We start from the raw sequence: 114,345 nt of genomic DNA on the forward strand, positions 1-114,345 counted from the left end.
TGTTACACCCTTCCCCTATGTTACCCCTCCCCCTCATTTTGCAATCTCAGATAAGCGTAGGAAAACAAGTTTATAGAGGCACTGGCAGGACACCATGCATAGCTAGCAGGCTGCACTTAGCTTTTGCAGGACTGTTCGATATGAAACATTGCCTGCTTTTCCATGCCTGCTGTTGAGGAAATCTGCCGTCTGATAGCTTCCACGCTCTTGCATCAAACCCTAAACTGTTCAAGTGAAATATGTAATTTCACCATCTGTTCCGTTTATTTCATGGATCATTTATAATTTGCTTTCTGCTTTTACACAGGAGGACTTTAAATAACAAACCATTTCTCTTGAGCAGAGATGGAGAGCTTAGTTGCAATTTAAGGGTGCAACAAGGGGAGCCCCTGCCTCCATTTCCGCTTGACTTGATCCACAGGAGAGGCCATCAGAACTTGCAAGCTGAATCCATACTTGGTCTGAACTTTCCTCTCCCTAAAAGCAAGCCAAGCCTATAATTTTTAATAATCTGTCAACGTGGAATCCTTCAGACTCGGGAGAAGATTAACGTCTTCTGCAAAGCACTGCGTCTCAAAGCGAAACAGACTGTTATTTGGAGCTGGAGGAATGTGACAAAGATTCCTTCTTCTGACACAAGTCAGATGCAACACGCCTCGAGGTGGGGCAGATTTTTATCAGTTCTGCTTCGGAAGGGTGGGAAATGAAAGTTCAATTAGAAAGCAAAGGTAGCCTCTCTTTTTCACGAGGAGAGCAAGACAGCGGTAAGAAAAGTTACCAGGCTCAAGCAAGAAAACTCACCCAGGTGTAGACAGAGGCGCGAAAAGTAAAATATTTGTGCCACTCAGCTGCAGGGAGTTGCAGACGCTTCAGGATCAGAGCACTGGGGGACCATGGGCCGGTCACTAAGCCTAACCTACCTCACAGGGTTGTTGAGAGGATGAAATGTTTTTTTTTGGGGGGGGGGAGAGAACCACATAGACCACCTTGAGATCCTTGGAGGATAAAGGTGACATAAAAATATAATAAATGAATAAATAATAAAACCGATAGAGCAACAATACTTGATGTGACGGCCATACTCTAGCCACTTAGATGGCTTTAGAAGGGTATAAGACAAATTCAGGAAGGATGAGCCTACTGATAGAATATATGCCACTATCTTAACCATTGAGTCAGACGATTGGTCTGTCTAGATCAGTATTGTCTACTTTGACTGGCAGTGGCTCTCTGGGGTTTCAGGCATGGGGCATTCCCAGGGTTGACAAGGATGGAGCCTGTGTCCTTAGAATCACAGAATTGTAGAGTTGGGGGACCATGGCTCATCTAGTCCAACCCCCTGCAATGCAGGAATCATTTGCCCTGAATGGGGCACAAACCCATGACCCTGAGATTAAAAGTCTCATGCTCTACTAACTTTATGTGTGTGTAGCTGATGCTCTCTACCACTGAGCTGAGGTCCTTTCTCCATAGGTGGGGCGCAGATTGGGGAATCAACAGAAGAGAAACAAGGAAGCGACGGAACGGAAAGAAGCAGCTTAAGTGAACTAGAAATAAAGTGACAAAACAAGAGAGGAGTAAATCTTCCCTTGAACGTTGTCCAAATCTTGGATTTTCAGACCACCTGACGAGAAGCAACAAACTGGATTAGAGGAAAGTTGCAAAACAAAGAGGTGGTGTGGCCAGTCTTGGGAGGTAAAAGGCACGGCGAGGCCTTGTGGATTAGCCCAGGAAGAGAAGGGAGCTCCTTCCAAGATCTGTTGCGCTTCCATATGCATTTGGCGTTGGCAAGTACCTTTTCCACCAAGGACACCCCTGTGACTGTGGGGAAGCTGTTCCAGGGCCTGCATGGTGGGTGCTGCGAGAAAGGGAGCGCACTTTGGCCTGTAAAGTTTAGGGGCTGGAATGAGAGGCTTGGGATAAACCGCCTGGCGTGAAGGAACAAGAGGCAGTTCAAGCTCATGGCGGCTGCTCGTCCATAAGGGCAAAGCAGGCCCTGCCCCACCAACCTCAGTTCGCGCCTGCCTGCCTCCTTCATACCCTCCAACATTTCTCCAATGAAAATAGGGACGTCCTATTCCATCATAATGATGATAATATTTTTATTATTTATACCCCGCCCATCTGACTAGGTTGCCCCAGCCACTCTGGGCAGCTTTCAACATATCTGAAACATAATAAAAAATTGTACATTAAAAAACTTCCCTATACAGGGCTGCCTTCAGATGCAACTGCCTTCAGTTACTTATCTCGTTGGCTCGGGAATCATATAACTCTATACCCTCCAACATTTCTCTGATGAAAATAAGAACATCCTAAGGAAAAGCAGGACAATCTGGGATCAAATCAGACCCATAGGAGCCAACTGCTAGGGGCTGAGGCCCGTTTGTGCCCCCCCCCAACCTGGGATGTCCTGTTTTTTTCTGCGACACTTGGGGTATGATAGGATAGCAGGCCGCTTTATAATGAGGGACCATTTGGTCCATTTAGCTCAGTACTGTCTACAGCTGCTCTGCCTCTGAGAAACACAGGCTCCTCAAGTGCTGGGGCTCAAAGATTATAATATCCCTCTACTTTTCCCTACAACAGCTGGTTTGAATTTCCAGCCATGGGGGGGGGGAGGACGTACATACAGGTGTGCACTTGCACATGAGTAACAATAGGTTGCAGCCCATGTTAATCCTACTCAGAGTAGACTTATGGACATGACTAACTCAGGTCAGCGAATCTACTTCGAGTACAATTTAGCTGGAAAGAACCCATTGTCCAAAGATGGAAACTCAACACCAAAGGAACAATGTGTTTATTTTATACTTATTATTTAAAAGTATAAAATTGTGGAGTTGGAAAGGATCACGAGGGTCATCTAGTCTAACCCCCTATAATGCAGGAATGTGGGGCTCAAACCCACGACCCTGAGATTAAGAGTTTCGTGCTTTACTGAGCTATCCCACTTATTTATATTCCCTCTGCTTTCCTCCAAGGCGGTGTGCAAGGTTCTCTCCCCACCTCACGCCATTTTATCCTCACAACAACCCTGTGAGGCAGATTAGGCTGAGGTCACAGGCTTGAAAAACTTTATAGTTTAGTGGGGATTTGAACACTGGTCTCCCTGGTCCTAGTCCTACACCCTTTCCAAGAAACCACCCACCCATTTCCAGAAAAAGGACCCAGGAAATCTAAGTCTTTTCTGGTTGATGGGGAACGTCACACAGGAAGAGGGAGGGCCTACTCCGTATCTTTACACACATAAACTCTTTTTTCCCATGCGTGATTCATTCCGCGAAGAAATAAATAAATGTCATCAGCTCTGCTATCTGGCGGCTGGCCAGAGGCTGAGTTTTCCCTATTGTGAAATGCATTTCAGCTGAAATCTAAAACAAATATCCCCTTAACAAAGGACAGCCTGCCCCCCCCCCCTGTTCGCCCCGCAACCCGACCCCCACACCCTGCAGCATCATTTCTGGAGAAATGCAATCAGTTTTGTTTTGCTTAAAAAAAAACACACAATTGGCAGCAAAAATGTGGAGAATATTTCCTCCTTTCCCTTTACTAGCTGTGGCTGGGACTGGAAATTTTATCCCAGGCTTCAGCTGGGATGGGATTGCCAGGGAGTGAGGGGTGAAGCATTCAGATTGGCCTAGGCCAAAGGTCAACCCTAACAGATTAAGCCTGGGCTGAGCTTCTGCCATTGCTGATATTACCTCAGGTTATCAGCATTTATGACAGGGAAAGGTTCCCTTTGGAGGCACATCTTCAGTGAGTCGTAAACTGTATTGCACGCGCACAAACACACATGTCAATAGAGAGGCCAAATGCTCAGTGAGATGAGCTATCGCTGACTGAAAGCAACTTTTTCTTGCCTCAGGTGGAAAATCCACAATGGCCCTCTGCATTTCCCTCTTATAAATTTATTGATTTCATTTGTGTCCCACCTTTTCTCCAAGGAGCTCAAGTTGCCATGCAAGATTCTCTCCCTCTACAAGAGGAGTGGAGACCCCCCAAGCCCACAGGCTAAATTTGACCCACCAGTCCTCCACATTTGGGCCACGAAGCCAATTTGGGGAAGCTACACACACCCATCTTCAATGCATCCAACATGACGTCACACAGGGTGCTGATGGAATTTGAGACCCCAATATCTGCCAATATCACCATCAAAGGAAGAGTCCACCTTCTGAGGGAGCCCATTCTACTGTGGAATGGCTCTTACCCATCAGAAAAGCTCTTCCAGAGGTTTAGACGGAATATCCTTTCTTGTAATTTGAATCCCTCTGGAGCTGCAGAAAATGAGCTTGCTCCATCTTCCATGTGACAGCCCATCAGGGATTTGAAGATGGTTATCATATCGCCTCTAAGTCTCTCCTCTTCTCCTGGCTAAACATCCTCAACTCCCTCAACTGTTCCTCATAAGACTTAGTATCCAGGCCGTTGAGCATCTTGGTTGCCCTCTTCTGCACATGTTCCAACTTGCCAACGGGCCGGTCCACACTTAACTTCCCCCCACCAATGCTTTCTAGGCACGGATCTGCACTTTAAAGTGCCGTATCTGAGCTTTTTTTCATTTTCATCCCCCCCTCTTTAATGCTGAATTGGAACAAACAGCAATTTATGAGCAATGCCTTGAAACTATGCTGTCGTAGAACATGAGTGTTTTTTTAACCTTATTATGTCTGTATAGTTTTATCTCAAAGCATCTTCTGTGAACAGATGCCAATTTTATGTTTTGATTCATATATTCCTGTCTTCTCTGTATGCCAATAAAGGTTGATTGAATTGAATTGAAACAGCAATTCAGGTTTTCTGCAGATTGCTGTTTGTTGTGATTCAGCAGTAAAACATCGGGTATGGGGGGAGCACTCGGATAAGGCGCTTGAAAGTGCAGACCTGGATGAATCCAATAGCCTTCTTAAACTGTGGTGCCCTGAACTAGACACAGGACTCCAGGTGGGGTGTGACGAAGTCAGCAGTTCTATTACTTTACTTGATCTGAAACACTAGACTTCAGTTGATGCAGCCTAGAATTGCATTAGCTCTTTTTACTGCTGCATCACAGTTGAATCATATTAAGCTTGTGGTCTCCCCCATTTTTTAGCTGGAGAAACAACCTGGGTTGACGCTGAGAACTTTTGCATGCAAAATGGATGGCTTGGCCATAAGACCTGTTCCTCACAAGCACCCCACACAAAACTGAGATTTGTCTGGGGAGGAGGGTGTTTTCCCTAATCGGAAAACATGCAGATCTTTCCGCTTCAGCAATAGAGCTCCTACTTTCAGAGCTCAATCCTATTTCCCAAAATTCGGAAGTAAAATAATGCAAAGCAGCCCTGGCTTAAAAGGGGAGAATGACTTTCTTAGAAAGGAATTCAAGGCGGTTGGCTTCAGAGACAGCAGGCAAGAGAATCCCCAGAAGGGAGGGAGGGGAAGGAAGAGGAGGAAAGGTGAGGATCTTGAGGAAACGGGGGCAGTACAGTATTGTCTCTTTGGGTGCAAGATTTTTTGTACACTCAAAATGCTGGCTCCTTAGCTGAACCTCTCCTCCTTCCCCAAAAGACTCCAGATTTCTAGCTTTGGGGGTTTTGGGGTGGGGCACAGAAAAGGAGAAAGAAAAGAGCAGCTAAGTGAGGAAAGCAGTTGTACACCCCAGTGGAAACTTTCAGAGGAAGCCACCTATTGCTTTCAGTCAAGGATGGTCACATCTGTCAATTCTGGTCTAAGTTTCTCACTTAAGGTCAATTCTCCACATTCTCGCATCAGCTTGAGAATTTTTTAAAGGAAAGGTTCACATGAAAATCCACCAGCATTTTAATCCAAATGTAAACTGCGCCATGATCCTTGGATGAAAGGAGGTATCTTGAGGCGCTGAATTCCACCCATCCATTGTGGGGGGGGGGGAAGGCTTGTCAAGTGGCATCACGTGTGCAACATACACATTAAGTGACACATGTTGGGAGGAAGCCACAAGGCCCGGCGAGGCCCTCCACCACCGCGAGGATGCCAAGTGGGGCCTGACCCCTCAAGATTGGGGGAGGGCTCAATCCCATCCCCTCATACTTGTGGTGGGCTTATTTCAAAAAGTCTGAATGGGGTGGGCATAGACGCCAACTCCAGGGGGCCCTGGCACCCACAAGATATCTGCTGTGGCTGCCCGGCCTCCGCCACTGCTGCTGCCCACCACCACATGTCAAGTTGGGATGTGCCGGTTAAATTGGGACACTTGAGGGGTATGCAATCACTCAACAATCCAAATGTTCCCACAGGCCTAAAAAGGTTGGCAGCCCTTGATGTGGATATTTCTGAACTAGAAGGGTCAATGGTACAGCTGAGTATAAGGCAGCTTCTTAGGAGCATAATTTTATCACGAGTCGATTTGTGGGGTCATTTAAAGCACTGGTAACAATTGGGGGTGCGCTGCCAGCAGAGGAGGGCGGACAAAATGCTTCTGAGAACCAGCCATGGCGCTGGGGGGTGGGGGTGGCAGCAGGTGGTCATTCCTGAACGAAGCGATCATGATAGGCTTGGGGTGGGGGGCGGGGGGAAGCGGAGCCAGCCTCAAGTCTGAGGTATGCATGGCTGAAGGCATGGGGAGTATCATATGTTATATACAGTATTTTGGACTGCACCTCAAGCGGCTAAATAAGAAGAATACATTGCAGTGGCCTTCCCCAACCTGGGGCCTTAGGCTGCAACTCGTCCCATCAGCTCTCAGGACAGGACAGTCAATGATCAGGGAGGATTCAAACTGCCAGCAAGTCAGATTTTCTGAGGGACACATGGTGTCACAGTGGAGGCACATGAATGCTACCATAGGGGTTTTACCGCCTGAGGCAGCGGCCTCACCCCACCTAATGGCTGTGCCGGGACAGAACAGGAGTGTTTGGAGGATTCAAATGGGGAGAACCATGCACATCACCTTAATATCCTTGAAGGAAAAGGTGATACGCAAATAAAAAGAAAGAAATAGATGTTGTCATCCCCCCGCCAGCAACCTATCCATATAGAAACACCTTGAATTATCGCCTTCCGATCTCTTCCTTCAAATGCCTTCTCAGAATCATTTCCCTCCTTACCCCAGGAAGTATTAGCTTGACCCTCTCCCCGCAAATGGAACAAAACCAACTTCATGAAAGTTGTTGTGGGTGCTGTTTCTAGTTACTGCAGTAGCCTAACCAGCTAACCTAGCAAGTGACTTAGGAGAGACACTCAGTTACAAACACACTCCACACCCTTCGGCAAGTTCAGTCGCTCACACAAAGACATAGGATGGGCAAGAGGAGGATAATAATTACAGGGTTGTCTCAACGAGAAGCCCTTAAAACAATGTTAAGACCAGGAATGGATGACGTGCGACCCTCCAAAACTGGGGTGGGGAACCCTTTTCAGCCTGAGGGCTGCACACCCAACTAGGCAACCTTCCGAGTGCCACATGCCGGGGGTGGGTGGGCCAGAGGCAAATAATGTGAATTTCATCTTTGCACGGTGAGCTAGATTTTGTACATTCCCCCTATCTATCCTGCACCCAGGCAAGCAAAGAGGCAGCCTCAAAGGTTAAGAGCACATTTCAGCCAGGAGGGTATAAAGCAGATTCGCCAAGGGGGCTGTGGCCTGGGGAAAGGTCCCTCCATCCCCCCCAACCCACTCGCTGCCCAATAATGCAAAGTGAACTACATAGAACCAACCAACACACATAGCAAGAGCCAAAAGGCAAAGTTTATTTCCAGAAGAAGCACTGATCTATGGGTGGGGGCGGGGGGAGGAGGCTGGGTTGCCAACACCGAGTGCTCTAAGCTCTAGATCTAAGTATTATCACATTTCTTTTATTAGCTGCTCTGCACTTTGCTTTTATGGAGCAGTGTGGTTTTATAGGCGGGTGGTACTGGGTCATTAGCATGGAAGGCAGTGTCCCCCCCCCCCCGTTTTCCCAAGAATGTGTGTGTTAATAGGTTTAACGAAACACATCACAGGTTCAGTGCAAAGCAGGAGGAATACTTAGCTCGTATCTTTCTTAAGCTCTTTGTCGGTCTGCCTTATTGAAAAAACGAAAAACACCATAGTTCAGTTGGTTAGAACAGGCTTCCTCAACCTCGGCCCTCCAGATGTTTTGAGACTACAATTCCCAGCATCCCTGACCACTGGTCCTAGGGATCATGGGAGTTGTAGGCCAAAAACATCTGGAGGCCCGAGGTTGAGGACGCCTGGGTTAGAGCATAGTGCTGAGAACACCAAGGTCGCAGGTTCCATCCCCTTATAGGACAGCTGCATATTCCTGCATTGCAGGGGGTTAGACTAGATGATTCTCAGGGACCCTTCCAACGCTGCAATTCTATGATTCTTTGATCTCCTTAATGGCCATCACTTCATCAAGAGAGAGCAACTTCCACAATCCAACTCAGCGCTGTGTGAAGATGCATTTTCTTTTGTCTGTCCAAAATCTTCTAACATTCAGCTTCCATTGGAAGGCACCCGCTGGGTCCTTGTGTTATGAGAGAGGGCATCCGTAGTGTGCTCTGGAGCTCAAGTTCATAACACTCTATATGTATATCCCACTCGGGAACCCTTTCAAAATAAGCCTCCGAAGTAGATCACTTATGATCCCTCACACATTGCAGGCAGGGCCAAAGTTAAGCCTAAGGCAACCTGAGAAGAACCAGGGACTCATAATTCAATCTCTTTGCCCCACCTCTCAGGCTGGTGCACCTTGTACAACTCAGCAAAGAAGAATGGGGACAAAACCAGTGCTAGATGGTTCAACCTGTCCCTGGCCTCTCTACTTTCCACCACACTGGTCCCAATGGGCAACAGCAACCACTGAATATATCCAAGACTAGATAACAAGACAAACTGCAGGAGAATTGTGTTTTTTTGTTTTAAATGTCTGCACCCCGGCCACATGCAAGACCTGAACTTTCAGTTTTCCAAACTAGAGGTCAGTTTCACCACCAACTTTGCAGGAGAGGAGCGTTTGAGAGGGGTGGGGGAGGGAGTTAAGACACCTCAAAGGATATCAACTTTGAAGCACAGAGACAGACATTTTGCTCCCCCACCACCCAAAAAAATGCTACACACCAATGAATATAGCTAACTTTTTATCTGTCTTCTCAAAGTAGAAAGTGTTTTGTCAAAAGGACATTAGCGTAGGCAAATCCATTCTTCCCCGCCCAAACTTGGGGAAATTGCAACAGAAGAGATTCTCTCCAGCTGTGTTGGCAGCAAAGGTGGAAGGCAGATTCCCAAACAGCTGCAGCCCTAAGAGACCCCTAGACAGTGGAGGAGAAACCCGTTCCATCTCTTCAGTCTCGTCCCTAAACTGTGTTTTGGTCCCGCTCCAGCAAAACCTCTGCAGTCCTCTCTGCTGGTGGGTTGAGGAGACGGATGCAAGTTAGATTCTCACGACCTGAGCAGCGATGCAAGGGCTCTTCCGCTCCTCTTGGTCCTTGGAGACCTTCTGCTGGATGCACAAACGCCCGTAGGTGCCCCCTACCTGGCCTTTTGTTAGCCGGCCTGGGTTCACACAAACACACCCAAGGACATCCTAGGGTTGGGCAGGAAACAAGCGGAGGGGGGAAGAGACATTAAAAACAAGAATCAGGCTCTCTAGTCAGATGGGAAGGTATCATTAGGACATACTGATTTTAATCTCCCTAATATGGGTGTAGGAACTGTCTTGCCAGATCAGAAAAATCTGTCTAGTCCAGCATCCCAGTTCCAAAAAATGGGGGCAGCCAGATGTTTCTCAGCACTCACTAGCTGGGTATGGCAGCAATGGCTACCCTTTATTGATCTTAAAGGGTGTCTCTCTCAGTATAAACCACTCTGGGACCTACAATCAGCAAGGGAGGCCCTGTTGGTGGTGCCTGATTGGTGGCAACCCGGACAGGGCCTTCTTGGTGGTGGTTCTGTTTGTGGAGTGCCCTCCTTGCTGAAGTGGGCCTGCTCCACTCATTATTAATGTTGCTATCCAACTGAGAGTATGTGGCTTAAAGGTTTTCAATGTTTTTTCTTAATGTAATTGCCCCCCCCCCCGCTTTGTTGTTTTCTGTCCTTGGGTGGGCAGGATAAGTAAGCAGCTTGCCCTCTAAAATAGACTGCCTCTGAACATGAATGGTATAATAACGTTTTATCAATGGATCTTCAGTGAACTCGTCTGTATTTCTCCCCCTCTAAGCCTTACTCTGCCATCTATTCTCCACCCCAACTCCTGCTCAACAGGGCAGCATGCAGAGATCCTTGCAGTGAAGTGGTGTGGCTGTGTTCAAGAACCTGTAGACCAGAGGTCGAATCCCAATGCTGGAATTAGAGGGAAGGGCAGTGGCAGAGCATTCGCTTTGATTGCAGGTCCCAGATTCAATCCTGGCATTTCCGAGGAAGACTTGGAATATCTCCTGATTAAAATCCTAGAGAGCTGTTGCCAATCAGTGCAGGCAATACTGAGCTAGCCCCAGTCCCCTGTTTCTATATAAATCGGCCCTTTATTCAGCTCCATGCGGACTGGAATCTTACTTTATTTTTAGAGCTGTAGCTCTGTGGTCAGATCAATTGCTTGGCATGAAGATCCCTGGCTCAGTCCCCAGCATCTTCAGGCAGAGGTGGGGGATACTCTCTTGCTCAAAACCCTGGACAGCCGCTGCCAATTTGTGTGGAGAACACTGAGCATAAGACAGCTTGGAATGTGTCCCCTCCCTCCATCGCCCTGCGCCCAGACAGCTTCATTTCCCCCCCAACCTTGATAAAGTATCTCAGTTCCGACGGAGTGAGCAGCACGTCCGGCGTGACAGGCAGGGCTGCGTATTGGTAGAAATGTTCGTAATCAATGTTCATCTCTTCCGCGGGAGGGTAGAGTGGATAGTAACTGCTCAGGAATTAAAGAAAGAAGGAAAGAAAGATCGCGTTACCCCTCCCATTCCGCAACCCGCTCCCTCGCATACATTGACACGCCCAGCAGCTGTTCCTCTCCCCCTTGGGTACCCACAGGATGCCAAGCTGTGCTTTTCAACACTGCTGCCAATTTCAGTTTGCATGTGTGTGTTTCTGCAGTCTCTAAATTCAGCACCTTAAAGGCACCATGTTCCAAGGGATGTTATCTCCATGTTTCCAAAGTGTTGCGAAGGGGAGGAAAATAAAGGGAGTTTGCCAAATATCACAGAATCACAGAGCTGTAGAGTTGAAAACCTCCAAGGAAGGAGAGTTCACCACCTCTCGTGGGAGTCTGTTCCCCTGTTGAACAGCTCTTACTGCCAGAAAGTTCCTCCTGATGTTTAGTCCTGACCTTTGGACTTGGCATGCATGGCTTGACCCCCCAGACTCTGGACTTGCCGCCAAGTAGGCCAGGGGTTCAGGACATATACAGCTTGAAAGGACAAAATACAAATGGCAATAATGTCGAGCCTGGAAAGATCCCAGCCAACTGGCTACCCCAGCCTCTGGTTTTTCCCTTCCTCTCATCTCCACGGCTACAGATGTTGCGCTTCTTTACAATACTACATGTAATCATACAATGAACCAACTTTATTTTAAGGGGCAAGGCCACAGCTCAGTGGCAGAGGCCCTGCTTTGCAAGCAGAAAGTCCCGGGTTCAATCCCCCCCAGCTTTTTCCTGGTAGGGCTGGGAAAGACTCTGCCTGAAACCCTGGAGAGCGGCTGCCAATCGGTGCAGACAGTACTGAGCTAGATGGACCAATGGAGTTGCTGTGATTTGAACCCAGGACTTTTGGCAGGCAAAGCAGGAGGCCTCACGCTGCCAAAGGAAGAAATGAGGTCAAGTCTTGCCACAAAAGATACCTGGGAGCAGGGAGGGTTTGTTTTGCTGCAACAAAAGGAGCTTACCTCCTCTGAGTCAGGATGTGCTTCAGAGTTCGGGAAAAACGGTCCAAGACATTGGAAGAACTAGGACAGAAAGAAAAGAGAGAGGAAGGTGGCAAAATTAAAAAGAGGGCGTGAAAATATGTATTAAAAATAGAACCAGTACCGAGCCCCCTCCTATATCTGCTTCTCTAAAACAGTCCAAGTCCCTTTCAGCCTAAAATAAGTCCTGAGTTGTCATGAGGATAAAATGGGTGGGGGAGATGGAAGATTTAATAATAGGACTGCTTAGTTGCATACCTTAATTATTTGTATTTTAATTTCTGTGTAGATGGGTTTTCATATTTTGTAAAACTGCTTAGAAGCCTATTTTGCCAAGTGGGATTAATTATCATCATCTTCTTAGAAATGACTGGCTGATGTAAAGATTTCATCCTTAAATGGCTTCAACACATTAAACCTTAATTAAAATTAAAAGGTTTAAACCTGACCCTCTTAAATCCAACCCAGACACGTACACATACCAGGCAACATCAAGTCAGCCACCCACAGGAAATTTAGACTGCTACAAACAACAGCAAGGGTGTGGAACCTTTGCCCCCCACCCATGTTGCTGAACTACAACTCCCATCAGCCCCAGCAAGCATGGCCAATGGACCAGGGATGATGGCAGTTGTAGTTTGGCAGCATCTGGAAGCCGAAGACTCCCTTTGCACCTGATGTACAGGATAATAAACCTCAGTCATTACACACACACTCTCTCTCCACAAAATACAACGCAAGTCAGTTCCCTGGCATTTTGGAAACATCAGCAGGCTTGTTCCCAATGGAAGCTGCTTCTGTTCAGGAATATTCCCACCCGTTCCCTCTTGGGAAAATACTTACTTGTTCCATAAAATTAATATACTGCACGAGTGTAAAAACAAAAAACAAACAGACAAACAAACAAAAACAACATCTGCAGAATTTAGCAAAGATGTATTATTATTATTTATCTACAGTGTTAGCACCCCAGCCTTTTCACCAAAAAGTGTTTCAGAGTAGCTTGTAAGAAAATCCCTGCCTTCAGGCTAACAAACAAGATACGGCACATGAGGAAAAGGGAACAGGAGGGAGGAGGGACGCTCAAGCGAAAGGGATGTGCTTTGGGAAGAGGGGCTGCAGCTTGGAGGGTCTGTTGTCTGAGGGTCAGCTAGAGGCCTGGGGGGGCTGCTTTCAGCTGCTAGGTCTTAAGTTCCCCAGCTCTGCCCCAGCTTGAATATGCAAAGGCTCCAGGCTTCCTATTCTCAGGAGACAGATTCAAGGATCTTGAGATTAAGCCAGAAAAGGGAAGGTCTACATTCTCTCCCCCCCCCTTTTTTTGGCATGTTTATCTGCCAGTTCAGCTATTCCAAGCAGGATTTTTAAACAGCTTTTAAAAAATCAGCTAAAATAGGCTTTAGCAAATTTTCTGCAAGCCGCCATTAGTATTTATATAGCTAAAAGGTGGGCTATAAAAATGCTTTCATAAATACATCAGGCACTGCCCTATGGACTCCCGCCACAATTTATCAGGGAAAGAAACTTGAGATTGGTTTGGGCTTGTAGTTCTGAACAGAAGCATTTTTAAAGATGCCAAATCAATCTTTCAATTGACTGGCCAGCCACACAAACAAACAAACAAACAAACAAACAAACAAATCCTTCCCCAGCCACTCTGGGCAGCTTCCAACAAAAGATTAAAAATACATTAAAATGTGTATTCTGCTCTCTGTTGTCATCATCATCATTATAATAATATTCTCTATCGTTGTCATCATCATCATCATCATATTCATACCTCACCCATCTGACTTGGTTGTCCCAGGCACTCTGGGCAGTTTCCAACATAATAAAAAAGCCAGCAAAACATCAAACATTAAAAGCTGAAGAGTTCAAGGAGATGTATGTGGAGATTCCCTACCCCCCAGTTATCTTCACAAACACCCTGTGAGGTAGACCAGGCTGAAGAAAAGGTGGATGGCTCCAGGGGAGCTTCATGGCTGAGCAATAAGAGTTTGGATTTGATATCCCGCTTTATCACTACCTGAAGGAGTCTCAAAGCGGCTAATATTCTCCTTTCCCTTCCTCCCCCACAACAAACACTCTGTGAGGTGAGTGGGGCTGAGAGACTTCAGAGAAGTGTGACCAGCCCAAGGTCACCCAGCAGCTGCATGTGGAGGAGCGGGGAAGCGAACCCGGTTCACCAGATTACGAGACTACCACTCTTAACCACTACACCACACTGGCTCTCCTAAGCAAGCCCAACTCTCCTAAGATACTGCAGGGATAGGAAGGATGGGGAAACGCATGAGGCCCTCCAGGTTATTGGACTACTATTCCCATCAGCAACACTGGCTGATGGGATTTAGAGTCCAACAACATGTGGAGGTTCCCCCACTCCCTGAGATGAAGGACACACATACAGCAAGTGGATTTTATAACTGGCAAAGCAGGAAAAAAAAACAACAGAAAAGAGGCCTCTGCATTCAAATTTTACCCTGCTGGTGTGGTCCATGTATGTGTGCAAGGGAAAGACTCATGTGCTTACATTACATTATGTCAGAGCTGGTCCTCTGCCAGCCTATTGTAATATTCGAAACTCTGCTGCAGCTGAGAGGGTTTTTTGGCAGTCGCTGTTAAATCACCCACAAAACCAGCTTAACGCATCATGTTTTTGTACCCTCCCCCCTCCTCCCGTGGAGTCCCAGCTAATACTCATAAATTAAAAGCTCTCTGTTGTCTGAAGACACGGCGACTCACCAAAACACAGAAACCCTGACAAAAGGGAGTGCGAAAGTCAGGCGTGAAACACACACACACAGACACAAACAACACCACGTCATCCGTGTTTTGTATGCAATGGGCAAAAGAAAAACAAAGGCAACCCAACAAGTCCTCCCCGATATAATAAGGGAGAGAGCTGGGTGGAAGAACAACAGGACAGGATCAAACGCCTTCCCTGGCAGGCGAGAGATTGCTCACGGCACCTTTCGTTTTGCTGGTTTCTAGTCCACGTGATCCCCAAAATACAGGGCAAGGTGAAAAGGCAATAAAGTATTACCTCAAATTAATAGCTTTTCATCCAACTCCCATAATTTCTGACCACTGCCCATGCTGATGGGAGCTGTGTCTTCATCTGCCCCACAGCTGACGCCAGGTGTAGGGAAGGTGGGTGCGGTATGGAAGAAAATGCACTTGTGGGCCAAATTAGGGACCATTTGGCAGGCCTAGCTAAGGGTCCAGAGGTCCTCCACCTTTTCTCTAACAGTTGTGCAGAAGTGGGGGGATTTCAGCAGCATGACAAGTCATAAATCTGTGGGGGCAGAGAGGAACTTGCTCCAGCCACAAAACCACTCTTTCTGTGCAGCAGCTGAGAAGCCCCCCTGCCCTTCTCTGTATCAACTCACTGTGAGAATATAGATATTATTTTCATTTCACAAGATTTATATACCACCTAATTAAACAACAAAAAAGACCTCTAAGCGACTTACAAAAGACAATCTAAAGTTTTCTTCAAAATATACCAATGAAAGCAAACATTACAAATTTTAAACTTCTTTTAAAAATCAGTACAGTGGTACCTCGGGTTAAGTACTTAATTCGTTCCGGAGGTCCGTTCTTAACCTGAAACTGTTCTTAAGCTGAAGCATCACTTTAGCTAATGGGGCCTCATGCTGCCACCGCGCCACCAGAGCACAATTTCTGTTCTCATCCTGAAGCAAAGTTCTTAACCTGAAGCAATATTCCTGGGTTAGTGGAGTCTATAACCTGAAGCGTATATAACCTGAAGCGTATGTAACCTGAGGTACCACTGTAATTTAAAAATTATACTTATCAAAACCACGTATTAAAATTGCATGACAAAATTACACATCTGGGTAGGCTTGCCTAAACAAAAAAAATTTTGGGGCAGGCACTGAAAACAATATAGCAAAGGTAACTGGCTAATATCAAGGGGCAGGTAGTTCCAGAGATTAGGTGCTGCCACACTGAAGGGTTGATTTCTTGCAGATGTGGAACGAACACAATGTGGCACTTGTAGAAGTGCTACTTCTGCAGACGGAAGCAGGTTGTGTGGGCACAGATGAGGTGAGGCGAGCCTTCAATATTATTGAATCATTAGATCCTAATATTCATCAGGGGAAGGGGAGGCATGGGGTGGAAAGAGAGAGGAGAGAAATGCAGCCCCCCCTAGAGATACAACATTGCTTTCCTGTCTTTATTCTGGAGAAGAGCAATCCTCTTTCCCCCAAAATGAACAGTCCCTGGAGATCTAAAAATAATAAAGTCAGCACTGAGAAGACAGTTATAAGAGCCAACTGCCGGTTTTCCTGGTATTTCAGGGCAAGTTTAAGGAACTGGTTTCCCTGTTATAGGAAGTGGAGGAAAGGCAGCAGAATTTGAAGCTCCCAAGAGAGAGTCTAACTGGACTAATTCAATTAAGATATTTTTGGCATGTTTTGGCCTTTCTCCTCCAGTGAGGGAAGTGTTTGAGGTAGTTTCCTTTGAAGGGGGAAGTGTGAGGTGACATCTATGTGCCCCTTCCCTCTCTACAACATGGGACAGGGAGACAAAACTCCTACAATCTACAAACTCCCCCACCCCAATCTCCACTATGCATCTAAAGTGGTGTGACATCACTTTAAAGAGTTATGGTTTCTACACACCCCACCAAAGAATCCTGGGAACTGTAGTTTATTAAGGCAGCTGAGAATCGCCAGGAGACCCTTATTCCCCTCACAGAGCTACAGTTCTGAGTGGCTTCATAATCAACCCCTCTTTCCCAGGATATTATTATTAATTCAATTTATATAGCGCCCTTTATCAAAGAGATCCCTGGGTGGTGTACAATGTTTAAAGCACATTACAGAACACCAGTGATAAAAACATAATAAAAAGCATACGGACAGACAGCCTAATAATAAAATAGTCATCAAAATAACAGTCCTCTCTCCCACAGGTCATAGATTATAGCCATAAGACTGGGTAAAGAGGAATATTTTGGCCTGGTGCCTAAAGATATTGCAATGGTGGCGCCAGGGGGAGAGCATTCCACACTAGGGGAGCCACCACCGAAAAGGCCTGTTCTCTTGTTATAAAGTAACATGACAGAAGACGACACTGTGAAGAAGAGAAGGCCTGGGCTGGAGAAAGAGAGAGATTCAAATTTTTTAACCCACTATACTTCCAGAGGACATCTAACTAGTGTACAGAAACAGAATATTAAAAAATACAGGTCATGAACAGTATTGAAGCATAAAAACCCAGAAATTAGAAACTTCAGGAAACAAAAAAACAGGCCAGTTTGAGAGAAATAAATGGAAAAAGCCTAGCTGCAGAATCAGGCCCACCTGGTGCCGTATCCTGTTCTCATAGTGACAACCCAGAAATCCCAGTAGGAAGACCAAAAACAGGGCATGAGTACACCATGCTCTCCCCGCTTGCGATTCCTTGCAACTAGTATTCAGAGGTTTATCAAGGTAGAACATAAACTTATCCACCATTAATTTGTCTAATCCTCTTTTAAATTCCAAGTACAGTTGAACCACAGGTTTGCTGCAATCACATGATATAGGCGGTTTTAGTTTCAGCCACTTTCTTAATTATCCCTAGCATGGAATCTGCTTCTTTCACACCGGAAAGACACCTCTGTTGAGTTATCCACTACACCTGAAGGTCTCTTTCCTGGTCAGTCACGACTGGTTCAGACCTCATACGAAATAAAGCTTTTCAGTGACCGTCAAAATCATAATGTCGGGGCTTGTTTCCCTCCTGAGGGAAGAGAATTCCGGAGAACTGGTGCCACAAGGCTAAAATCATGACTTCGAGTCACAGCACGCTTTTTGCTCAGATGTGTGACGCCACCAACAGATGACGATGGCGCTGACTGAGAAACGGGGAGCTGTCTCCCCATAAAAGAGGAAGAAGAAAAGAAGAAAAACACATGGTGAAAGGAAAACGAGAGGATGTGACACAAACCCTCAAGGCAAAGGATGACTGCGATGCTTGATTTACTTAATGACAGGCCATGGTCGGCTGGCACCAGCCAACCTCTGAAGCACGCCACTTGTCAAGAGATTTTCTCAGGAACTTCACTTTGAAGTGAGACAGACTTTTTCTTTCTTTCTTTCTTTCTTTCTTTCTTTCTTTCTTTCTTTCTTTCTTATCTTGTTTGGAGATCAACCCATCCAGACGATTGATTCATTGGCTAAGACAGAAGGAACTCTGCATACACTCAGGAGCACCATATTTTGGATGTAGGGAGCCAGACCATTGCTCCCTCGGTATTGCCTATACAGTGGTACCTCAGGTTACATACGCTTCAGGTTACAGACTCCGCTAACCCAGAAATAGTACCCTGGGTTAAGAACTTTGCTTCAGGATGAGAACAGAAATCGTCCTCTGGCGGTGCGGCAGCAGCAGGAGGCCCCATTAGTTAAAGTGGCGCTTCAGGTTAAGAACAGTTTCAAGTTAAAAACAGACCTCCGGAACTAATTAAGTACTTAACCCGAGGTACCACTGTACTGCTCTCCAGATTTTCAGGCAGGGGACCTCTCCAGCTCTTCACCTGGCACCTAAAAGGTTTGCCAGCCAAACCTCCCTGGGGAGAACATTCCACAAATGGGGAGCAACTGCGGAGAAGGCCTGTTCTTGCGTTGCCACCCTCCAATCTTCTCCTGGAGGAGGCACATGAAGGAGGGCCCCACATAATGATCTCAGGGTCTGGGTAGGTTCATATGGGGAGAGGTGGTCCTTGAGGTATTGTGGTCCTCAACCGTTTAAGGCTTTATAGGTCAAAACCAGCAGCAATTTGAAATGGGCCCGGAAACTAATTAGCAGCCAGTGCATTCGGGCCAGAATTGGTGAAATATGCTCAAATTGTCTTGCCCCGGCAAGCAGCCTGGCTACCAAATTCCACGCCAGCTAAATTTTCCGAATTGTCTTCAGGGGCAGCCCTACATGTAACGCGCTGCAATAATCTCACCTCGAGGTTGCCAGAACATAAACAGCAGCAGCTATCTGGACAGGGGCAGCCTAAGTGCCGCAGCTGGACCACCAGCCACAATTGATGGAAGGCACTCTGTGCCCCTGAGGCCACCTGAGCCTCAAGTGACAGCAAAGGATCCAGGAATACACCTCCAAGGTATGTACCCTCTCCTTCAGAGGGAGTGTAACCCCATCAAAAGCAGGCAATCTCCCAGCCATCTGGTCTGGGGAAGCCCCACTAACAGTGCCTCAGTCTTAGCTGGATTGAGCTTCAGTTTATTAAGGACTGAAAACTTCTTCTGGACTTTTTGGCATGATAGAGAAAATGAACTTGTAATGAATCCATCTGGATTCAAAGATTGAAAAAAAAAATGGCTTATAGAAAATAGTACTATATTTAGAGGATAGAGAACTCAATGTCTGTCTGTTTCTTTCTTTCTTTTCTTGTTTTCTCTTTTTTCTTCTGCTTCTTTTTAGATTATATTTTTAAAGCATTTCTTTTACAGTGGTACCTCGGGTTACATACACTTCAGGTTACATATGCTTCGGGTTACAGATTCCGCTAACCCAGAAATAGTGCTTCAGGTTAAGAACTTTGCTTCAGGATGAGAACAGAAATCGTGCTCCGGCGGCACAGCAGCAGCAGGAGGCCCCATTAGCTAAAGTGGTGCTTCAGGTTAAGTACAGTTTCAGGTTAAGAACGGACCTCTGGAACGAATTAAGTACTTAACCCGAGGTACCACTGTATTTTGATGTATTATATTTATCTTTTGATAAGTATCAATAAATATATTTAATGTAAATACAAAAAGCTCATCCCGTACAGAAGTTACACGCAGCCTGTAGCACTATCAAAATTAATAACACGGTTTCACTGTAACGTAAGCATGCAAGTGCGCACACACACACACACACACACCCACACCCACACCCAAAGGGTTTACAGCAGAAATGTGGACTGCACTTTGAAAGGCATTAGCAACTTAAGAGGGAATTTTGTGTGACATCAAGCCATGTGATTCCACAGCTCAGGGCTGACATTTCTTTCGCTCACAGAGCGATTACACTTTTTGGATTCTGAATCACGCCTGATTCATGCTGTGTCATCCCCCCCCCCCCCGCCATTATCACATCTTCCACGCTCACAGCTGTCTGAAGATCAGCAGATATCCTTTTAAAAAGAAGCAAAAAATTGCTCAAGGAACAATGACCACACCAAGGAGCTAAATCCAGCACCAAACCACAGTACCTCCCAGTATGAATGCAATCTCAGCCAGCAAATGGATGTGTTTGGGGGTGATTAATAATCCCTTCATTTTAATGCTGGAAATTTAAGGTTTTAGAACGGGGGGGGGGGGAGACACATGCCTGGGGCGTGACTGCAGGCCTCTCTCAGTCCCCTTAGGACTCTCCCCACGGCCCTCACTGGGCCTGCTCCACACCCTCCTTGAGGGTTTTGGCCTCACTGGAATGTGTCCATGAGCTATGGCAGTGCCTTTTATCTGTGTAGATGGGGGATAGAAAAGGGAGTGTAAAATTTACATATATTTTTTTGCCCAATCCACTTTTGCCTCTGGCACCACCCAGCACTGTTGTGTGGCCCCCTGGAAGGTTGGCCAAGATGCAATGCGGCCCTCAGGCTGGGGAAAAAAATACACACACCTCATGTTGTAGAGTTTAAGAGCATCCTGCATTGCAATGGGTTGGACTAGATGTCCCTTGGTGTCCCCTTCCAACTCTACAGTTCTGTGAATCTACATCCCTGCTTTGAACATACCTGCTAATTTCTTCTGAGCCCATGTGAAAGACCAGGTCCACAGAAGTCAAGCCAAAAACCACACCGTTGATCTCCAAGGTGCAGGGGTCAGAAACGAAGAGAACCCTCTGGAATTGGAGAAAAGGGGAGAGAGGGTTTGTGCGGGCTGACCAAACAGCTCCCAAATTGGGCATTCAAGTAGAAAGCACGGCAGATTTTATTTTTAGTTTTAAAGCAGGATAAGTGTCAGGGCCTAAAGATATGAGGCAGTTACAAAGCTCTTTCCTCACTACTTTGAGGGGGGCGCAGAGAGAAGAGACACAGCACAGCCCAGGGATTCTCAGAGTTTGAATACCAGGTCAGAATCATACATTTTCAGGTAGCCTCAAGAGAATTGTTTTCATGGTCTTGGTCCACTCCCCAACCGCCTCACACTAAAAATCTGTAAAATGAGACCAACGTAGACTCTACCTTATGGATCACTACAAGTGTTTTGATATTAACTCCCCTCAGTTACCACATTTACTCGAATGTAATGCGGCATCGAATCCAATGCGCACCTCAATTCTCAAAATCTTGAAACCAAAAAAAGTATTTGTTGGTGAATGTAAATGCACCATCAAACCTTATGCGCGCCCTGATTTTCACTACATAATTTGGCCAATAAAGGTGTGCATTACATTTGGGTAAATACAGTATTTCTTCATCTGCCACATCAGTATCCAATACCACCAAGGGGGGAGAAATGGGGATAATCCCAGCTTATCCACTGTGGTGTAGTGGTTATGATGTCAGACAAAGGCTGGGGAAGACCTGGCTACAAATTCCCATTAGGTCATGAAATTTCCTGGTTGGACTTGGGCCAGCAACATTCTGTCTGCCTAGAGTCTCACAAGGCTGTTTTGAAAATAAAGAGTGTGTGTTAGAAGCCTACACACTGCCCTATGTATGTGACTAAAGGTTAAGATACAACTCTGATAGAGGTCTTATTTCCTTCTTCCTCCTCTCCCTTTTCTAATTTTTCTCTTTGCTTCCCACCCTTCCTTCCTTTCCTTCCTTTTTCACTTTGTTTCCTGCTTTCTCTTTTGTTTTTATTGAGATTAATTTGGCTTTTATTGTATCCTAGATTGAAAAGTTTCAATTTTAAAAACTGATTTTATTTTTTTTAAAGGAGGATTCATGGAGGATAAGGCTCTCTGTGGCCATGTTCAACTTCCACTGTTGGCAACAGTATGTCCTGAAGTATCCGACTGCTGAGAATCACAAGCAGGCAGCTCCTGCTTGGGCGCTTTTTCCAGAGGCATCTGGTAGGCTACTATAAGAACAGGACGCTGGGACTATAGTGGGCCTTTGGCCTCATCCTGCTGCAGCACACTTCAGCTGCTCTTATGCCAAGAGTAGGGTAAAAATCCTTCAATAAACAAAAAAGGCAAGTAAGGAGGTATGTAAGGAAGGGACACATTCAGAAAGGCCACAGACAAATTTGGTTCCTGGTGGAAAAAGCTTAAGCTGCTCCAGAGAAACCCCCGTATTTCTGCTGAAGAGTAAATGACGCAGGACTTCCTGCCAAGGGGCTCCGACTGGGAATGCGCTCTATGCTTCCTCGAATGCACTATAACCAAAACACACACAGCTGGACTCTGGGACAGCTGAGAAGCCCTTTGCTGCCTAAGATTCTCCATCTCTATCCAGAGCCTTAGAACTACATAAGAGCCCTGTTGAGTCAGGCCAATGGGGGCCCCTCAACCCAGCATCCTGTTCTTAGTGGCCAACCAGGTGCCTAAAAGCAGGAGCTGAGCGCAGCACAACTCTCGCCCCCCCCCCTTTGCAATTCTCAGCAGCTGGATTTTCATGAGTGAAGGGAGAACCACAGCCTTGCCTCGCCCTTCAGCTACATCCCGTTTCTCTTCACTTCTTTCCCCAAGCTCAGGGAAGGAGTCCCTTGTGGGAGGGAAGAGTAAGGCCCTTGCCCGAGTCCTTAGATCGCTGATTCTGGTTCGAGTACACAATACTGGGCTGATTGGGAAGGGCGGTAGCTCAGTGGCAGAGCATCTGCCTTGCATTCAGAAGGTCCCAGGTTCAATCCATGGCATCTCCCCAGGTAGTATGGGGAACGCCCCCTGTCTGAAACCCCGGAGAAGGCCAATCATAGACCTACTGCAATGAATGGACCCGTGTCAATTGATCTCAGTGGGTCAGCTCTGAGTAGAGCATAAAACTACATAATTAAATGCAAATCACCTTTACCTATCATTGCCAGGTAGGTATTGATGGGAATCGTAGACCAAAAACAGCTGGAGACCCAAGAACTGGTCTAAACAGAAGACTTTTCCGAGCACAGCAAAGAGCTCATCAGCTCCGATGAACACACTTTTTTCTTTGTGGGGAAAAGCCATAAAGGCTTCCAGGTCTCCCCACTACCCCATATCAAACCTGAGAGTTCACTAAAAGCACCTCCAAACTCCCGTCAGGAGCGAGAGGAAAACACCAGGCTTTGCCCAGAAGAGCACAGTCTACAGCAGTGCAAACACGGTGCCTTTTCTTCAGCTGGGAGCTCCCCCTTATGGAAGATGGAGCTTTTTCACGGGATCCAGCTAAATGCTGCACATGCAGAATGCACCCACACAAGGAGTGTTAAAAGGAAAAGGGGGTGGAATCCTTCATATGTTTAGTGAAGGGAGGGGCGTGACCAGCAAAAACACCCTTGCTAGCCCCCCCCCCCAATTTACTGAACATGTGAGGGGACTATTTGAAGCAGCAAAGTTCTTAATTTAGTGCCAGAGCATCAGCTTTGCCTAGCTTCTCCAGGTAAGGCTGGGGAAGATTCGCTGCCTGAAACTCTGGAGTGCTGCTGCCAGTCAGTGTAGACAATATGGAGCTAGATGGACCCTAATAGCCAGACTCAGTACCAGGTTCCTATGTAGACCTCTCAGGTAAAGGTGTAAGGCAGGCTTCCTCAACCTCAGCCCTCCAGATGTTTTGGCCTACAACTCCCATGATCCCTAGCTAGCAGGACCAGTGGTCAGGGATGCTGGGAACTGTAGTCTCAAAACATCTGGAGGGCCAAGGTTGAGGAAGCCTGGTGTAAGGTATACCCTACTGCAGCTAAGCCTTAAGAACATGTAACTGAGTTAATCACAGGTTCTTTCCCTGTTTGTCTCTGTTTCAGTCTCCTTATTCTGTCCTTCTATGTTTGTTTTCAGATTGAGTCCCTTGGGGCAGAGACCTGCACCATCATCTTAATTCGTATACTTGCAGATCTCAGGGCAGTTTACAGAACAAAATCAAAATATAAAAACCACAAAATCCATTAATAAAAATAAAAACAACCAACATAACCCCTCCCCCCCTCAAACCCCACATTTTAAAAGGGCATAGGATTTCAATCAAATCAACCAAATGCCTGGTTAAAGAGGAACATTTTTGCCTGGCTCCTAAAGGTGTATAATGAAGGTGCCAGGCGAATTTCCCAGAGGAGAGCATTCCACAGACGGGGAGCCACTGCAGAGAAGGCCCGTTCTTGTGCTGCCACCCTTTGGACCTCTCAAGGAGGAGGCACACGAAGGGCCTCATAAGATGATCTCAGGGTCCGGGTAGGTTCATATGTAAAGAGGCAGGCCTTGAGGTATTGCAGTCCTGAGCCGTTTCAGGCTTTATAGGCCAAAGCCAGCACTTTGAATTGGGCCCAGAAGCTAATTGGTAGCCAGTGCAGTCAAACCAGGATTGGTGTAATATGCTCAAACCGTCTTGCTCCGGTGAGCAACCTGACCGCTGAATTCTGCACCAGCTGAAATTTCTGAACCATCTTCAGAGGCAGCTTTACGTATAACACATTGCAGTAATCTACCCTTGAGGTGACCAGAGCATAGACAACAATAGTTAAGCTATCTCTGTCCAGAGAGGGACGTAGCTGAGCCACCAGCCAAAGCTGACGGAAGGCACTCTGGCTAAAGTTGATATCTTCAGACGGAGAAGGCTGATTTCTGGCCTCATAGAGCATCTGAGAAACTTCAGGGTTCCTACCAGGCTTTGAAAGCCACCAACCTCCACCCGACAAGCCAAAATACAGATATTCCAGCTGTGCACACACAGACACAAAACAAAGGCACTGCCTTTGGATTGTAGGAAGCACCTGTTTGTCTTCTTTCGAGAGCTCGCAAGTCAAAGGCGGCTGGGGATAGATGCAGTGATGGTGGACGTCTCTCAGCGAAGGAACGATGACAAGGTGTGATCCAGCACTGTTGGGAAACAGAAGAGCTAAGGCCCCCTCCGCACTACACTTAAAATGCTCTTATACAGTGGTACTTCGGGAGCCAGTGTGGTGTAGTGGTTAAGAGCGGTAGTCTCCTAATCTGGGGAACCGGGTTCGCGTCTCCGCTCCTCCACATGCAGCTGCTGGGTGAGCTTGGGCCAGTCACACTTCTCTGAAGTCTCTCAGCCCCACTCACCTCACAGAGTGTTTGTTGTGGGGGAGGAAGGGAAAGGAGAATGTTAGCCGCTTTGAGACTCCTTAAAGGGAGTGAAAGGCGGGATATCAAATCCAAACTCTTCTTCTTCTTCTTCTAAGTACTTAATTCGTTCCGGAGGTCTGCTCTTAACCTGAAACTGTTCTTAACCTGAAGCACCACTTTAGCTAATGGGGCCTCCTGCTGCCACCGCGCAGGAGGTTCTCATCCTGAAGCAAAGTTCTTAACCCGAGGTACTATTTCTGGGTTAGCGGAGTCTGTAACCTGAAGCATATGTAACCTGAAGCTTATGTAACCCCAGGTACCACTGTACTTTAACGGCTTCCCCCAAAGAATCCAGGGAGCTGTCAGCTGACAAGTTGCTTCAGGAAAACCCACAAGGGAAGCCCAAAAGCAACAGCTCTCACTGCCTCTGAACCACTTGGTTTCTGTGGCCAAGAGATGGTGATGGGTCCCTGGTGCCACCATTCTTCCAGGTCTCACCCTCTACTGAAGCTAGGGGCCATCTTAAATCTAGTGGCACTGAGTTCCAGAAGATAATTATGTACCGTGTGAACAATTCTTTTCCCATCGGACCCTGCTTCTTACTATTAGCCATGGGGGCTATGTCCTATAACTGCTGTTGGAGGCAGTCTCTCGCAGCATGCCAGCTGCTTTGAGCCACAAGTGAGGAGAGTGCTGTTGCGTTTTCTCCTGCTTTCGGGCTTCCCAGAGGCGTCTGATGAGCCCCTGCGAGATACAGGAGGCTGAGCTAGATGGGCCATGGGCTCTTCTCATGTTCTTGTTCTCACCTCCTTGTCCCTTCAACTATCATCTTCATGCACCTCTTGAAGATGTCTTCAAACGAGGCAGTGAGCTGAGAGTCCTTGGGAGAGAAGAAAAAGCAGAGGAAGAACAGGAACTCAGTGGCAGAGCATTCGCTTCACATGCAGAATGTCCCAAGTTCAATCCCCGGTGTTATCAGTTAAGGAGGATCCAACCACAGACCAGGGGGAAGATCTTTTCATGCCAGAGACCCCAGATCGGCAAGATCCACACAGGATAATGAGTTCATGGTTAGACCTCAAATATCTGAAAGACCACCTCCATCCTTATAGACCCCCATTTTGGGTGATGAGAGGGATGGGCCCTCTTGTTAGTTCCAACACCCTCGGAAGTGCAGAGAATGGCGGCTCAAGACAGGGCTTTCTCTGTGGCAGCCCCCAATGGTGGGACTCCCTATCTACAGAGGCGTGTCTGGCACCTTCATTGCATAGTTTCTTACCCTGGCCCTGGGCAGTTAAGGAATTTTCCCCCCCCCCACCTTTCCTTAGAACCCTGCTCCATTTGTTTCATTGTTTCATCTACACTGTTCTGTTTGGAACTGCTTTACTTGGCATATATACACACACACACTATATATATATATAGTTTGTATATATAGTTTGTAACTATATATATATACATACACTATATATATATATATATATATATATATATAGTGTATGATCCCATTGTTATAAAGCTTGCCAGAGACCTTATGGCAAAAGGGGGCTAAGAAATTAATTAAATGTTAGTAGGGAGGATCAAATTAATTTTTTTAATACAGTGGTACTTTGGTTCTCGAACTTAATCTGTTCCAGGAGTCCATTCGACTCCCAAAACTGTTCAAAAATCAAGGCACGGCTTCCAGTTGGCTGCAAGAACTTCCTGCACCCAAGCAGAAGCCGCGTCAGACGTTCGGCTTCCAAAAAACGTTCGCAAACCGGAACACTCACTTCTGGGTTTGCGGCGTTTGGGAGCCAAAACATTCTTTGGGAACCAAGGTACCACTGTACAATTAACCTTGCATTTCTTTGTTTTCTAGAGACTTGGGAAAGAGTACTGGCTGCATATTTTTATTATTACCACTGCTACCTTTATAATCCACCTTCCCTCCAAGAAGCCTCAAGGAAGTGGACATGGTTCTCCCTGTCTACATCTTATCCTCACAAGAACCTTGTGAGGTAGACCAGGCTGAGAGACAGAGATTGACCAAGCAGGCTTTTGTGGGTGAGTGGGAAATCTGAACCCTGGTCTCTCCCAGACCCTAGTGTGGCGCTCTAACCACTACACCACAGCGGACCTCTTTTATGCCCCTGCCAAGGAAGAATTCTAGATTGCTGCTGTCAGAGTCACCCGTGGTCCCAGCTCACAAGAGACCAAAGTCCACTCCAGCTTATGTACAAAAGCTTTTATTGAAGAACATTAGTAGCTTTACATCCGAGGTCCGTGACCCTACGTCTGTTACCCTTAGACCGCTGAAGTCCCCTCTGAGTCACTCCCGCCTTGACACCAGTTTAAGAGGCTTGTACTGGTCCACCTCTTTCTCTCTTTCCTTTTCCGCAGGGTCTTTCTGCCCCCCTGTGCTCTCTCCCTTCGGGACTCTCCGGAGGCTGAATCCTCTGCCGTCTCCTCCCCCCTCCTTCGGGCTTTGGGACCAGGCTCCTCCCCAGGACTCTCTTCATTTCCGCGCGCCTCCCATTTTGAACTTGGCGCGCTTACATTGCTCCTGACCTTCCTTTCGACAGTTACACTGCCCTCAATACTACTTTCCTCCCCTTCCGGCAGGACGTTTTGCCCTGATCTCCTTCCCCTCTCTGCTTCCTGTTCTGCTCCTTCTGACACACTGGTCACTCCTCCCCCCTCACTCCGTTCCAGCGGAGCAGCCGGTCTCGCTCTCCAACTCCCACTGGGGGTTCCCCCTTCGTTTCCCTGCTCCTGACTGCTTCCCCCTCTAGCTCCCCTTGGCTTGACCAGAGGGGCTCCCTTTTGGGAGTCCTCCGATTCACTGGACGGACTCATGGACAATCTTGGGTCATTGTCATCCTCTTCCTCATCAGTCTGGAATCCTTCCCCCTCACTCTGCGTCTCTCTCCCTGAACCCCTGACATCCGCTTTTAAAATGAAATCTGAAAATTAAATGAGAAGCTGGGGAGTTCCTTGAGAGAAACCTTTCTCCTGCAAGTCCTGCTTTCCAAACTATGGCCCTGGATGTCTCCCAAATAAATGAAAAAACTCTCCCTTGGATATCTCTGGAGTAGATCTATGGAGTTTGTGAACAAAATGTACATCCGATTTTAATCTAAGGAAAAGGTAATGTGTATACACACACGTACGCGCACGCACGCACGCACGCACGCACGCACACACACACAAATACTATTTGTCATTAGTTAGGAAAATACTGTGTTAAGGCCTAGATGTTTGCTTTAAGAATCAGGGACCCCCATACACAACTGGTTTCCAAAAAGGAAAATGTGGGACGCACAGTCAGCAGGGTTTCTAAAGAAAAAGGGGAAAAGGGGGAAAAAGAAGACATGAACTTTCAAATCCATTCCCCATTTACTGAACTTACCTCAACTTGCTTGTGTTTTGCATCAAGGAAAGGCCCGAGCTGAAAAACAATCAAAGGAAATGAAGGTCATCAAAGAGCGGACGACAAGGCCCTAATTAAGCGCCACCAACATTTCTGAAAAACCTATCAAGGTCCCTTAAGAGCCCCGTCAATTAATAAAAAGGTAGCAGGACAAGGATGGAGTCACAGGAAAACTTGCTTCCACCCTCCCAAAAATTCTAACATTTACCAGATGCAATAAGCATGACATTGACTTCCCATGCTTCGATGACTTTAATTATTCTGCCTTCCCCTCCGTCATTAGAACAGTATCACAACCAGCAACCATTGTTTATTGCCATTTCATTTATTTCAACTACTCATCCTTGGCTGCTGAGGAGGACACAGATGGGCAACTAGCCACTTACTGATAACCTATATATAGTAGAGCTTAGGGCCCAGGGGCCAAATGCATCCCCCTGCCTCTTCATTTGGCCCTCAGGACGCTTCTCGAAGCCACATCCTCCTTGAGTGTTTTGCTTGGCTGAAATGCAACCTTAAGAGCTTCGCCCATTGCTCTGCCCGATTTTTGCCACCAGATTCTCAAACCCTTATTGGCATTTGTACAAGATTCCAGTAGTGTTTAATACAAAAAAACCAATTAAGAAAGAGAAATAAAACCCTGCATCTAACACTTAAGTTAGTGTTGTATAGCATTCGCGAATCCTCATTGCGTGTTGCAGAAACCTAGCTAGTATCTCCGTCTTAGCCCCATCCTGAGTAAACATAAGGAAGGCTACCTTGCATTCACTTGAATGCCTCTCCCTGCTAACAACCAACTGATTAATGAACTTAGATCAAATTGTTTGATACCAGGGGTAGTTCGAAACAACATGTGCAACTGATTCTATTTGTGTCTGTCCATAGGGGAAGAGTCTCTCTATGAGTGGAGTTTTCTAGAACCTCCCCTATATCACTGCCAAGGGCAACACATTTTGTCTCTCCAGCATGTAGGCCCTGTGTTGATTCAGGCTGGTCAAAGGGGAGAGAAACGATGCCATTGGCTGTCCACCTTGCCCACCCCTTGGCTACTATTGGTATGTGGGCTCCTGGAAGTTTGCCCACAAGCGAATCAAACCCTCAGGCTGAAAATGGGTCCCCCGCCCTTCTATAAAGCAACCACAGACGCTTTGCCCTTACCAGAATGCAAACATCTGGCTTGTCTCTATTAATAACGTCTATCAGGTCCAACATGGGGTCGTAGGTGATGCTGTCCGAGGTGGTATAAGGACCACAGGCAACGAGGACCATCTGCAGTTCTGGACCTGAAAGGGTTAACAGGCTTTGAAAACAGGAACTTCGCTTCCATTATGAACCAACCAAGTTCCTGCACTGAGCAGATCCTGAGCTATGAATTCCATACAAGAGCAGAAACAGGTACTGGATACAAAGTTTTATCTTCCATTTGTGGGAGAGGGGGACAAATTAAATTGCAAGTTTCTAGACATTAGGGTTGTGTGCAAGAAAGTGGGTGGGTGGGAGGGTGATAATCTCAGCAGCCAAATGCAAGAAGCCAATGAGAATTTCAGCAAGGTACTCTAAATGGATAGGCATATACCTATCCAGTTCATAAAGATAAGTGAAACTGTTTCCCTACCCTTGTAAGGGATGCCGTGCACTTGAAGCTGAATGTTGGAAGATGCAGGACTGTCGTGGAGGTGTCAGAGAAAGGGAACAGACCCTGAGGCAGAGTGGCATTTTCCCACCTGGCCCAGGAGGGCGGGGCCCGGACTGACTTCTGCTACAGAAGCTGAGGTTGCTGAACACTCTCAGGCTGGGGTATCGTTTAGGAGATTTTTGTTGCTGTTACTGACATATTTTTTTTTTGTATATTTTTAGATCTTATTGTTGTGTACTTTTTGATGTGTTTTATTTATTGTTTATGACTACTTCTGGCAATTATGTGAATCTTTTCATGCTGTAAACTGCCTTGCACATGGTTTTAACTATGGAAAGGCGGCATACAAACAAAACGGTGATGAATTTGGGGAGTTAGAGCTGGAGGACTGTGACGAGGGTCTCCGTGGGATGGGGATAGCAGATTCTGAACCCCAAGAGATCCCTGATCCCTGGGAGGGTCCCAGCAGGCTAGAGGGCGGAGACCTGCCCTCTGAAGGAGGCTCAAGGGAATCCTCAGAAACACCTCCTGTTACCTCCCAGACTCCTCAACCTTTCCAGCTGAGAAGCTGCTTCTGGAGCCTGCTTCTGGTTGTAAGTATCACGTGGGGGCTGGCTGCTGGCATGCGGCCCCCCAGACTGTTGCCCATGAGTCAATGTGGCCCTCAGGTTGAAAAGCTTTCCCACCCCTGTTTTGGGCAAGGTTGAGACCCAGCCCCTCTCTTTGAAGCACTGGGTCTAACTCACCTTCCGCTTGATCCACAGGCTGATAAAAAGGAAGCGGTACGCCCTGAGGGAGGGTGGGGGAAGAGGAAAAAAAGGGGGGAGTTATATGTGCTTCCATCTTCCTTTAAAAAGAGAGAAAAGATCCATATCTCCAAGATGCTTGCAACTTTCTCCCCTCTCTGTCTCGCTATACCAAGCCTCTGCAAATAATGTGGTTCTGAGAACAGAATAACCTGACTTCAAGGTCATGAAATGTGGTAGGGAAATGCATTGGAAAAAAATAATAAAAAAAATCACCTCATACAGCTTGGACGCGACCAGCCTCTCCCCAGTACTGTTCATGCCTTCCATAACCACAACCTGGAATATGTGAGGGGGAAATAAGACAGGCAATCAACGTCAACTTTTGTTTATTTTCACTGCAGGAAAGAGACGGTGGCAAAAGCAAGAAATGCGTTCACAATTTATTTACTTTTCTCAAGGCAGGCAAGTCTTCTGAAAGACAAATTCATGGGCGATAAGGCTATGAATGGCTACTAGCCACAATGGCTACATTTCATCTCCACTGTCATCTTGGCTGCGAGTCCTGGAAAATCTGCTCCCTGCCTTGCAGGCCTGGGAGGGAAGGGCCCAGACTAACTCCAGATACGAAAGCTGAGGCGGATGAACAAAATCTTGTGCTGGGTAATGTTTAGGGTGTTTTATTGGCTGGGGTGGGGGGTTAGTTGCCATTACAGTGGTGCCTCGCAAGACGAAAAGAATCCGTTCCGCGATTCTCTTCGTCTAGCGGTTTTTTCGTCTTGCGAAGCAAGCCCATTGACAGCTTAGCGGATTAGCGCTGTTGGCGGTCTAGCGGCTTTTAGCGATCAGCTGTTAAGCGGCTTATCAGCGGAACAGCTGACAAGCGGCTTAGCGGCTTAGGAAAGGGGGGGGAGCGGAAAAAAACCGCGGGAACTCGCAAGATTTTTTCGTCTTGCGAAGCAACCCCATAGGGAAATTCGTTTAGCGAAGCGCCTCCAAAACGGAAAACCCTTTCGTCTAGCGGGTTTTCCGTCTTGCGAGGCGTTCGTCTTGTGGGGCACCACTGTATTGACATAGATTTTGGTATCTTTGTTTCAGATCGAATTATAATTTGTGTGGAAATTGTTCAGCTTGGCTGTGTACTTTTTCTGTTTTATTTATTATGACTACTTTTGTTCTCTGTGGAAAGCTGGTTCATACATTAATAAATTATCATGAACACCCCCCGCTTCCCAAATGCCTCACCTGTCCTGGGAAGAGCGAGTACTCCTGGAGTTCAGATACATCCACAGGTACCAGGCCTCCCGAGGAGTGCTCCTGATCCCCTTCTAAGATGACGGACTTGGCGTTCAGCTTCCCATTGGAATCGCAGCCGATTTGGCCCAGGACAGTGACTGGCTCCTTTCCCAGCATCATTCAAAAACAAACAAACAAAGGAACATTTTTTTAAAAAGCACTAAAATCCTGAGCACAGCATATCTCCATACTACCAAGCGGTTGCCTTAGAGTCCATCAGATCTAGCCGACACTATAGGGCTGTTGTGAATGGAGAGGGGGAAAGTGGGGTAACTTCATGGGCCTACATCATCCATAGGCAAACTAAGGCCTGGGGGCTAGATCCGGCCCAATTGCCTTCTAAATCCAGCCTGCGGACGGTCCAGGAATCAGCATGCTTTTACATGAGTAGAATGTGTCCTTTTATTTAAAATGTATCTCTGGGTTATTTGTGGGGCTTGCCTGATGTTTTTACATGAGTAGATTGTGTGCTTTTATTTAAAATGCATCTCTGGGTTATTTGTGGGGCATAGGAATTCGTTCTTTCCCCCCCCCCAAAATACAGTCCAGCCCACCACAAGGTCTGAGGGACAGTGAACAGGCCCCCTGCTAAAAAAGTATGCTGGCCCCTGGCCTACATTAAGGAGAAATTAGTTTGATATAACCCAGTAAAGTCTAATCTGGTTCACAAATTGGAAGGATTGCAATCCTTTCCTCCCCAAACAGGACCAGCATGGTAACGATAAGCTAACTGATGGCACTTTTGCAAAGCACTAAGTGGGGCTTGGAAGGGGCCAGCGATCAGGAAAGCCACCGTGTTCACAACTCCCGTTCGGCCCAGCCACATCTTTACCTGCCCCACAACAGACATCAAATGTAGTGTGTTAAGGGCATGGGCTTGTCAGAAACTGCTTCACTGGCCAAATGGAGAGGCCTGGCAGTGACATGGAGGCTTGGAAACCTGAGATTCTCCACTGTTAGTTTAAAGCAGCTGTTTCTCTGAGCATGTGCAGAATGCTCACAAACCCCACTGGATAACTTTAGATATACTCATCCATGAAAATAATTAAGCTCTAGCACCCATAAGATATTAGCACAGAGGTTACCTGCACAGGGATGATCAAAGAAGAAAATTCTTCTATTTTGTAGTGTTCCTTCAGTGCCGCACCAAGGTCTTCCATCTTGCAGGAAAGCACTTATTTCATTTTTAGAGGGAGGGAAAGAGGCAGATAAAGATGGATATTTGTATTAATTATTATTATTATTATCATTATTACTGCAACATTTTTATTACTATTTCATTTTATATTGTATATAAAACAGAGAGAACAATTGTAACAACACGCAAAAATTAAAAGATGAAAACGAAAATAAATAGAATAACAAAAGAGATCTATTCCAAAAGGGAAAGTATTTTGTTTGAGAATAGATGTTTTGGGATAGTATTGTATAGTTAATTTCACTTCATTTTTGTTCAGGCTTTTGTTTTTCCTTACTTTTTGTTTTTCTTTTATTTCATTGTTATTTTTGTTTTTTGCTTTGTTTCTTTGTTTTCTGTAGATTTGTTTGTTATGTTGAGTCTTGTTTGTATTTGCACAAAACTCCATTAAAACAAAATTAAAAGATGAAAACTGAAAAGTAGGCATGCAGCATGAGTAGCTGCACATGAATTAAAATAAAGTCCAAGTAAAAACTATCAACATTATTAGATCATCAAGTATAGTTCTAGACTACACCTTAAGCTGGCCTGGTGACATGCAGGCAGTTAGCGCAGATCCTAAAAAAACCAGGAGTTCTGCAAGTACCTGTCAGTGCACCAGCAATCACATTCTGCACTAACTGGATCATGTCCAGTAGATTTTCCATATACAAGTAGAAACAGATAGAGGGTTTTCTAAAAATTACCTTCACGGTTATCCACAAGTTCCTGGAACATGAATTTGTAGGGCTTGGTGAGGGAATCTTGGGGGGAATGGAAGAGGTTCACAGAGGTGGCCAAGCCGCCATTTCCCCTCCAGGAGGTTCCCTGCACAGAGCCAAAGGAGGTGACAACCTCTCCGCGGTTGCTTCGAGAACCATACTTCTGTGAAGGGGTAGCCCTTGAGGGGCGGCAAGCAAGGGGAAGAAGAGAAAAAAATTTTAAAATTCAGGAAAACCTGGTCACTTCCTTGATTTCAACATCGATATTTTACAAGTATTGCCCAGTGTTAAATAGTTTTATCCAATTGCAACTGGGTCTTTAATCTGGTAAAAGGTAAAGGTAAAGGGACCCCTGACCATTAGGTCCAGTCGTGACCGACTCTGGGGTTGCGGCGCTCATCTCGCTTTATTGGCCAAGGGAGCCGGAGTCCAGCTTCCGGGTCATGTGGCCAGCATGACTAAGCCGCTACTGGCGAACCAGAGCAGCGCACAGAAACACCGTTTACCTTCCCGCTGGAGCGGTACCTATTTATCTACTTGCACTTTGATGTGCTTTCGAACTGCTAGATTGGCAGGAGCAGGGACCGAGCAACGGGAGCTCACCCCGTCGCGGGGATTCAAACCGCCAACCTTCTGATTGGCAAGCCCTAGGCTCTGTAGTTTAACCCACAGCGCCACCCGTGTCCCCCTGAGTAATCAACAAAAACCTTAGTAGGGATATCAGTTGTGAGGCATTTTTTTCCTCTGGTAGGTTACTGCAGAAAAGGAATGGAACAAAAAGTAGAAGGGGAAATCTGTCTTTAACAGCAGCTTGCACCGTATTTAAGTGTCTAAATAGATGCACCATGGTTTGTGATTGACGAACAGGCCAAGACCAGGAGCTATGGTTTGAGTTTGCGCCAACTAGAACTTAGTATCACATCTGAAGTGACAAGCCACTGTTCTGTCTCTGAAGGCCACAGCACCTGAAGCGTTAAAGAAGGTAGCAAAGAACACACAACAAAGCAGACAACAAGCGCAGAGCCATTGTTTCCTCAGTATTTTGTTGGAAGCTCTGAACCATGGGCTTGGGACATGCTCTCTGAAATGAGCCGAGGTGTAATAAGCAACAAGGTTGCGGCCAATTAAGTCAGGCTCAGAGTGGTCCTATTGAAATCGACGGACTTTAAAGTTATTCAGGTTTTATCTTCATTTAAGAGAAGCACTGTTCAGGTGCCCAGCCTAATCTAAATGTGACTGGAAGTGCACAAACCAACTCCCCCTGCACGCTAGACACAGCCACTCCAACTTTTGAATGTTTTTGGTGTGAAAGTCAAGGCACAACCAGTATAGAGGAGATATTGGGGGTATGGCTCCCATGCATGAACCCAGCCCACCTACACACATTAGCCTCCACCCAGCAACATTTCCCAGTGATTTCTGCAGCAGAGATATGGGCTCTTAAACCAGTTTTATGCCTGTGGTGCAGATATGCTGCTAGGGTTAGTTTTAGGGCTGCAAGCTAGGATTAGGGTTAGGATTTCCCTCTTATTCACACATAATACTAAAAACTAGTTTAGAAAACACAGATTCTTTTTCTAGGAAAGGCTTTCCCTGTAATAAATCCAGCATCTAAAACATAAACAAAAAATCCCAATTCACCCAACCAAGTTGGCACACCAAGAGGACCCCAAGCAAATTCAGCATGTGGCAAATCAACCCAAGGATCAGCGCCACCACAGCTTGACATGCATCACGGTCAACCGGCAAAGTCCAAGACTTGATTTGCTGCACCTCAAAGCTCCACCAGAAATGGGTCCATTTTCAGCTGCAATGCATTTGGCAGCAGCCAGAATGGGCTCTCTTCTTTAAGGACACTTTGACATCTCTGAACAAGAGGCAGGCTCCGAGTCCTTCGGAGACGCAACGCTGGCTAATCAAAGAAAGAGGTGGGCCACACATTTACGGGCTGCGTTGATGGGAAATTTTGCTTCTGCACATGACTCTGGCAAACCGCTCTAAGCTGAAGCGTTCCTTCCTCACCCACCCTAGAATGTTTAGTTCACATTGAGTTCATGAAACATTGTACCCTGACCTGTTCTCAATGCATGGTTAACCACATCTACGGAACGCGATAGTTATGTTCTTTTAATTCTTGCTATATCAATCACTAGTAATAGTTTAATAAGGAGGTTTTCATACCTGTCCAATTCTGTGTTCCCTTTCCCAACCTTTAATCTATTGATGATTAATGCCTATATGCAACCCTTGCATTGTATCTGTGTTAACCAATCAGCAACAAGCACATATGTGGCAATGCTGTAATATTCAATAAAAGGGACTCCCCGAGACATGCTCGGGAGATGCCTCCCATATGACACTTGTCATTCGTCTGTCGTTTATTTCAACCCAACACTGCGTCAAGGCATACCTGGGGGAGAAGCTGCTGGGGGAGAAGGCCAGGCGGGGACTGCAGTTGGAGACAGTCCGCTTGGAACGCGGATTTTCCGGTGTGGTAATCACCCGCTTCTGAGATCCCTGCAAGACAGTAAAGGGTAGAGCAGCTCAGCCTCACAGAGAGCCTTGTTGGAAGCACAGGAGTTAGAACATTGGTCCATGTAGCCTAGTACAGTCTACACTGGCTGGCAGAAGCACTGCAGTGTTTTAGATGGGGGATAATTCACAAGTCTACCTGCTTTCTGTCCTGAATCTCCCATCATCCAGCATCACTGGGCTCTAGTGTTATATGAGAGACAGAGGAAAAACTGGCTATACACTGTACATCGTTTATGTTTTCTCACCTTCCTTGCCTGTTTTTTTTTTAAATAAAGACTAAACTAAAAACATCTGGACGGCTGTTTTCTGCTCTGATTGGCAGTGGCTCTCCAGGGTCTCAGACGGCAGTGTCTCCCAGCCCCAGATGAAGAAAATTCAGGACACACAACGGAAGTCCTTTGCACAGCACACAAACTAGGAAATTTGCTCCAGCGAAAGGCAGTGAGGGCCAAAAGAGGGGCAGACAAATTATTGAGTCGGTATAGCTCAGGTTGGCAGAGCATGAGACTCAATCTCAGGGTCGTGGGTTCAAGCCCCACGTTGGGCAAAAGATTCCTGCACTGAGAAGTTGATCCCTTCCAACTCTGCAATTTTGTGATTCTATGCAGCTAATCAGTGGCTACTAGTCACAATAGCTAATCTAAGTTCTCCTCCCACAGTCAGAGGCAGTATGTCTTTTGCTATCAATTGTTGGTGCTGTTGCACTCAGGTCCTGCTTCCTATAGATATCCGGTTGGCCACTGTGAGAGAAGTTTGCACCCCATGTTAGCTCTACTCAGAGGACACCCAATGAAATTAATGAGCACAACTAACTTGAGCCCACTAATTTCATTGGGTCTACTCTAAGTAGAACTTAGTTGGACACAGCCCTGAGTGCTGGACATCTAGATGTGCCTTGCCCCAGTAGTGCTCTTATTGATACAATTCAATATAAAATGCAAATACAAATACACCATACAAAAATTGTCCCAGCACAAAAGCAGGTCTCTGCCTGACAGCTTTAAGAGTTGCCACAAGCCAGAGAGGATAAACATTGGACTAGATAGATAAATAGTCTGATGTGATTTAAAGGTAGCAGAGAGGCAAAGCACCTTCTTTGAATGCAGAAGGTCACAGGTGCACACAGCTTTCTAAGTTGCGATGTTCCTGCATCAGCCTATGTGTGCAAGATGCATTGTGTGCTCGTTCCTATGAATGTTCTTCACAACTTCCTTCCTTCCACATACTTACTTTTGATGGCGAAGTGTAGGTATCTAGAAGGTTTTCTTCCTCCTCCTCTACATCGAGACTAAGAAGAGTCAAGGGAGCCAAACGCACACAGAAAATGCATGAGCTAAAATTACACGAGCCATCGTCGCTCACTGGTTGTCCGACCCCCATTGGTCCCACCCAGGAACAGCCAGTGGCAAAGCATGATGGCAGATGTGGTCCACGACCCATGGGGTGCTATTGCACAAGGTGGAGAAGACTACATGGGTGTGGAACATAGGTTATGCTGGCGAAATGCACTTTGCACATGTTTAGATGCTTCTCCTCTTCAGTATTGGTGTGCCTATTTCAAGGCAGAGCACAGAAATCAGTCAAGGGCTGAACCCCATAATAGCAGCCACCACAAAAAGGGAAAATTGCTCCAATTCACCCCATTTTTAAAATTAGATTTTTTCCTCTCACCCAAACATTAGAAGACAACAGTGGGGTAACAGAGAGACAAAGCTTTCATTTTATTAGTTTTACCACTAGGGCGGTTTGCTGCCATGTTCAAAAGGGCCTCTCCATTTGAGTCACGCTCAGCTGCTTGGGAGGATACAGTTCTTGGATGCTGTTGACATCTCTGATTTTAGGGTAATGGCTCTCCTTCCTCTTCTGAGGTTTCGTGGATCGCTTGTGCAGCACCTGAAAGAAGAGCACGAGCAGTCGAAACCCCAGGGAAGCCAACACCTCCCAGAATCACAGCACTTTTGGCTTAGCCGGCACCAACAGGGCAGACATGGGCACTGCTATGTGCATCAGTACCTGCTATGGCACCCGTAAATATCAGCAATGAAGAAAAGACTGCTTGCTCCTCCTGCAAGTCCCATTAAACATGCCCACATTTCATTGGATGACACCCTCCCTTCTGTTCTGAACAGAGAAGAAATGGAAAGAGCATCTCTCTATGAGCAAGCACCTTTCCCCCATGCACCTGGACCTGGCAAATTTCGAACGCTGACCCTGACTCAAGGGACTGGATCCATAGGCTGGCTAGCACTGCTACTGGCCACTCCCCCCCCCCGCCCCTGGCCAGCTTAAGGATCCACTGCTTTTGCCACTGCTTCCTAGCAGATCCTGGCTCCCTTCATCCTTCCTGTGCTGTGATGACTCTTCTTCCTAATCAACCATGGGGCAGTGACAGCATGAGATGGTCCAAGCCTTTTGTAGTCTTCCCTGCCTTTCTGCTCTGCACCTCTAACATCAAGGGGAGGGGGTAGCAGTAAGGGGGGTGGATAGGCAAGCAAAGTGGGCAGGGGCGGCAACCTCTAGCAAAACAGTCATAGCATGAAACGTTAAAAACAAATTGGCATGAAATGTATCAAAATGTAAGTAAAATCTGCTGTTTTAAAATGAACATACACAGTTAAATTGCATGCAAGATGGCATTCTAAAAGTTTTTAGCCAGTGCCAAAAACAGTACAGCCCAGGAGACTGCCTAACATCAATAAGCAGGGAGTTGCAGAGGGTAGGGACTGCTGCCTATGCTCCATATAACATTCTATCCACTGAATGCACCATAGCGGAACTGCCTTTATAGTGGATCTACCTCAAATAGGCAAATCAAAACATCTATCTCCCGCAATTCCTTCCAAAAGCTCACTTACTTCATGTTCAAAGATGTGCAGGGACTCTGCCGTAAGCTTAATGAATTGCTTCGTTATAGCAAAAGCAATTATTTCATCTGCAATCTCATTTTCTTTCAACCTGTACAACGTGCAAAGTTCCACCACTACAAGAGAGAAAGGAGTTATTAAACAGCGGTAGTTTATCAGTTCCTCAAGGACATCTCTCTAACAGACAGCGAGATCCACCTCAGTGAAGTGTGATGAAAAATTTCCACCATTAGATTTTTCTGCAGAAAACTTTCCAGTTTTTGAAATTGTCTCATGTAATCAATGAACAGAATACACACAATCCAGTTCAAAATGGGCAATAGAAACCATACTAGTGAAATCTAAAAACAAAGTTTAAAAATATATTTATAACTTTTAGCACCTTTGTTGTTGTTTTTAAAATCTAAATAACTGAAGTATTTTACATTGTATTCCATTGAAATGTCAAAAAAATAGTTACAAGTATTACAATAAAAATAATTTCCTGACAAATTTCCTGGATTTGTTTGAATGTAAGATTTAAAGCACATTAACAGTTCAACCCTAATTCCCCTCATCTGATTCAGGAAGGCAACCCTTCACCATAAGGGCCCAGGGCTGGGTTACAACGATGTTAAAGCCAGCCAAAAACAATTTATTAAGGGGCAGCATTTCAAACAGGCAAAGCTCACAGCTACATTCTCCTGTAGACAGCAGCTACGAGTCACACTGAGCCTCCACATTCAGGGACAGTCTACCTTTGAAGACCAGGTACGGGGAACAACCAACGTTTCTTTCAGGCCCTGCCTTCCCAGAGGAATCTACAGCTGCTCACTCCTGGAAATAGGATCCTCGGCTAGACGGATCTTCTGGCCCGATCCAGGCAAGTCTCATTTTTAAAACTGCCCATCTCTCTGAATCCGCCTCCCTCTTTTCCCCATATCTTCTTTCCCCACTTTCTCTCCACGCTTCTTCCATCCCCCAGAAATCCCCCCAAGTCCACCGCTCTTCCCCGCATAGGCAACCGCCTGCTTATCCCAAATTAAGCCCCCTCCAAATAAAAAGCTCCTCAATGAGAACTAGCGCCCTTCCTAGTAAATACCCCCCCCCCAATTTATCGCCTTCGCCGTTCTACATGCGGCTCACATTTGTCGGTAAGGGCAGCCCCGTCTTCACCCTCCTCCAAGTCCAGCCCGAAGAGCCTGAGCTCAGCCAACACGTCCTCAACTACGAGCGCCGCCATCGCAGACCTCCTTTCCCGCCACTTTTCTTGGCGGGGTAGGCGGGGAGCGCGCAGCTATTCGGTTATTTACGGCGCCACTTTCCTCGCCTGCAAGAAGAGGGAAAGAGCGGGAGGGGGTGGAGCTTCAATTCCTGAATGGGCGCATGCCTGTTCTACATTAATGGGAGGAGGTTGCAGAGGAGCATAGAGATGTGTCGTTGCTGCTGCTGTTGCTTGGAACTCCTAGAGTGGCTAAGAACGCCGGGATACCCTTCGACGCTTTGCGGAGTGAAAAAAGGACGGCTGCTTTATAAAGAAGGGTTCTTTTGCATGGCTTTGATTGGCCTGCGCCGTGTAATTCCCTCCCTCGCCCCGCCCCTTCTGCGCCAGAATAAACAGATCTCCTGCTCTTTATAAACGCAAGTATTTTTATTCCCCGCCAAATTAAATAACAGGTCATCATCGGTATCATTCTGATACCTCCCATTACTTTGAGATGGTAAAGCCTCCTCTGTCTTTAATGCTATATTTTGACTTGATCAGTTAATGAATGGTGGCTGATGAGGGACGTTGCCGATTGGGCTGAGGCTGTGAGAGTGGTCCACAACAACCCTGCAATGTAGTACGGTGGGATTATTCTCACATTGGGAACATAATAATAATAATAATAATAATAATAATAATAATAATAATAATAATAAATTTATACTCCACTCTCCCCGGCAAAGACCGGGCTCAGGGCGGCTAATACCAAATAAAACATTTTTTAAAAAAACAAAACAAAACAGTTGATTGAAATATAAATTAGAATTACAGTTTAAAATACAGCTTAAAATGCAGCCTCGTTTTAGTGGTAGCCCATAGATCAAAGCCATAAGGGGAGAAAACGTCAAATATTCACCGGAGCCAACTATCCATGCTGGTCCTACATGGGCCAGCAAAAAGAGCCGAGGGAAAATTTATATACAAAAACCCATATAAGGGGTTCCATCAAAAATAAATAAATGGGGGGGGGGGTGTTAGACTGAGTCCAGTCCAAAGGCTAGGCGGAACAGCTCCGTCTTGCAGACCCTGCGGAAAGATCTCAAATCCCACAGGGCCCTGATCTCCTGCGGTAGGGCGTTCCACCAGGCTGGGGCAAAAGCTGAAAAGTCCCTGGCCCTGGTTGAGGCCAATCTAACCTTCTTGGGACTCAGGAATTCCAAAGTGTTGTTATTTAGGGACCTTAACGTCCTCCGCGGGGCACACCAGGAGAGGCGGTCCCGTAGGTACGAGGGTCCTAGTACCTACAAACTTACCTGCCTGATAGATATGTTTTGGATATGCAGAGGTCTTGATTTATCGGCTTTTGGGTTTTAGGGGGGAAATGCATGGTTTTGTTTCATTTACTTATTTTTTCTTTCTTTAGTATTTTTATCACTGCCAATCTTACATTGTGTCAGTTTGTTTCTTTGAAGTACGTATATAATATTTTGACAGCAATACATTTTTTCTTTCTCTTTTTAAGTGGTTTTAAAATGTAATAAAGATAAGGATTTTTAAAAAAAAAAATAGCAGCAGTGGTGCAGTTGGGTACTTAAGAATCTTGTCCTTGATGGACTTCTAGACTGCGGAGTGTGCTATTTAGATGGTAATTTGTATTGTTTCATTTACTTCTTAATGAGGTGAATTGCCCACTCTCCTTTTTGGAGCCCTCCTGCTCAGTCTGTTATGGGGACAGTGGACCTTTTTCCCAAATTCTGACCTGCATGGCACCACAGGGCTTTATTATTGACACAATGTTTCTTCTTTTTTAAAAAATATTTTATTAAGGATTTTCTTGTTTTACAGAAGTAAGTGTAATGCCTCGTTGTCGTTTTTCCCATGTAACATTTTTACAAATCCGTTTCATTTGTTGATACATTAGGGGGAAAAGAAGAAGAAAAAAAGGGGGGAACAATGTTTCTTCTTAAAGTGTTCGGGTACATCAATTCCACTTAAAAAACACATCACACACTTTTTGTTGGTTAGGAAAGTGTTGAGGGAGATGCACTAAAAAGTTTGGGCTAAAGCTGTATAGCCTTTACTCCAAACAAATCAATAAAGAGTGGGGGGTCATGTAACCTTTTTGCAGGTTTTTAAATCTAATTTGATGTCTGTGCTTACAAACAAAAAGCTCTAGAGTCTCACACAGGGGAACCCCCTGCTAAAGAACATTTCAATGAACAAGTGAATTTCACAAATTAAGTGGAGTATAATGAAGTCATTTAATTTTGTATGAACTGAATCTTACACCAGACTTTCCCATTATCATCATCATTATCATCACATTTATATCCCACCAAAGGGGGTGGTCCCAAGCTTTCATTCAAAAATCTAAATGTGCCCACAAGTTCTAAAAAAGTTGGTGATCCCTGAACTAAGTATCAGCCTCCTGTTTCTCCTGTCTTCTCTCAAAGGAAGATGCTTGGTTTTAGTGCTACCCATTTCCAGTTCTTGAATAACTTTTTCCAGAAATGTGTGGTTTGTCAAGGGATTCTTTCTCACAGAGAGAGAGAGAGCACTATTGCTGTGCTAAACAGATTCTTTGAAAACAGATCTCTCCACTTGCTGGAGGCAAATTTCTTCTACTGTTTCCATCGAGGATACCTTTCTAGACCTAAAGGAACAAACACAAGAATACTCATTAGCACCATGATAATTTTCATTTTATGGACAGTGTGCTATTAATTAATTAATTCATTAATTAATTATCTGTCCTTCACAACAACAGCAGGTTACTGAAACCACCCTACTGTATAAAGGTGAAATTTGCATCCATTGCTCTGCTCACTTTTGCCTTTGGCCTTGCCAACCGCTGACCGGTGCCCCCCCCCCCATTAGGTTGAGCATAGAAAAATGTGGTACTCAAACTGAAAATGGTCTCCCCCTCCTCCACTCCATACATGCTAAATGGCATGAAAATACTCTGAGTCAGAATCTCATCCTAATCGTTTTTCAACTCCTAACAGGGATGGGAAAGAAAACTTACCTGCGTTCCATCTCTGCAATGGTTTCCAGGAGGGGTAAATTTCTCGTCTCCATCAGGAAGCAGGCAGAGACCCCCGCGAGGAGGGGAGCAGCTCCAAATATAATTGGTGGCAGGACAGGAAAGGAATCCCTAAGCACGTAGACCAGGGGCGCAACCATGGCTCCGAGACGGGCTTGCATGGACACAAATCCCATGCCTGTTTGCCTGGCAAGAAGAAATGCTGGTGTTTATAAGACTCTAAACACCTGCTGCTTGAACCCTGTGGCCATTTATCTGGCAGAAAACATCCCTGACCACTGGTTCTGCTAGTTGCGGGTGATGGGAGTTGTAGTCCAAAAACAGCTGGAGACCGAAGTTTGGGAAACCCTGGTTTAGATGATACTAGCTGCTCACCTGATCTCTGTCGGGTAGAGCTCCCCAGAATACAGATATGCACCAATAAAGGAACTGGCGAGGCACCCTTTCCCTAGTGCTGCCTGCACTGTACGCAACGTTTGCAGTTCTGCAGGAAGGAGAAATATATAGAATGAACGAAACCTTGTTGTTTACAGCCATGGGCCGTCACAATATAAATACAACAAACTGTCTTTTTGACCTATCGAACAGGCAGTCACACCCCCCCCCCTCATGTACACACACAAAATAAAACAGAAAAATAATACTCCCGCCACCAGTGTAAATCACATAATTGCTCATTTACAACAAACTATAAAGCTATTACAATTCATTAGGCTAGTCCTACTCAGAGCAGACCCACTAAAGTTAGTGAACCTGACTACCTTAGCAGCATTCATTTCAGTAGGTCTGCTCTGAGTAAAACTAGCATTCAAAGGACACACAACCACTCCCTTTGCCTTACCTTGGGCTCTAATAATGCTTCTTATTTTCCTGGATGGAGAGGGATGTGTGTGGTTGAAGAAGCTAGCAGATCTACTGTACAAGGGCAAAATTCTCACTGACTGCTCCAAACACTTTGGGCTCTGGCTCTGCCCATCACTAGTATAGAGCTCCACAAGAGGATGCTCAGGAGGGACTGTGTTCCTAAGCCTCAAAATGTTTCTGTACCCCTGAGCTAGATGGACCAATGGCCTGGGCTCAGTCTGAGGAATCTTCCTATCTTACTATATGCTGCCTTTCCTCCAAGAAGCTCAATTCAACCCCCCATCCCACCCATTTTAACTTCACAATAACCCTATGGGGTAGGTTAGATTGAGGGTGTGAAGCCTGAGGTCACACAGTGAGCAAGAACGGTGGTCTAGGACTGAAGAGAGTGGGGTTCCCCCTTCAGCCACGGTGCACCCTGGGAGCCTGTGGGCACATTTGCCACCCTGAGAGACTACTGTGGGCACCACAAGCACACCCATAAACAAGCAGGCACTGCAACCTGTTTTATAGGCTACCATGGAAGTGTCTTTCAAGCCTAATTTCAGCAGGGGGCAGGGACCCTATGGAACCAAGGAATAGCTCTACAGGCGCATGTGTGCCTAATGGAACTGGGTTGGTGGCCCCTGCTCAAGCTGCAACACTGCATGGCTGATATCAAGGGTGACAGCAGTACAGCTCACAGGTTGATAGGATGGACTGAGCACAATATTCATGCGAAAACAGATTAGACAAATTCCTGGAGGGTATTGGTGGCTACTAGCCATGGCTGTGTTTTACTTCCAGCATTGGAGGCCGTGTGCATCAGAATGCCCCTCACTGTGGATCACATGTAGAAGAGGAGAAGAAGAGTTTGGATTTGATATCCTGCTTTATCACTACCCTAAGGAGTCTCAAAGCGGCTAACAATCTCCTTTCCCTTCCTCCCCCACAACAAACACTCCGTGAGGTGAGTGAGGCTGAGAGACTTCAGAGAAGTGTGACTAGCCCAAGGTCACCCAGCAGCTGCATGTGGAGGAGCCGGGAAGCGAACCCGGTTCCCCAGATTACGAGTCTACTGCTCTTAACCACTACACCACACTGGCTCTCGGTGAAGTTGTGCTACTTTGGGCTTCCCTTAGGCATCTGGTTGGCTACTGTGAGAACAGGAGGTTGGCCTTGATAAGCCACTGGCCTGATCCAGCAGCCAGACTCTTTCTGATGTTTTGATGAAAACTCATAGCATGGAGCATCAGTGCCCCAAGCAGATGCAGGTCAAAAACCCATAAAGCAACTTGCCGTCTGGCACAAACATGTTGACGAACACCAAGAGCCCAGCGAGGGATAGGAAGCCGGCCATGGTAAGGCGGCGCCCGATGAAGACCATGGCAAGGGTGGACAGCAGCACAACGGGAAGGTCGATCGCTCCAAACAACACCTGCACCACAAAGATGTTCAGGCCAAATTTTTGCACGTCCATCGCCAAGCCGTAATAAGAAAAGGAACTGGAAAACCTAGGTAGAGTGGGAAGCAAGCTTAAGTTGCAAATTTAAAGGCTGGATTTATGCAATGATGAATAATAACTAATAATAATTATTAATAATTATATTTTTATTATTTATATCCCAACCATCTGGCTGGGTGTCGGTAATGCATATTATGCACAAACTATTATTATTACTACTGCTACTAATGAGTAATCATTGCTGCTGCTGCTGCTGCTGCTACAACTCAGCACTTACAAAGCACCTAAGCTGTTCTAAATGCGGCCCTTTAAAAAACAGCAGCTCCACAGCCTCTACCTGCTTATTACAATGTAATAGGCACAATACAAAATTACTATGATTAGTAGTATTTAACGCATAAACCACCTCATATGTTCTTGAGTTGCCATCATACTTCCATGTTCTGAGAAGAGGCTCAAAGCATAAGAGGAAAGAAAGGGCAATCCTTGACTTGTCTCCTCTATTCAATTACCGTTTCCCTCTTCAGATAAAAACAACAGAGGTCCTCTTGCACTCACCAGACAACCATGAGGCAGCAGGTGACCCTCCGCAAGATTGGACTGCGAAACAGGTCGAATACAGTGCGCCGGGATTTCAGACTTGCAGCTTCCATCTGCATGTGGGAATGCAATACCTGTGCAAGAGGGGGGGGGGAAATGAGTGGAAGGAATGTGGCAGGCCTGGGCAGGGGCCTTAATCGGGAAGAAAGAGTGCAGATTGAGGCTTTGGTGGTCTCAAGTTGAACCCCAACATACCTGTCACCTTCTGTCCTAGCCTAATAATAATATTACAGCAACAACAATAATAATATCCTGCCCATCTGGCTGGGTTTTCCCAGACACTCTGGGCAGCTTCCAGCAAAATATAAAAACAATGAAATGTCAAACATGTAAAACTTCCCTCTAAGCAATGCCAGGCCTCCATTTTAATTTCCCAGAATGCTCTGGCTTGTGACCCCCTGTGGCATAGTGGGGGGAAATAGCTAAACCCAGCTGTCTAGAGCCTCTCCTGCTCCCTCTTGCCCAGGGGGCGTTGCTAAGGGTCGGTCTATGAGAAGTGAGCCTCAGTTTGCTGCACTGGCAGCTGCCACTTTACATCAAATTACACTGATTATATAAAACGTCTGAGTCACCCTTCAGGGAAAGCCCTCTGAAAAAGATATGTTTTCAACATCTGCCTAAAAGCAAAAATACCAGGTGCCTGTTGCTGGGACCTTCCCTTGAGTTGGACCCCTGCAACTCTCCAATCTGCCCCCACTCCTCTTCTTCATTTGACCAGCCTCTCCACAAAGTCTTCATCGGACTCGTGGCACCTAGGGCTTTAAATACTAAAAGCAAAACTGAACATATTACATTAATACAGCATATTTGCTAATCTATTATAGAAATTATTATTAGTACAAAAAACCAAAGCACTGGTCGATCTCGCGGCTAACCTCTTTATTAATTTTCTCTCCCTCCTTGCTTTTGCCATTTATTGCGGCAACTTTCCTCAGATTCTGGACTGCTACCTGTGCCTTGTTATGAAGCAGGAGCCAGCGTGGTGATTCTGGAAGTTTGCTGACAAGACAGAGTCAATAGATATTATTAACAAGGGGGATGATTAGAAGAAAAAGAAAAAAGCTTGTGTAACGGAGTGTTGTTCCCATTTCCAGCCACTCCGTTCCATCCTCCCAGGTGGAACATCTACTCCTCTCTTCCATAATGCACTCTGCATTCCATGGCCTCACTGGCCTGTTTTGGTGGTCCTCCCCCTGCTCCCCAGCACACATACATACACACCGTATACTTTGTTTTGTTCTTCTGCCAACCAAGTCTGTTGACACATCCTCCTAGGTGTGGATGGTGCCATTTTGTCTACATAAGACACAGCACACACTGCCTGAACATCAGACATGGCGGCCATAAGGTCTTGGCCTAACACAAAATGGCTGCCACATCTACAAGAGCGGAAAAGAGAAACACACCAAAGCCATACCACAGTCGTATTTGGCGCTATCACCCCCTACCATGAAGAGACAAAAATGATGAAAAATGGTGCCGAGACGGAGAGTTGAAGCCAGCGCCAGTTTCTGACTCCATATGCAACTCCTGCCAAGACGATCTGCCCAAAGGTGACAAAATAACCTAAGAGGGCACCTGCCACTGTCCGGCCCTTGTTGGGCATCCACTCCAGAACTAGGAGAGAAGCAAGAGAAACTGTTAAAAGGACTTGCAGTAAAAACCAGGATGAACATTTTTTAATGGGCAACACGTCACATGCAACTGTTTGGCTTCCATGCAGAAAACCTCAGGCACCATAGGCTGACTGCTGATATAAAGCTGAAAGGACATTAATATCTATAGTGCCTTGTCTGAGGCTTATCCACACTTTTCTACTCATTCCAGGCATAGGCCTAGTGGTGTAGCAAGGTCAGGTGGTACCTGGTGTGGAAAATTTATTGTCATCCCCCCCCCCCACACACACATTGAAATCTAGTTGGACTCCCAAAAGACTGCGATCTACTCACAGTATAAAAAGACTGCCTGCGATCTACCCATTGTCATTGCCAAGAGTTGTTGAGCTTTCCCTGCAAAACCCACTCTTTAAAGTTGAATTGGAGCAAACCAAACTACTTACTCAAGGACAGAGAATTGAGCATGATTCCTGAAAACGTCATGCCAGCCAGGAAGCGGAAGGCGCAGTAGCTGCTGAAGCTGGGCAGGAATGCTGTGATGGTGCCAGCAATGGCAATTTGCAGATATGACCAAATCAGAGGTTTGCGCCGGCCAAACCTGAGTCCCCACCCCCAAAAAAGGAGAAGTAGGATGCATGAATTAATATATTGGCTGGTGGTGAGTTATGGGGACAGGCTCTAGCTGGGTCTTAGTTTCCTTGGGTCTCCAGCTGGTTTTGGACTACAATCCCCATCCCCTCATCCGGAGACTTCAGGTCAAACCTGGAGGTCTGGCAACCCTACTCACCTAACATTCATCACAACAACCACCCACCTGTCCGATAAGACTCCAAACACACCAGCCCCAACCAGCACACCAGCCATGTAGAGCGACTGGGCTACATCTCTCAGGTTCTGTAGGTCACACACCAAATTCCACTGGAAGGGAGAGACAGGAGAACTGAGTCAATGTTCTCTCCATGGCTGCAGTATATACATATACATATACATATACATATACATATACATATACACACACACATATATGTATGTGTGTGTACATTTGACTTAGCATCATGTGAGTCTTATTCCTTTAAGCTTCCTTCTGCAAAGGAATAATCAATACTAGCTGCATAAGATCTGTATTTTTTAAGATTAATATCTTTTAATATTAAAAACTCAAAGCACAAGGCTACATGCATGCCATCTTGAATCTAATCATTCCACTAAACAGTATAACAAACTCCATTTTAAAATAAATCTGTTATCTTCCTGTTGACCCTTCTCAACAGCCATGTGTTAATTTCACCATCCAAACCACATCCCAAACTATCCATTGCAAAACAGAGACAGTGTAGGTTAGACTAATGGAGCAGGATCTGGGAGACCAGGGTTCAAATCCTGACTCCATCCAATATCTCTCAGCATAATCTACCCCACAGGATTATTGTGGGAATTAAACAGAGCAGAGAATTCTGACCAGTTGCCATCTCTCAGCCTAACCTACCTCACAGGGTTGTTGTGAAGATAAGATGGGATCCCCATTGCCTTGAGCCTCTTTAAGGAAAAGCAGAATGTGAACATAACAAATGCATTATAAACAAGAGGCCCTTTTCAGATCTTATTGTAAAATGGCAGGATTTACCATAAATAGCCAAAAGGTACTACTGCGGGGTCTAATACTAATTCTTCCCCAGTTAGACATGATCTTAATATGATAAATACTGTATGTTGTCTTTTAAAAATAAAATCTAAGCCAAACAACCCCAAACGAGCTACTTCATTTGTTATTGGAATGTTTAATTTATATCCCTGCCACTCTGTTTTTTAAAACTGCCTTCCTGTCTTTCATTTCTTGTTGATGATGAAGAAAGCTCACCTCCGTCACAATGGTAGACTCGAACACACTCACATCATAGACCCATCCACCTGTACAGAGTTCGGTGTGCACCTGTGTGGCAGAGTCCCCAACCTCCACAGTCACATTTGGGCTCAATAGGCGCCACCAACTCATGGCAAACTGGAGACACTTCTCCGGCTTAAGATTCTGGTCTATGGGAACAGGTGCCTTCAGCAAGACCCCTTCTGCTGTGCTTTGGGTGTAGCTAGAGGGCAAGGTCTGGTTGGTGGGCAGCACAGGCTTGCAATGGTGGTCTGGAATGGCGGCAGTGAAGTTCTGCAGGAAGTTGTGGCAACCAATGAGGCAGACGGAGATCAGCAAGAAGGTGATTTGCACGATCTGGAAGCGGCCAACTCCTCCGATAGACTCCAAGACATCATTGAATGCCATAACAAAAGTTGAGGATCACTGTGCAATTGGATACAACAGGCAAGGTTACCTACTTTTCTGGATTTCTCTCTACGTAGGCCAACTTATGGGAAAGCCCTTTGGAGTCAAAGCTTACCCAAGACAAGCAGTTAGCTGTTTTGAAGTTTCCAAGCAGTTTTGAACGCTAAAGCCTTGTAACTGAATCTGAAACGAAACAATAATCTCAATATTTAAAAACCCCAACCTATTATTTTTCCCCCAAATCTAAGTCAGAAATCTAAACACTGATTAACCCAACAACTCCCACTTGTTTTTTCAGACAGAGGAAAACAACCTGCCACTTCTAGTGGTCATTTTAGTCTCCCCTCCCATTACTATTTCTTGCATATTCATCCAGATATGCCTGCACAAAGCTTGTGTAAAGGTCCAATAAGATCCTGTCTTTATCAAGTTTTTGTTCTGATTTGATTGCAGGGAGGTTCTGTTTGTGCAGAAGTTACATGTCTTTTTCTGAATTCCACACTTTTTAGTGTATTTTCTCATCAGTTTCCTAACTCCCCTTCCCAAAAAATGGTTGTTTATTAAAAAAGTTTATCCACTTGAATTGCATAAACTAAGGGCTCATTCACACTTTCGCTTGCTCTGTATTTTGATGGGATTTTATACCAATAAATTCCCCAGGTGTATGAGAGCTCCTTTTGTTGTTCCATGGCTATGCCTTTGGAAAATCTGATCTTACCCACTGAATCAGAAGCTTGCTAAGCAAAATCTCTCTTCGGATTTTCCGTACATCTGATAAGATCCAATTAAGCAAGTAAGAGTGGATTTTTGCCACAGAACAAGGAGAAAAGCTTTCAGATCCAGGGGAATTAATCGGTGCACGATATGATCAAAATTTCCCTTCTGGGCAGGTAAAAGCAGTGCTGGTATAGGGGGCAACTGGGGGGGGGGGAAGACTTACCAGGCACAGGTTCCAAATATCTGCATGGGCAAAGATGGGACAGGCTTTCTAACAAGAAAGAGGCTTTCTGGATTGCAGGAATCCTTTAATTCATCCCTGTGATGCCCTAACATGCAACAGATTTTGAGGGAGCTTGAAGAAATTGCAGCATCCCAAATTGCAAAAGAGGCCTGAATCTGTTTATTGTGTGTTGACTGACTATATATGCATCTACACACACACACACACACAGAGAGACACACACAATGTCTACGCACAAAAACATCCACACAGCTACTCTTTAATTTCTCCTGGGCCTCTGCTCTTTTCACAGGCTCCTAAAAAGAGCAAGGGATTACGTAAGGGGCAGGTGTTTGGCTACCGTGGGAAAGCTTTATTTACATGGTTGTTATTGGAAAAGAAACCACTAATTAAAAAGACAATTACTTCGGGATTGGTGTTTTGGTTGACAATAAGAATCGATTACAATCAAAGGGCCAATGCAGTGTATTCAAGGGAAAGCACCCATGGGGGCAGAAACATATTAATTACACAGATATTTCTACATCCCCTCCAACATTTCTCTGATGAAAATAGGGACATCCCATTCCATTCTGATAATTTTACTATTCATACCCCACACATCTTATGGGGTCACTCCAGCACTCTGGGCAGCTTCCAACATATATAAAAACATAACTGAACATTAAACATTAAAAAAAACTTCCCTATACAGGATTACCTTCAGACGGCTTGGGGATTGGATAACTCCGTACCCTCCAATATTTCTTCAGTGAAAATAGGGGCATCCTAAGGAAAAGCAGGACATTCTGGGATCAAATCAGAAATGTCCCCCTTTTCCTTAGGACACCCCCATTTTCATTGGAGAAGTGTTGGGGGATATGGAGTTATGTAACTATACAACCTTTAGAAAATATCTGAAGGTGGCCCTGTACAAGGAAGTTTTTTTTTTTTAAAGTAGTTAAAATGTTTTATTATGTTTTTATATACTATGTTGGAAGCCACCCAGAATGGCTGGAGCAACCCAGTCAGATGGGTGAGGTATAAATAATAGTTTATGTTTATTAAATAATATTTCCCTATTTTTATTAGAGAAATGTTGGAGGGTATGCACATGGGCAGTGCTCTCTTTCTAGAAAAATAGGTGCCGGTACTCAGTATGCAGTTGTTGCAGTAACTGCCACACTTTTTAACAACAGAAAAGAGGTGCCCTTGAGGACCTCCTGAAAAAAAGCACAGCTCGTGGGTGAGGCTGGTCTGCAAACTGATTCAAATCTCTCCCCCATTCCTGGCCAGGCTAAAGAGTACTCTTGGGAATGTGATCTTTCTGTTGACTTCGCCAGGACTGCACACAAGAGCAGCCTGAGCCTTTCTAGTTGTGAGGATTCACTTCCGCCTCTGGTGCCTCTCGCAAGATGGCGTCTTGAGTGCCCTCGGTGGCGGCGCCCCCTGCAGCTTCAAGATGGCGCACTTCCACCCGACCTTATCCCGCAGCGCCTTTCTCCAGAGGGCAGCGATGCTGGAGGAGGAGCAGCTGCAAGCGGGCGCCGTCGCGGACCTCCGGTTCCTTAGGTACCGTAGAGCAGTGTTTCCCAAACTTGGGTCTCTAATTGTTTTTGGACTACAACTCCCATCATCCCTAGCTAGCAAGACCAGTGGTCAGGAATGATGGGAATTGTAGTCCAAAAACAGCTGGAGACCCAGGTTTGGGAAACACTGCCGTAGAGCATGTGCAGAGGGCGCCACACACCCACCAACGGGGGAATCTCCTAAGCAGCACACTCCAAACCGGCCACCTCCCTCTCCCAGAGTCTCTCTTTTGGAAGGGCTGCTTGGAGCCTCCATGGCTCAGCGCAGTCTGCCTGCAGGCGATGGCAGGACTTCAGGAGCGGGTGGACGCTGCGCCCCAAGTCTCCAGCTCCATGAGCACGCTGCATCGGCCCAGAGGCAGCCCCCATGTGCTGCAGCAGTCTACCCCACCGCTTCCATTGAGTGAGACAGGGGAGTGGGATATTTTTATTTTTAAGGCAGAATCGGCGTCTGTTTCTTATTACACCTCGAGCGCTCTTCTCGGGAGATCTCAGTGAGTGCCCTCGGGGCCGTCGTAAACCCCCGAGTGGGAGGAGAGGACTCGGGGAGGGCTCTGGTGAGACAACTCTGTTCCCGGAGAATGAGGTGGGCACCCTTGCCAGAGGTGGGAAGAGGGATGGGAGACACCGACATCCTTCTTCACCGCCTCTGTCCTATTCTTGGAGGGCAGGGGAAGAACCAGGTGAGGAACAACTCGTTTACTGAGAGGTAGAAAGCCTCTGTTTGTGGAGGCTCCACCATGCTTGTGTAGCTTATGCCTGTGGACAAACTTTGCTGTGCTTAGGGATACGAGTGGCATCCTCTGGCTTCTAGCACCGCGAAGGCTTGCTATAATAAACAATAAAACATGACACTATGCTCAGAAGTCATATATTTCTCTCTCTGTCTGTCTCTCCAGTATATTAATTAAAAACCCAGCCTTTAACTGATTTTGATTTAATTTTAATATGCTTGTGTTGATAAATTTATTTACATTAAAGTCAGATTTCCTTTCCAAACAATTATGTATATTTACGAGAAGCACAGCAGAAAAGAAACAAAAGCAATCTTAAGTGCTCCACACATGCTTATCAGATTGCTGCCCAGTATTGTTTTTCGTCGCATAGTTTGCCAGTTCTGTGCACATCTGAGGGATGAAAATAAAAGAAAAATACTCCACCAGGATTTCCACAATAGAAAATTTAAATTAAGTTGTCACTTAATTTTAGTTTAAATCCTGTTATCCCGAATTGTACCTTCCCCAAGAATGCATTATTTTGAGCCATCATTCTTTTGATCAAGGAGGTGGGAAAATGTTGAAGATGAATGGTAAACCCATATGGCCTGTTTAGAATTCTAGTTGCTTATACATTTTCTAGTTCATAGGCTTAGAAAGCTAACAACCACCCAGCGAAAACCCACAAGAACAGTGCTGGCCTGATACAATGCTTACAGGTAAAAGCCTGGTTAGAAAATTAGATCACTCTTTGCCATACTAAGCCCTTACGGCAGAGCTTTCTAAACTGTGTGTAGTGACATATTAGCATTTCAGCTGCAGTGTGTAGATGTGTGACATGAATGCGTTCATTTAACCTCCAGTTTGCTAGTACAGTGGTAGCTCAGATTACAAACATTTTGGGTTACAAACTCTGCTAACCCAAAAGTAGTACCTTGGGTTGAGAACTTTGCCCCAGGATGAGAATGGAAATTGCACGCTGATGGTGTGGTGGCAGTGGGAAGCCCCGTGAGGTTAAGAACAGTTTCAGGTTAAGAACAGACCTCTGGAATGAATTAAGTTTGTTACCTGAGGTACCATTGTAAAGCTGAATTACTGTGTCGCGAAATGATGCATGTCTAAAAAGAGTGTCACCAACATGAAAAATTTGGAAAGCTCTGCCTTACGGGAATTATCTTTAAACAACAACACACACTTCTGAATGCAAATAGTGAATTGTCCTTTAGGTGACTGTCACCTGTCATGTGTCTGAACTTCAGTGTGACGTGCTTCACGCTGTAAATAAAGTTGCGCCCCATTTGTTACCAAAGAAGTAGCACATCATCAGATTTCCTCTTCACTAAAATAAACTTTCCAAACTACAAGACAGAGATTTAATATAAGCTTTTTAAATCAAAACGGGGATTGAATTACAACCAAAAGTTACACCTGGAGGAGAGGTGGGAAAGGGGCTGGCCAAGGTTCCCATGGGGTCCAGGAGCTTAGCTCAGGACCTGGTTCAGGCCCTGGTTCATATGAAGATAAGCCTAAAGGAGAAAGTTCATCTGAGTCACATGCAGAGTGCTTTTTCTTCACCACTGAGTAAGGAAAGACAGTCCCGTGGATTGCAGGGGGTGGGAAGTATGGCATGGCTAAGGGAGCGGCTTCTTCCCATCTCAGAGGGATGTAGAATCTTGTGCAGCATCGCTGCCCTCTAGCCCCACCACTGCCCCCTTGGTGCCCAGGGGGCATGGGTAGCTCTTTCCCTCCTCAGGACTCGGGAACTCTTGGTAGTAACGGATCCTGTGTTGCTGGTGCTGCTGCTGGTGGTAGTGAGGGAGGCCCCGGCCTGCTCCGTTCCCCTCCGTGGCACCAGCTAAGCGGAAGCCTTCCAACCTGCCCGCTTTGGGTGGTTCATTCCCCCGGCGGCTTTTCTGCAGCAGGCCGTCAAGCATTTTTTGGGCCGACTGGTAATCCAGGTGGGGTCCTCCTGATGTCTTCTCCACCAAGCCAGGGCTCCAGGAGACCTCGCCATCCTCAGAGCTCTCAGAGCTGCTCATTTCTGGCACCATCTCCTCAAGCTTCCCACTGGGTGGCAGGTTGGTGGGGGAAGGCAGGTGGGCTGCTTCAAAGACCTCTGGCTGCAGTGTGGGCAAGGCTGGGAAATGGCTGCTGGGCCCCGGCGGGGCCACCAGGGCCTCCTGCCTCAAGTATAGGAAGCGCGGGGCTGGGAGGGGACAAAGCGGGGCTGCTTCCTCCTCCCCACTGCACTCGCTTTCTGTCGAATTCGTGTCTTGCGTTGAGAACGTGGTGGACTTCTGCTTCCAGGGGATGAAGGCTGTGGCCCGGCTGTGGCTCTTGCTGTGTCTCTTTGGCCCTTCTGGGGATGGTGCCACCAGAGCTGCTTCATACTTCAGCAGAAGGCTCCTCTCCTCGCTAGGCCCGGCTGCTGTGTCCGATTCGGAGCTGCAGCCCAGCTTGCTGGTTTCGGTGGCCGAGTCGGACTGGTTGGAGGTGGTTTGCGTCTCAGAGGCGCCGTCCATGAAAGCAGGAGGGGGTGCGACATCCAGAATGTGCAGAGAGCAGAGGCTGTCAGAGGGAGACTCGTCCTTCCCACTGCGCCGCTGCTTTTCCAGGCTGGGCTTTGCCAGCAGCCCTGAGATCTGTGAGTGGAGAGACAGCAAAGACCATTCGGACCATTTAGGTAATGGCCTTCCCTCCCAAAAAAATCCCAGCAGGTCTTGTAATTGGAGGATATGCTATAAGTATGTTTGGCCCTGTAAAGTGGAACAGATTCAGAGGAGAGCAGTTTATGCACATTCAAGATGTGTACAACCGTGTATAAACACATCACGCTGAATCCTGAAGTCACTGAAATATCACTAAAAGGGTGGGACAGGGATGGAGTGGTTTGTTTGCAGGGGGTTTTCAATGGGTTTCAATTCTATGTGATTTCATAGACGTGTGTGGTGCCTTGGAATGTAAGACCTGCATAAACGGAGAGCTGCCTGTATGGAAAATGAGGACAAGTGGAAGGAGCTGGATAAGAGAAGACTGGGACAACAATAGCAATGGCAAATATTGGAGGGGTTCTTGCCAGCAACAAAATCACACACAGCAGTGGGAAAAGGCTGCTTCTCTTCTCTGCTGCCCCAGAGAGAAGGCAGGACTAGATCTAAGGGGGTTTCAAGAGAGAAGCAAGAGGGCAGTAGGAGAAACCTCTTGATGGATAAGTGAGATCAACCTAAGCTGGGGGGTGCTGGGCTCCCCTCCTTTAGAGGTCTTGAAGTAGAATTTCAAGAGCCTTTTGTTGGGAATGGTCTCGCACTCTGAATTTCCCCCGCTAGAGTAGTGGGGCAGAGGAAATTGGACCTCCCATGATTCAAGTCCTCCTCCATTATTCTGTTGTTATACCTTTCTCTCCTCACCCCCTCACCCCAAAAAAGTACGTTGATCAAAGTACTCACGTTAATTTTCTCCAAGGTGCAAATCGTGTTTTGGGCACTGATCAGCCTCTCCAGCAGCTCATTGATCCGCTGGTTCAAAGTTTGCTTTTCTTCAGCCATGCTCTGAGCCTGTTGTGAGGAAAGCATGGGGCGGGGAGGCAAGTCAGCAAAGGAGGCCAGAAAGAGAGAGAGCAGCAAGACATAATAATACAAATAGAATACACTCTAATCAGTGCTGCAAAGTGTAACTTAATTAAATAAGTAATTTAAATATGTTTCTTGAGACAAGCCTGGGGGCCAGTTACTGTAAGGGAGACAGGGATGCAGAGGAATAAAATGTAATAATAAAAAAGCAAAAACAGCTATGTGTTTGAGCATCTTGGGGTGGATCCATCTAGAATAGACCCACAAAGATAAATGGGCCTAAGTGAGTCTTGCTGTGCATCTATTTCAGTGGGTCTCAGTGTTGTCTTTTCTTTTTACAACCTTATTCATAGGGCGCTGGGTTGGGCTCTGAACTTAATGGTTCCAGAATAAGACAAAAAAAGCTCTGCTTTTCAAATAAATAATTATATTCCTTCTCTTCTTCCAACAAGATCCATTAGTTTGACCATATAATTCGTCTCCCATACTTTTAGGAGCTGCTACTATAAAGAGGCAGGGTGGTGAGAATCTTTTTCTCACTAACAGATGGACGTGTGGCTGCTAAAAAAGGAACCATCATCTTGATAACTTCATGCATGTTTTGACATAGCACAGGGGTATAGTTCCCAGTGGCGATGTATTTTTGCTTTTTGCCAGTACGTATAATATAATGGCGAGAACCAAATTTATTCATTCAGGTTTTTTATGTTTCCCTTACAATAATCTGAAGTCTGTCTTCCAGCAGCTGATTAGTGAGCCGTGTGTTGGAATAGTCTTCCTGAAGCCTGAAAGGAAGGAAATACAATCATGACAGCAAAAACTCTGAGCCAAAGTCCTGCACAAAATTACTCTATATATTAATATATCAATTGGTTGCATGAATCCAATTGAAGCATCTTTTGCTCCTTCCCCAAAGGACGGGGCTTTGAGAGCAAACTCCTCCCCGCCACATGCAGGTTGGCCTGGGAAAAGCTCTTTCACAAATCCTGAATACAGGATGAGCCCTGACCGCTGTGCTTTTGACATGTCACCTGCTGAATTTTTCTTTTAGAGCGTCCAGTTCGTCCCAGGTTTTCTGCAGGTCTCGCTGAGCTGTTCTGGGTTTGGCATCTGCTTCCTCCTTCTGCGCTGGGGATGCTGGCTCCTGCTCCTGTGAGGGCCTATAATGACAGTAGAGAGTGCGTACATGAGATGGAGAAGCAATTCTAGCAAACAGCAGCAGAGGATCCAAATCTCTGCAGGTGGTAGGCGGTTTGATACCTGCAGCTGCAGTGTCTTAAGCAAGCAGCAGCAGCAGCAGCAGCAACAGCAGCAAGAAAGGGAGCAGCAGCCAGGGCAACCGCAAAGCAGGTAGAACTTTTACCACTGGCTCCCTGCTTTGCTACTGCTGCCCCATGAAGGGAGGGGATAGGTGCTGGAAGATGATCCCTGGAGGAAGACCCTGGATCAACCAACTACTGATTTGCATACTCACACAGGTTGTTCTGCCTCTGCCAGCAGCTCCTGGAGATAAAAAAAGAGAAAATTACCCGTATTTTTCGCTCTATAAGACACACCAGACCACAAGACGCACCTAGTTTTTGGAGGAAGAAAACAAGAAAAAAAATATTCTGAATCTCAGAAGCCAGAACAGCAAGAGGGATCGCTGCGCAGTGAAAGCAGCAATCTCTCTTGCTGTTCTGGCTTCTGGGATAGCTGCACAGCCTGCATTCGCTCCATAAGACACACACACATTTCCCCTTACTTTTTAGGAGGGAAAAAGTGAGTCTTATAGAGCAAAAAATACGGCAATCTCCATACTTTCATTTTTAAATTATTCTTTAAAGCAAAGATACTACCACTTAAGATTGTGACAACAGGTTTAAACACACACACCTACCAGATGAGTCAGTGTCCCCAACTCCAGAAACATTTTCCTATGCATTAGAGGAGAAATAGGATTGCATCTTCCCAACTTGGACATGCCCTGCCCCAAATCTGGGAACAATGAGCCAACGTTATAGAGTGGTTATCCAATACAGCTACATGCAGAATACTGATTGCTTCACATCAAAAAGGATATTGTAGAGACCTTTATGATTTTTAAAGTCTCCATCATGTTCCCCCACCTGTAGTCTTCTCTTCATCATCCCCCACCCAAAAAATTAGCCTTTCACAAATGGGTCTTCCTGAAACCCCCTAATCATTTTAGTCACCCATTTCTGCACCTTCCCAAGTATTCATTTTGGGATGCGATGGCTAGAACTGGGCACCATATTCCAAGTGCGGCCTCCCCATAGGTTTATGAAAAGGGATCAGAACATAGCCGGGTAAGGCCACGTGCCATTAAAGGTTTGTGCTCTCTAGTTAGCCAAATGAAAAACATAGTGTGTGGCCTTTGAAAATGCACAGGAAATACAAGTTCAAGTCCCTCCTAAATTGTGCGGCTCGACCTCAGGTTATCAGACCCTGTGGCCTGACTGACCATGTATAGAGTGCTTTTCCGTCATTGAGATTTAATGGGCCGCCTAGAAGGTGTCAGCCTTTGGCAGCTCACCTGGCTTTTGTTAATGGTGTGGGGCAGCAGGTTGGCAGGGAAAGGCACTCCGAGGAGGAAACCCCACAGGCCCCTACCAGGCCCCCATACCTTGCTGTTGTGCATCCTCTTCTTCGCGGCTACACCCTCGTGCTCTTCCAGGGGGTTGGCTTTCTCGGCTGTCCCTCCGGTGGGAAGGCCCTTCTCTGCTTTCTTGAGGGGCTGCTCCAGCCTCTTGGCCTCCTGCCCGTGTCCACCTTTGGCCTCGCTGGGCTTCTTCGGCCGCTTGGCTGCCTCTCCTGGCAGCTTAGGCAAACTCCCCAGCTTAACTGGCAAGTGAGCGAAGGGCGCCAGTTCCGGACTGGTACTGGCCTCATCTGTGGCCCTGCCAAAGGCCAGGCTGGCCTGGGGTCGGCTGTGGGGGCTGGGAAGGGCGTCCGCCTTGGCCTCGGCCTGCCCCGTCCTCCTCCTTGCTGCTGCCTCTGCTTTCGCCTCAGCCATCTCCAGCAAGGACCCAGGGGAGCTGCCTTTGCTGCTGGAGCCTTTTGAGTCTGACCCATCGGTGCTGGGGGCCTTGCTGGCCAGGGAGGGCTCTGGGGGCTTCCAGCCCAGCGAACTGAGGCTGGAGGGGCTCATCACCTGCTGGGTGATCTCGTTCAGGAACTCTGAGAAGCGGAGCTTCTCCTCCACCAGCTTCATCCTTTCCGTGACGGGGGGCTTTTTGGGGGTGCTCAGATCCAAGCTGTTTGGGGGCTGCTTCTCCCTCTGGAGAGGCCTAGCAGGCCCGGGGGCAGACGGAGGCTCCTTCCCTACGGACCGCACAGTGATGGTTTCAATGGACTTGGCCTTCCTCAGCCAGTCGCCACCGGCCACCGCCCCGTTTTTCAAGATGCCTTTGCTTGGCACTGGAGCCCCGGTGTAGTGGGGCTGTCGCGGGGCCAGGATTTCCGTCTGCTCGCTGAAGGCGAGGCTGCGCTCCAGGCTAGTGGCCTTGTAGAGGTGTCTGTCCACGCTGTCGGGTTGGCCAGGCTGCGACTGCAGGCCATGACGGTTGCCCAGCCGGTCGGCACTCTTGCTCTGTCCTTTCCTCAAGCGGCTGAAGGAGCCGGGAGCTTCCTCCTCCTCAAACTCCGCCATTTCTTCCTCCCGACTGCGGCGGAAGGCCCTGGCTTCTCCCGAAAGGTCCACGCAGGACTGCGAGTGCTGGGGGTGGTAGCGAGGGCTGGTCAGCAAGAAGGCCTCTTTGTCCAGGCTGGCTTCAGAGGACCACGAGGCCGAGCTGGAGGCTGAGGAGGAGGCCGAGGTGGAGGAGGCCGAGGATGACGAGAGCGTGGAGAAGTGGCCGCTCCGGCTCTCGGCCCACTGCTGGTGGCAGCTGCTGCAGTCCCTGAGCCCCAAGTCAGTGGAGGAAGAGGAGCAGGCCCCTTTGTTCTCCTTGGTCTGCCGGACAGGTGTGAAGAACTTTTCCATGACCTGCAGCTTCCCAGCCGGAACGTCTCCGTTGCTGCCCTTGTCGCCCTCCCAGTGGACGGGGGAGAACAGCCCGGCTTCCTCTTGGGCTCTCTTGTAGGACTTTCGGCGGATGGCTGAGGCACTCATCCTGGAAAACTGGGCTCCGCTGGGCTCCCTCTGCTGCACCGACTGCCAAGTCTCTCCCTGCCTGACTCGATTATTTAACCACCCCGCCTGGCTCAGTGGAGCAGAAGTGGGAAATGTCAATATGATGGGCACTGGAGCATCTCATCAAGCGGGGAGAAGCAGGCCGAGCTGTTATGACATATGGTTTGCCTCACCCCTCTCCCGCCCTGCTCATAGATTCATGGAATCGTAGCTAAACAAGATTATTACCTACCACATAAGACAGACCTTCCAAATGTCTCTGTTTTCCAGGGACAGTCACAGATTTACAGAAGCTGTCCCTGTTTCTGATTTGATCCCAGAATGTCCCACTTTGCCTTTAATTTGCGAAATATTGGAGGGTATAAGGGGCCTTGGGTCGGTACAGAACTACCAGAATGCACATGCTGGGGTGGCCTTTCTCTGTTGGCCAGCTATGGTAACTACTTCCAGTTGCTATCCGCTGGCCTGGGAGAACGAGACATTGGCCAGCACTCTGGCTGCCCCACAGCAGGATCCTGGGCCTCATATGCCACCCCAACATTACAACTGTAAATAACCTTATGGTCTTGTTTTACTAATCTCTGCTTCTGTGTGTCATCTTTGGCACTTGGTCAATGAGGAATAGAGGAATAGATTTTGGAGCCAATGCCTTAAGTCCAGCTTATCATAGGCAAGGATGAGCAACAAGGATGTTCAGCTGCTGTGAAACCACTGCGCCAGGTTTCTGTATCTAAGCTGGAGTTTGCACAAGGCTTAGCCTGTATCAGCACACACCACCACACAGATTGGCCATTTAGACACAGAAAATCAACAGTTATATATATATATTTTAAAACGACCAGTGGTACCCATTCCTGCACACTATTGTTGTGATGGTACACGTGAGAGATTGCAGGAGGAACGATCTAGGCTCAGCCAAGCCAATGAAGCACCCAAAAGTACCAGTACATAAATATGTGTATACCTGAGAGCGTTTTTCCTGGCCTTTAGGCTACTGTATTAATACAATATTGATGCATTGTGGCATGTGAGGAGGGAGTACAATCCCGTAATTAAATGTTGGAGTTATTTGATGCCACTTTATGTATCACCCATAGATATTTACAGAGCAAACTTTCTGCAGTCTGGGTTGAGACATTTGCCATCATCATGACTTTCAGGTCTTCTCCAAGGGTTAAGACTGCCTCCTGCAATAACCCCCTGGAGGCAACTCGGAAAGCTTTAAGCCAAGCAGGAGCTCCCCCCGCCTCTTGTCGCCAGCAATAAGCAAAGATCGATAGTGCGGCTCCTCTGCCCTCGAGCAGTGACACTGGCAAGGTCACACGTGGCCTTGCTATGTGGTTGCTCCTCTGTGACTGGCAGGAACTCAATGGGTAGCAAAGACGCAGAGCAGGTTAAAGCCAAAGAGAAATTACTGTAATCTGTACAGCAGCACCCAATCGCCAGAGCTCTCCCCTTCCCCTAACTGCTCCATCCATTGAAACAGCACCGTTTGCAGGATTTATCAATTACTATGACAAATCCAACATCCAGGAGAGGAAGCTCTCTCAGGTCTTATTTGGCAGTTTAAGACATTTGACAAAAATGCTTCTCACAACTTAGTCAACAGCTAAGCCCACCCTATGTGGATGCCAGGATCTTGATCCATCCCTTCTGTATCTTTTGGTGGGACAACAAGAGAAGCATTTATAGGCAGCTGCTCTCCAGTATCTCAGATAGAGATCTTCTCCAGCCTGACCAGGAGATGCTGAGTATGCTCTGGTGTTTCCTTTTGGGGGGGGGGACTACTTATATGCAAATACATATGGAATGAACCAATTGATTAAGACTCTTTAGATAGATCAGTTGGTTAGTGTGGTGCTGATAATGCCAAGGTTGCAGGTTCAATCCTGCATTGCGGGGGCTGGATTTTAGGATCCCTTCCCTTCTACGATTCTGAGTTTCATAGAGCAATGGTGTGAAACTGGTACCCACCCTCCCATCCACAAAGCTTGCTGGACTACAACTCCCATAATTCCTGACCACTGGTCACACTGACCAGAGCCAATAAAAATCAGAGTCTAACATCTGGAGGGCCAGTTTCCCTATGCCTGTTGGTGCTGAAACAAAGTGCTTCCTTCTCACTTTAAGAACACTTACAGGTAGCATTTGATAGGTAAAGGTAAAGGGACCCCTGACCATTAGGTCCAGTCGTGACAGACTCTGGGGTTGCGGCGCTCATCTCGCTTTATTGGCCGAGGGAGACGGGGTACAGCTTCCGGGTCATGTGGCCAGCATGACTAAGCTGCTTCTGGCGAACCAGAGCAGCGCACGGAAACGCCGTTTACCTTCCCGCTGGAGCGGTACCTATTTATCTACTTGCACTTTGATGTGCTTTCGAACTGCTAGGTTGGCAGGAGCAGGGACCGAGCAACGGGAGCTCACCTCATTGCGGGGATTCGAACCGCTGACCTTCTGATCGGCAAGTCCTAGGCTCTGTGGTTTAACCCACAGAGCAAGCAGCTGAGAAGCTTTGGGTCTCCCCTTTCAAACTGTTAAGATATATCAGGTCCCCTTTTACTCACACGTGTGGGCAACTAGCCTAAAAGGTCAAGTTAAATTCTACGTAGCCCAAAGACACACACACTTTCTCACGTCATCAGCTGGCAGGCTGCAGTTGATTTGCTAATACATGAATGGAACGGCAGCCAAATAAGATTCTCCTTTGATCGCAAGCCAGAACAATGCAGTAACGGAAACAGGGCAGAATTGGCATCCAGGATGGTTGTAGTGTCCAGCTGCTGAGCTGCTGGTAGGCAGGTGTTTTAGAAAGTCAAGCCTAACCCTATTCACTCCCCCTCCTGTGGAAGGACCATGGTTCAGTCTTAGAGCATCTGCTCAAGACCGTTTGCACAGGCCTTCTCTAGTTTGGTCACAACAAGGATAAGCTATGCTGAACCTGCTCTAAGCCACACTGGAAATGCATTCCACCATCTCTCCAACTTCTGGCATTGTCTTTTTATTGAAAACTGAGATTTCCAGGGAAGTTTAACTCTGTGGCGCCATTTCACGTTTTCTTTCTCTAAAAGCAGGCAAGAGCTCTCAATCTTGTGGAGACTGAGAGAGAGAATGACTTTCTTCATCCTCCGAGGAAGCTCTTAGCCAAGATGAGGTCTTAGCCAGAGACTTTGCTGCTCATACGTTCCACCGCTGTTATTACTCTAGCGCTCTAACAAGCCCAAAGGCTCTTCTCTGCTGTGTAGAACTAGCAGCTTGATTCTTTGGATCCTGCCAGCAGATGTGGCACATTAAGGAAACTTGCCCTGCGTGGACTCTTGCAACAGTAGTTGGTGAGGTATGCATTTATCATGATTTAAAAGTCATTTATTATGTACACATCAATATAAACACTCTGGACAAGACCAGCCAGCAGAACTACAAAGGAAAACCAGGAAAGGATGAACATGGAAGTATTTTTTTTATTAAACATATTATTGCTATAAAATATTTTGAACCCAAACATGGCACGCTTCCCTCACTGCCCAACCCTCCCAGTAATTTGTGCTTTTTGACATTTCTGCTAGCTTATACAACACACTGCGTCACCATGAAGAAACTCTCCAAACCAACCAATGGAGCAGGTGTACATGGGGGAGTTATTTTTCCAACAGGGAAATGTTAGCATGAAGTGAGGGAATGCCCATTATTTCTTCTGTACTTACTCTTAAACAAGTGCACTGAGAAACAGAAACACAGCCAGAGAAAACGAGTGAAAGAGCCTCAGGCAACCACTCCACCTCACCATTAACAAGTACATGATAAGAATTATCAACCATGGACTAATGTCACTCTGTTGGTGACATTTCACTGCAAAAAAAGTAGTAATAAAATGTATCGGCTCTAAAAATCAAGAAGAGCTGGTATTTCACTCTATGCTCCAAAGTAGGAATTACAAATATCTAGAGTCTAGAAAGCCAACACAGAATATTTTTTAGAAAAACCCACTGAATTTAAAAATACAGCAATGTTCTGGTGGTGCAATGATACCTTAACACATTTTGAATAGTCCAAGTAATTATTTACCTGCCAACCTATGAAGAAAAGGATAAACAGCCTTTTAAAAATACAGAATGAAAACAGAATGAGCACAGGCAGATCACGCAGATGTGATGTTTCAAATGCACAAAACAGGCTATTTAGCAAGTATTACATGGGATGCAGCCAGAAGCTATTGTTCTTGCCTCCGCCAGTGTCAGAACTCAAGGGAAAGTCATCACCCAGCAGCTGGACCTGTACAACATTATTATCCAGTTTGCAATTTGCCACCAAGTCCACCTGGCAGCAAAGAGATGTACTGCTTTCTGGGTTTGGAGAACCGGAAGAGCTCCACAGGACAAGCCCAAAATCTGTGAATAAAGAGCACTCAAGGAGCAGACAGGCAGCGCTCCAGTGAAAGAGGAGCCTTTATTCCACAAGGAGGTCAAATCTCTCTGCTTCTTCAAACTCCGCGTTCATCTGGGCTGCCCATTCATCCAGCTGTGATACCTGAAAAGGAACAGAGAGGCTTCAGCTAAAAGGGTGGATCCACTTTGGTGACCCTACAAGATAACAGTCACTGGTGTCCAAACTTTTTTCAAAGAGGATCAGATTTGATGAAGTGAAGGGCTGTGAGGGCCAACCCTTTTTTTTAGGATTGAAGTTGTTGAGCTTTTTTTATTTAGGGTTGAAATTGTTAATCCTTTTTTAGGATTGAAGCTGTTGATATTTTTAAAGGATTTTACCCCCGGAAATAAACTGCCACATGGGCCAGATTAGGTCCCTGAAACAGACTTTGGACATGCCTGGTCTTGGGGCAGCAAAGTGCCAGAAAGGCCAACAGTTTAGCAGTTTAGGGAGTAATGAAATTCTGTGCTCTAGAGAATTAAGCAAATTTGAAATGTACATCTTAGTGAATGAACTGTGTGTGGTTAAAAAAGATTCAAATAATATAAAAATAAGCAAACCCATGTTATAGTTTAGCCATATTATAAGGCCCTGTGGAACTGCGCTTGTCACCCTTTTTTAAAAATAGGAGGCTGTACTTGTTAAAATCCCAAAACTCCCTGCCAAGGTGATCCAAGTTCTGAGACAAGTAAGACTGAACTCTACCACTGGAAGGGCTCTGCAAATTAAGAACATGAGCCTACAATTATTCTGCTAGATACGGGGATGGGAAAACATCTAAACAGGGTGCTAACCATTGGGCAATGCTACTCAGCAGAAGCAGCTTTCAAGACCTTAGCAAATATGGCCAATCATTTCCTGTCTCCACACATGCACCTTCGAGGCAATGTTTGAAATTCCCCAGGTGTTTTGCGACTGGGATGTGTCCAATTGCAACTGTGGAAATCTCAGGATGCCAGGTTGGCGACTGACATCTCCCATCAGGATGGCTCTCCAGCTTTCTTAAGCAGGTAAGCAAAAGAGCTTATTTATTGCATTTACACTCCACCTTTTCCCCCGAAGGAGTACAAGGTTCACCCACCCCTAGTGAATTCCTACAATGACCCTGTGATGTAGATTAAGAAGCTATGACTGGTCCAAGGTCACCTAGTGAGCTTCATGACTGAGTGGGGATTTGAACCCTGACCTTCCAGGTCCTAGTCCGACACTCTAACCACTACACTACCATGGCTTCCTACAGTACTTCTGCTTTAGGGGCAGCTATATAAATTAAATCAGTGAATAAATATGGGGAAAGTAAAATGTCACTCAGAGAAGGATCTGAAATATTTTCCTTGAAGCCTGAATTTGTTTTATTCTAGATTGTTTTATTTGATATTTGAATATTAATAACAAAAAATTTCACTGGGGCCAGAGCGGGGGAGACGCCTAGGCATTCCATGGTGGTGACTATAACCTAGATTTAAGGGGCCATTGAGTGATTAGCTTATATATCTGAGTTCCTAACATTGCTTCCAGGATTGCCAGGATGTGGCCATTTCTAGCCCTCCATGGTGCAACTTCAATAGCAAATAACTAGATATAGCACTTTAAAGTACTCGATAAGGCTTCCTGTGCATTATTTAGTTGAGATCCTTACAACAAGACCATGTTACACTTTACACAGGTGTAGGGAAATATTTTTCAGCCACAAGGCCAGATCTTTATCTCTCCAATCCCTGGGAAGCCCAATTTGACAGATGGTTGGGGACCCCCACATGTCAATCACTTGACATTGCAGTGAAGTTAGGCAACTCTTTTCTTTTCAGCAGTGGAGCCCCAGGAGCCCAGTTGGTGCAGACTTGAATGTCCATGTTATGTCCCCCTTTCATGCTTCCCACACTCCGTCTGAAATGTTATACTTACATCAAATTGTGGCATCTTCTTCTTCCTTCGTTTTTCCCTGACAAATGAGATACCTGGGATGTCTGTGTCTCTCTCATTGATGGCTCCAGGCTCTGCCGCTGTTGACTTCTGGGGAACAGCTGTGTTCACAGGAGAGATGTTGGCGAGCTCACCTGGAACCAGAAGCTTATCAAAGCCAAAAAGTGTTTGCCGCTTGACTGGGCCATGGGTAGGTGTGGAAGTGTCCGACAGGCCGGAGCTGGGAGACTCTTGTCGCCTCCCCAGGAAACTGTGGCTTAAGGGGTTCTCCAGGCGGCTGTAAGACCGGCGTACTCTTTTTGGCCTGGCCAGTTCTTGCTCGTCATCAGCGCTGACTGGGGGCAGGAGGTCGGTCCCTGCTGGTAAGGCCTCGGCCTCAGGATGCAAAGAGCTGTGCAGGGGAGAAGGCTTCAGTTCCACCTCGGCATTACTTTCAACCTCTGTGGTTCTCAGAGGAATGTTTTCAACCTCTGTGGCTCTCAGAGGAATATTTTCCTTGTCTTCTTTTAATGAATTCTGTAAGAGGAGATGCAAGCTTAACCTTCAATAGGAAAGGCTTCTGCAGGTGACAGACTTAGCACGCTATGCTGAATAATGCTGAAAAGAGTACTCCAGCAAGAATGCCAAATGATTCACTAATTTCAGCTGATTAGCTACCTGCCTTGGAACAAATTAATTTAAGCCTATTTGCATATAGCCAAAGTAACAATGTTATGTGCCTTTCAGGTATCAAATATATCCCTATTCATTTGTAAATTAACAACCCATCACATTGCGAGTTGGCATCATCTTTAAATAACTCTTTTTTCATTTCCTTGTGGAGCGACACACCAGAATCAAAGAGGCTTAAAATAATAATAATAGGAACAAGTGTGTCCGTCATTTACAGCATCCCTGCTCCAACATTGGCAAGTTAAAGTTCACAGCCCTGATGGAAAGGCGTGGCCTTTCTGTTAACCACAAAACCCGGTGCTTGAGACTTACCCTTGGACTCCGACGAGGAATTAAGGCTGTTTCTTTTATCTGGTTTGGAAAAAGGAAGAGAAAACCCAAATGAAAATGCATTCTGCTGCCAGAACTGCTGCTCCTGTGGATCATGGCGTCTGAGGCAGTTGCCTCCCTGCTTCAGAGGGAGTGCAATCTCATCCAGAACAGGTAACAGAACTATTTCTTAGACATGGAACCATTCTTCCACAGGGCATCTTTCTTGCCAGGATTCAGATTCAGTTAACTGGCCCAGACCAACACTGCATTCAGGGTCTGATCCAGGGTCTGCATGTCCCCTCCTGATCTTAAAATTAAGGTAGATGCACTATACCATTAAAATTTTGTCAGTATTTGGATTTACTTGTTCTTTAAGAGCAAAGTGTAGATGAAAAGAAGAAGTGGTGAGCAGGTGTGAAGGACAGAGTATCACACAACTACAAGCAGCAGGGAGATTTTTTGGTGGTAGCAGCTTTTCCAACTTCCATCAAAAGCTCCAGCATGTCTTCTTTCAGTACAATTCTTCAAAAGATGTTGAGTTATAGTCCAATTCTTAGAGCAACCAGTTACTAAGGAAATTACTAAGGAAATTTGTGAATTTCAAAACAGGAAACTTGATTTAACTATCTTTGCATCTGGTCACCCTAAAGAGTGGAATGTAAGTACAAAAAATTAATCTGAAGGGGATACTATGTTGCAGTTTGGGCTCTAAACTGGGTCCTGGGTGCAAAGGGGCTAAAGGTCAGGGGGAGGAAGAGAGAGAAAGAGAGAGAATCCATGGATGGCTCTCTCTGCACTAGTGGAAAATGGCACCAGGCCTCTAAAACTAAACATACCTGCCGATTTCGTGGCATGATCTTTTTCACAGTGACCGGCCGCATTGCAAATGGTCCAGATGTCTGTGGAGAAGACAAGTAACAATTGGCGTGAGTGTTGAAAGAGAACCTTAGTAGAAAGGGTTATGCTCCTTCTGCACATCAGCTTTCAAAAAAGCACATTGGTAGAAGCAGTCAAAGTTCAAGCAGGAGGAGCGCACCCAGGGAAAACACACAGGCTGAGGCGTTTCCTGCCCTGATCGCAGCCTGGGCAGGAAAACAGGAGAAAGGTTTCCACCCACCAGTTTGCCGCCTGGCACTTTGCTCGCCACCGGACTCGGCTTCCCCTGCCACACGGGCTGAGCCGAGGGCGACGCGATCCTCTCCGACCGGCGCCGCAGCAAGGGAGAAACAGCATCAGCATTAACAGCACCTGCGAGAGAGAGAGGGGGAGGGGCGCTCAGCAGGAGCGAATCCCGGGGGGATCCGCCAAGATCTCCCGCGACCCCCCGGGGCGGCCGCTCTGGATGTTGCTCGTTCCCGCCGCCGCACCAGCAGCGGCAACCCCAGGCGGGCTGGGCTCGGGCAAGACAGACGCACAGTCTGGGGGCAGGATCCCTTCGTGCGCAGCCAGGCCGCCAGCCAACGGGACCCCACAGCCGAGGGGGCCTGAAGGTCGCCCCAAAGGGAGGGAAGAGCGGGGCTGAAGGAGAGACGGAAACGGCCTGACCGACTGCCGCCCCCCACAAAATGGGCGCCTCTTCCTCTCTTTGCCCCCCCCTCCGCCCCTGCTTCTAACGGCCCTCTGGTAACGTGACCCCTCCCCGCTCACCTGCCCGGGCCTCCCCAGCGGAGCGAGCCCTCCTGGGCCCTGCGCGGCCTCCTCCCGCCATTGCGGCCTGCGGGCGGCTTCGCTTCAAGATCCTCTTCGCCGTTGAATTCGCCCGCCACCGCTTCGGCGGAAGTAGCGTAAGGGAAGAGGCGAGGCAAGGGAAGCGAGTCGCCGCCAGCGCCATCTTGGGAGAGGCCGCCGCGGCGCCCCTCGCGGCGCTCTCGCGAGGTTAGCGCCGTTCGCGTGACGCTAGGGCTGATGCCATCAGAGCGCGTCCTCCCCGGAAGAGACGTGGCAACAGGGCCAACAGGCGAAGGCATCGTCGTCCCCCCTCCCCCCTCCTCCTCCTCCTCCTCCTCCCTTTCCGTCATGGCCACGCCTCTTCCCCGGAATCTGTGAGGGGAATCCGTGAGTATCGGCGGACCCTCGCACGGGGCCGGTAAAGAACGGCTAGGGCGCCTAGGGATCGCGTCACTCGGACGCCTGGGTTCCTTTCCTGGTGGAGGGCAGGATTCCTGGGTTCCTGGCAGGGCGGGGCTGCAGAGCAGGGCGCCCGGATCCCCCTCTGAAAGAGGAGCGGCAGTGGGGCGATCACTGCTCCTGGGTTCTTCGCGGGGCGTGAGCGTCGCTGGATCCGGGCGGGGCGGCGGCTGGGATGCTTGGCTGGAAGAGATGACGATTGGCATGTGGGTGGGGGGAGAGAAAAGCTTCTGTGGTTTTTAAACATCCCAGTCTTGAGGGTGCTTTCGTAGAGATATCTCCAGTGCGCCTGGGACTAACTTGGGTAGTACAGTACTGTATTTGTGTGGGCAGAGTATTGCTCTCTCCGTGGGCTGATTCTGGTATAGCTCCTCCATAGAGCAGTAATAGTTGCCTGAAAGATCAGGAAAATCAACAGATCTAGCTTTTGCAGCGCCATGTTCCTCAGTGTTACCTGCTGTGTTTTGGGGTGGGAGGTGGAGGAGAAAGTGCACATGTTGTGGGAGCATTCAGATGGTGGCAGTGTAGATTCTGGACTCTGCTAGTGAGGAACCTGCAGGAATTGGAGCCAATGATGAAGACTGGGGCGGAGGTTTTGTTTTGCTAATCTGGTACCTAGGTTGGGTTGGAAAGCCTTCATCCAGGCAAGGCAGTAATCCCTCTTTCTTTCCTTGCCTAGCTTTCTTTGGTCCTGCGTTGGGACTGTATTTGCCATCATGGGGCTTTGTAAATGCCCCAAGAGGAAAGTCACCAATCTGTTCTGTTTTGAGCACCGGGTGAACGTGTGTGAGAACTGCATTGTTGCTAATCATGCCAAGGTAAATGGGGCCACTGGATTAAGGGTGGAGGGTTGAGACTGGGCTAGAGAGTTACCTTTTGCCAGGACACAATGTAATCTTGGGAAAGGGGGATTTTAGGTTCTCATCTTTCTCCCTTTTCCTGCTTTTGTTAGAAACACAAAAGCAGAATGTTGAAAAGTATTTGCCTTTATGATGGGGTGTGTGAGAGGAACCTGCATCATTCAAGATTTTGGGCTATAACTCCCACCAGGGCATAGCTGTCAACCGTCCCTTATTTGGCGGGAAACTCCCTTATCCCAGCGCCATGTCCTGCTGCTGTCCCTTATTGATGATGTCCCTTAAATTTCCTGGGTTTCAAAGGAAGCAGCTCCTCTCCCTCCCTCCCTCCCTGCCGGCCAGGGAGGAGGGGGCTCCAACTGTGTTGCTTGCCTGCCCGGCCTGCCCCCCTCTGGCCTCCTCTTACCAGCCTTGGCCCCCCAGAGCCCCTCCCCGCCGGGACTGAGGAGCCTTGAGAGGAGAGCGAGGGCAACCATAGAGAAAGCAGTTCAGAGAGCAGAGGCAGAGGCGTGGGCAGGTGTTCCAAGGGCTAACCATAGAGGAGGAAAGCGGAGGAAGGACCGCAAGCGCTTCTCCCATAGATTTGCAGTGGTAGATTAGCATAGATACTCTGATCTGCGGGTTTACTTTAGGCACTATTTCCCCCCCCCTTCCTCCCGTCCCACCTGATGGAACAGAGCTACAGATGGAGCACGAGAGAAAAGATACAGAACTGCAGCAGCATCTTCATAGCTTGGACTTGGTTTTGCATGAAAAGTGGTTGCTGCTTGCAGTTATTTAATTGCAGTGTTTCATCAGCTGGTGTCTTGAGCAGCAACCTCTGGAAATGAAGAGCTAAAAACCAGCGCTACTCTCCAAAATTATCAGGTCCCTTTTAACTTTGTATTTCAGCTGGTTGACTAAAATCCCTTATTTTGGCTGCTAATCCCTTATTTTCAAGGCTGCTGTTCCCTTATTTTCAAATCTGTACATTGACAGCTATGCACCAGGGGCACACGGGGATGGTGGGAGTTGTAGCTTGAGGGCCACGGCACCATCTCCCCTTCCCTCAATTGTTGCTCTATGCTACCTTTTCAGAAGTGTGATGAAGTGTCTCTTGGGCATTGATTTCTAAGCTGTTAAAACATTTGATGCAGAAGGGTGGCTTTTTGTTGCCCTTATCTTCAGCCTTCATTGGCTTTTTTTTTACTGGAGCTTGGAAAGTAGGTAGAGGGAAGAACCTAGAACCACCTCTGTATCAACAGCTACTGGGGCCAAAAGAGCCAGTCCATATGATCTTGGTCAGTCGTTCCGAGGTTTTTCCCCAGCTCTCCTGCCCCCTTTTATTTTTTTAACTTTTTGTCCATCTGCGTAAAGCTTCAGTTGCGCAAATGATATCACTGTAATATGTGATTTACCTGTACATAATAAAGGAATAGGGTTGGTTCTGATTCAGTTATGTGACTGTCTCCTTCCTTCAGTTCGACAATTTCCTAAGCACCCTCTTAGTAACACCTACTCTGTACTAAGTTCAGACCTTTTGGACACACAAAAGTTGGCTGTGTTTTCCTTTGGGGATCTTACTAGACCTGAGCATCTTTAGAAAACTATGTTATTGTTATCATCATTGTTACTAATATCCTAAAACTCTGGTGCAACCACACTTACCCTGAGCCTAATTCCCTCTTGCCAAGCATTTGCCTCTCTTTTTCTTCTTCTAGTGCATTGTCCAGTCATACCTGCAGTGGCTTCAGGACAGTGATTACAATCCCAACTGTCGGCTGTGCAATACACTTCTCTCCACTAAAGAGACAGTCCGGCTGGTCTGCTATGGTCAGTAAAAGTTCTCTACGCTCTTAGGTGTGACATCCATCCATGAAGGTCTAGGCTCTGCAAGCAGTAACTCTGCTAAACTTAGCAAATCGTCCTCCTGAGGCCATCCAGAAAATCCCTCCCCCCTTCACTGGACCTTGAAATGCCACTGCAGCAACTTTAAAGTTGGCTTCATGCAAATAGAGAGGCAGGAAAATGTTGATTGTGGAAAGAGGGTGGGGTGTTTGTGGGAGATGCCCCCTACTCCAAGTCTGCCAGAAACCTGTAGTTGGTTAAGGCTACTGGGAGGGGGAAGCTACAGTTCCCAGTATTCATTGTGGGAAGTCATGTGCTTTGGATATGCTTTAGCATATGGTGTGGTTCTGCCCTATCTGTTCCCCTGTCCCCATGAGAAGGTTCACCCTAACAGATCCCTCACCCCCGTTCCTGTAGATCTCTTTCACTGGTCCTGCCTCAACGAGATGGCCAACCAGCTGCCGAAGAATACTGCCCCAGCTGGCTACCAGTGTCCCAACTGCCAGGGCCCCGTCTTTCCACCGGCCAACCTTGTCAGTCCAGTAGCATCAGTACTGCGAGAGAAGCTGTCAGTGGTGAATTGGGCTCGGGCTGGCCTTGGGCTCCCGCTGGTAAGAGGCAATTCCAGCATTTTTGGTTTTTACTTTATTCTAAGGAGGGCTAATTGAAGGCATAAGAAAAGCTGGGTTGGAACAGGCCAGTGGCCCATTTGGTCCAGCATCTGTCACAGAGGCCAATAGAGCATAGAGCATGATTTGCCTAGAGCCTGCTGCCAGGTAGAGAAGTTCTTGCTGTTCTTAGCTTCTAGGATTGTCTTGTGAGGAGGAAAGTAAGTGATGCAGCAATCAGCAAATCATCCTTGATGGGGAGGGGGAATCTGCAGTGGGCTCCTCATCAAGCAGATTCCCAGATGGCAGTTCCCTTTTTCCTTTCCCCTCTTGGGGACTGGTCCAGTTCCATGTGGGTAAACGGTTCCCACTTGGGTAAATCCAGGGTGTTTGTATCTGCGGACAGACAGACATATCCATGAAGTGAAGGGTCAGCTTCAGGGCATCTCTGCAAGCTGGAAGATGAACCTCAGCCAAGCCTGCTGGACTGAAGGCACAGATTCCAGGGCCAGAGGACTTTCTGCACCCACCCACCCACTCGCACGTTTCTTCTGCCTGCTGTTGATTTTCCTAATTAGACTTAAATCTGACTTTTGCTTTCATTCTGCTCAGATTGATGAAATGGAGACAGTCCAGGAAGCGGAGCCTCATGATACCGCAGACTACACAGATTGGTCCAGCTTCACCGGTGAGTATTGCCAGAGTAGGAGGAGCCAGGCACTGTGACAGCTGTTCCATCTCTTGGCTGCTGGTCCCACCCCTCTTACCCCCTCTGGCAGGGTCTCCTGGCATGATAACACAACTCCTTTTCTCTGGAGGCTTTGTGAACGCAGAGCATTCAAGGTGTCCCACTCAGGGAGACAACTGTGTTTAGGAACTAACTGGGGAGGGGACTGCATTTTGCAATTCCATTCCCGTTGGGATATTTCCTACCCCTCTCTCCCATGAACATTGCAAACAGGAAAGTTAGGGAGGGGGTTACCCTCATAGCAGCCAGAATCTCTGTGTTTGGTGGAAAAGAATTGTCGTGGCCTCACACTGAAGACCTTGCCCCTTGAGGGAAGGGGCATGGCCCTGGTGACCCTATGAAGAAGTGTCTCAAGCGCATGAACCAAGCCTGCTCTCTTCCAGCCTTGCCTCAATTACCTCTCCTCTCTTTCTCGCCCCATATCCAGTCCTCAACTCAGAGGAGGCTGTGCAGCAGAGCCCCCATTCGGCTTTCTCTTACGGTTCAAGCGCAAGCTTCCCCTCCTCCCAACAACAGCAAAGCATGAACAACGGGGCGGTGCAGGAGCATCAGCACACGGTCATCAGCATGAATGCTTTGTCCAATGACCCCGTCACCATTAACGCAGGTAGGCACACAGGTGGGGGACCTTTCATCCAGGGAAGGGTGCTGGTGGGGGAACAATACTATCTCCCCCGCAATGGAACGTGGGCTGAGGAAGAGCATTGGGACGTCATGCCTTTTTGCTTTCTGCCTTGCTGCTTGTGGCCCGTTCCTCTCAGATGTGAAGCTGGCAAAGGAAATGAAATTGGCAAATGGGGCAAATTGGATTGTGGGAAGCAGGGAAAGGAGAGTTCTCCCATCTTACTGATGCTGCCAGTTGGCGGGCAGATATTTAAGATGGACAAAAGGAAGGACTTTGTACAGCACAGACCACACATAGTTGGTTACACACCCGCCTTCTTCAGGGGTCTCCCTGCTACTGCTCTTTTGATGATCTTCTCCTTGTCTCCTTGGGAGTCAGGAGGGCAACCTCACCCCAGTAGCGCCCCTTGATCAGTGGCAGGAGCCAGAGGGTACTGCTCTTCAGTTCTGCAGTCCCCAGGCAAGCGGCAAGTTGGAGCCAAATGGTTTTCTGGCATGGAGGGCAAGGCAGGCAATGAGGAGAGCCATGCCCATGCCTGGCACGCAGGAGGTCCAGGGTTCAATCCCTGCTGGCATCTCCATTTAAAAAGGAGGATCAGGGAGCTGCAGTAGCAGCAAGAGGTGTTGGGAAGACCCTGCCTGCCTGGAGGGTCAGTTCTGCTGGTCAGTTTGTGCAGAGGCAGCAGTCCTTGGCTCAATGAGAGTCTGAGCTGGGACAGAGTAGCTTCTGGGATGCCCTCTGGGCCATCCTCATGCATATCAGGGTTTGTAAAGTGGGTTAGGCCATTTTTGTGGGGGTGGGTGGCCTTTTCCAACCCATCTTCTCTATGCTATTATCCGCTCCTTTTCTGGCAGCCTCCTCGCCACGGAAAGTGTATGACACCCGGGAAGGCGGGGGCAGCAGGGCTTCCGAGGCTCACGTGGACTTTGACGAAGACAAGTACCGGCGGCGGCCAGCACTTGGCTGGCTTGCCCAGCTGCTGAAGTAAGTTTGGAAGAGGCTGCAGCCATTCAGAGTGGGGCTGGCCAGAGACAAGGGGGCCTCCTGTTCCCATGGGGCCGATGTGGAATCTGGAAGGCTTCTATACAGGCTGGCATGAGAATGGTAGAGACACCAGATACAGGAAGAGTCTGGGCTTATACTGACGGAAGGGCGGGAAGCCTAAGTCCCAGTAGGGAGGGGCAGGAAGCTGTGCTGTGGTGTGTATGCAAATGTGGGCACATACACACTCTTCTTTTTGTTTGTTTCTACCTTCAGGGAAGTACTGCCTTCACATTTTCAAACACATCATTTGGGCTATGATGTTGTACAGGAAGCCAAATTGAGCCTCATAGATTGAGCTCAGTTTAGCCTTGATTCCAAATATTTCTCTCTGTCTCATCATCCCTGTTCTGAATTGACTCATCCTTGTAATGTGGAGAGGGCTGAAATCCACCTAGCAGGCTCGGAGGCACGAGGTCTGTCTTTCGCCCCAAACTTCCCAAGCTTCCCTCCATTACCTTCTGGGTACTCGTCTTTTTTATTTGAGCTTATAAAATGTTTAAATCAAAATATGTTCAACCTTCCAGTTGCTTTCCCCCCAGCTTGGATTGTGCCACTGAAAGCAGGCACTTATTTCTTTAGCCTACTTATTAAGGAACTCCTTTCAGAAAATGCATTGTTCCTTACTATTCTGTCCCTAAGGCTTTCCTCCTCAGCTGTGTCCTCACAGCAGCTCAGCTAATGTCTAGAAGGAGCTCACAGTGCACCAGTTTGGATTTTGCCTCTTCCCTGCTTGGAAGGAGCTCTTGCTAACACTTTCTCTCCTTCCTCTTGCTGTCAGGAACCGCTTCAGCTCTAGGAAGCAGCCCCGCTCCATGATGCAGAGGTTCGTCATCCTCCTCCTAATTGGTGGAATTGGTTTCCTCACCCTTGTCATCATCATGATGAAGGTGGGACGGGCCTCTGCCGACCACGACCCCAACTTGGACCCCAAGTTCAACCCACACATCCGGGTTGGGCAGGAGTGAGTGGGGGGGCAGCCTCTTCCCTGCTGGGCTCCCTTCTCTGTTCTGGGCTCCCCTGCCCGCTCCTGGAGAAAGCTGGACTGAGGAGAGTCCTGGAATAGCTCTTTGGTTGCAATCTCAGCCCCTCCCAGGAAGAAACAGGGGACCACGGCCACTCCTGACAGCTTGGACAAAGAGACTCTGGTGAAGGAGTCGCCCTCTTCCTTCTGTCTTCTGCAAGCTCAAGCTGGAGCTGGGAACTCTTTTTGCATTTTTTGGGGGGGCCCAGAGAGCACCCCACCCCTTTCCTGCTGCATCCAGATGCCGGGATGGTCACAGGCGGGAGAGGCTCGCTTTTCCTGGGCATCTCCCCATGACACTACAGAGAGGAATAACAGTTCAGTGGTCTGCATCTGCTTTTTCTGACTACCACTCAGTGGAGTACCCCCAGTCTTCCCCCGTTCACTGATGTGAAATGACAGCTGCTGAGTCAGCAGAGGAGCTCTCTCACTCCCCTCCCATCACACACACACCAACCCCCAAAGTTTCATTGGCTTTCTTTTACTGAAGTGAAAAGCCCATCCTCTTCGCTCAGCTTTTACTAGCAGCTGAGATACTCTCTCTTGTTTTTCTCAGCTTTGATGTTCATAATTATAAAGAAACTATGGAAACCAAGCACTCCCCACACACCCCTGTTCCCTCCCAGTGCCCTGTAACAGTGTCGGTAAAAGAGTGGGACCAAGTGGGGGTGGGGAGGAGTTTCCTCCCTTTGACCAATTTGGGGTGGGAGGGGGTTTCAGTAATAGGCTTCTGCTGCTTCAGACCCGCCTCAGTGCTTTGCTGTGGGATACCTGAATTCCATGAACATAGGGAAGCCCTACTTCGATCTCCTTTTGGTTCTGGCAAGGCTGGGGGGGGGGGCAAGCACTTTACCTAAGGCAGTTGTTTTTCCAGCACAAGGGTCTGCACCATCCCCAATAGCTTTCCTTAGCACAGCTGTAGCCCCAAGGAGCAGGTGCCGCCTGCTTGCACAGCCCATCTTTGCCCTCTCAAGTGTGCACCTCTCAACAAGGCGTTTGCAGCTGGAGAGAGCACTGGGGAGGAGGGAGTAGAATCCCCCTTGCCACAATATTCTGGCAGTAATGGAGACATGGATAAATGGCTCATTGTCAGCCCAGCAGAATGCTGAAATAGCAGAAATCTAACTGAAAGCTGGCAGCACAAGTGGGGTTTGTTTTTCCTGCTTTAACAGTGCAGTGGCTGGGATCGTGGGTTCCATGTTAAGTTTACTGTTGCAAATGTGATGCCTGCGTACCATTATAGAAAGGACTGAGCTGGCCTTGCAATCCCAAGCACCATCTCTCTCTGCTCATCCACCCCCCAGATCTCACGCTGCAGGTCTGGTAGCAGCTGGGTGATCCTCAGACCCTGCTCTTCAACTGAGAGGTGCTGGCCCCATTCATAGCAGTTTGGAAAGGGAGTGGGGCACACAAGCCTTCCCATGATCCCTTGCAGCAAGGAAAGGTTATTTGGAGGTGTCTGTCTGGCATTGCCCCAGCAACGTGACTGTGTGGCTCACTGACCACCTCAATTCTCTCTTGGTGAAAATACAAGACTTTATTACACCTGAAGCAATAGACCTGTTTGTTTGTTGGTGTTCCATTAAACTCTCTTAGTTAACCTGAAACTGTATTTGCTCCCTCCCTTCTTCCTTGGAGGCAAACGGGAACAAGCCTGGGGAGTGCCCCCCCCCCTTTGAGAATCGCCGCTTAGTACTGTTCCTCTCTGTAATCAATGGTGGCATAGTCCATGCTGAAGCGGGCAAGGAAGGCGACAAAGTTCAGGGCTGGGCAGAAAGGAGAGGAAGGCATCAGTAATCATTTCAGTACAAACACTGCTTTTTCCCAATTGAAAGATGGACATCTGAAGTCTGACATCCTCCACACAACCTAGGCTGATGAGTTCTTTCAGAGTTACTTGTGTGCTACAGACATGCAGGCCCATTGGGAATGTAGCGCTAAACCATGGTTTAGCTCTATGGTAATAAGCCATAGGCTTGCATATTTCCCCTTTCCCTCTCCGCTGCCATGGCTCCCATGAGGAAATTCGAAGTACCCACTTTCAAACTATTTAGAATTCCTTGCTGCTTCTCAGTTTGGCAGAACTCTGGTTAGCTTAAACTGTAACCTGAGAAGCTGCCTCATACAGAGTTAGGCCATTGATCCACCCAGCTGAGTACTGTCCCCGCTCCACTGATTTGTAATAGCTCTCCAGGGTTTCAGATGAGGGACTTTCCCAGCCCTACACAGAGATGCTTCCGAGGACTGAACCTGTAACCTTCTGCATGTGAGGCAGATGCCCTGACACTGAGCTGCAGCCCTTCCCTTGGTTTGTTAATAAGCCAGGACCACAGACCAACAACTTGATAGTGGCAGCACCATAAACCATCGCTTTGATCCTACATTTCAAAGCAAAATCAGAAACTTCCAGTCTCTTCACTGCTTTGGCAGAGGAGACTCGTTCACAAACCACTAACATTATGCGAAAAAGTACGTTGTGGCAGGGGAGCTGAAAGCGCTGATGGAAAAAAGTGACTCCAACACAGTGGAGGGGCCCACTGCTTTGAAGCAAGCAAGTTTATGCGTTTCTGGGTATGACAAAATGTGGAATGGCTGACAGCAGCCTGGGAGGTCAGGGGAAGTTGAGCCATTCAGTAGGGAGTTTGGCTTAGAGGACTGGGTCTTATGTCTGGGAAGCATCAGGGAAATTGCCCTAATTTGCACAAAAGATTCCAATTCAATCTTTCCCAGAAAGCTCACATCACTGGGCTTGAAGGGAGCCCCAGAATATGTGGTGGGTCCCCATCCCTCTAGTTCCCCAACTTGCCTTACCGAAAGATGTCATGGCAATGTACATCAGCACATCGTCGTCTGCTTGTAAAGTGTAGATCGCTGCTAGCAGTGCCCAGTAGAAGCTGGTTGTATGTGAGGACTGCAGAAACCAAACAGAAGGAGCAGAAGTGATTTGTCTTCAATGATGGAAAAGTGGGAGAGGGGAATCATCTCTATACTCTGATGCACTTCAGTCTGGGGGATTAAGATGGAAGGGGGCAAATGGGACACTTTTCTAGATGCTTATTGCAACCCCCCATTACATTTGTGGAAAAGTTAGCTTAGAATCCTAGACCACATACCCCAAATCTCTCCACATCCATTTAATCTGGAGTGAGTCTCAGCATGCTGGTCATATTCAAGAACTTTTTTCATTAATTTAGAGTCAAGGTTAACCTTCCTGGTTTTCTATTTGCAATGCTGAATGCAGATTCAGCAGTGCATAAAATTAAGTGCACCCATGACCACCAAGTCAGGATGTTTAAAACAGAGACAGGTAGAAGGCAAGACCTACAGTGGGTGACTGGCAATATTTTATGTATTTATTTTCTTAGCACTATTTTTATAGACTGCCCAATAACAACAGAAACATTTAAGATATAAATGGTAAGGGCAAGAATATATAATGAAGAGTAACAAAATTCCACCAACAGAATTAAAAACATCAACCTCAAACTCAAGTAACACTAAGAATATTTTAAAACAGTTTTCAGGATTTAATTTTTGAAAGAAAGAGTTGATGGTGCTGGAAATATGACAAAGGAGCTTGTCTGTTTTGGCAGAGCAGTCTACAACTGAAGTGCTATCACTTCTAAATGACCATCTTATTCTCCTCGAATTTGTCTTGTCCCCTTTTAAAGCTGTCCAGGTGTGTGCCATCACCTACATCTAACAGTAGTTAATTCTCTCATTTACCCGTAACATGAGAGCCAGTGTGGTGTACTGGCTAGAGTGCTAAACTAGAACCCTGGAGGCCAGGGTTCAAATCCCCCCTCAGCCAGTCACTTCCTCTCAGTCTAATCTACCTTACAAGGTTGTTATGGGGGTTAAATGGCAAGAAGGAGAAGTGTGGATGCCACCCTGAGGTCCTGGGCTTCTCTTATTCAGTCTTCACTGGATGATCCCACTGGGTTCTTGTATTGCAGGAGAGAGAAACTCCTCTGTCCACTTTCTCTACATCATGTACAAGTTGACACACCTCTCATGTCCCTCTTCAGTGCTTTTAAACCTAAACTAAAAAGACTCAAGTGTAGTGACCTTTCCTCCTAGGGGAGTTGCTGCATGCCCCTGATCATTCAAGTTGCCCTACTCCACCTCTACAACAACCTTTTTGATGAACAGTGACTTTGAGATTTGAAAACACAAATTAATGCCAATTATTTATGAAGGGACAGTGTGTCAATGTCCATCCTGATGGGTTTGGTACTTATGCACCAGAACTCATCCATTTTCTACAGTCGCAAGCACCACCAGGGAGTTTTTCTTGTGTAAGCCTCTTTGAAATGACTGCCTGCAAAATAGAGGAAATGTGTGAGAGAGACAGGGAGAGAGATAGAGCTTTTTACCAATAGCACTACGGTAAAATGGAAGCTCATGAGGTCCCCCCTTTGGGAGACGAAGAAGTGATACAGGTCACCAATGAGAACACCTGTGTGAATGATGAGCATAAGGATAGAGCCAATGGTGTAGATGACTTTGCTTGGGAAGGTGATAGTTATGAATGGATCCTTCCAGCTCATCCTCTCTGTCCCTCTGCAGTTGGCTGCTTCATTGATTTAGAACCCTGAGGAAGGCAAAGCACATTCAGACAGCCCAGCCTCTGACAGATGCAGATCCTGGCCTGCTGAAGTCATAGAGACCCAGAGGTTCCAGAACTCTTGGCCTGGGAAAAGGCAGCCACGGGCAAGAGTACTGGGGTGCAGCAAGGTCCCTTTGGAAAGCCAAGTTGAATAAGGAAGAGGGGGTGGGACCTTGCAAAGTCCCAGGAAGCTGGAATCCTTGACCCCAGCAAACTCTCAGCATGTCAGGCTGCTTTCCTCAAGCCTCACTTTCCAGAAGACGGGCAGAACCTTCCTCCAGGTCATACAATGCGGGGTCTCTGGCACTAGGGCAGGCTGACCCCTAACCCTTTTGTGACCAGGCAGCACCTCCTCTTCCCCTCCCTCCATGCACAGAAGCCGAGAACGGACTTCAATGTACCTGCCTCAGTGCCCTGGGGGAGGTTAGTTCCCTTGGGGGAGAGTGAAGAGTATGCTCCTTAAGGGGGGGGGACCCCGAGACCCTGCCAGTCCCCCCTTCTGAGTCTTGTTCAGTGGAGGGGGGCCTTCCGGGGGGCGAGAGAAGCGTTTTCAAGGGGTTGTCCCTGTGCTGCTAGGCTGGGCGCTCCCTGTGTGCCTCAGGGGATGTGGGGGGTTTTGGGGGGGGAGAAGGCTCCCTCCTCTTTCCCACGGGCCGGCCTGGGAAGCCGCCGAGCGCTGACAACGTCGCCAGGCAGCGGCAGGGTTCCTTTCTCCCTTAAGCAGCTGCAGCAGCGGGAGGAAGAGCCGGAAGCGGAAGCGCTTCAACAAAACTTTATTAAGGTCCGGTCTCCATAGAGACGGGAAGGCCTTCCCTGCGCCCGGTCGCAACAAAACTTTATTGTTCCCGGAAGTGGAAGTTGTTGGCGTTGACCGTTGCCGCCCTCCCTTCTCCGGTCCCCCCATCCTCCCCCCAACCCCCACCCCACGGCCACACACGCACTCATACGCAGCGGGTCATGTCGGCGCCTCAGGCGGAGCGGGGCCCCGAGGGCGCGGGCGGCAAGCGGAGGCCGCACGGGATGCTGAAGCTCTACTACGGGCTGCCGGACCCGTCTGGGGAGGCCTTGGCGGGACCGGCCAGGGGGGATCTCGGGGGCCCCACCGACATCAACGGCCCCCACTTCGACCCGGAAGTCTTCCTCACCAAGGTGAGGGGGGGCACGGACGGGCAGATACACCCTCCGCGCCTAGCAACACCCTGCCCACTGGCGAGGTCTCCATGGCAACCCTCCCGGGGCTGGCTCCACCGTCCCCAAAACTCACTTGTTCCGGGAAATGCTGCTTTGCTTTCCCAAAATGCTGAACAGCTTGAGCTGAGTGTTTCTGGGCATGAGCAGAGTGCCTTTTGCCTCGAAGAGTTAGCATGTTCACAGATCCAGGTTTCACTCCGCATAAAAGATCTCAGGGTTCCTCATAGTCAAGGGAGCCGTCTACAACGACTGAAGCATTGGATCTGAGAACAGAGTGCCTCTGGTAATCTGCAGAGTGCAATCTCCAAAGGATGCCAGACCTGGTGTTGTGTTGTGGTAAAGAGGATAAGGAGAGCATAAGGCCACTGGCCCATCTAGTCTTATTCTCACAGTGGCCAACCAAAGGGAAGCCCCCAAGCAGGATCTGGGCTGATAGGCTTATCCTCCCCTGTTTTGGCTCTCACTTCCACCCTGAATTCACTATGAGCCCGGTTTTTGAACCGGGAAGGACGGGGTATAAATAAAAATGTATTATTTTTTATTATTATGTGTTCCTTGGTGTTGGCAAGCCACTCCCTCAACCTCTGTCTCCCCAACTGCAATATTGGGGAGTAAAAAAATAATCCCCTTTTAAAAAAACGAATAACCCAAACAAGCATGCATAACGGCGGTGTGTTGCATTTCACTTCCAGCAGCTCAGTCACCTATTGACCTGCCTTATCCAGAAGTCAGACTGTTGCTCTGTTTAGCCCAGATCTTAGCCCTGCAGCCGGTGATCCTTTGGAACCTAAGGCCTTCTGTACACAAAGCAAGTGCTCAATGATTAAACTGGGGTGGGGTGGGGTGGGGTGGAGGAGTATTCACAAGGATAGGCAGAGGAGCATTGGCCAAGTTCAGTTTGCTGCTGACAGCACCCACCTCTGTTGTGTGTGACAGCTGCGAAAAGAATGCCCCCTGGCCCAGCTGATGGACTGCGAGACAGACATGGTGAAGCAGATCCGATCCTTGGACAGTGACATGCAAACTCTAGTCTATGAAAATTACAACAAATTCATCTCGGCAACAGGTAACTGAAAGGCTTGGCGGGGGGGGGGCGCGGTGAGGTCATGGGAAAGTTATATTTGTGGTTCACCTCCCTCTTCCAGTTTATTATTATTTAGTTCAGGTGTGGGAAACCTGCAACCCACAGAACTTCCCCACTCAGCCCTCAGTCTCCGCCCCATCCTGTGTGCAGCCAATCAGCTTAAACAGACAGCTTCTGTTAGTGCCAATGGAAGAAAATGCTTTTGAAGCAGACTCTTCCTAACATTCTCATGTTCCATTCTTCAGACACAATCCGTAAGATGAAGAATGACTTCAAGAAGATGGAGGATGAGATGGACTGCTTGGCAGCAAACATGGCCGTCATCACGGAGTTCAGTGCGAGCATCAGCAGCACCTTGCAGGATCAACATGAGCAGATCACCAAACTATCCGGTGCGATACCACTTCTCTGATTCCTGCTAATGTGCGACAAGGGTGTCAGGAGCCCGTTGGAGCTGATGGGGAGGGGGCACCAGTTCAGTGGCAGAACATCCACTTTGCATGTCGGAGGCTACCTGTTTAATCCCCGGCATCTCCAGGAGGCGCTTGTTGAGTGCTGGAAGGTGGCGTGGCACCAGTTGGGGTTTGGGGCTGCAAAGCAGCTTGCCTGCCCTGCTCTGACTTCCTCCCTCTCTCTTGACCCCAGGTGTTCACGCGCTCCTACGCAAGCTGCAGTTCCTGTTTGAGCTGCCGGCCCGCCTGACCAAATGTGTGGAGATGGAGGCCTATGGACAGGCTGTGCGATACTACAGCAAGGCCCGCTCCATTCTCCACCAGTACCAACACATGCCCTCCTTCCGGGGCATCCAGGACGACTGCCAGAAGATCATGGCTGACCTCGCTCAGAAGCTGCGCGAGAAATTCAGGTAGGCAACGGAAGACATCAGGGGAGCTGTTGCACTTGACTGTTTGTTACGAATGGGAAGGTCTTGGGGACTGAAGCAGTGGAGGCTGTGAGCCAGAAGACTTGGCAAAGAAGGGTGGCTGCTCTGTGATTCTGCTGTACAAATTTAGATTAGCTTAACTGTCATGGTTTCCATTCGAGGAATCCTGACATTGGAGAGGATTCCCCAGAGCCCTACAGTTCCCTGGGGGGAGAGAATGGCTGCAGGGAGCCAATGTGGTGCCAGAGTTGGAGTGCGTAATGAGGAGCTGGGGTTCAGGTACACCACCACCCTGCTCAATGCAGCCCTGAAGCATGATGGACATACTGGCCCCCTCACTATCTCTCAGCCTAATCTACCTTGTAGGATCGTTCTGATCGTTGGGAGGAAGGGTGGGATGAAAATGTCACTTAAGAGGAGGAGCCAGTTTAAAATCTGCAGCTCAGCCCTAAGACCCTTCCTTCCTGCCTCCTCAGGGATGGGGGCTCTTGCGCCAAGGACTTAGCGGAGTGTGTGGAGCTGCTGCTGCAGCTGGGCGAGCCTGCCGAGGAGCTGTGCGACGAGTTCCTCTCTCATGCCTGCTGCCGCCTGGAAGCTGAGCTGCGAGCCCTGGAGGCGGAGCTGGGTGAGGGGCAGCTGGCCACCCCAGCCACCGACATCCTGGAGTTCACCGACCGCGGCTGCAACAACTTTGTCAGCAACATGTGCCTGGTGATTGCCTCATACCAAGAGCTGTTTGTCAGCCGGGAGGGGGCCCGTGAGATTGCCAGCATGGCCCACGACAAGCTGGTGGCCTTTGTGGATGGCCTGATGGAGCGCTACTTTGCCCTGGTGGAGAGGCGCATCCAGCTGGAGCGGGGTGTGGGCGATAACTCCCTGCTGGTGCGGGCCCTGGACCGCTTCCACCGCCGCCTGCAGGCTTTGGTCAAGCTGTTGCCCGCCTCGCGGTCAGCGGCGGAGGGCACAGAAATCGTGGTGCGGGCAGCCAAGGAGCGCATCCGCCAATACCTACAGGCCCTGCAAAGCTTCTACCTGGACTGCTTGACGGACGTGCGCCAGTCCTTGGCCGCCCCTCGGCTCATGGGGAAGGACAGCCCCAACCTCGCAGAGCTGCTGGGCACCATCTCAGCTTCCATCCTCAACCAGATCAAGTCTGTGCTCACCTACGTCCACCTCTTCACTGCTAAGGACATCACTTTCTCTAACAAGCCGTATTTCAAGGTAAGGAGAGAGAGAAAGAGAGTTTGTTAGACTTTTCAGAGAGAAAGTTGCTTGCTGGAGCCCGGAGACTTGATACATCACAAGAAATAAAAATGCATGGGTGCGCATATGTAGAATTACATAAGGTAACCCATGGCGACACAAATTGTATGAGAGTCAAACCTTCTGTGGGCTTCATCACAAGACCCTTCCACTGCCACCAGAAACCCCATGACACTCCTCCTTGGGTCCTGCTTTTGTAGGATGGACTTCTCTGATTGTGGGAGAAGCACCCCAGGGTATCTCCCTTCCGGGGGTTAAGGCAGAGCTGGGTGTACCCAGCCTCTGTCTCTTTAGTTTACATTTTGGGATATGCAGCTACCAGCCTGAAGCTTCTGCCTGCTGTGCGATGGGGCCCCATAGCTGCTAGTCCTCATGAATCCCTTCTCATTATGCTCCTCAGCCACTTGCATCTCTGAAAGATCCCGGCATTGCTGGGAGTTGGACTAATGACCTTTGGGGTCCCTTCCAGCCATACAATTCTATGAAATGTCTGAAATGAGGTAAGGGCTCCTTAACCCTTCTTCCCCAATGTGAACAGCTGTAGTGGCTTCCTGACAGTTCAGCAGCTGGTGGCCCCGTACTTGAACTGCCCCACATAGCTCCAGTCCTGCTGTGTGATTTCTCTCTTAAGAAAAGCAAAGGCTCAAAGTTTTCTCACTGCCTATGATCAATGGTCTTTGCCAGCATCCTCCACTTCAGGCATCCCTCCCTTTTGTCAGTGTCTTGGCTGACCCAGTGAGTGGTTGAGGGACCCGAGGGGCAAACTTGGACAGAGCCTCTGTCCCTGTTCTCGCCGGAGAAGGAAGGGTTAAAGAGCCCCTTGGCTCCACCAACTCCCTGCAGTGCTGGCCCTGGAATCAAACTGTGGCTCATGTCAAGGCTGGGTGGCTGAGACTTTTGGCTGTGATGCCTCTTAACTTTCCCCTGTGCCTCTCCTTGCATTTTCCTAGGGGGAATTCTGCAGCCAAGGTGTCCGCGAAGGCCTCATTGTCAGCTTCATCAAGTCCATCTGCCAGACAGCCCGGCAGTTCTGTGAGAGCACTGGAGACAAGGGGGGCTCCACGCCCCCCACCCTGCTGCTGCTCCTCTCCCGCCTCTGCCTGGACTACGAGACCTCCACCATCAGCTACATCCTCACGTTGACAGATGAACAGTTTCTGGTGCAGGTGTGTCACACGTGGGAAGAGAGGATGCTGGGAGTCATTTCAGGCTTGGGAGACTTAAATGGCTAGGTTGGGGGGCAGAAGGGGGCTGTGTTTCCTTTCCTCTTCTCAGAACCGAGCTCATTGAGATCTAAATAAGGCCTCAGCTGTGCCATTATTCCACACAACTATGGAACAAACATAGGGCTTTGTTCCCTCTGTATATATACAAAGAAGCACATTTTAGACCTGCCAGTTTTCTTTTAGAAGCCAACTACCAAACAAGAAGGGAGGAAAAAGCATTACGCAAGCTCCGTAAACAGGTCTTTTAAAAAAACATATATAACATAATATATAACGAAATAGCGGAAGCCAGAACTGTACATACTGTCCCATTTGCATCATCTCTCTCTGTGTGTGGCAGAGCTTGCTGATTTCCTTATTGCAGAATATGGGGATTGCAGTATGTGTGACTCACAGAATTTTCTCAGCCAAGGGGCAGCCCCAAAGGAGATATCCTGGCTAGCTTGCTCCTGGCTTTTGGAGGGGTCCTTCCCTGTTGAGCATGTTGCTTGGTGTATTCAGGTGTGGGGTGGAGGTGGGGTCCCCCCCCGTATCACAGGGCCAGAGTCTCTTTCAAGGGAATTCATCCTATGCAGAGTAAATACTATTTATTAGATATGCATTACAATTGGATTTTGTCACTTTGGAAGATGCTTGAAATGTAAGTATTGTGACCCCTGCATTCCACATGCGTTGGCTGAGAATGAAATGTGTAAACTCCATTTATGGCTCTGGTCCTCAGTGCCGCTTCTTTAATGACTGTGTCAATTAGCTTTCCAGTCACTCCTCAGTCTTTTGGTCACTGCATAGGGTGCACCTGCTGCTTCCCCACCACCCCAGAAAACCCCTACATTTCTTGCCTCCTATAAAACATGTACCGCATTTCATTTCTCCAGATGCGGTTCAGAAAGATGTAAATCTCAAACCATTCAGAAACCAGCAAAGCCTATCCAAATATAACCTGTTTAGTATTGGTATGGTGTAGCAGTTAACAGCGTGAGCTTTGAGCCAGGAAATCCCTGGTTCAAATCCTGCCTCTGCTGGGAGCCTGTTGGATGACATTGGGCAAGCCAGTCCCTCTCAGCCTTTCCCAGCTTCCACCTCCAGTTCTTAGCCGACTGGCCTGCCTTGTGGCGAGGCCTCTTTACGTATCTAAAAGCCCCTTGAGTTTTCCAGAGCCCCACATCAAGCTGCCAAGTGCCACCCTTTTCATCCTCTTCCTGCTCTGCTTTGCCTCTCAACCAGGACCACTCTCCCGTCACCCCTGTCACTGGCTTGTGTGCTGAAGCCCGGGAAGCCGCCCAGAAGCTGCTGAACCACTATGTGAAGGTGCAAGGCCTGGTCATCTCTCAGATGCTGCGCAAAAGCGTCGAGACGCGGGATTGGATCACCACCATTGAACCACGCAATGTCCGTGCCGTCATGAAGCGTGTGGTGGAGGATGCTACCTCCATTGATGTTCAAGTGAGTGGGGCGGAGGGGAAAGGGGGAGGGGAGGGATTTCAGAAAACCACCCGGTTCCAGCTTCTTACCTTGCCTGTAAATGGAAAGAGAGGGCACCATATGAGGAAGAGGGGGTTGGAATTGGGGGTTTGTTCCTTTTTATCTATTTGTTTATTTATAATGATACCATGAAAATATCAGTTTCCAATGTATCTATACGGAAAGCACATTAAAATTTAAAATTGGATAATCTTCATGGAAAAATGTATTCTTAACAGGCTACATAGGTTTGGCAGAATAGAAAAGTTTTCAGCAGGCGTTGGCATAGAAGGCACCTGCTGAATCTTTAGTGGTGGAGCGTTCCACAGGACTGGGCCAATGACACCGAAGGCTCTTTTTTTTGTTGATGTCAAATGAGCCTCACCAACTCGGGGAACGACCAGCGACGTTCCTGCAGACATTCTCAGTGATCGAGCTGAGATAGAAGAGCTTTGTCGGTCCCTGAGGCACCCTGGACCTAAGTTGGTCAGGGCTCTGTAAATTAATACAAATAGTAAATGGGCAGCCACTGCAGCTGTTTTGACAGTGGTGTCATATGCTGCTTATTACAGGGTAAGTGTGGGGTGCCAGGGGTCCTCACTCGGAAGAGGGTGAACCTATGCAGAGGCTCCTTCTCCATTTGAGTAACTGCCTCACACGTTAATCTCCTCACGCAGGTTGGACTTCTCTATGAGGAAGGTGTGCGCAAAGCCCAGAGCAGTGACTCCAGCAAAAGGACCTTCTCCGTCTACAGCAGCTCCCGGCAGCAGAGCCGCTACGCGCCGAGTTACACACCCAGGTGAGCTGGGGAGGCAGGCCCTGTCCTTCCTGCTGGATGGGGAGTTTGAATCATCCCTAAATCATAAAGGAGCAGGCGGGGCACTGTGTGTATCTAGTGCAACCTTGCAAATTGGCCCCTAAGAGTTTCTGGTTCACAAGAATTGACGCTGGCTTGCCTGCCATGGATACCTCGCATAGTTATTGTGTGCCACAGGCCTGGGTGGAGGGAAAGAGATGTCCATCCAAACCCCTCTCCAGCAAGGCAGCTCAGGGGTGGGGGATAGTGTGCTAGTCTCCTGGGCATGGCCCTTAGCCCCACAAGCAGTCAGCCACTCTGTGTGAGCCTCATCTCATCTCTTCTCTCCCCAAGCGCTCCCATGGATACCAACCTGCTGAGCAATATCCAGAAGCTTTTCTCTGAGCGCATTGACATCTTCAGCCCTGCAGAGTTCAACAAGGTGAGGAGCCTGCAGTGGCTTGCTCTGTTGTGCTTCCTCCAGCCAAAGCACGTGAGGTTGGTGGCCTCTCTACACTGGTGCCTGGATCTGCCTCTTGGGGAGATGTGCATGCGCCCCACAGGGAGAGAGGAGCCATTGCCCTTGCCAGCAGATGATGGGAGTGATCTCTAGAAAGGGTAGCAGGTTCCTTTTCTTTGGTTATTGCTAGATATATTTATATATCTCTTTCACTAGGGCTGCAGTTGCAGCCTGAACCTCATTCAATTACACCACTCAGATCAAGAGAACCGTAATTTTCCCAATATGTAGGGGAGGCGTCCATTTGGGTTCTCCCTCTCAGTGTTAAAGTCTAATAGTTCATGGAGCTCCAATCTGCTTCTCCCCTCCCAAAATGCCTGATTCTCAGCGGAGCCCAGCATCGGAGCTTGTGGTCCTCTTGGCACCTTTGCTGAATGAATCTCCCGCCCTCTTTCAGTTTCTGAGCAGCGTTTGGCTGCCACCAGGACAGAGGTGAATCAAGCCTTTATTAAGAGGCTTGTGATGAACATCCATGATGAAGGTCCTTAGTAAGACCTGGCCAGGATGGAAGGTTAACTTTGGCTGGTAAGAGCAGCCACATAAGTGCCTTTACTCTTGGGTCTTAGGCGTCCCCCTCTCTATTAGTTTTTTTCTGTTTGTAATAATCAAAACTGACACAGCAATGTGTGATTGGGGTAGGAGGGCGAAGCCACAGGCAATGGCATTTACCAGTTTTGTTGGCAAGTGCAATTTAAATGAAAATCATAGAATAAAAACACAAAACGGCCGTGCAAGAGGAAGGGAGGCACCCATTGACTTAACCAAAGGCCTGGCTGAAGAGAGGCAGACTGAGCAGTTGTCCAAAACCATACAGTGATTTCAATGAGCACCCCCAGGGGAAAGTATCAGGAAAACATCCATTTGGGGGGCGGGGCGGGCAGATTTTTAGATCTTCACTCTGCTGTCTATTTTTTAATCCTCTTCTTCCACTCAGGTCTCTGTGCTTACCGGCATCATCAAGATCAGCCTGAAGACGTTCCTGGAGTGTGTCCGCCTGCGAACTTTTGGCCGCTTTGGCCTGCAGCAGATCCAGGTGGACTGTTACTACCTGCAACTCTATCTGTGGCGCTTTGTCTCTGATGAGAACCTGGTGCACTTCTTACTGGACGAGATTGTGGGCAGCACAGCCCACCGCTGCCTTGACCCCGTGCCCATGGAGCAGAGTGTCATTGAGGTCATCTGTGAGCGCGGCTAGGGCACGAGGAGGGGGCTGGAACGGGGGGAGGGCAGCTATGTGTCTGCACTCTTGTTCCCTGCCAGGTAGGGGGAAAACGGGAATGTCTGGCAGGTGAGACCTCAAAATATGTCAATGTGGTTGTAATAAATAAAGAATAACTTAAACCGTATTCACTGGTGAAGACTTTTTTGTTTCTGCAGCAGCCAGGAAATTGTAGCTCTGGATAAAATTAAACCGTGTCAGTTGCTCCTTTTTGCATGATTTCATGAGAGCATGAGAAAGGTCTTGCAGCAGCAGCTGGGACAGGCCAAAGGCTCATCCAGTCCAGCATCCTGTCTCTGTGGCCAACCAGATTTGTTCATTTGTTCATTATTGTTATTCCATTTATATGCCACTTCCACCTTCCAAGGAGCTCAAGGTGGCATGCGTGGGTCTCTCCCTTCCTCTGGATTTTGATCAAACTAAGCCTCCTAGAACAAAATACACATCAGAAGACTTAGTTTGGTCAGAATCAGGTATACACTTACAGAGTTAATGCTAAATACATTATACAGTGGTACCTCGGGTTACAGATGCTTCAGGTTACATACGCTTCAGGTTACAGACTCTGCTAACCCAGAAATAGTACCTCGGGTTAAGAACTTTGCTTCACGATGAGAACAGAAATCGTGCTCCGGTGGCTCAGCAGCAGCAGGAGGCCCCATTAGCTAAGGTGGTGCTTCAGGTTAAGAACAGTTTCAGGTTAAGAACAGACCTCCGGAACGAATTAAGTACTTAACCCGAGGTACCACTGTACTGTATCTGGTAAATGAGCCACCATAGCCACTGGAGGGCTGTGAAAATTTGCGTCCCAGGCTTTTTAGACTCATCTACCCATGTACTAACTGAAACCCAAGGGGCACATGGGTTGCCAGATGTGAAATATATTGGCAATATTTTCGGCTCTCCTATACCACTGCTTCTCCAAACTGCTGAACTCAGTTCTGGGCTGAGTTCAGGGATTTCATACAGAGGACTAAAGTCCTACATTACATGCATGTGACATGCACAAGGTGAAAGGGACACGCAACATTGAAAGCTTAGGCCTTTCATTTCTCCCCTTCATGTTGCTCTCCCTGCCCTCCCTGCCTTGCAAATGCAACTGTGAATAATTTTTTTAACCACCCCTTCTCAAAAAGTTGGTAGGGAAGCGGGCAGCTGAGTGAAATTGCTTTCGGGGGGCGTATGTGGCACAGAAGGCCAAGAGTTCGCCACTCTGGCGTTAAATGCAAGATGACAAAACTGCAAATGGAAATGATTCGCTGCTCTGGAGAGGACATTCCAGCAGGGCGACAAGGTACCTTGCCTGAAATTTCCACTTTCACCCAATGATACAAAGTGCAGGAAGCCTGCCTGCAGTTATTCTTGGGTAGACTTGGTTTTAGCAATCTTTAAGGATCTGTGCACCTAGGAAATGTTGCGCATGAGCTAGCATGGCGGCGGGCGGCGGCAGGGGGGTTGGGAACAGTAATATCTGCTGAAGGGCCCTCAGGGAATTTCCCCATTATTTCCCCATTATGCATCTTTCCACATCGCATTTGAGTCAACGTAGGCTGTTGACGTGGGGCCCAGAAAGGGAACTGCTCGGGTGGTGTTTATATGGGGCAAGGACTGTGCCAACCCATAAGCAGCAACAGCAGCAGAGATAGAGAGAGAGTCTCATTTTGCACCAGCTTCAACACCATGCTGAGGTTTCACCAAAGTCACCCACTTTGGAGGGCTCCAAAAGGTGAGTGACAGAAGATAAAGTGGGGTTTGAGTCCCTCAATATGACCGGTCATCTTTCTAGAAATTCAATAATTCTCCCCTGCCAGGTGAGTCATCAACCTTCAGGTTAGTGAAAAGCTTTAAGATGGGGAAGGCCCATTACTCCGTGGCATATGTGGGATGCAAATGTTTTTCCACACACTGGTCCTGAAAGACCTACATTGACTCCCAGTACATTCAAAGTGTTGGTGCTGACCTTTAAAGCCCTAAACTGCCTCGGCTCAGTATACCTGAAGGAGCATCTCCACCCTCATTGTTCAGCCCAGACACTGAGGTCCAGCTCCGAGGGTCTTCTGCTGGCCTTCTGGCAAGAAGTGAAGATAGAGGGAACCAGGCAGAGGGCCTTCTCAGTAGTGGCACCTGCCCTGTGGAACGCACTCCCATCAGATGTCAAAAAGATAAGCAACTATCTGATTTTTATAAGACATCTGAAGGCAGCCCTGTATAAGGACTTTTTTAAAGGATTTATTGTGTTTTCATATATGATAGAAGCCACCCAGAGTGGCTGGGGAAACCCAGTCAGATGGGTGGGGTACAAATATTATTATTATTATTATTATTATTATTATTATTATTATTATTATTACTGCTGCTGCTGCTACTACTACTACTACTACTACTATTCACAAGGCCAACAGCTTGAACTGCAGACATCAGCAGATGGCCATGACTTATCTCTTTACTGTGTGGAAGGAGGGAACCTTTATTGCAGTTTTCTGCACATCAAGAGAGTGTTAAAAGGTGGTTAAAAGATGGTCCGTCCTTTTGCTGGTCAGTCCGCAACTCTATTGCTAGATCCCGTGCTTTGCATGCCCAAGATTCTTCAGTTTGGGATATTGTGTAGCCAGTTTGGTGCAGTGGCTGTTGGGCCAGTGTCTGTGAGTCCAGGGTTCAAATCCCGACTCAGCCATGGAGTTCATTTGGTGATCTTGGACCACTTGGGGTGTTGCAGGGAAGAAATGTGAAAGGGGAGAACCATGACTGCTGCCTTGAGCTCCTTAAGAGGAAAGGCAGAATATACCTGAAATTATAAAATCCTCACATTTCCAGTTAAAAGGTTCTTGGACAAGCAATGTTGCGAGAGGCCTCAGCACAGGAACACCCTGAAAAGCTCTTGCTGCTGCCCATCAAATGAGACAATATTGGACCACTTTGTGTGTTTGTTGCAGAGGTGGCATTTAAACCTGGGACTATTAGCAGCCAAATTATGCCATCTCTCTGATCAGTCAACTGTCAAAGCTTCTTCTTGCCCCACTGAACTTTAGGAAAGTTAGTTTTACAGGACAAGCTGTGCTAGGAAAATGAAGAAGGAACTAACAGATGTCCCCTTTCTTCTCTCTTAATTGCCAGCTCCTTTTACTAGGATCATCTTCTTGCTGGTTTTGGGGTCCACTGTTGACAGCCAGCCCCGCTGCTACCATACCAAAGTGAATTCTCTGCTGGTGGCCAATTGCCAAGCTCAAAGACACAAGGAAGTCCCTGAAACGGACAGCTCCCTTCAGGCCCTCTTGCTGAACTTTAACTTCTTATCAAACATCTCGGATTCCTCCTTCTCCCAAATGCCGTCCCTGAGGATGCTGTCTCTTGGGAAGCAACTGGGAGGATCCCTCTATGTCGGAGAAAGGGCGTTTCAGAATGTGCCCAGCGTCAGGATCCTGGATCTTGGCGGCAACAAGAACTTGACCTTGCACCCAGCTGCTTTCCACGGCCTCACCCAGCTTGAGGTATTGCTCTTGGATTTCAATGGTTTTGACGAAGAAGTACTGGAAAGAGGTTATTTCCAGGATTTGGTATCGCTGAAGAGGCTGGATCTTTCTGGAAACCGCATCCGTAGGCTGAGGCCTGATCCAACTTTCCAGGGCCTGAGAAAGCTGAGCGTCCTTCAGCTGAAGCTCAACCAAATTGGAGAGATCTGTGGGGAAGACCTACAGCACCTCAGGGGGCACCATTTGGCCTTGCTTGACCTCTCATCCAACCGACTGCTTAATCCCAATGCCTGCACCAACCCTTTCTTCAGCATCGTGCTGGGAACTCTGGACGTCTCTTCGAACTCATGGAACGCGATGGAAGCTCAGAAGTTCTTCACACGACTAAATGGCACTCGAATCCATAACCTCAAGATGCAGCACTCAGCCGCCCTCGGCAGCGGGTTTGGTTTCCGTAACCTCAAGGGCATCTCGCCTAGCACCTTTCTTGGCCTCCGTGGCAGCGGAGTTTACTCCTTCGACATGTCCAATGGCTTCCTCAGGGAATTGGGCCCATCTGTCTTCTCGGGGCTCCCAGACCTCAACATCCTGCTGTTGAGATCCAACCAGATTACTGAGATCAAGGATGGGGCCTTTTCTGGGCTGAGCCAATTGCGTATTCTTGACCTGTCCCTCAATCTGCTTGGGGAGCTGTACACAGAAGCCCTGCGACCCCTGAGGTCATCCCCACTCCAGCACCTCATCCTGAAATCCAACCACCTTGGGATTGTTCAACACGATGCTCTGGTGGGGCTGAACTCCTTGCAAACCCTTGACCTCCGGGACAATGCTCTCGTGAGGGTCCCGTTGGGGAAACTCCCATCCCTTCTGCGCCTGATGCTGGGGCAAAACAGGATTGGGGATGCTTGGGGTCTCGAACGTCTTAGCAGCAACCTGACCCACCTTGACTTCTCCTCCAACCGCCTGAGTGACTTAGGGAGTCTCTGGGGTCAACTAGGGGAAAACCCCACCTTGCGTTTCCTGAATCTCTCAGGCAATCAGCTGGCAAAGTGCTTCAGGGCTGAGAGAGGCCCTAGGCAGCTCAGAGAACTAGATATTTCCCATAACGACCTGGGAAGCATCTGGAAAACAGAGAACTGTGTGGACATCTTCCAGCATTTGGAGAACCTAAGAGTCCTGAATCTCAGCTCCAATGGCCTTCGGGCCCTTCCTGAGGGACTTTTCCAGGGTCTGGTGTCTCTCCAGACTCTGAATCTCTCTGACAACCTCCTGCCCATCATTCCTGAGGAGGCATTCCTCAGCTTGAAATCCTTGCGCAGCCTTAGCCTCCATGGGAACCCCATAGTGACCCTCTCCCACTCTACATTTGAGCCGCTGGTGCAGCTGCAGTCATTGGACCTGAGCGAGTTGTCCTTGCTGTGCGACTGTGGGCTTTCTGACTTCCAGAGTCTGATGCAGGACAAAGACTCCAGGCTGAGTGGAGCTGTGGCCAATCTCCTGTGCATTCAGACCAGCCCTGATTTCCTGCATCTCTCCTTGTCCTGGTTCCTCCAGAGCAAGTGTGCCCAATAACATGTTACGATCCAATATGGGGTTTGGGATGAAGAACAAAATCTTATCTTATCCGGGATGCCATCAAGCTGCACAGCAGTGGCAAAACCTGTGTTTCAGTTATCAAAAAAATGCCTCATTGTTGTCGTTTTCGCATGTGTGGGAACATCCATTTGGTAGGCCCATAATCTCTGTGTATTCAAGTAGCAAAGGCCAAATTGCTGACGTTTCGTAACTCACACCCCAAAGCTGGCTTTTATCGCTTCTGGCATGTGTAAGCAAAACAATCCAAACACACACAGAGAGAGGCAAATGCTGTGTGATTGCAGACCCTCCAAATGTCCCGATTTTCCAGGGACAGTCCTGGAAGTGAGTCTACTCCCTGCTGTCGAAACTGCCGATTCCAATTCCCTCTCCCTTTGGTTCCTAAGCCCTAAACGACTTAGGTCCAAAGTATGTGAGAGACATCCTTTCCTAGAGATCCTCTTGGGAGTTCCTCCACCATCAGTAGTTTGAGGTGTGTTGTGTGTGATGATTGAAATGCATTTTGTATCTTTAAACATGGTTTTAGTAAGTTGATAATCCTAAGAAGCAGAAGTTTTAGAGCCAACTTGTGGATTTGGCAACCTAGCAATTTAAGTAATCTACTATTTATTGATTTATTTTATTTACCTATTAAATTTATATTCCGCCCTTCATCTGAGGATCACAGGGTGGCTCACAGTATAAAAACACAAAAATACATAACATAGTTTGAGCAAGGTTTTTTTTTAAGACATGTATACATTTAATGAAATAAATAACGTTTGTTAGAGATACTCATGCTGATGATGTATTCATACATAAATGCTTTTTAAAACATCACTCCTTTCATTATCAGTAAAACTGTGTCCTTAATCCAGTTAGATTGATCATTAGCTTTGCCGAGTAATTCAGCCTTGAAACCAATCCAAGGCAACCTGAACAGAACAGTTAACACATGTGTGTGTGTGTGTGTTTGCGAGTGATCGGGTTTTGCTTACAGAGGACTAAGAAGCGAAGAAGCAGGGTTGGCCCTAACTTTGAACCTACGCAAATGGAAGTTCCCACACATGTGAAAAGGACAAATATTGAGACAATCATGGATAATTTGGGCAAAGGGAAAATGCCTGCTTCCGCAGCCCAACACTGTTTTCTACGTCCTGTGGGGTGGAATTTCCTTTGCCATGTGTCTATGAAGGCAATTTTGTTTCAGTGCCGACACCAGGAAGGCAATTTGGGGCAGAGAAGACCGAGTAGGAGAAGCCAACTGGGGAAAATATTACAATGTGAAGAAAGGATTATAATTCTGAAAAGACTTAAACAGCAGAATTCTGAAGAGTCAACACATATCTACAGGCCTCACTTTCCCCCTATTTTTGGTTGTTACAGAACCCTTACCCAAGTTCCTTGGTGTGTGTACTCTTGAGTGTCTATGAATTTTGGGTTTGTGTGCTGCTAGGTAGGGTAATAGCTTCATTCCAGCTTCTCTCTCCCTTTTCCCCAGAGTCAGTCTCCACAAGGGAGAAAACACCTCACTGTTTAAATATTTTGCTAGGTAATAAAAGTCTTGAACTTTCATTTTTGGTCTGGATTTTCCCCCTATACATTCCCTTGCAAAGGAAAACCCCCCAGGTTGAGGTTTAGTTGTTCATCTTTGTCTCCTTGCATTCCCTTTGCAAAGCAAAGGTTCTTGTGTGTCTCAGGCCTGATCAACTTGACACACACAGCACCCTCTCACAAACTCGCTGTCCTGAGAAAAAGGGACACATGGTCTATGTGGGTCTTCCATAAAGAACTCCTAATATTTCTCCTTGCAGCTACTTTGAATGGAGATTGCCTTGCGATGGCACACTGCTTTGGGCTTAATCGCAGAAGCTTGGTACTCACGGATATGGTCTATGGTGGTACCTCGGGTTACATATGCTTCAGGTTACAGACTCCACTAACCCAGAAATAGTGCTTCAGGTTAAGAACTTTGCTTCAGGATGAGAACAGAAATCGTGCTCCAGCGGTGCAGCAGCAGCAGGAGGCCCCATTAGCTAAAGTGGTGCTTCAGGTTAAGAACAGTTTCAGGTTAAGAACGGACCTCCGGAACGAATTAAGTACTTAACCCGAGGTACCACTGTATATCCCTATCCAAAAAACCGACTTGCCAAATCTGAGCAGCCAAAGGGAAAACAAACCCCCACCTTTTCTATAACACACGGCATTCACACACCATTTGAATGGCAATGCGCACCAAATGGGGGAGGGGCGGCCCCCTCAATTATTATTATTTTTGGGGAGGGGGGGGGGGTCGAAGGGACCTCGGTTACAAGGAGTTGGTGTCTATGAGGCCAGCGAAGGAGATAATACGATGGTTATGCTGCAGCGCCCCCAGGTGGACAAACAGCCACAGCCACCATCACATCAATGTGGATGAGCTGGTTTTGCAGAAAGCAGGTGCTTTTGAGATGCCAGACTCCAAGCAGCGCCTTAATTAAAAGGCCACTTATAACAGAAGAGCCGAGTCATGCACACTGCCTCGCGTAAAAAAGGTGGGATATAAATAAATAAATTCCTGTGGCTTAACAGAGATTGAAGGCAGCATATTTATTTTTTCATTTTAGAAACAACAGGCGAGATTTAAAAGCCATCTGGGCGCGTCTTGGTGTTTATTTCCGTTCTGGTCCATCCCCCTCCCGCCCCCCCCCCAGTTGTTCATTTCTCCACTGAACTCCAATGCATTGGAGCAGGAGGCGTTTTGCACTCTGCGTATGCTCAGGCCCTCTCTTTTCCTTCTCTTTAGCGCATTCTTCCACCACCAAGGGAACCCAGGACGGCGAAAGTGAAGGATTGCGACACCACCGTCCACCAACCCCCCCCCCACTCCCTCTTCTGTCCTCCTCTCCCTTTTCACCACCACGATTTCATTTCTTTCCTGCGGGCGCCTGGATGCACGAACAGGGCTGGACGGGACGGGATGAGCAGGGAGGCGGGCCCGCCTCCTCTCGCCTGATAGGCTCCGCGCCCTCCTCCCTCGGGGCGCGATTGGCTGCTCCGGGATAGGGACAGGATGGGCAGAGGGTGGCGCCGCTGATGCCGGGCTGATGCGGGCGGGCAGGTGGCCGGACAGGTGAGCGCCTCCCGCATCCAGGCGCCTCCAGGTAAGGCTTCCTCCGGTGTGTCCCCTCTCCCATGCCAGAGGATGCCGCCGCTGTTGCTGGCGGGATCGGGGGGGCCGGCGGGTGGGGCAGACATGCGCAGGTCCCTCTCGGGATGCTCCCAAGCCAGGCAGGGGACTGTGGTCCCCGCGGAGGAGGGTGGATTTAGGGACCTTCCCGAAAGGGCCAGCCCAACCTGAGATTGGCATCCTCGCCAGCAACGCTTCCGCCGGGCTGGGAAAGGCCCCCGTCTGGAAGCGCAGTGCCGTCGATGGATGCGGAGCTTAGGCGCAGCAAGGACCGGCGAAGAATGAGGCAGCTGCCTTTTCTACAGAAAAGACGAATATTCTACAGAAACATGAGGACTGGGAGCTTGCTCCTTTCTTTTAGGGGAAAGGTGGCGGTAGCTCAAATGGGAGGGCGCATGTTTTGCACGGAAAGGGTGCCCCGCACCCACCCCGGCCAGGTTCAATCTCTCTCTCTCTCTTTCACACACATTTGAGGGTGGCTGCTGGGCAGGCAAGATGGGGACTGATCCAGTATGGCAGCTTCCTATAAGGGTTGGATCCTGCATCCAGACCTGCAAGGCATCTGACATCTCCCTCTTTCTAAATATATTGAGGTCAGCAGCAGAACTGTCCTCCTCAGAAGCGCCACAAATTCTGACTCCTGAAGTACCTTGAATTACCTCATATTGTTGTTGTCCTCAGTCTGTTTCAGGAGACAATGGGAGTGTGTGCCTTTTTTGGGGGGGTGTAGTCAAGCTGTTGGAAGGTTATGGTGCCTGCTGTGGCTGTATTTGGGGGGTGCAGACACTTTGGGGGGTGATGCAAATGGCACAGATTTCAAGCATGCACCTTGTCAGGTGGTTTAATAGTTCTTGAAGACACATACAAAAGCCATTTTTCAAAGGTTGGCAGTTCTCTCGCTTATAAGGACAACTCTGCCACAGGCTGTTGGATCCAGAAGATTCTTTGTTGGAGGCTTGCTTTCTCTGCTGGAGACAGGGAACTGGGCTGAGAATTTGAGACAGAGACTACAAAGCAGTTAGCATGTTCTTAATGCAAAATTACAAAACTGACAGGACTCTAAAGGAGAGGAGAAAGGCCAATTCCTTTTGGAACCAGTAAATCACAGTGGCGTAGCGTGGGTTGTCAGCACCCGGGGCAAGGCAAGTAATTTGCGCCCCCTAACCCGTGGATTTGCGCCCCCTAACCCTAACCCCCAGATGTTGCGCCCGGTGCGGCCGGCCCCCCCTGCACCCCCCACGCTACGCCACTGGTAAATCAACAAACAATTTCACAGGGATGAGGCTTCAGTTGAGAACCAGTGTGTTGTAAGGCATTTAAAGACATCCCAACTAAGCCTGGAAATGGTAATTTGCTAAGGGTGCTGGGAATTGTAGCTCTGTGAGGGGCAAACTGCAGTTTCCAGGATCCTTGGGCAGGGATGCTTTAAATGTGTGGTGTGTTGGCAAACCTAGACCATGAAGGCCTAAATTCAAATCCCTACTTGGCCATTAAACTCTCTGGATGACCTTGGGCCAGTCAGACACACAAAAATACGACAGTAGACTCCTAGGAGGAAAGGAGAGGAATAGGATGGGTGTGTGCTGGGGCTCATGTTTCCCTTGTCCTAACAATGTCCAGATGTGTCTGGAGGGCTTAGTGGTGAGAGAGCAAGCACTCCCAAAATGCCCAGAGGCACTCGATCGTAACTTTGAGATGTGTGCTTTGGTACCAGAAATGGGTGCTGAGGCTCAAACTTGGCAAGCACTAACTCCAATTTTGTGCAGCAGGAGACTAATTGAGGAGTCTGACACACTCTTGGGCTCATGACCCCAAGAGGGGTAGGGGTAGGGGGTACACTTTGCACCCGATGTTTGAAATAATTGCACTCAAATATTTATCATGAGTCGCAGATTTTCTGGGAAAGGGGAGATGGACTTGCCAAGCACTTGTGTTGCATACAAAACATCCTTCCTGGTTATGATGGTTGCCTGGGAAAGAGTCTGGAGAGATGCTGCCAGCCAGTGGAGGCAATACTGAACTTGATGGGACAATGGCCTGACTGCCAAAGGCAGCATCCTGTGTTCCTATAAGAGGCGTTTCACAGGTGCTCATGAACTAGTAGCACTTTGTATTAACTGGAGGTCTGTTCCAAAGGGTTCAAAATGCTGCACATACCTTACAACAGCCCTGTGAGGTAGCCTAGTGGCAGATGTCTAACGGGACAGACATGACAGTCTGACAAGCATGCCCTTCCTCTGGAATCCCGGCCTCCAGCTGGCTGGCTTTTGTTGGCTGTGCCTTCCTGGTGATTAATGTCTAAAAAAAGAAGGGGACCTGGGCGGAATTACTCCATGGCCAGGCGGTCTTGCATGTAAGGCACAGTCAGTTAGAAAGAATGTGGCTTCTGTTAACAGGCGATCCAAATCAGCTTGGCCATCGAAACACACATAGGGGGATACTCAGGGGCTTGTCTCAAGGGACTCTGTTTGGTCTTCATGGATTCTTTCTCTAGATCTGTGTGCGGTTGCTGAAGACCGGGGAAACTTGCAAGAGGAGGTTTCTGGCCCAGGACCTGCTCAAGAGGACAATGGATCGACTGAAGGTCCCCCGTACCAGAGAGCTGGAATTTGGAGGCGTCCTAGGTGAGGGGAGAAGGCTGAGAGCAGGGTGGGTGGGTGCAGGCAGAATACTGTTATAGATTGGGGGCAGGGGCTCAACCTTAGAAATTAATAAATGGTAGGATTTTTATTATTTCGGGATGCGAAGGGAGGAATAAAGGCTGCGGAGGAATTCCTGAGCTATCCTATACCAAATGACCTGGCCAAGCTTTGGGCCATTAAGAAACAATACAGGGTCATTGAGGGCCATTGTCAATGCAAGATAATTGTCCTTCTCCCCGCCCCCGCCCCTTGCCCTGAGGTGTGAACAGAGACTGGGAATTCACATGGTTGCCAGGATAACTTGGTGTTGTATGACAAGAAAATATAATTTTTAGCAAAGTATGCTGGGAAAAAGAAGGGGAGAGAAGAAAGACTGGGATCCATATTGGGCAGGCTGGCTGAAGGCTGGCTGGGAGAGATGCCAGGGCTGCACTGCTGTGGGGGACAAGCCCCTCTTGAGATGACCATGCTTTAAGATCTGGACTCCCTCCATGCTGACTGAAGATGTAAATAGGTGAATGAACCATATTTTTTAAAGCTACAACAGTCTCCAAAGGGAGCCTGGGTGAGTGCCTGGAATCCCATGGACTCTGGCTACCGCTCGGCAGAAAGAGGGGGAGGCACTTAACTTTTGTAACAATACCTTTCTCTCATCCCTCCCCAGGAATCCTCTATTAGGCAGGCTTGGGAATGGTGTGAGCAGGGGATGCAGGACTCCTGGGTTCTGTCTCTTCCCCTTTCTGACTGCTCCATCTATTTTCATCACAGGGGCTGCCCTCCTTATCGTCCTGATGCCCACCACTGTCTTCTACCTCCTGTTGACTTGCAGAATGGAGCAGGCCAGCCTGTTGAACATCCCCTATCCTTTGCCCACCCTCCGCTCCCTGTGGGACCCCCGGGACTTTGCCCTAGTCTTGGCCTGGGTTGGATTGCAAGCTTTCTTATATATGCTCCCGATGGGGAAGGTAAGGAGACCTCCACACACTCAAGGGATTTTTCCTGGCTTCTGCCACGGACTCCTTCTTGCCTGCGCTGCTGTAAGGTTCTGCAGCCTGGCCTCAGTTTTCTTCATCTGCACAATGGGGAGAAAGGCTAGCTGGTCTTACTAGTAAAATGGCAGAAATGGGGAACTGACATCAGAAAACAGCGGCAGCCCTTGGCTGCAGAGGGACCCTTGAGTCGTGGGGAAAGGCCAAAGCAGCCCTCTGTCTTTTTATTTTCCCAAAGCGTGTTTTGAGCATTCCTCTCCCACCAGAGAGGCTTCCCCATGGCTCCATATAAAGCAGAGTTTCCCAAATGTGGGTCTCCAGCTATTGTCGGACTACAACTCCCATCATCCCTAGCTGGCAGGACCAGTGGCCAGGGATGCTGGGAATTGTAGTCTTAACTGTTGGGAAACTGTGTACGTGCAGCTACTCACACAGTCAGTTAAGGTTTGGCAGACAGCCAGAAGACAATCTGAAGGAGTAAGTCTGCCTGGTGATAACAGAGACATGGGGAGAGCTCCCTGATTGGTCAAGCTCTTTGTAGGGAGTGATAATTAATGGCCTACTAACTGGAATGTGTTAGTTCAGTATTCAGAGCTCAGTGTTCAGAGTTCTGTGTGTCAGTGTAGGAGTTGTGAGTCGTGTCAGAGAGAGTTAGCAAAAGATCCGTGTTCTGTTCCTGTAAATAGTCCACTGTATATAATAAACACCTAACTACAAGTTCCTGGTTCCTGCTTCGTCTATCCTGTCTGCAGCCAAGTCGCCAATTGCTTCCGTGGATTCTGCGTGTACTCTGCTAGGTCTGGCTAAGGTCCTGCAACTGGTCAGAAAGTTGCGAAACACCAAATAGGTTTTGCCAATATTAACAACAGCTGGAGACCCAAGTTTGGGAAACCCTGATATAAAGAAAGCACCCTGCTTTCAGGCAGCCCTGGCAGCATAGATCCCACCACTGCCTTCTGCATCTGTGTGTGTTTTCAACAGCTCACAGAAGGGACCCCCCTGCGAGACAAGACCCGGCTCCAGTACCGGATTAATGGTAGGTGCCCCCCACCCTTGGGAAAGGTCCCCCAGAGGTGAGACAGCCGCCGAGGTGCTGCTGCTGGTTCTCAGCAATGGGGAGGGATGTGGTGCTGAGTGGCTTTTCAGCGTATCCCAGTGTTTCAAGACCCGAGAACATTTTATTAAACGCCACCTTGTGATTCTCCCCAAGTTTAGCCATATCGGTATCGGCTTAGGAAGGTGGGGCAGGAGGAATGAGAAATTGATGTCTGGTTGTTGTTTGTTTGCCCCACCCTCTTTCTCCCCCTGCCCCACATTTCTCAGGGTGCCATGCCATGGTGGTCACAGCGCTGGTGGTTGGAGCCGGCCTGGCAGCCGGACTGCGCCTCAGCTACATCCACGACCATTTCCTGCAGTTGGCCTTCTCTGCCTCCCTCGTGGCCTTCGGACTCAGCGCCCTCCTGTACCTCAAGGCCTTGTTTGCCCCAGAGGCAGCCCTGGCCCCAGGCGGGAACTCAGGTGAGGTGCGAACCCTGACACAGGGCTCCTTCTGGCCTCCTTTGCCAGCTGCACCCCGGCAGGGACTAGCGACTTGGTGGGCATGGCCAAAACCCATCAAATGTCCCGTGTCTGGTGCAAGCTGGTGGTGGGGTGGCAGGAAGGAAAAGGGCGGGGGGGGGGGAGACTGAAGCCGTTATCTCCTCACATGAATTGGCTGGCAAAATCAGATAAGGACCGTCTCCCGGGGATGATACGTCATTTAGCAAAAATAACAGAGAGGCCTGCAGTCCTTTTAAGGCTCATTCATTTCTAGAGGCAGGAGTTTTTGCGGAAAAATGTCCACCACATATGTAGCATTATTCTTGCTGGTATTATTGTTATACGGCAATGGTATAAAAATCGCTACGTGTAAAAATGATAAAATACCCAGGGGACGCAAATTGTTATTCCCAGTTAGCAATTACCTCTTTGTACATGTAATTTGCATCGTTATGAACACACGGGAAAATGCGAATAGACCGGAAAGGTCTTTGGGAATGCAAAGGGCCTAAGTTCACCCAGGGAGCTTCATGAGTGGGGATTTGAACCCTGGTCTCTCAGGTCCTAGTCTGTCTCTTTTACATTGAGACGTGGTGACTATAAGATCAGCTGCAGAGCATTCTGGGAGGCTGTGTGTTCTTCCTCTGGTTTCTGAGCATATACAGTGGTACCTCAGGTTACAGACTCTGCTAACCCAAAAATAGTACCTCAGGTTAAGAACTTTGCTTCAGGATGAGAACAGAAATCACACGGCGACAGCAGGAGGCCCCATTAGCTAAAGCGGTACCTCAGGTTAAGAACAGTTTCAGGTTAAGAATGGAACTCCAGAACGAATTAAGTTCTTAACCCGAGGTACCACTGTATGCTGAAAATGTGGGCACAACGTTCTGCCAACACTTTCCTGCTTCACGGGGGTGCAGCTGCCTAGAGGGGTGTGTCAGAACCACCTCCCTAAAGCGTTTTTGATGGCAATTTCTCCTGCTTGCCTCTTTCCCCTTCCCACAGGAAACCCTGTTTATGACTTCTTCATGGGCCACGAATTGAACCCACGGATCAATACCTTTGACCTGAAGTTCTTCTTTGAGCTGCGCCCGGGTCTCCTTGGATGGGTAGGCATCCCTGCGCTGGTCAGTAGCAGAAGGCAGGGTTGGGGAGCGACCCCTTTGTGTTGGTGTGGCAGTGCCAAGGAGCGCCCCTCCCCCCATACTGAAGGGTCCGGACCGCTGGGGATCAGGCAGCCGACACAACTGGGATGCAATATGGTGTTGTGGTTGGAGTGCTGGGTGAGCACTGTGAAGACGCGGATTCAAATCAGCCTATGGAGCAGGTGTGGGGAACCTTTGACCCTCCAGATGCTGCTGAACTACAACTCCCATCAGCCCCAGCAATGGCCAATGATGACAGGAGTTGTAGTTCAGCAACATCTAGAGGGTCGAAGGTTGCCCACCTCTGCCAAAGAGCTGGCAGCAACCTCCCCATACCGGGTGGCTTTCAGATTGTTTTCACGTCTTTTGGGGCCATGCTCTCGCAGGAACCAAAATGGGACATCCCAGGAGCCAATCGGAAGCCAGGATGGCTTCTGTAATTCTGGGGGTGTCCTGCTTAAAACGGGACACTTGAGGGGTATGCCGCAAGCTGTAGCTTTTGCTACTACTAATGGTGATGAGGATAATACTGCTTTTTCCCCTCTGCCACCCGCTGCTTCCCTGCTCTCTTGTAGGCCCTGATTAACATGGCCATGTTGGTGAAGGAGACGGAGCTGAGAGGAAGCCCTTCCCTAGCGATGATCCTCGTTAATGGCTTCCAGCTTCTCTACGTGGTGGATGCCTTATGGCACGAGGCAAGTCTGGCAGAGGGTGGGATCTGAACCGGCCGGCCTGAGTTTTGCAGGGAGCCTTAATTCCTCCGTTTCTGCCATGGAGATGCATCACAGGAACTGCCAGGCTGAGTTTACAAATGACACCCGTGTATATTTTGGTTTTTTGGGCGATTTCCTGCACTTCCTTCCATAAGGACTAGAAACTTGCTTTTGTCTTTAAAAAAAGGAAGAGAAGCAAAAGCAGGGATTTCCAAACTGCTCCCCTTCCCTAGTGCTGATTTCAGTCAAGCCTCCCAGGGGCTCAATAAACCTTCTTTTCCCTGTTTGGCTGTAAACAAAGAACACAAAAAGAGAATCTGACACAATGTGTGCCTGTCGGGCTGTTTTCATCTTAGTGGACCTCGATTCTGCTCATGTTTCTTCTTCTGAATTTGGGGTGCGCCCCTGGGGGAGAGGAAGGCTTACCTTTCCTCCCTAGTACCTGCTTCCTCAAATCACCTGAACCTGTTTGCTCTGCTGGCACTTCTCTGAAATGCACCCACTCTTCAGTCTGTGGCTCGCAGTGGTTTGTTTAGTGGGGACTGAGAGCTGGTGGATTTTCCTGGGCCAGATTTAAAAAGGCAAAATTTCTTCCTTCCCAAAGGAGGCTGTTCTCACCACGATGGACATCGTCCATGACGGTTTCGGCTTCATGTTGGCTTTCGGGGACTTGACGTGGGTGCCCTTTTTGTACACCCTCCAGTCGTATTTCCTTGTCACCCACCCGCAGAAGCTGAGCCTGCCCATGGCTGGGGTCATCACCCTGCTAAACGGTGAGTTGGGTGGCAAACAGGGCCTCTGAGCATGCACAGAATATATTTTCTTCCCCTCCAAGCTTCAGCAACTTTCTTTTATTTTCGTGTCAGGGGTCTAATAAAGTAACCAACTTGCTCTTAACTAAGCTTCCAGAATGGGAAGGGATATAAGGGATACAGTAGGGACTTTGTACATTTAAAAACAAACAGGCAATATTCAAAATGTCCACTGTGTCAAAGATAGGCAGCCCCTCTTTGTCGAGTGCCCCTACCCAGTGCCTAAGCTGGGGTGTGGATGATGCCTGCTACCTAGAAACAATTATTTCCTGAGTTTGGGAGGGCCAAGGGAGAGGCTGTGCATAGAGTACTAAAAGCAAAATTAATGTGTCCTGAACAATATCTATGCAAATGTGCATGTGTTTATTATTTTTCTTCATAGCCCTGCCCCTTCAGCTACCCCAGAGCTCAAACTCTCTGTCTGTCCATCCACTCTTTCTCTCTAGCTTGCTCTGCCCATTCATGCCATCTCACTCTCCCCCCGCCCCCTTCTCAACCCTGCAGGCCTGGGCTACTCCATTTTCCGTGGCGCCAACTCCCAGAAGAATGCCTTTCGCCGGAATCCTGCCGACCCCAAAGTTGCTGGTTTGTCCTCCTTTGTACCTTGTGGCCTGTTTGGACCCTGCTGGGAGACACACAAGCTGTGCCCTGCACCTTCACAACCTTTGGCCTCTAATGTTCCTTTTCTTAAAATGCATAGCCGCGGCTCACGCGGGCAAGTGCTTCAGAAAAGCGCCTGCATTTAAAATCCAAATGCCATTGCTTTTGAAGAGGAGTGGGTGCCTGGGCGTCGTCTTTTGCCTGTGGGAGGGAGGTGGAAAATTGGGCATCGCTTTCCTCTCTGTTGCGAAAGCAGAGCGTGGCTGGCCTCCTGCTTTTGGAAGGCCTGCACGCCTTTTGAAACTCTCCCAACCCCTTTGTTCTCACAAGAGAAATGTTGTTTCCTTGCAGGACTGCGAACCATCCCCACAGCCACAGGACGGCGCCTGCTGGTGTCCGGCTGGTGGGGGTTTGTGCGGCACCCCAACTACTTAGGAGACCTCATCATGGCTTTTGCGTGGTCCTTGCCCTGCGGTAAGCGGGAGCCTCTCTCCCCCTCCGTCAATATCCAGACCACACTCTGTAGGAAGAGAATCTCAGTGCCCAGCCCACTCACCAGGGTCACACAACACCATTACAGGCAATTACATGACCTTGCACATAGTGTGTGCCAAGTTGCCAAAGGGAAACAGCATCCCCTCAGATAGACAGAGCTGCTGTGCTTCCTTAAAGAGAGAACCATCCTATACATGTCGACGCAAATTCTGAGGGTGCAGAGTTAAGCAGCTCCCGTTTTCTGATGTCCATGACTCTCATGGCCTTTTGAGTAACCGCGGAGAGGCTCTCAAAATCCTCACTTTGGAGAGAAACAAGCAAAACACAAAGAAAATTAAATATACCCCTTATAATTTCATGTTATGCCCTGCAAAATCCCGGAAAGAGCCTTCCCATCACCTTCCAGCCTTTCAAGCCTCCACCCAGGGAGCGGGAGCCTGCAGTTGGGCTCCCACATCCTCATTCCTGACCATTGGCCATGCTGGCTGCTGCCGGGGCTGATGGGAATTGTAGTCCAGAGGTGCCTGGTGGGGACCCCTGCACTGGCCCCTGTTCCTCACAGTAACCCAGCAGGCAAAGAATGGCATTTCATTTGAAACACTGTATGTATGTTACACAGGAGTTAAAATAAAGCATTAAGATCCACATTACAGCAATACCTCCGTTAGGCCAACCTAAATGTTACAAAATAGTTTGGAAGCTTTCAAGGTTCCTCCACAAACTGATCAGGCTGGATCTTAAAAGCTGGGTTTGGGGCAAGGGGGAAAGAGAGAGAAAAGGCTGCTTGTGCCAAGAGACCCCTTTTCTTTCTCTCTTCGCCGCCCCTAAATGGGATTCTCTGTGCCTCCTTGCACTGAAATCTGAAGTCCCAATAGTCTCTGCTCCACCCTCCCCAATGGCCTCCCCATTCTGTTTCCTCTCCTCAGGCCTGACCCACATCCTGCCTTACTTCTATGTCCTCTACTTCACCATGCTTCTGATTCACCGGGAAGCCCGGGACGAGCACCAGTGCCTGAGGAAGTATGGCCTCGCTTGGCAGGAGTATTGCCGCCGTGTCCCTTACCGGATCTTCCCCTACCTCTACTGAGCCATCATTTGACAACTCAGCTCTCACCCTGTTCACCACAATGGAAATCCACCCTTTCTGCCTGCCTGGAGAAGCCCATGCCCACACAGTCTCAACCAAGGAGAGGAATGGGTGCCGTGGTCCCCACTGTGGGGTCACAACCCCCCTCCCCACCTCCGGGAGCTGTTGGGAGGGGGGGTCCTCAGCCTGCTGCAGCTTTGTTTCCAAGACCCACTCAGACAACATGGCCTGCTTCTTTCAGGAAACGAGAGGCTCTTTTGCTTCCTATCTATTGCCCGTCAGGACATTTCGATCTAGAAATCGCCTTCTTTTGTCAAGCCTGAATTTGCAAAAATTTAACCCACAAAGATCATGTGGGCAAACTCTGTGTTGCTGGTTTTTGTGTGTTTTTTTTTAAAAAAATCCTTTTTCTGTGCAGACAGCAAGAGCCCAGATTACACGACTGGAATTACTGTGTCGATCTTCACATATTTATTCTGTTTCTGCAATGCAGCAGAGCACTGAGCTACATCAAAGACATCTGGCCAGCTGCAACCCACTGGAAGTGCTGCTCTGGCCTCTGAGATTCCACCGCAATTCGTTTTGGAGCAATAAGGACTAGAAACATTTTCAGTTAATTAAGGAAACATTTTTTTAAAATCTGAGATCTTTGGCACGCACAATTTCTGTGACCAGTGCTACTAACCTGTGGAAAAGGCAGATTCCTGTTTATAGGAAGTTAAGAAAGCTGTACTGAGAAACCTGACATATTAAACAGAACTGAATTTATTTTGGGATGGGAAAAATAGCTAACTCCGCCTTTTGACTATGGATGTCACTAGACACCCAGAAAGCGGCATAAAAACTCTCAATCTGGATTTTGAATGATTTCTAATCAAGCTTGGATTTTGGGGACTAGATTTTAGTAACTGGACTGATTGGGGACTGATTTTGGTAACACAGCAGAGATTCAGGTTTATTAAAGCAGCTTTTGAAAGCCAAATGTTTCTTGAACAGCAAATTAACACCAGGGAACTTTCTGAGTTTTTGTCAGGTTTAACCATTTCGGCTAGGCTAGGGGAATGTTTGCAGTCAAGTCTGCAGAATTTCAAATTTATGCAGAATCGTAATTTTTAGGTCTAGTTGGGCGCTTCATGTGTGCATGGAACAGAGAGCAACCTTTTTTCTCTGTCTTTTACACACACACACACAAACACAATGTAAATACTCAATGTATTTACTAGAATGTAAACTCTACTAGATACAGTGGGACCATTCTTATCCCAACTAACCACACATAGGATTGGGCCATTGATTAAAAAATGGAACAAAAAAAGCAAGAAAGTTCACCAATTTATTACACCAGCAGCCCCCACAAGTGCCTCTTGAAACCCAAGCCCTGCTCCATTTCAAGGTGTTAACGTGAAGTGAGACAGAAAAGGGGCTAATCTTGTCTAATCCAATATGTGATCCCATTTACAGAGTATTCAATTTCCTGCTCCAAAGCCTAATCTGGTTTCAGCAGGAACACTCTCCCCCCAACTCCCTCCCAGGCCAGCTGGTGAGCATCTGACAGCTGTCAAAGTTCCTGAATTCAGTCCAGTTCTTCTATCAGGGGCTTCTTAGGAGGAGGCACTTTGGCCCCCCACATCCGCTCCAGTTCCTGGCTGACAGCCCCCACCTCCTTGGCCATGTCTAGGTGGGCACGGTATTCCTGCTGCACCTCCAAAGCCAGGAGGCTCAGAGCCACCTCATTCTCATTCACCCAGGAGAGCAAGAACTCGCACTTCTTCTGGGCCCCAGAGATTCTGGCTCGGTCCTGGGCAGGTAGCCGCCTCTTCCCTTTGCTCAGCAGTCGGGCCATGTGGGCGAGGGCAGCCAGGCTGAACCCCTTTTGCTGGGCCTGGCACTCCCCCATTAAAATCTGGGCCATGGCCACCATCACCTCAGCATTGCCCAGCAGGCATTCGGGGTATTGCCCCATTGCCAGTGCCTGGAGGGCAGCTTGTAGGGCCTCGGCTGTAGAGTGGAAAACCTGCTTGGCCCCCAGAGCCCCAGAAATGTCAAGGACCGTCTCGCAAAACTCAGGGAGCATCTCTGCCTCGTCCGCCTCTCCATTATACAGCGCCAAGGCGTAGGCATAGGCATAGAGAACATTGGGCAGCTGGAAGCGGACCAGAGGTGAGGCAGGAGTATGAGTCAGGGAGGCCAGTGGAGGGATTGAGGATGGCAAAGTGGGCACTGCTTGCTGTCGAAGCCTCCGGGTGCCGGTGGGAGAAGCCTCTTCTGTGTGGGTGGGAAGTGGTGGCTGTTGCAAAGAAGCCTCAGGGTGCCGGTGGGGCTCCTGCTCCTGAGCATCCCTGGAGTCCCCCTGGAGCTCCTGGATCAGGGCAGTGCCATCGCATCTCCTGCCCCTCAGCCACCAAGGCTCCCAGGCCGGCAGGAGTCCCGAGATCTGTCCGCTGCTCAGCAGCCGCTGGAAGTGCTTCCTCTGGCCAGGGCTCAGCTGCTCCCACAGCGCCTCCTCTTGTTCCACGTCAGGGTTGAGGCCTAGCGAAAGGCCGTCATCCCCGGGCTCGCGTAGCGCCTGCAGCCGCAGGAGGGCCTCTCTCAGGCGGCGCTGGGAAGCCTTGTCCCCCCGAAGGCCCCGGAGGCTTAGCTCCAGCTCGCGGCTCTGGAAGTCCTGGGCGCAGGAGCCGTGGTCCCGGTAGCAGGGCACGGAGCAGAAGCGGAGGTGGCACCGCGGACAAGTGTAAGGGGCTCGCCCGGTCTGGCAGTGCCCGCAGGGAATGTCCGGCGCCGGACTCGAACCCGCGGAATCCATGCCGGAGAAGAAGCAGCCGAGGAACGCCGAGCGCGTTCGGGAATTTCCGGCAGCAGCCTGTTTAAAGGGTTTCCGCGTTAATACCTTGCTGCGAATCGGAAGTTTCCGTTCATTCTCGGGCCGGAGAGCGCCGAGCCCCAGAAGGCTGTGCGCGCGTTCCTTGAAAACTGGTTTCCGCGCAGACGCACTCACGTATGTAAATCTAGCCACAACAGTGCATTGTGGGAGGAAAACCGGAGAAGAGACCGGGGACTTTAGGGCATCTGGAGATATAAATCTACGATATTGGATATGGAAGCATTGCTGTTCTACTAGAGCGGTTTATTGCACCTACTTTGAAGAGGTCACCATATCTTTTACAGCAGAGCCAAAGAGTGCCCAGGAGGTGCTTGAGCATTCCCAACTCATACTTACCTGGCAGGGGAGACACCTTGATCATGAAGGAGGTTTTCCCAGGGTGAGGCTCATCCATTGCACTGCGGGTGTGCTGACCCCTGCGATTTCCCCAAATGCGGGAAACTCGACTGCATAATTTGTGGTAGTGGGGGACTGCGTTCGCGCTTTCCCCTGATTCTTCGGTAATAAAAATAGATCTAGTGTATCGTGCCGCTTAGAAGTGCTTCTGAGCGGAGAGGCTGTGCTATACCCATTTAATATATTTATAGCGCTCATATCTCTTTAAGGTGCTATTGGAAGGAATTTTTTTATTTTGTTTTGATATCCAGAATGGTTGGCGTTTAGTTGGCGCTGTGCTACGCTGCTTTGAAATGCGAGAAGTTAGCCACGCTGGTTTGAGATATAAGCATACCTGATTTGTTAAGTGGGTCGTATACTGTTCTTAATGGTAGAGGCTGGTTCGTAAGGCGAGTGGCATGTTGCCCCACCAAGCAGAACAGTTCAGCATGCCCCATCTACTTAACTGTCTTCTGAATTACAACCAGGGTAAGGAGGGGGTCACTTATCAATTTTCTCCTCCTTAATAGGACTGTTGCTCCTTGTAGTAGATCTCTGCTGCAGGGAGGATGGGGGCAGGGGACACAAAACCTTCACCTGCAGTTTGGCCTCCTTGCCTTCTCCAATACCCAACAGGTATTGTGCAGGTGTGTGCCAAAATCCTAAACTAGTTACAATATGCGAAGAGCAATTTTCACAGGGTCCAAAAATGTGAGCTGGGAGCAGGGGCTGGACAAGCTCTTGGGGGGCGTGGCAGCTCCTTCGGCTCTTTGAACAATATAGAATAAAAATAATTGTGCACCAGTTAATTTGTTGTCAACAGTTCAGCTTAATGTTGCACTTGAATGTTTATGCCTGAAGACATGGGGCAGGAAGCAGAAGAATGTAACTTCCAGAGACCTCAAAGGAATGGGGGTAGAGTGTGGTAGTGAAGAATCAACACTGTAGAAATTTACAGAGAAATAGGCAACACCAGTGGGTGGGCAACAGGGACTGGAGCAATTGGGAGAGGGAGGAACAGCTGGCAGCATTTCCAGGTCCG

The 114,345-nt window shown here is 48.1% G+C and overlaps 10 protein-coding genes and 1 long non-coding RNA gene across 18 annotated transcripts; 5 read left to right on the top strand and 6 right to left on the bottom strand.

The window, feature by feature from the left end:
- Nucleotides 1–9,073: 9,073 nt before the first annotated feature.
- Nucleotides 9,074–40,734, bottom strand: POLA2 (DNA polymerase alpha 2, accessory subunit). The gene is made up of 18 exons (XM_081842340.1): nt 40,528–40,734; nt 39,394–39,518; nt 38,346–38,431; nt 37,769–37,826; nt 36,414–36,520; nt 33,989–34,182; nt 33,190–33,278; nt 32,054–32,209; nt 31,085–31,147; nt 30,809–30,851; nt 29,585–29,709; nt 28,406–28,444; nt 25,821–25,894; nt 24,696–24,801; nt 20,585–20,691; nt 11,824–11,883; nt 10,723–10,849; nt 9,074–9,532 (listed from the first exon to the last, which is right to left on the bottom strand). Exons 1-18 carry the CDS (start codon nt 40,622–40,624, stop codon nt 9,380–9,382), a joined length of 1,809 nt encoding a protein of 602 aa, XP_081698466.1. The 5' UTR covers nt 40,625–40,734; the 3' UTR covers nt 9,074–9,379.
- A 1,844-nt stretch (nt 40,735–42,578) lies between these two features.
- LOC309330817 (solute carrier family 22 member 20-like) lies at nt 42,579–50,899 on the bottom strand. 4 transcript variants are annotated; one of them, XM_081842700.1, is made up of 11 exons: nt 50,540–50,898; nt 50,014–50,442; nt 48,970–49,073; nt 48,599–48,753; nt 47,988–48,156; nt 47,415–47,538; nt 46,498–46,613; nt 45,774–45,988; nt 44,007–44,115; nt 43,614–43,817; nt 42,579–43,241 (listed from the first exon to the last, which is right to left on the bottom strand). In XM_081842700.1, exons 2-11 carry the CDS (start codon nt 50,422–50,424, stop codon nt 43,157–43,159), a joined length of 1,692 nt encoding a protein of 563 aa, XP_081698826.1. In that variant the 5' UTR covers nt 50,425–50,442; nt 50,540–50,898; the 3' UTR covers nt 42,579–43,156. The 4 variants fall into 4 exon arrangements, with proteins under 4 accessions (XP_081698826.1, XP_081698825.1, XP_081698827.1 ...); XM_081842699.1 differs by having other exon boundaries at nt 50,014–50,898; XM_081842701.1 differs by lacking the exon at nt 48,599–48,753 and having other exon boundaries at nt 48,118–48,156; nt 50,014–50,897.
- A 1,936-nt stretch (nt 50,900–52,835) lies between these two features.
- On the top strand, nt 52,836–53,805 carry LOC309330818. The gene is made up of 2 exons (XR_014151605.1): nt 52,836–52,949; nt 53,092–53,805. It is a non-coding gene; the product is annotated as an uncharacterized lncRNA (long non-coding RNA).
- Nucleotides 53,806–53,880: 75 nt separating this feature from the next.
- Nucleotides 53,881–61,352, bottom strand: LOC309329766 (uncharacterized protein; the record flags this gene model as incomplete). Its single annotated transcript, XM_081840777.1, has 6 exons — nt 53,881–56,311; nt 57,116–57,223; nt 57,957–58,023; nt 58,270–58,398; nt 58,713–58,741; nt 59,865–61,352. 6 exons carry the CDS (start codon nt 61,350–61,352, stop codon nt 55,325–55,327), a joined length of 2,808 nt encoding a protein of 935 aa, XP_081696903.1. The 3' UTR covers nt 53,881–55,324.
- A 3,461-nt stretch (nt 61,353–64,813) lies between these two features.
- On the bottom strand, nt 64,814–70,542 carry CDCA5 (cell division cycle associated 5). The gene is made up of 6 exons (XM_081842510.1): nt 70,350–70,542; nt 69,820–69,950; nt 69,539–69,601; nt 68,703–68,741; nt 67,701–68,234; nt 64,814–65,897 (listed from the first exon to the last, which is right to left on the bottom strand). The coding sequence occupies exons 1-6, from the start codon at nt 70,531–70,533 to the stop codon at nt 65,817–65,819; spliced, it is 1,032 nt and encodes a 343-aa protein (XP_081698636.1). The 5' UTR covers nt 70,534–70,542; the 3' UTR covers nt 64,814–65,816.
- A 62-nt stretch (nt 70,543–70,604) lies between these two features.
- On the top strand, nt 70,605–79,166 carry ZFPL1 (zinc finger protein like 1). 4 transcript variants are annotated; one of them, XM_081842497.1, is made up of 8 exons: nt 70,605–70,757; nt 71,509–71,647; nt 73,387–73,498; nt 73,931–74,124; nt 74,734–74,809; nt 75,297–75,476; nt 76,349–76,478; nt 77,317–79,166. In XM_081842497.1, exons 2-8 carry the CDS (start codon nt 71,546–71,548, stop codon nt 77,501–77,503), a joined length of 981 nt encoding a protein of 326 aa, XP_081698623.1. In that variant the 5' UTR covers nt 70,605–70,757; nt 71,509–71,545; the 3' UTR covers nt 77,504–79,166. The 4 variants fall into 4 exon arrangements, with proteins under 4 accessions (XP_081698623.1, XP_081698622.1, XP_081698624.1 ...); XM_081842496.1 differs by having other exon boundaries at nt 70,615–70,744; XM_081842498.1 differs by having other exon boundaries at nt 70,622–70,788.
- Nucleotides 79,071–82,329, bottom strand: TMEM262 (transmembrane protein 262). The gene is made up of 3 exons (XM_081842553.1): nt 81,936–82,329; nt 80,371–80,470; nt 79,071–79,325 (listed from the first exon to the last, which is right to left on the bottom strand). The coding sequence occupies exons 1-3, from the start codon at nt 82,107–82,109 to the stop codon at nt 79,249–79,251; spliced, it is 351 nt and encodes a 116-aa protein (XP_081698679.1). The 5' UTR covers nt 82,110–82,329; the 3' UTR covers nt 79,071–79,248.
- Nucleotides 82,330–83,109: 780 nt separating this feature from the next.
- Nucleotides 83,110–91,938, top strand: VPS51 (VPS51 subunit of GARP complex). Its single transcript, XM_081842438.1, has 10 exons — nt 83,110–83,317; nt 84,296–84,425; nt 84,689–84,835; nt 85,089–85,308; nt 85,803–86,547; nt 87,540–87,755; nt 89,040–89,258; nt 89,954–90,075; nt 90,427–90,514; nt 91,527–91,938. The coding sequence occupies exons 1-10, from the start codon at nt 83,126–83,128 to the stop codon at nt 91,785–91,787; spliced, it is 2,340 nt and encodes a 779-aa protein (XP_081698564.1). The 5' UTR covers nt 83,110–83,125; the 3' UTR covers nt 91,788–91,938.
- A 1,510-nt stretch (nt 91,939–93,448) lies between these two features.
- On the top strand, nt 93,449–98,431 carry LOC309330595 (toll-like receptor 5). The gene is made up of 2 exons (XM_081842320.1): nt 93,449–93,537; nt 94,926–98,431. The coding sequence occupies exons 1-2, from the start codon at nt 93,492–93,494 to the stop codon at nt 96,851–96,853; spliced, it is 1,974 nt and encodes a 657-aa protein (XP_081698446.1). The 5' UTR covers nt 93,449–93,491; the 3' UTR covers nt 96,854–98,431.
- Nucleotides 98,432–99,882: 1,451 nt separating this feature from the next.
- On the top strand, nt 99,883–110,190 carry TM7SF2 (transmembrane 7 superfamily member 2). Of its 2 annotated transcripts, XM_081842479.1 has the most exons (11): nt 99,883–99,999; nt 102,520–102,649; nt 103,436–103,632; nt 104,638–104,692; nt 104,980–105,174; nt 106,201–106,304; nt 106,916–107,035; nt 107,658–107,826; nt 108,370–108,450; nt 108,817–108,939; nt 109,887–110,190. In XM_081842479.1, the coding sequence occupies exons 2-11, from the start codon at nt 102,595–102,597 to the stop codon at nt 110,045–110,047; spliced, it is 1,260 nt and encodes a 419-aa protein (XP_081698605.1). In that variant the 5' UTR covers nt 99,883–99,999; nt 102,520–102,594; the 3' UTR covers nt 110,048–110,190. The 2 variants fall into 2 exon arrangements, with proteins under 2 accessions (XP_081698605.1, XP_081698606.1); XM_081842480.1 differs by lacking the exon at nt 102,520–102,649 and having other exon boundaries at nt 99,894–99,999.
- Nucleotides 110,191–111,366: 1,176 nt separating this feature from the next.
- Nucleotides 111,367–112,990, bottom strand: ZNHIT2 (zinc finger HIT-type containing 2). The gene has a single exon (XM_081842481.1). The coding sequence runs from the start codon at nt 112,848–112,850 to the stop codon at nt 111,621–111,623; it is 1,230 nt and encodes a 409-aa protein (XP_081698607.1). The 5' UTR covers nt 112,851–112,990; the 3' UTR covers nt 111,367–111,620.
- Between the last annotated feature and the right edge of the window lie 1,355 nt (nt 112,991–114,345).

This window comes from Podarcis erhardii (assembly GCF_964252035.2).
Source record: "Podarcis erhardii genome assembly, chromosome: 15".
Lineage (NCBI taxonomy): Eukaryota > Metazoa > Chordata > Lepidosauria > Squamata > Lacertidae > Podarcis > Podarcis erhardii.

Coding starts and splice junctions, on each gene's coding strand:
- CDCA5 (XM_081842510.1), bottom strand. CDS start 70,533: ATGGCGCTGGCGGCGACTCGCTTCCCTTGCCTCGCCTCTTCCCTTACG. Junction 69,951..70,349: donor CGCTGGGGAGGCCCGGGCAG/GTGAGCGGGGAG, acceptor TCTCTCTCGCAG/GTGCTGTTAATGCTGATGCT. Junction 68,235..68,702: donor TTCCTCGTCGGAGTCCAAGG/GTAAGTCTCAAG, acceptor CTCCTCTTACAG/AATTCATTAAAAGAAGACAA.
- ZFPL1 (XM_081842496.1), top strand. CDS start 70,719: ATGGCCACGCCTCTTCCCCGGAATCT. Junction 73,499..73,930: donor AGTCCGGCTGGTCTGCTATG/GTCAGTAAAAGT, acceptor CCGTTCCTGTAG/ATCTCTTTCACTGGTCCTGC. Junction 76,479..77,316: donor TGGCTTGCCCAGCTGCTGAA/GTAAGTTTGGAA, acceptor TCTTGCTGTCAG/GAACCGCTTCAGCTCTAGGA.
- POLA2 (XM_081842340.1), bottom strand. CDS start 40,624: ATGGCGGCGCTCGTAGTTGAGGACGTGTTGGCTGAGCTCAGGCTCTTC. Junction 32,210..33,189: donor CTTTGATCATCCCTGTGCAG/GTAACCTCTGTG, acceptor ATGCTGGGAAAG/GAGCCAGTCACTGTCCTGGG. Junction 9,533..10,722: donor AACTGAGATACTTTATCAAG/GTTGGGGGGGAA, acceptor GCCCAACCCTAG/GATGTCCTTGGGTGTGTTTG.
- TMEM262 (XM_081842553.1), bottom strand. CDS start 82,109: ATGAGCTGGAAGGATCCATTCATAACTATCACCTTCCCAAGCAAAGTC. Junction 80,471..81,935: donor ATTTTACCGTAGTGCTATTG/GTAAAAAGCTCT, acceptor TGGTTTCTGCAG/TCCTCACATACAACCAGCTT. Junction 79,326..80,370: donor CATTGCCATGACATCTTTCG/GTAAGGCAAGTT, acceptor CTTTCTGCCCAG/CCCTGAACTTTGTCGCCTTC.
- LOC309330817 (XM_081842700.1), bottom strand. CDS start 50,424: ATGGCATTCAATGATGTCTTGGAGTCTATCGGAGGAGTTGGCCGCTTC. Junction 47,539..47,987: donor ATCATTTTTGTCTCTTCATG/GTAGGGGGTGAT, acceptor CTGTCTTGTCAG/CAAACTTCCAGAATCACCAC. Junction 43,242..43,613: donor ATTGCAGAGATGGAACGCAG/GTAAGTTTTCTT, acceptor TTGTTCCTTTAG/GTCTAGAAAGGTATCCTCGA.
- LOC309330595 (XM_081842320.1), top strand. CDS start 93,492: ATGCTGAGGTTTCACCAAAGTCACCCACTTTGGAGGGCTCCAAAAG. Junction 93,538..94,925: donor ACTTTGGAGGGCTCCAAAAG/GTGAGTGACAGA, acceptor CTTAATTGCCAG/CTCCTTTTACTAGGATCATC.
- ZNHIT2 (XM_081842481.1), bottom strand. CDS start 112,850: ATGGATTCCGCGGGTTCGAGTCCGGCGCCGGACATTCCCTGCGGGCAC.
- VPS51 (XM_081842438.1), top strand. CDS start 83,126: ATGTCGGCGCCTCAGGCGGAGCGGGGCCCCGAGGGCGCGGGCGGCAAG. Junction 87,756..89,039: donor ATGAACAGTTTCTGGTGCAG/GTGTGTCACACG, acceptor CCTCTCAACCAG/GACCACTCTCCCGTCACCCC. Junction 90,076..90,426: donor GCGCCGAGTTACACACCCAG/GTGAGCTGGGGA, acceptor TCTCTCCCCAAG/CGCTCCCATGGATACCAACC.
- TM7SF2 (XM_081842479.1), top strand. CDS start 102,595: ATGGATCGACTGAAGGTCCCCCGTACCAGAGAGCTGGAATTTGGAGGC. Junction 107,036..107,657: donor TGGATGCCTTATGGCACGAG/GCAAGTCTGGCA, acceptor TCCTTCCCAAAG/GAGGCTGTTCTCACCACGAT. Junction 108,451..108,816: donor TGCCGACCCCAAAGTTGCTG/GTTTGTCCTCCT, acceptor GTTTCCTTGCAG/GACTGCGAACCATCCCCACA.